Source organism: Pleurodeles waltl, chromosome 12 (genome assembly GCF_031143425.1).
Source record: "Pleurodeles waltl isolate 20211129_DDA chromosome 12, aPleWal1.hap1.20221129, whole genome shotgun sequence".
In the NCBI taxonomy this organism is placed as follows: Eukaryota; Metazoa; Chordata; class Amphibia; order Caudata; family Salamandridae; genus Pleurodeles; species Pleurodeles waltl.
Window position 1 is genome coordinate 672,752,477 of NC_090451.1, and position 144,179 is coordinate 672,896,655.

Below are 144,179 nucleotides of genomic sequence, written 5' to 3' on the forward strand. Positions count from 1 at the left end.
TTCCACGTCGAGGAGATCTGAATACGGCGAGAGCGATCAACGTCGAGGGGTGCTCGACGTCGTAGGCGTTCACCGTCATCACGGCGACGTCGAGGGTCGTCGTCGAGAGATTCTCAACGGCGAGAAGAATAGACGTCGAAGGGCACTCGCCGTCACCGTACTTCGACGTCGAGGAGTGTGTTGACGTCGAGACAATCAAAAAGACCTAGGAGGGTTTATACAACCTCAGAATCCTCGGCCTCACTCATCCTCCTTCCAGCGTCTCCACAACTCTCTCCTTGACAATCACCATTGCCACAGACGCCGGTAACACCTACGGCGCCTCTCCCGGCTCCTCCTTCAGAGTCTGTTTTGAGGACTCCAACGCGGTCTGTAAGACGTTCTGGACATTCCTCTAGACGCTCTTCTTCCTCTCGGCACCGTCATGAATCACAGAGATCTCAGCATTCACATCACAGGCGTTCTTCTTCGTCTACACGGGACTACTCTCCAACCCTATCGGACTCACCGTCCCCGAGAGTGTCCCCCATAGATGATGTGAATACGTTCCAGGAGGTCTTAGTACGAGGGGCGACCAAGCTGAACATCCCGCTGGCAGTACCTGCCCCATCGACGTCAGTGATCTTCGAAACTTTGCATCACAGGACATCTTCCAGACCTTTGCTTCCACTGGTTCCAGGTCTCCTCGAACCAGCAATGGATATTTTCCTTGCACCGGCCGCAACAAAGTCTGCTCCTTCCAGACTTATTAAAAAATATCGTCCACCAGAACAAGATCCTCTATTCTTGAGGTCAGACCCAGTACCTGATTCGGTGGTCATAGTAGTGGCAAAGAAACTGCATTCAACCTCACCGTATTCTTCTTCGCCTCCAGATAAAGAGAGCCGAAAGATAGATGCGGCAGCACGAAAAATATGTTCTACTGCAGCCGTCACGATGAAGGCAGCCAGCGCTACTGCGTTATTAGAGCGATACGACCATGCCCTCTGGGACTCTTTAATGCAGTTTGCGGAACATCTTCCTAAGGATAAAAGGGAAGATTTCCTGGAGGTCGTGGGTGAGGGAGCCATGGTTTCTAACCAAATTATAAGTGCTGCAGCTGACTCTTCGGTGCTATCCGCACACAATTATGCACACGGGATAGCGCTCAGAAGGCATGCATGGTTGAGACTTACATCACTTAAACCTGAAGCGCAGCAGCGAATACAAAACTTGCCTTCCTCGGGCTCCACCTTGTTCGGTTCTCATGCCGATGACGAGATGGCTAGAATGAAGGCTGAACTAGATACCCTGAAAGCGGTAGGCATGGAAAGACCGAAAGAACAAAGAAAGGTTTTCCGGCCATATCAACGATGACTTTTCACACACCGGTATCAGTCGCCACACTGGATGTCTTCGCGCCCCCAGCAGCAGCAACAACAGCAGCATCAAAGGGGTTTCTCCACTCAGCGAAGGTCGACAAGGGGTCGTTCAACACCTCAAACTCAGGCAACTCGACAGGCTCCCACGTCTAAGCCCTGAATCTTTGCTTCCCCCTCCTCTGTTATCCACTCCGGTAGGGGGAAGTATCTCAAATCATCCGGACGAGTGGCTACGCATCACAACAGACGCCTGGGTATTGAATATTGTGAGACATGGTTACGCTCTCAGATTCACCAGTTCTCCACCATCTGTTCCACCCAAAACAGCCAACCGCCATCTCAAAGCTCTTCAGTTAGAGGTCAATATTCTATTGCAAAAAAGAGCCATAGAACCCGTTCCCATCAGCCAGCAAGGGAAGGGGATTTATTCGAGATATTTCCTTTTACCGAAAAAAGACAAACAAGAGTTTCGTCCCATTTTAGATCTGAGGACAGCAAACAAATGGATTCGCAAAGAAAAATTCAGGATGTTAGCCTTACACCAAATTTACCCACATCTACGTCAGGGCGACTGGCTCTGTGCAATAGATCTTTGCGACGCTTACTTTCATATCCCAATAACCAAGAAACATCGAAAATGCCTAAGGTTCACCGTCGGAAAACGCCATTACCAATTTGCAGTTCTACCTTTCGGCCTAAAATCAGCGCCGAGAACTTTTTCCAAATGCATGGCGGTAGTAGCCGCCCACTTGAGGAAACAGCGAATATTCGTCTACCCCTATCTAGACGATTGGCTCATAAAGGCCTCCAGTTGTCTCTAGTCACAACAGCATTTCGAATGGACTCTACAACTGCTGCAAAAACTTGGTCTTCAAGTCAATCTCCTGAAATCTACAGCAACACCTGTTCAGAGGTTGCATTACTTAGGGGCCATTGTAGATACCAGGCTAGGAAAGGTGTTTCCCTCGGAGGAACGACGGTTATCGATTCTCCAAAAGTGCAAACAACTGCAGGAAAGACCTCAAGCCACTGCAAGAATAATAGCTTCTCTACTGGGCTCGATGGCGTCTTGTATCCATCTGGTTCCCAATGCTCGCCTCCATATGAGACCATTGCAGGAAAATCTGGAGGATCAGTGGTGTCAACTGAGGGACGATTGGGAGAACAAAGTCCTTCTTTCTCCTCACACCCTACAATCCCTCAAGTGGTGGTGTTTACCCAGCAATCTCTTGGTGGGGATTCCGTTCCAACAACGGCCTCCATCTCAAACCATCGTAACAGATGCGTCACTGCTCGGATGGGGGGCGCACATGGAACATCTTCGAGTCCAAGGCGAGTGGTCACAGAGAGAGAGTCTCTATCACATCAACCTGCTGGAACTTCGCGCAGTCCACCTTGCGCTCAAAGCCTTCCTTCCCTCTCGGAAACTCTACTTCTCCAGACAGACAACGTGGCCACTATGTACTACGTGAACAAACAAGGAGGCACCAGGTCCAGAATTTTATCCAGAGAGGCTCAGACAATCTGGCATTGGCTTCTAGCCAGGAACCTGTCGCTAGTGGCAACTCACCTGCCCGGCATCCAGAATGTTCAAGCGGATGCCCTCAGTCGGGTAATGGACGAGAACCACGAATGGGTACTACACGACGACGTCGTTCATTCCATTTTCGCACTCTGGGGTACCCCCTCTACAGACCTTTTCGCAACCCCAGACAACAAAAAATGCCAAAACTTCGCCTCCAGATATTACCATCCAGGGACATTGGGGAATGCCCTATGGATAAGCTGGTCAGGAGCATTTCCACCGCTTCCCCTGATTCCGGCGGTCCTCCAGAAGCTGTCCAATGCTCAGACCAAAATGATCCTAATTGCTCCGGAGTGGCCACGCCAATGGTGGTTCCCAGACCTTCTTCACTGGTCACTCAAACCACACGTCAGGCTACCATATCGTCCGGACCTGCTCACGAAGTTCAGAGGGCAGATATCTCATCCCAACCCCTCATCGTTGAGTTTGGCCGCATGGCTCCTGAGCTAGTGCAATATGGACACTTGAACCTACCTCAGGACTGTATGGAAATTCTGAAGGAAGCAAAGCGCCCTTCCACACGATCAGCCTATGCAAGCAAGTGGAAGAGATTCTGCATTTGGTGTTTACACAACAACATTGACCCGGTTTCCTGTGGAGAACAATCTATCCTGCCATACTTGTTAAGTTTGGCAAAATCGGGCTTACAACTGTCGTCAATAAAAGTTCACTTGGCAGCTGTCACGGCATACAGAAAGAGCCCTTCACAAACTTCCTTTTTTCGGATTCCGATTATTAAGGATTTCCTAGAAGGTTTAAAGAAGGTTTTTCCTCCCATTAGAAAGCCTTCTCCTCCATGGGAACTGAACGTTGTCTTATCACGTCTGATGTTGCCTCCATTCGAGCCGATACATAAAGGCATCGCTGCAACATCTCACTTGGAAAGCTGCTTTTCTGGTGGCAATCACTTCAGCGCGTAGGGTCAGCGAAATCCAGGCCATTTGCGCTCAGGAACCCTACACGGTTTTTCATTCTGCAAAAGTGGTAATGAGAACTCATCCAAAGTTTTTACCTAAGGTAGTCTCCGACTTCCATGTGAACCAAACAATTTCATTACCGACTTTTTCAGAATCCAGCTACTCCTGCTGAGAGAACTCTGCACTCTCTGGATGTAAAGAGAGTCTTGAAATTTTACTTGGACAGGACAAAAAGCTTACGAAAATCACAACAGCTTTTTATTAACTATGGCCCAATCAGAACAGGTTTGGGCACATCTAAACAATCTTTATCCAGGTGGATTGTTTCATGTATAATGTTATGTTATCAGTTAGCAAACAAATCCCTTGGTGGTAGGCCAAAAGCCCATTCTACCAGAGGGAAAGCAGCTACTGTAGCCTTGATGAGAAATGTCCCTTTGGCAGAAATATGCAAGGCTGCCACTTGGAGGTCGGTCCATACCTTTACTAAGCATTACTGCCTTGATACAGACGCTAGGGCAGATGCTCAGGTTGGACAGGCTTTGCTCAAGAATTTGTTTGCATGATTCAGGTTTTTTCTCAGTATTCTTATATCTACTCCACCGCGGTTATGGGGATGGGCTTGCTACTATATTCAGTGCTTATGACTATACATGGAAATCCCCTACGAGAGAAGGAATGGTTTCTTACCTGTAACTCCAGTTCTCTCGTAGGGGTATTTCCATGATAGTCATAAGCAACCCTCCCTCCTCCCCGGTGGAGTTGACATAGAACATGAATATTATGGAGGTTGGTACTCCAACAAATGTTTTGTTTTTCTTCATGTCAGGTTAATAGCCTCCAAAAAAGAACTGAGGCAACTGCCTTTTGCTGTGCATGATGGGAAACAGGAAGACTTTACTTTCTTAAAGGCACAGCTCTATTTTCATTCTGTATAATGGCAGCCTATGGGCTACACTGCCCTACATTGTTTTATTCTCATGAGAGGTGTAAATAAAATATGAGAATGTATTTATTTATGTATTTATAGAATAAATAGAGGTTTAAACGTGAATTTACACTACAACTGTTTTTTCTTCTAACAATTTGGCCTGTGTAGCTGTTTTCATAGGCTGCACATTGTTATTCTTAAGTGTTTTTCACAGACCTTTTTTGTCAAGGAGCTGATGATTGCACTTAAGAATATACTACACAACAGTGCTCCGGGGTCCCCGCAGGCGCGCGGAACTATTCAGTGCTTATGACTATACATTCAGTGCTTATGACTATCATGGAAATACCCCTACGAGAGAACTGGAGTTACAGGTAAGAAACCATTCCTTTTAGATTACCTTTGGAAGACCCCCCCACCGCAGTGCAGATATTCTGCTTGGGTTTTTGCCTTTCCTGATATTTTTAAGGAAATGGACTTCGTGCCTCCATGTTAAAAGAAAGTCTGTCGACAGATGTCATTTGGTGTGGCATATAGTAGCATCTTCTACCCTTGGCTTGGTCTCTCGTGCCCTGTCACTGCCATTCACATTCCTAGTCAGGGGCCCATTAATGCAGTAGCAGGAACTGAAATTAAACTGGCTCCTGCGAGCCCTCGCTATTGCCTGAGGTTTCCACCTCTTGCCTTCGCCCCACAACAACAAATATGAGGCAGCTCGACTAGGGGACAACACTAGGATGTCATTGTTGGCCAGAGAGTGTGAGGGGACTTCTGTTACCCCTCGCATTTTGGTGACCTGCTATACCCCCACCCAGCATTATGTAAGCATTTGGGCCTAGATTTATGGTACGGTTGAATGGGTGCAGTGCAATTTTGTTCTGCACCTGTGGGATTTTAGTATGGTAAGTAAATGGGTGCAATGTTTTGTACCATGGAAACGCCCACGCAAAATCTTAGTACAACCCCCATAGTTTGAGGTTTGGAAAGAAATTTTTAGACAATTCTTGGGTGCATAAATATTTGGTTAATGCATGTGCAAAAAAATGAAGCACAAGACAAACTTATTTACTTTTATGAAACATTTATAAAGGGGCGTTGCAAAGAACATCAAGCAGAACTAGACAAAATGGCGGGATTTCTGATGTAAATAAGGCAACTTTAATTTAGCAATTTCAGCATATTTAACATTTCACAGCAAGGGTTCTCCGGCAGTAGATGGCATCAGGATCTCGATCAATGAGGATTGGCTGCAGCAATACAAAAATCGGTTGAGAAGGTCAGAGAAGCACTGTGCCACCAAAAATAAGGCTCCCACTTTGCTAAATAGGAACCACAGCAATGGGCAACAGGAGCCAGATTAGAATAGGGCCAAGAGAAAGACTTCAGGGTCAACAGTGCTTGATAAATTGATCATGAAAGGTGTTTCCGTTCAACAGAGGGCTTCTTTCTCACACCGAGACACTGTTCTCAACCAACAGGGGGTCTAGATAAGAGTACTTCACAGGCAGGTCCTTGTTCCTCTCCTGGATCTCAGCAGAGATCTCGCTCAGCCTTTTCTGGAAAGCCTTTATACAAAGGGCTGCCTTTTCCTCTGTGAAAAGCTGGTCTGGATAATTTCCTAGATGGACCTTCAGGACAGAAACAACAAACGTTAATTTGTGTCAATTCAAAGCAGCTTAGATACCAAGACAGTCAGAGGACACTACCACCCTCCCCCAGTTACCGGCACTCAAAATCAAGACAATGAAGGAGCCCACCCTAATTTGAACAGTGGTTGAGGCTGCCACACGACTAAAGCACTCACATACTGCTCCAACGTTGGAGACCAGTGCATTTTCCAAGCCTGGAATACCTGCACAGTTGACTTGATTTATAAATGTGAGGTATTCACACAAGGAGACCTTACACTGCCAAATCCTTTTGAGCATGAAATATTACTATAGAATAGTGGTGCTGAGTGAGTGTACCATGGCATACCAATCTTATTTTCACCATGGAGAATTGCCTTCCTCTACACTCACCAACTTTGTGGGTGTTACCCTCTGCTTCCCATAAACAGAAGGAACTTATTACTGCCACTGGCAGTAATAAGTTGGTGGGGATAGCACGAACAAGTGGCTGATCGCAGGTAGACCGACCCCTACATCCTTTGAGGTCACCATGATACAGCAATAGTAAGGATGAGTAAATCACACAAGTGATGAGGAGTGAATGTCCCATGGCAGGAATTCCCTGGATAGACTGGTGGAAAGGAGCAGGTAACCTAAATTTGAGAGAGTGTAGAGGAAATGGTTTCTCCACAGGGCAAACCTTTTCTGTTGGAGGCGAGAAAAGAAATAAATTGTGCTATTTCACAAAGGAGATGCCAAAACAGCAAGTGACCATTCAAACATAGACAAAAGTCCCTAGCATCCTTTGAGGAACTCAATCTCCCCAAATACTTATGCCCACCTCAAAGGTTCCAGGAAATGCACCTCACTGCAGTTACTGCCGTTCCAGTAAAAAAACACCTTTAACAACTCTAATCTTGGACACCTCCCTCCGTAATCTCAAGATCGGATGCAACAAAGAACCCTGCAGAACTTGCAACATACAGTCTGATTTCCAGTGGTATCTTCCTGGAACAATAATCAAAAGGAGCAGTTGTGATGCAGATCTCCACTTTCATGAAAGAAAACAATCTACTCTCCGATCACCACATGGGCTTCTGCTCTAACAAAGTTGCCAAGTCCTCCTTTTTTCTCGGTCCGGGATGACCTAAAAAGATTAAAGTAGACAGACACCGAGTTGATGCCCTACTATTGCTGGAACAATCCCCTCTGACAAAGTCCACTATCCCTCCCTTCTTCTGTGGCTACAGAAATATAGCATCCATGGAACCACTCTGAACTGGATTTCCCCCGCCTCTGAGAGATTAGTCATCTTACTCGTCTTTCAAATTAGCTTCTTTAAGCACAGATACTGACTCAGCTCAAAGCTGGTCTTTCTACTCCTTGTCAGTGCCATACTCTGCTCAATACTCAAGCTTATCAAGAACTTCTTCCCAGTACACAACAACTATGCTGATGACACTGATCATTCTGAAGCTGAAAACCCTGATTGTCCTAGACACTTCTGAATTAGACATTGCCGCCGAGCCTTCAAAAATGCTTGATGGTTGATGGATGAATGCGGATGAACCACCTGATACTCCACTCATTCTAAACAGAGGTCCTCAACTGCTGTGAATTAATTATCACCGTACGATCATCTCGCTACTGGAATTTCATACCTCCCTGAAAGATCTACTGAAGAAAGGGACTTAGGAGTGATTATTAATTCCAGTGTATCACTAGTCTCGCAAATGAACCAAGTTACCAGAAGCGCTGTCTAAAAACGATGATCTTCCGGCACATTGTTCCTCACCTAAGTTTGCACAAACGTTTTAGGCTATAAACTTTAGTTCTGTCCTGATTGAACTGGGCAAAGGTCTACAAATCATTTCGCACATTGGCAAATGGAAATATACAAACGTTTTCCAGCAGTGTGCCTTGAAACATTTGATTGTTGCAATTTTCCAGGTATTATACTTTAATGTTTTATGATTTCCTGAAAGTTGTGACTGCCCTCATCCGAGGTTTTGGACCTGTGGGTGTAAGTTCACAACTTTCTGAACTGGGCCCTCAATGCATCCTTTTGACACCAGTGTGCTTGTGACTGGAAGCCTGAACGAGCAGACAGATGTGCCAGCTATCCTCCTAGGACATGGACGCAACATTCAGGGTCTGATTCACAAAGGTATCTTACACTTTTGAGTAAACTTCCAGTAAACATGAGTAAAAGTAAGTTTACTACTTTTTGATACTTTTTACTACTTTTGTAGTAACAAACTTTTGTAGTAAGTCCAGGAGTACACAAGGCCAGCCAATGGTACTTTAACACCCTGCCATAGATAATGAAGGGAGGGTGTTAGAATAAAACATAGGAAATAATGTTACATTAAATTGTTTAAAATAGCTAAAATATAAGTTAGTTAAAAAATATATAATAGAAAATTGCCTATTTTGAATTAATGTAACAAGTGTTAATCAATTGTTGCATTCTTTGTAACTTTTGTTACTTTTTTTTTATTCCAAATAGGTTAATAAATGTTTATAATTAAATAGATGTGTGTGCTTTAAGTATTTAACATATATATTTAACTATTTAAAAAAATGTTCTTTTAATATAATTTCCTATGGTGTTATATTTTAAGTCCCTACTGCCATTATTTTGTATGGGATGATGTTGCAGTAATAGTGGCTGTCCATCCATAGTGCTGGATTAACTACAAAAGTGTAAGTTACAAGAGTGCAGTTTGTGGATACTGACAAGTAATAAAGCTTACTAAAAAGTGCAATTTGAGAGTCGGGCCCTCAGTGTTTTTTTTTCCTGCAGTGCCCCAAAACAACTTCTTGCCACATCCCACCACTAGAAGTGTCAACCTGCCGAGAATCTTCATGGCTTTATGAAACCACCTCAATATTTACCACATCAGAGGACGTGCGTGTTAGCACCCACATCAGCACCATGACACGGCAGGTACTGTCCACTTCTGGAAGGGTCTTCAGAATGTTTTCAATTGTTGCAGTACCCTTGGTCTTGGGAGGAGGATTCCTCATCGTAGCAGGAGCATTTGGCATCCAGTAGTAGAAATCAAACTAATGTTTGAAGAGAGAGTGTCAATGAGGTTAAGTGGCCATTCTTAGAATTTCAGGAACTTGGCCCATTAGGACATTTCACATTTTTCCACCCATGCCCGACCTACCTGTGGACTGTTGACAGAAGCATGCTTGGCTGAACAGGTGTAGATAATCATGGTCAGATACTTGGCCAACTCTGCACGAGTCTTCAAGGTGGAAGGAACACCTGCATAGAAAAATTGTGTTAACTATAAGTACAGTTGTTCAGGTATAAAACAAGACGATAGTTTTGTTTGACCAGGCCTAGGTTTGCAGATTTCATATACCATACTGAATTACAAACACAGTAAACTTCAGTTAGAACCTTCCTTGAGACTGAATTTGGAACCACTCCATAAAATAGAGATGCTTCCATTCCTCCACATTAAGAGGTTTATCAAACAGATTGTTTTCAGCAGTAGGCTCCACGTACACTACACTGCCAGTCATTAAAAACATTCTGGAGGGATAGATAACAAAAAAATATTAGGACATTAGAATGTTAGTATCTCAACTGAGAACAATGAAGTGGTTGAGGGCTAACAATACTTAGTATAGGCCTTCTATTCCAACATTCCAATGATTGTTTTTCTATTTCTTCCTTTTTCATGTAGAAAATTATATTACCAGTTGGTGCAATGTTTTCAGAAATGTGGTTATTAATTTCGGAGAAGGGTACTCCTATCAACACAGTAAACCCACTCTGGTCAGGTGGATGAAGTAACGTCAGGCTGCAGACCATTAGAGGATACACTGGTTTATTTGCGGTAAGAGGTACAAAGAACAGGTCTGTTGAGGGAAGAAGCACCGGATCAACTGACTCCAGGAGAACCACGTACTAGAACGTGGAATCTCCCTAGGTCAGCATCCAAGAGCATTCCATACAAGAAGCATAACACATTACACATCCCCCTTCTTTTCCCACAACAAAGAAATAAAAACAAAAAAAATAAAAATTAAGAGGAAAATACTACAACATAAAACATAAAAATCAAAGATATGGAACCTAACAATCAGAAAAATTAGAAATGTATCCTAACACTTAATCCTTTAACCAACCAGGAGGTGTCACTTTTCTTTTCCCTTCTACAGAGTCACACTGCTGCACACGATCAGATACACACATTCCTATCCTCAGAGTCAGCTACTGAGTCACTCATCACACCATCTTCCTCACTCAAAGCATAATCATCAAGAATGTGTGAAGACGCATCCCGATTTAACGCACCATGAATAGTAACCTCATCCTCCAACCATTCTGCATTTTCCTTTTCGCACCTCCTATTGTTAATATTAACACTGCTACATCCCAATTCTCGTCCATTCCTGAGTAGAACAATGCGCTTAAGATTCCACACCCTACCATCACTCAGTTTTACCGCATTGTGTAAAACCTCTACAACACGCTCAGGATTAAAATACTGGCTCTCACCCTTCCTAACCTTATAAGGTTTCTTAACTTCAACCCAATCTCCAACATTGATTACCACAGACTTGACACGATGGAGCTTGTCATAATAAGACTTTGACTTCTCTCGGGACATGTTTAAAATTATCCCTTACTTCCTCCAAAGACCAGTGTTGAATACCAGTCTTAACCAACCAAGCCGGGTTATGTTTGCCTCTCGGACTTCTACCCCTCATAACAATGAAAGGGCTGAGTCCAGTAGTAACATTCTCAGTAATTCTATAAGCCCACACGGCTTTAAAAATGGCGATGTGCCACCACCATCCATAGCTCCCTGAATTATACCTTTAATGACTGTTGAACCTTTCTACTGCGCCATTGCCACTGGGATTATACAATGAAGTGGTCTTATGCTCAATCCCCACTCTCCTAAAATACTTTTTTGCAGCATCAGACAAACTGTACCCCTTTATCACTTAACTTGGAAGGAATACCTTCAGCAGGGAAAAACGTATCCAGAAACTCCAAAACACTGGTAGTATCCGCTCTCTCCAAAATACCAATTTCAGGCCATTTAGAGAATAAATCAATCAGAACAATTACAAACTCTTGAGAGCTACCCACCGGACCCAAGAGATCAATAGCAACATATTACCATGGTTGCCTAGGTACGAACAATTGCTGCATAGGTGGTTTAAGGGTACACAAACTCTTGTCAGCAGAGGAGCACACACGACAATTTCTGACAAATCTTTCCACTGATTTGTCCACACCAGGCCACCAAAACAACTCCTTCACTACAGACTTAGTTCTGACGATGCCAAAATGGCCCTCATGACACAACTCTACAATTGCTTCTCTTATACTGAATGGGGGAATTATTCTATCACCTCTCCAAAGAACATTGTTTATAACAGAGAGTTCATTCCTAACTTCCCCAAAATTTCTGCATAATTCAGACATTTGATCCTTCTTTGGCCATCCTTCTATAACATATTTCAAAACGGACAGTAAATTGGTGTCCACCTCCATTTCCTTCCTCCAACTATCTTCACTAAGAGCAGGGCTACCTGAATCTTGTACGAGAGCTACACTCCACTCATAACATGGGTCATCAACACACCTTTCTAGCAGATTAGGAAGTCTGGAAAGGCAATCCGCCATTACATTACTCTTGCCAGGTACATACACAATACAATAAATGTAATCCTTTAAGCGGATGGACAACCTTGAAATCCTAGCTGAAGCTAGTACACTCCCTTCACTTGTCAGAAGTTTAATTAAAGGTTTGTGATCGCACCGGATAGTTACGTCCTTTCCCCACACAAATGCTCGGAAATGCTCCAAAGCCCAAGCACAGGCTAAGGCTTCCTTCTCTATAACCGAATACTTCTCTTCCGATGGGGACAATGACCTGGAAGCGAAAAGTATGATCCTCTCCTTACCCTTACAATCCCTTTGAGACAGGACAGCACCTAGAACCTTGTTACTAGCATCCGTGGTAACAAACGTATCCAACTTAGGGTCAAAACTCTCCAAACATGCTGCCTTTCTCAAATCCCTTTTCACATTCTCAAATTCTTTATTGCATGCATCATTCCACATGAATGGAGAGTTTGTTTTGAGTAACCCTCTTAAGTTATAAACCTTGCTGGCAAAATTCGGAATAAATTTGGCACAAAACTCCGCCATGCCCAAAAATGATCTAACCTCATCCTTAGATATAGGAGGTGACACCCCCACTATAGCATCCACCAAAGCTGTCTTAGGTTTAACACCCTCACCGCTTATCTCATGACCCAAATATTCCACACTCCTTTTCGCAAACCTGCACTTAGTTCCACAGTTAATCCTTTATCACCTAACACTTCCAACACATGTTCCAACTGCTCATCATGCATACTCTTATCTTTCCCAAAGACTAATATGTCATCTTGAAAACACATAACCCCTTTGATTTTCCCAAAAAGTCTGTGCATTAGACGTTGAAAAACTGCTGCAGCAGACGCAAGACCGAAGGGCATCCTCTTGTATTGAAAGCATCCAAAGGGTGTAATAAAGGCAGTCAGGTTTTTGGAATCTTCGGATAAGGGAATCTGATGATACGCGGATGACAGATCAATAGTAGAAAACCAGCACGCTCCTTCCAGGCTAGAAACCATTTCCGTAATCTTGGGTAAAGGGAAACGATCGATCAGAATATTATTATTTAAGTATCTTAAGTCCACACATAAGCGGATTTTCCCATTGCTGCGTCTAGCTATAACTACAGGCGAAATCCATTCCGAGCTTTCAATTGGTTCTATCACACCCATCAAAACTAATTTATCTAGCTCTTTTGAAACTTCTTCTCTGATCATAATCGGCACAGTTCTGACTTTATGACTTTTTTTGGTACAGCCTCCTTCTTCAAAATGATTTTGTGTTCGAAACCAGAAAGTTTCCCCAACCCTTTACTAAACACCTTGGGGAATAAAGTTTCCATCTTGGAGGTCAAAGAATCTTCATCATCCACCATTAAAACCTTTTCTTTGCCGTTAGGATCCAGGATCATTTGCAACAGTCCCCGATCCTTCCAACCCAGAACTGACGGCCCTCTTTTAGCAACATATAGTTTCCCACTAGTGCTCCTGTTCTTGAATGAAAATGTTAAACGTCTAAAACCTAACAGCTCAATCTTTTCTCTTGTGTAACTTTCAGGTTGAATGTCTGGCGGAACAAGCTGATTACCAATTCTTTCCACGAAAGATTTGTTCCACACATCTTCATTTACAATTGTGAAGGGTGAGCCTGAGTCAGCATACATTGTAATTGGTACTCCCCCAATATCCACATTGCAAATGGGTTTATCCTTGGTGTTTGCCTCCATTATGTTGAGAATGAAATTCTTATCCCCATCAACACATCTGGGTTTTTCTTCCATATCCTCCTTAACCACATTTTCACCCTCATATATACATTTAACTAGTTTCTTTTTGGTTTTACAAACTTTGGCAAAATGGCCCACAATTCCACATTTGTTGCACTTCACCTTCAAAGCCGGGCACAATTTGGAGTCAGCTAAGTGATCCTTATTATCACATCTGTAACATCTTCTTTCCGGTTCCCCACTCTGTAAGCCCCTCTCCGTTTTGCGATTGGTCACTTTATAAATACCATCCTCATTCTTTCCCGTAGACTTAAGTTCAGAAAAACATCTTTCAGAGATCTCAGCCTTCCTTACTATGGCTAGAATTTCTTCTAGAGAAGAGTCACCATTTATCCAAAGTCTTTCCTGAATTGATTGATTGTTGCAATGCATGACTACTTGATCTCTAATAAGTTCATCATGAATTGTCCCAAATTTACAGTCAAGAGCCAGTTTCTTTAAGTCTGCAACATAGTCATCCACCAGCTCACATTTTTCCTGTTTTCTTTGGAAAAATTTATAACGGACAATCCCCATACAAACTTTTGGAGCAAAATATTTGTCAAGATCTACCATTGCGGAATTGAAAGCACACATGTCTCCCTAACAGGGTTTTTGGACATCTTATTATATGTTTTTAGACCCATCGGGCCCAAGGAGTGCAAAAGAATTCTCTTTTTCTGTTCTGCAGACATCTTGTTATCAACGTCAATAGCACCTAAATAATTAAAAAAATAGTCCTTCCACTCTAGCCATTTGATGGGTGGTGAATTACCCATGGCCCAAAATACTTGTGGGGGAACAATGGTAAAATTGGCTTGCGCCATAACAAAAGGCCAAAAATCAGGCACAAGCAGTAACTACCGGCGCTAATTAATTAATAAAAAAAATTGTACAACTCCTCCCTTCCCGGACCTGTTCACAATATATATATTATTTTATAGCCCTTAACTGTAGCATACATTTTCTGTTACTTCCTTCTTTCTTTAAAAAAAAATTATGTGGTCTCACTTCTTCCTTCTCTTTTTTTTTTTTTTCCTTCAATGAGTCCTTTGTATCAGGAACAGCACACAAAATATCCATGTGAATCCAAAAACAATAAAAACTATGCAGTCTTAATAAAATACTCGCTTGAGGACGCTCGCCGTAAATCTAGTGCAGGCCAGTCGAAGAAATAGTCACTGTCACCTACAAGAAGCAGCCTCCGTGCTTCGCGAAAATAATTTCTTAATGGCTAGCATCTCCGTCTCCTAGGAGACGCTAGCAGAAACCAGGACAATCCCCCTAGCGTGTACGTTGCCGGGGAAACGCAAGCGAGGAGCTTGCGTCAGTCGCAAAGAGACGCTCGAGAGCTCAGCGCACTCCACCTTAACGGTCCTGACCGTGTTAGGACGGAAAAACTTGCCCAAAACATAAAAATTAAAAGGAATGAAGACATCAAAGTTCACCAAAGGTCCCTCGACGGCGGATCAGGTCAGGAGGCACCACAGGCTAGGCACATGGAACGAGCGCACCGGATCAGTTTTGAACCAAGGATCAGATGAAGGTTCGTCGAAATCCACACATGCTAGTCGCCAAATTGAAGTAACGTCAGCCTGCAGACCATTAGAGGATACACTGGTTTATTTGCGGCAAGAGGTACAAAGAACAGGTCCGTTGAGGGAAGAAGCACCGGATCAACTGACTCCAGGAGAACCACGTACTAGAACGTGGAATCTCCCTAGGTCAGCATCCAAGAGCATTCCATACAAGAAGCATAACACACTACAGGGGACCTCGAGTGATCCCTGGTGACATCAGTCTGTGGCAAAAGAAGCCCTATCATAATAGGAAATTGTTTTAAGCTGAAAAAATGAGCAGCAGTAAACCGCTCTGTAATGTGCCATTGCTAACATGTTTTGTCATTTATATCCAAGCTGGGAGTATGTGTAGAAAGAAGGGACTCCCACCCCAATAATTTCACTGCGGATACTTTTACAGATTAGTAAGGCCTGCCTGACCAGAATAGTACAGAACTGAAATGTATAAGTGTAGACATATTTAAGCATTGCCAATTTAATCGAATAATTGTGTTAAATTCTGGGGGGGGGGGGAGCAGCGATGATTTTTTCCACTGGCGGCGGTGCAGCAATAAAATGTTTGAAGACCACTTCCTTAATAGCTATAGAACAAGCAGCAGGCAATCCCCAGAGAAATGTGTGCTACATTCAAGCAGTAACAACAATGTTAAAGAGCACAAAATTCCCAAACCACTTGAGAGAAAAATGTAATGTGCAAAAAGACCCTAAGATTTTCAACACAGGTTAAGGGGAGCCAGAGACATGAATGCTTAAAGCTTTAGGGCAAAAATCATCAGGTAAAAGTAAATATTTAATCAAAAGTCACTGTTCATGGTTCAGCTGGACTTTTCAGGCAGACTGCGATGGAATAGAAGGTTAAATATACAAAAGATTGTCCGTCAGACTTTGCTTAGACTTTTTTTTGTATTATTATTTTGTATAGACGTCAAAATCTTCTACCGGAGGGGAGGGAGCAGAGGGGAGTGGAGGGAAGAGGTCCAAGGCTGCTGCCAGTGAGGGTCCTTCAAAGTCCGATATGTCAGGCTCCTACTGAAGCTACTGGTTTTCGCACCTAAAGTCTCGCAGGGAACAACCTAAACTTCCTAGCTGGCAGGGTCCTTTGTGAGTCCGATGTTCCCTCTCACTATGGTGGTCCAAATTCTTACCTCGAGTTTGATCACATTTTTGCTCCAGGAGGCCAGAATACCTTTCTTTTATGGTCCTGCTGCACCAGTTTTCAGCACAGAAAAACCTCAGAGTGGGACAACCCTGCATTTCTTTCACTCGGAGTGCAACCTCACTGGCCACACTTCACCTTCTACTTGGTCTAGGTGGCAAAAAAAACCATTAAGTCACATCTTTTCCAAAGTTCTGGGAATGTTCTTCCTGGTCAGACCTGCAGCTCCCAGCTCATCAAGACACTTCTAGAAACCAGGTATTTCTCCAACCAGGTCTCCTGCAGGGTCGAGTCATCAGTGGTGACTTAGGTCTGCTTGAGATCAAAAGTCCTGCTCTTTGTGTACTTGAGGCAGGAAACCGGAAGCCAACTGCTTCACCCTCGGAGAGCATTTCCAGTCCCTGGTTGCCAGGAGAAGTTAGGAGTACTTGAGTAAGCTCTTGTCTTCCAGCAGGTGTCAGGAGGCTTCTTCCTGCAGGGCCTTCTTCAGATGGGGTCTTCCTAGGCCCAGGAATGTTCAGAGGAGGTGATGGGATTGTGGGATTTATACTGTGCACTAGGCAATAATTGCAGACATTCTAACACACAATCCCAACTATTTTCTTGCAGTCCCCGCCCACCTCCTTTTGTACCACTTCCTCTCACCTTACTGTAAAATTACCCAGGAACTGTTGTTTCAAGACAGCAATTGCCAATCAGCATCAAACAGGCGTGTATTCAGCTCAAAACCCACTACCCCATTTAGGTGAGCTCTCCTTCCACTCCATGTGGCAAAACTGGTTTCTCTTCCAGGGGATCCTCATCAATAGTCATAAACATTGAATATTCCCGCCCTTGTGCGGGGACCCCGGAGCATATATAAAATATATACATATTATACATGTGTAACAAACAGTCATGCAGGCTATCATGTTAAAAACAGGCTAAAATGCTTTATTTCTATGAAGTTTTTTTTTTTTTTTATATTAAATACTACAATAGAGCATAAATATGTACCCAAGCTCCTAAAACTAGGCTTAGGGAAGTAAGCAGTAGCAAACTCTAGAGAAAAAATAGAAAAAACTGCATTGAAAAACAATGAAGCATTCTTAGCCAATAGACTGCATGCAGGTTAACACAGGAGAACCATAAAAACTTTGGCACCGTGCCTTTAAGACCCTGAGCACCTCCAGTATCCCACCATGCCTCAGGGGTGAAGGAAAGGGGACAGTTGGTTCACAGTTAGGTCAGTTCTTTTTTCCGGCTTCTTCTGAGAGGATCCTGGAGCATTGAGCTCTCAGTTTTTCTGAGTTTTTCTCAGAAAAATTATTTCAGAAAGCGTTTTTTCACTTTTCACTAGACAAATAACACCTTTGTCTGAGCTAGGAAGGTTTTTTCTGACAGAAAAATGCCTTCACTTTTTGTCAAATGCCCTGCTTGTGGGAAGAAGAAGGCCCAGTCAGATCCCCACTCTCTGTGCATAGTGTGCCTGCCTCAGAGTCACTGCCCTGACACTTGTAAGTACTGCAAGAACATGTCTAGGAGGACTCTGAAAGACAGAGAAAATCCGGCTACATGGGCTTCAGGAGAGGCAAAGAACATCGTCCTCCTCACTTCCCAGACAGGCAGAAGGCCATTCTCAGGAGAGAATGGCCCGGTCGACGTCGACAGGTAGGAAAGTACCTGTTTGTTCACCGTCGACGTCGTCGCTACCACCGTCTCACCGGCATAGATCGCCGTCGACGGCGACACACCCGACGTCGAAGGAAACGGCGTTGAGGGAACATCAGAGCAGGGGCAGGTCTCCGTCGACGTCGAGCCATCGCCGGCGTGCCCGGTCGCCGCCAAAGGCTGTGCGCCCCCGACGTCAGGACACACGACGTCGAAAACACCACGACGGCACGAGAGACATCCGCCGTCGACCTCCCATCGCTCCACATTGAGGCACACGACGGCGAGCAGGTCGAGGTCCAAGGATCGCCGTTCGACATCAAGGCACTCAACATCGAGGCACTCGACGTCGAGGCACGAGCAACCGGCTGGGCGCCCTTTGACGTCGAAACAGCCATCGACGTCGACTCAGGTTTTACCTGTACCACAGGGAGCAGAACATCGCCTCACGCCAGACAAGGCGCCATCTCCAGTGGTCTCCATACCGAGCGACTCTTCTCGGTCAAGAGCGGCATCATCTGGGCATGTCTCGCCCATCAATCTATCTCCGAGATGGCTGGAGAGCCTCAACAGACCAGCGGCCTCCCCAGATTCGCAATATTCGCGAATGTATTCACCTACTGCCTCCCTGCCAAGAACGCCATCACTGACAGCCAGGGCAGAACGGGCTCGTTCAGCTCCTCGCCAACCGACCGCGAGGCCTAGATGCCCCGCTACAGCGTCTCGCAGCAGGTCTCGCTCTCAACGAAGATCCAGGTCGCGGTCGAGAAGAAGATCACCCTCTTGGTCTTCATCAGGTTCATCTGTGGGGCGTTACTCACCCACCCTAACAGATTCACCACCTGCTAGAGTCTCACCGGTGGATGACATCACCACATTCAACGAGGTGTTGCTAAGAGGAGCGCAGAAACTCAACATAGAGGTTCCAGAACCATCTACCTCCTCATCGGTCATCTTTGAGACTCTACAACAGAGATCAGCGTCGAAAAAGTTGCTGCCTCTAGTGCCTGGCTTGTTGCAGCCAACCATGAACACTTTTCTGGCCCCAGCCTCGCTTAAGTCTGCCCCGGCTAGAATTCTCAAGAAATACAAGGCTCCAGAACAAGACCCTTTATTCCTTAGAAAGGATCCGCCACCGGACTCGGTTATCATAGCTGCCGCCCGAAAGACCCACTCGTGGCATCTTCATCCACGGTGCCCCCGGATAAAGAGAGCAGGCATCTAGACTCTCTAGGGAGAAAGATATGTGGGACGGCGGCTTCAGCAATGAAGGTCTCCAGTGCGTCTGCGCTCCTGGGCAGGTATGATCGTTCTCTGTGGGACTCCCTCAGTAGATTTACAGAAAAATTGCCCAGGAGAAGACAGACAAGATTTCCAGGAGATACTACAAGAAGGATGCCTGGTATCCAACCAGGTTATCAGCGCGGCAGCAGATGGGGCGGATTTGGCTGCTCATGGGTACGCACATGGTATCTGTGCGAGGAGATCTTCCTGGCTGAGGCTCACTGGCTTGAAACAGGAAGCACAACAACGCATCCTCAATCTCCCATTTGCCGGGAACTCTCTATTCGGTGCCCATGCAGACGAGGAGATGGCCCGCATGAAGACCGAGGTGGATACCATGAAGGCGGTGGGCCTCGAAAGAAAGAAAGATTTCAGGCGGCGGTACAGGCCGTATGACAGACGCCCTTTCCAGCAGAGGGTTCAAACCCCTCATTGGTCGCAAAGGTCACAGCAACGACAGGGACGCCCTCTTTTTCAACGGAGAAACACAAGGGAGCGAGGGTCAAGTAGACCTCAACAGTCCACTCTGAAAGCACCCACCAAGCAATGAAATCTCGCTTCCCTCGACACTGTACACCACTCCGGTGGGGGGAAGTATTACAGCTTATCTTCACGAGTGGCACTATCACAAGAGACAAATGGGTGCTCAATATTGTCGAACATGGCTATTCTCTTCTTTTCAAACAACCTCCACCACGCTTGCCACCAACCAAAGACAATCCATCTCATCTCAGCTTGCTACGCAAGGAGGCTCTCGCCCTCCTAAAAAAGAATGCCATAGAAAAGGTTCCACCTGCACACAGAGGACAGGGGTCTACTCCCGTTACTTTCTAGTGGCAAAGAAGGGTCGAGAGGGCGTTTTCAGGCCAATTCTGGACCTACGGCTGCTGAACAATTTCATAAGGAAGCAGAAGTTCAGAATGTTAGCGCTTCACCAGATTTTCCCTCAACTGCATCAGGGAGACTGGATGTGCTCCATCGACCTGCAGGATGCGTACTTTCACATCCCAATAGCTCCCAAACATCGAAAATTCCTGCGCTTCCGAGTAGCGTTACAGCATTACCAGTTCAGAGTTCTACCCTTTGGCCTGAAATCTGCCCCAAGAGTTTTCTCGAAATGTATGGCAGTGGTGGCGGCACATCTCCGAAGACAAAGGATATACATATATCCATACCTAGACGACTGGCCACTAAAGGCTTCTTCTCCGGAGCAGGCGAGAAGCCATCGGGACATTGTACTAGGAGTTTGCGAAGCTCTAGGTCTTCAGATCAATTACCAGAAGTCAACCTTGATTCCAACGCAGAATCTTCACTACCTAGGAGCTATCATAAACACATAACTCCAAAAAGTGTATCTTTCGGAGGAACGACTATCCTCAATAGACAGGAAGTGCCAGGACCTGTTGAGAGCCAGCGCACCTACGGCACGTCAGGTGACATCACTGCTGGGCTCCATGGCATCGTGCATTTTTATTGTCCCAAATGCCAGACTCCACATGAGACCCCTCCAAGAGGCATTGGAGACCAACTGGAGCCAAAGAACAGGTCGCTGGGAGGACACGGTGCGGCTACCGGCGGTAGCACTTCAGTCATTGAAATGGTGGATGCACAGACCTCACCTGTCAGTGGGTGCTCTGTTTCACCAGGTGCTTCCATCAGACACCCTAGTAACGGATGCATCTCTTCAGGGATGGGGGGCTCATCTGGGTCCTTTTCAAGCGCAGGGTCTGTGGTCAGACAAGGAAAAGCAGTACCACATCAATCTGCTAGAACTCAGAGCGGTCCATCTGGCTCTCAAGTCTTTCATACCGCTAATTCAGGGGAAAACTCTTGATACAGATGGACAATACAACCACAATGTATTACTTGAACAAACAAGGGGGAACGAGGTCCCTACCCCTATCGCGAGAGTCCCAAGCGATATGGCATTGGCTCCTGGCCAGAGGAATGTCAATTACAGCAGTTCACCTGCCAGGTCAGCAGAACGTGGAAGCAGACTTTCTAAGCAGACACCTGGAGGACGTTCACGATTGGGTCCTACACGGCGAAGTCGCAGAATACATCTTCGCGCAATGGGGTCTGCTTCAACTGGATCTCTTCGCAGACTAAGAGAACAAGAAATGCCCAGACTTCGCATCCAGGTTCTACCATCCGGGATCTCGAGGGAATGCCCTGTTGATCGACTGGTCAGGGATATTTCTTTACGCTTTTCCGCCGATTCCCCTCATTCCGGCAGTGATCAGCAAACTTTACAGATCCAGGACCAGAATGATTCTTATAGCGCCACAATGGCCCCGTCAATTCTGGTACACGGATCTCCTCAACCTGTCGGAAAAACCTCACAGGAGGCTGCCGTGCAGACCGGATCTTCTGAGCAGAATGGAGGGCAGGATTCTACATCCCAACCTACCCTCTCTGAGCTTAACAGCATGGCTCCTGAATTCCTGCAGTATGGGCACCTAGGGCTCTCGCAGGAGTGCATGAACAACTTGAGAGTCCAAACGGCCTTCCACGCGGCGTTCTTACTCTTTTAAGTGGAAGAGATTCTACATATGGTGCTGTCAGCAAGGTCATAATCTCATACGGGCGCAGGAGGATGTCATACTGTCCTATTTGCTTCATCTAGCGAAGTCCGGTCTGCAGGTATCATCGATTAAGGTACATTTGTCTGCTATTACAGCCTATTGCAAGTCACCTTCTCAGGAATCCTTCTTTACAAAACCTGTAGTCAAGGATTTCTTAGAAGGTTTGAAGAAAGTTTTTCCGCCAATTCGGAGGCCTTCTCCTCCATGGGAACTGAACATAGTCCTAGCAAAACTTATGGGCCCTCCTTTCGAGCCTATACATAAGGCCTCTTTACAACACCTTACGTGGAAGACAGCTTTTCTAGTGGCCATTACTTCAGCGAGGAGGGTCAGTGAAATCCAGGCCTTGTCTGCAAAAGAACCGTACACGGTTTTTCATGACAATAGAGTGGTTCTACGAACTCACCCATCTTTCCTTCCGAAGGTGGTGTCCGAATTCCATATTAATCAGACCATATCTTTACAGACGTTCTTTCCCAATCCGGAGACTCCGGCAGAGAAAGCATTGCACTCATTAGACTTGAAAAGAGTGCTGAAATTTTATCTGGACAAGACAAAATCGATTAGACACTCTAACCGCTTGTTTGTAAACTATGGTCATTTAAGGACAGGAGAGGCAGCATCTAAGCGAACAATATCAAGATGGATAGTTTCTTGTATTGTTAATACTTACCAGCTAGCTAATAAACAATTACTAGCGCGGCCTAGAGCGCATTCCACAAGGGGTAAAGCGGCTACTGCTGCTCTCCTTAACAATGTTCCGATATCTGAGATTTGTAAGGCTGCTACATGGAAGTCTGTCCATACGTTTACAAGACATTATTGTTTAGACTCAGATGCAAGAGCGGATGCCCAAGTGGGGCAGGCCTCTCTAAGAAATCTATTTGCGTAAGACATATCTATTCCTGCACTTCTATCGGACAGTCCGCTGGGTTTAGGGATGGGCTTGCTAATCTATTCAATGTTTATGACTATTGATGAGGATGCCCTGGAAGAGAAGGATAAGTTACTTACCTGTAAATCCTAGTTCTCTTCCAGGGGTATCCTCATCAAAGTCATAAACAACCCACCCTCCTCCCCGGACGCACGTCTCCTAGAAGTGCAGGACAGTCTGTGTTTTGAATCAGTTATACAAATTGTCACCGTAAAAAGAACTGACCTAACTGTGAACCAACTGTCACCTTTCCTTCACCCCTGAGGCATGGTGGGATACTGGAGGTGCTCAGAGTCTTAAAGGCACGGTGCCAAAGTTTTTATGGTTCCCCTGTGTTAACCTGCATGCAGCCTATTGGCTAAGAATGCTTCATTGTTTTTCAATGCAGTTTTTTCTATTTTTTTCTCTAGAGTTTGCTACTGCTTACTTCCCTAAGCCTAGTTTTAGGAGCTTGGGTACATATTTATGCTCTATTGTAGTATTTAATATAAAAAAAAAAAAAAAAAACTTCATAGAAATAAAGCATTTTAGCCTGTTTTTAACAGGATAGCCTGCATGACTGTTTGTTACACATGTATATATTTTATATATGCTCCGGGGTCCCCGCACAAGGGCGGGAATATTCAATGTTTATGACTTTGATGAAGATACCCCTGGAAGAGGACTAGGATTTACAGGTAAGTAACTTATCCATACCCACCTACTGTGACCGGAGTCTAGCTATGTGGGGGTGTCCGGGATTGCATAGGAGAAGCCCTCATTGGTAACTGCAAGTCAAGAGGTAGTGCCTGTTTTTGTACCAACTGTTCTATTCACTCAGATCGCTAATCCCTGCTAAGTGGTCATCTACTAACACCAATGTGCCCTTCCTGGGTTCAGAGGCTGATCACTCATCTGAGCCAAAGTCGTTAACTTTCCAAGTCAAGGATGTGTATTTCAGCTCTGGACGTGTACAAATGAGAAAGTAACTCTGAAGCATTTTTGCAATCTTTGTCTAAGCAGAAAGAGGGTTTTAAGGAATCTAAAAGGTTACTAATAGAAAAAACGACACGGCCTACACAGTGAAATAGCTTTTATTTCACTGTTAGGCCATACTAATCCCAACATGTACTGCACCCCATTTTTATATTTGAGCTCACTGCCCTCTGAGCTTACAGGTCACACTCTTATCAGTGCTTAATTTGTAAATAAAAATGTGCCGGTGCACAAAGCCCTTCTCTTAAATACGCAGCTGCTGCAATTAAACATGTGAACACGGAATACTCAGACGGCGTAATCCTGAAGCCATCACAGCCCTCTTTAATCCATCTACATCCCCTCCCTGCACCTATAGCTCACTCCTGCAGCTTTCTGCTCTCTCCCTTTGTGACGCTTTTTGTTTTTCTCTTCCTCAGTGTTTCCCAAATGTGTCTTTTGATTGCAATAAATGCTCGAGGCAGAAAATTAAGCGCCGGCCCTCAAAAATAAGTGCTGGTGCTCTGCACCGGAAACTAACACAAATTAAGCACTGCACTATATTAAGAGGTGAAACTAAGCTTTTCCTACATAGCAAGAATGTTTTTTACCTGCCATGTACCACTGCAGTGTATTTAAACACTGGTGCTGTCAGACATTTCTCATACAGAACAGCCATGTAAATGCACACTGCAGCCCATGTATGGCGTTTAGCTACCCACTCAATATGGGCAGTTTAGGGACCATAAACAACGGACTTGTAGGGAAAGTAATTAGGCCAAATAGAGGGTTTTGAAGGGTAGGCTTAGACACATAAATACAGTTTAGCTGTGGTAAAGTGCACAGAGTCCTAAAGCTAGCAGCAATCTAGCCCAGAAAAAGGTGAAAACTCTGGGATGACGTTGCAAAAAAGGTGGATTTACTAAAATGATGTAATAGCTTTATATAGCTGCTCCCTGCAGCTCAGGCCTATAACAAGTAGCCTACCCCTCTGCAGCAGGCTATAAATCTTTAGTATAGTTCAAGCTGAAGGTCCATGATCTTATTAGAACATTCCAGCGGTTGAGAGTAATTTTCTAAATAAATGGAGACGAAAGGAAACCTTGGACTATAGGAGAGTGCTTTTACAAGCAGTGGTGCATCCGCTGCCAAGCAGTTATCTTCCATAGAACTCCCAACGTTCCTATGTTCCATTACAAATCATGTAATATTTTTAAGTCCACTAAGATTTACATATTATCTTAGAGGTGCATCATTTATGTGGATGCAAATAACCACTGTAAGTAGAGGGCTCATCCTGACTAACAGATAAATGGAAATTTAGTTCAGCAATATAGTTTTGCCGAGAAGACATGTCCTGGCTGCTAATGTCCTGGTGGGAGAGGACAGGGCAAAGGGCCAAGCAATGGCTTTAAACATTACTGGGAATTAAACTGAGAAATCCTTTAAACTTCATTGTTAGTTCAGTGCAAGAACAAAAGGGGTACTGTTTTAATAGTAAGTCATATCAAGATGTTGAGTGGTGCATTAGTTTTAGAACATTGCGCACGTTACTTGTGGAGGGAGACTGAAGAGGTTCTAAAATGGGTCCTGTTTGTGTGTCGTTTGAGTGTTTAAGTTTATGTAGTGCCAAAATGAGACCTCAAACTTTGAGAGTTCTGTAATTCTCATTATTATCTAAAATCTTTTAATGTCACCTACCATTCAAGACAGTCCTAAGTGCGCGCTAATAGAGAAAAAAGTATTGGCCAAGCCAATACTGGAATGCATTGTTTAACGTTTCTTTGGACACAAATGCAATAGAAGTGCAAAGTAAAAACTCTGCTGTCTTAATCTGGTGGATGTATACTTTTAAGGAAAGAAAAAGAAACAAACCATTGCAGTCCTTGGTCCACCCGTCTGGCCAACCAGCTGCGTCAGTGAAGTGCACAATATTTTTTGTGGATGTGCACATGCGATCTAGAAAGTGCCATCACTCAAAGTGCAATACAACTATTGGCTGAAATGGGTGGACCCACTGACCCATGGTGTTGAAGATGGAAGCAAAATTTGAATGGCTTGCCAATAGACCAGTGGCTGAAGAGGGCTATCCCAAGACCACACTGTGGAGATTTTTTTTTGTTTTTTTTTTTTACTTTATGAATTTTTGTATTTACATGAGGGTGGCAAGACAGCTAAAGCAGTCTAGGCCAGATCTAGAAAACATGATACTCCATCTGCACATGCAATACAGTGGTTAGATATCCTATCCAGGGTCCCACAAAATGCACTTTCACACCTGAATAAATATTGCATCTCCCAATACTAAAATATAGAAACCCAGATCCTACCGGATGATTCTCTTCCTAGAAAGGCTTTGGCAAAGATTTCGTCCACCCAGGCCTGTAGCTCAGAATCCTTCTGGACATAGCTGTCACTCTGGTAGTAGGAGTTAACGATGGAAGTCACAAAGCTGAAAGAGATCAGCGAAAGGTGCTGAAAATCCAACTCATTACTGAGAAGCTTTAGCATAAAATGAGTAGAGCCACATTCAGTAATTTTACTCAATACTTGGGATTTGACTTGGCTAGGCAGCCAAAATCTAGAAACTTTAACCAAAACTTGGCAAGTGCCTTGGCCATGCTGAAACTTTAGGTACTTGCCTTACTAACCTTTCAGAAAACTTTCTGAAACATTAGCATAAACATGAAACTCTGAAATGTCATGCTGCCACATTCAGGAGTGATAAGCTAAATTGCAGGGCACACTTAAACGGTAAGCTACAACATGGGGGACAGGTTCCGTCAGATTCTGAAACTGTATTTGTAACTTGGGAGTATGGGTGGGCCCATGCGAATGCATTCAGGGCGCAATTGCCAAAACTGTGTTTAAGTGGAGGGACACAGGTACAGAACCAGACAACCAAAGACGGAGAGATCAGGGGTCACATTAAGAAAGATCTGCAAGACTTAGATAGTGGAGGGTCACACAGCTGGATGAGAGTCAGTCCAGACACTGAGATGGCACAGGTCTGCACCACTACATTCAGAAGTCAGGCAAAGCAAGAGGCAGTAGAAAGCAACACTCATTCAGGACAGAGTTAGACTGCGATATTAATGAAATAAATGGGATGTGAGGTGGTGGAGACAGCTGACACATTCAGGATGGTGTCGGGCAGGAGGCAGCAGAGGACCAGACTGTTACATCCAGAGCGCTCAAGCAAGGCAAGAGGTAGCAGAGGCCAATGCCACCACAAACACAGTTGGGAAAGGCATACAGTAGGGGTTGGCCACAACCCCACCTTCAGGACAGGTTAAGGTAGCGGCGGGCCACACAACCGTTATCTGGGCTAGTGACAGTGCCACACCACCACAGTTAGAGAAGTGTCAGGCAGGACAACCAACCACTAGTGAGGTGGAAGCAGATTGACGATGTGGTGACATGCAGGGATGTGGCTGTAGGTGTAATGACATTGTGCACAACCCCTCACCTCTCAATCGCTGCCCACAGCTTCAGGATGTCATCTCTGAAGTAGTACTTAGGGAGCTTGTCCACTCCTCGGGATGCTAGGTTGTCGGGAATGCACAGTGAGGTATAGGTCAATATTTCAAGTCCATTCTTCATGTACAAGTCGAAGTGCTTGGCGCCGGCTGATGCACTCTAGGGACACAAAGAAAGAACTCTGAAGCATGCAATCAGTTGCAGCCCAGTCTAAAAGCAAGCTGGGGGTGCAGGGGAAGAATTGCACGTTAAGATCCTACATAAACACCAAGGGTTGTGTGACCATGTGACTCCCTCCAATCCCCCCACCCCAAAAGGGTCACTATTAATAAGGGAGTATAGTACTGAAAGTATGTCTGGGCTTCCAAAAATGCAAAGTCCTGGTCCTTGGGACTGTTGAGTGGGATGAACTAAGGCCTCCAGAGGTTCTATGTCGTTTAAGAGTCTTTCAAAGCTACCTGCTCGGGAGGACAATCACCGCTGTTGACACACAGAACCCCACGCCAAGTGGACCTACAGGACACCAAGTCGCCTGGCAAGCAACAATGTAATGTGGATCTGCCTTTAGTCCCTTAAATGTATAGAAGTGATTTACAACTGAGGAAATTTAGTTAAAAAAATAAATTTAAAAAAAGAAATGCGTGGGCCCCTGTGTTCTTTGCAGTTTAACTCAAAATGAAATATGAAGCAAAAGGAACCCTTGGAAAAAACAGAAAATCAATTTTAAGCATTGCAGAAACAAGGGCAGTCCTAACTTAATTTGACAGAAATACACAGCAATGCATTGATGGGTAAGACATGTTTTTAAAGAAAGTATAGTGGAGACAAAATGACTTGTAACATCCGCTTCCATCAGCTTCCTTCAATCTTCAGATGTGTTCTAGGATTGGAGTACCTGAAGTACGAGTTTCTATGCATATTATTCTTGGCTTAGAATGAGATCAGTGATGTGACTTCATACATGTCTAAATCAAATGTCTTGATGTCCTAGAGTTTGCCGGTGAGCACCTGTGCATCAACGGAAAGTGCCATTCGTGAGCAGATGTGTTTTTTTTTTTACTTCTCTGTATTTTTCATTACCCTGCATGGAGGGTACCTTGACACAGGGTGAGCAGCAGGCTACATGCAGATCCTAATCTAAGCCCTTACAACTGCAGCGAAGCCCCAGCATTAGACTTGAATGATGGCCTGGACTGCTCCCTACCTTGTAGACTGTCTTCATGATCTTCCAAGGTCCTTTTGGACACTTTTCTATCAGAAAGGACACCGCTTACCACACTGGCAAGCACAGCAGCCCAAAGTCATTACGTTTTTCACTGATTTATTTTTGTCTTTGACAATTTTAACATTTCATGAAAACTGAAAACATTTTCAAAAGGGCAATAACTTCAAAGGAAGTGGTAAAGGGCCTGTGGAATAAAGGAAACAATGATACTCTCTTGATAGTCAGAAGTGTTCAGAGATCCTCACAGAGTACTGAAGTAGGACCTGGAGTTCAATATCTTGCTGCTGTGCCTTGTGGGATAGCTTGGTCAGCCTGCTTCACCACAGCACCATTGTTTGTATCTCTTTAGCCTGTAGGCTCTGTATGTCTACATCAAGTTATCTTTAAATTTGTTATTGGGAGGAAGGGCATGTTCAGCAGGAGTATGGAGCAGATGTGTGTTGGATGCTCCTCTTCATCCCCACAAAATAGAGTCCCTGGCAGCCCAGTTTCCCCATCAGGCCGCCCGGAGACAGGTGGGTCCAGCAGAGAGCTCTGGTGACCGGGAGAGGTCTCCAGTTTGCTGGTGCGACAGAGTGGCACAGCCATCAGACTAGTGGTCATTTTTTAAATCAGCCAGCCAGGGTTCAGCAAAGCATCTTTGCAGAGACCCTGGCGTCAGCAGAACAGTGAAAGGCCCACTCACTGTGAGACAGTCTCCTGGGTCCAACCAGGGCAGTGATTGGGAGAAAACATCAGCCCACTGTCAGTGGGTGCTAAGGCCTGCACTGAGGCAGGAACCCATTCACCATCTTTTCTAGAAGGAAATAAGATGGAGTGGGTCCCCATGCAAGGCCGCTGCAGGAAAACATAAGGTGAGGGGTGAGCATCATGGCACTACCAGCACAAGGTTTGTGGTGAACAGCAAGAGGCCTCCAAAGCAAATTAGTGGAGGACAGGTGCGGTAAGGGGAATGCAGGAATCATAACCTGGGGCCCCATCAAATAAGCTGAGCTTCGATGCAACAGACAGTGGAGAGGAAGTCCCTAGATGAGGCAGCTCTCCCACAGGAGGAGTGGGGGTCTGACCTGGACAGCACAAGTTCACACTGGAAGTCCACATATGCACTGCAGAAAACCTACACAACAGGGGACGGTCTGCCCCCTAAGGCCTAACCCCAGGTGATGAAAGTGACTGCACTCCGTTTGAACTCCTTGAGTGGCTTTGATCGTAGTGGTAGAGTGGGAGCAGCTTTTCACAGACTGGGGTACTAATTCTTACAGAAGAAGCAGGAATGACTAGTGATAACTAGATGCTCGACTTGGCAGAGGGCAGTGGAAAAGAACTTGTATTTTTTGTAGAAGGGTGGGCACCCAGAGTAAAAGCGGTACGGATGGACGAGGAGCAGTGGATGTGCCCTGTGATCAAAAGTGAAATAGCAACAGGGTCTTCCAAGAGTCACTTGATGATGATAAATAACTGATCCATATCATGATTGACGCACACTGCATAATAGCAGCTAACTGTAGCAGGAGAGAGACTTCATAGGAGATGCTGAAAGGCAACCCCCAAAAGGTGTACAGGTCAGATAGGCCATTGGTGTCAGCAGGGACACCACAAGATGCAGAATCGAGCTAAAATACAAATGTTCCATCTCTCAAGAAATCCAACAATTCTTGAAAGAAATTAAAGATGATGAGGTCAACACAATTTGGAGTGACCTTAAGGGTTACCTAAAGGACATTCAACCAGCTCTATCAGATCTGGGTTCCAAGGTCGATGACCTTCAATTCAACATGAATGAGAGGTCAGAATAAACACCACCTGGACATCTTATTGTTGGCTCTAAAGGACAAGGTAAAACAAGATCTTGAGAAAAGGTTTTGGTTAATAACATTAGGATCCATTCTTCTGCAAAGAGCGGAAGGTATGGATATCCAAACCTACATCCTGAAATTGGTACACCTTGTTAGGTTACGTTCAGAAGATCCATCCATCCTTCTAGACCCTACATGGCACCTACAGAATGATTTCTGGGGAACAATGCAAAGAAGCACCTTCCGACATCTTAACATGGGTACATTATTTTTACTAGAAAGAAGAGAATGAATGGTGTTCGTACTATGGACAGTGTCAATGACTACACTTCAACACCAGCGCAGCATGAGACAAACTGAAGACTACTCATGCAAAACAAAAACTCGTAACAATGGAGCCACCCAACTATGCTGACTGGTTCTCGCCCAGACATTCAAAGGTCAATGTTAAGACAGTCCAGGAATAGCAAAATGTTCTGAACTTACTGAGTTAAGAGGAGCAGGACTGCTTCACTCAAAGGGCTGGAAGATTCGACCACACATTATGCATGCCACACAGTGAAGAAAATATGTAAAGCTGAACCCTCCCGCCCTCTAGTAAAATTGAAAGAGTGAAATGATCTACCCTCAGAAAAGAGATTGGCAGGCCAGTCACCTGAGGTAAGGGCAATGTCCAAGGGGACCCCATCAGAAATTAATTGTGTTACAACACTGAACAGTGTGTTAGGTGGGGGTGCCAATGGCTTTTGTGTGCGTGTGTGTGTGGGGGGGTAATATCGGAGCTTTTTGGGAGGAGGAGGGAATGTCCACAGAACTGGTCCACCTTACTCAAGAGGACCACTGGTGGAATTTGTCAGCCGAGTGTAGGCTGTGGTGGCTAGGAAGACACGCCTGGATGGGGAAGAGAGCTTAGAGATAGAACATGAGCAGTGAGGCTTTAAACTATTCCATACAGGGGGCCTAAATGGTTAAAGTAGTAAGCCTTAATGTAAAGGGGCTCAACGCCCCTGCCAAGAGGTTGGCTATTATGAACTTACTTAGAATACGGATATGTATTTGACAGAAGACCCATTTAGGAATAAAAGAATGCCCTAGGATAAAGTCCAAATTCCTTCCACTGCAGTGCTCCTTAGCAGTGGCAGAAAGGTGGGGTGAATATACTGTGCAGCTGGGACTAATGGTGAAGGTCTATCCGGATAAAAGGGGTAGGGCCCTAGGAGTGGTGGTTCAGGAGGGAGCTTCCAAAAATGCTATTTTTAAAGTATATGCCTGTACACACAACAGGAAAGGCTAAATTTGCCATTTTTACAGTGCTAGAAATTGCGCAAGAGGGATTTACTGGTGAGGGATAGGGTGGTTGGAAGATTTAAACATTATGATGAATAACATGATTGATGGAGTTCCCCAGAGATAATGGGGAGGATCCACCCCAACCCATTAAAAGATTGGATAAACAAGGTAGGGTTTCTGGCGGGTTACACAACTTGAAAAGGACTACACGCTTTTCTCCTCTAACAGCAAAATGTAGACACAACTGGACGACTTTAGTGGCTACCAGAATAAAAGGGGCAATAACAGTAGATATAGGACAGATCATCCCGTGAGCCATGCAGCCATCACAATTACAATAGACACACCCTCCCACAAGGGGGGAGATCATGTGGCACGTTAAATAGTTGCTATTACATGATCCTGTGAACCATGTACAGTTAGATGAAGAAATAGTGTTTCAGTCAGGAAAATAACTTGGATTTTTCAATATCTGTGCTCTGGACTCACTTTAAGCATACATTAGGGGTGCCATCATCACAATAGCATCTACGTACAAGAAAATGTGCATTGAAAGACCCAAGTATCACACCTGGCACAAGCGGTGGAAAAGCAGACAGACCCCCCTTTAATAGACAAAGGCATCAAGCCATAACATTTAGGCAGCTACTTAAATCAATAGACTGTGCCTTACCTTTTATCAAACAGCACCATTATTCTTCAGCCAATAAAGCAGGGAAACTCTTGGCTGCACAACTGAAAGCTAAAGTTAATTCAAACAGGGCTCATAAAACAACCACCAGCTTAGGCAAGATGGTCCATGACACCAACTCCATTGTAAACTCTTTGTTCTTTTTTACCTGCATCCATTTACCAAAGAAAGACTCTGGAGTGTGACACTACCTTGTAGAGCACCTTGAATGGTCACTCGCCCATAGGCAGTCCAGAACACTGCAGCAAAACCTTTGTTCCGGCTACCGGAGCATGTCTCGGTTTTTCATTTTTTTCAAGAGCTTCATTGGCTCACGATTATAAAGCACATTCAATTAAAAGCACTGCGTTACATCTTCAAAGAGAACTAGTACAGGCCTTCGTTACACATAGGAGTTGATGTTGCTCTATCAGCCTGCCCATGTATTGAGATCAGACGGCCTGGTCTTTGTGCACTGTGCCCAGGTTTTGCTTGACTCGCATGGGGGGATACTCCTTCTCAGTCTTGGGTGTGAAACTATGGAACTCCCTCCCAGTTGCCCAGAGAAACTGCACTTCTCTACCTGCATTCTGTAAAAGCTTGAAGACTTGACTGTTTGATCTGTTTTTGCTTCTTGCTCAGTGCAGTGAAACCCAGTTTGGGTAGCTGCATGTGTTAAAGGATTAAAATAATAATAATAAATTAATATTTTAGTAGAGTGACTGGTTCAGCTTCTGCCAGACTTGGTCTAAGTGGCTCAGTCAGGTTTTATCCTGGGGAGGCAATTTGAGAAGAGCACTGAAGTTATTACACAGTCGAGAATACACAAAGAAATAAAGATCTAGATGTCGAAAAGGCATTTGACAGAGTTGACTGGACCTATATGATAAGAGTCTAAAGAAGGATGAACTTGTTACCTTGATTCTTGAGATGGATTATAACAAACCACCAAAAGTCTGGATCCAAGATACAAGCAAACATAGGGGTTTCACAGCATCACGATAGAGCAGGGGGCCAGACATTGTGTCCTTTGTCACCACTAATTCTTGCTATTGTTTAACCCTTTGCATATTCGGTTAGGCATAGGAAGGACGTTAGAGGTGTAACTATCAGGAAAAGACACTTTCAAACTCACTGTGTTTAAGTCTGATGTAATGCAGTTATTCTGATGGATACAACTACCTGTGGATTCCTCACCTAATGAATACTCCCATGGCGCCAGCATTCGACGGAAATCTTCTTCCTAGTCTCTGCACGTCGACGAGGACGTCACTCTAGCCCACGTGACGCCGTCTGACATCATACAGGCAATAAGAGGTCCTCGACGACGTGCCGACGTCAGTTCCCTTTTTTCCGTGCATTCGAAACGGTTATCTTCGAGGGAGCAACTGTTACTTTCGTGGTTACAGTGTATTTTTTGCTGCGTAGTCCTTCGCTGCAGTAATAATGTCGCAGAGAAAGTCGGGTTTTAAGCCTGGTCGTGAGTGTGGGGGCAAGATGTCAGTTACGGATCCTCACTCTGACTGCCTTTGGTGTTTAAGCTCCAACCACGACGTCTCGACTTGCGATTCATGCCAGCACATGAATCCAAAGGCCCTCAAGGAACGTGAGGCGAAGTTGTTTATGGCGAAGTCTAAGAAAGAAAAACATCATAAGAAGTCTTCTTCGCCAAGGCATCTGCGTCATCGAGACTCCCGGCGCCGTAGAGAATCACGGCGCCATTCAAGCAAGGAGACTAGTTCCAGGTCTTCGGATCGGCGCCGGAGGACTTGGGAGGTCAGTCCCACGGTCACGCCGCATCCATCGACGCCGTTGCCCTCTCCGGCGTCACCGACTTCACCTGGACAGGCGTCGGTGATTGAAGTGGTGCAGCCTCTGGTGTGGTCTCCGGCGTCGCAGACGTCGAGGCCGGCGTCTGGGTCGCCTTCGATACAGGCACCCCAGTATCCGGCTTTTCCCACCCCTGGAGCCGATAGTACCGCATTCCTAAATGCGATGTATACCATCTTCCAACAGATGGCTCCAGGGGCTGCTCCGTCTGGCCCTTTGGCCTTTTCATTGGGTGATCCTGCGCCTCTACGGCCGGCACCCTTTATGCCCTTTCTCCCTTTTGGGAACGTGGGCTCGGCGCCGGTGGCCACTCCGGTGACTTCGGAGGGATTGGTCCCGGAGATTTCCATTCCGTCGTCGGGATTTCGTCCTGTGACTCCGGTGGGTCCATCCGCTCCGAGTGCTCTTTCATCGGCGCCGAAGTTACCTGTGGCGCCGGACGCGGCGTCGGTGGCTTCTGAAGATCGGCGCCGATCTTCGGCGGAGGCATTGTCGACTCCGCGTATCGAGCAGAGGCTTCATTCGAGGAGACGTGCTCTCCGTTTATTAGAGGAGCAGGAGTACCAACGAGTCCTGGAAGAAGGAGAACTAGAGGACTCGGGTGATGGACTGCATGGTCTAGATACAGCCAGTGGGCTGGACACTTCCCCTGAGTGGGATCTTTCGTCTCCAGGGGAATACACGGAGGAGGCTGCTTCCTTTCACGCAGTGGTACGGAAGGCAGCTAGTTTTCTGGACCTGCCTTTGCCGGGGGCAGAGACAAAACAGAACCTTCTGACAGAGGTGCTTCATCCGGCCTCAGCTGCGGCAGAGCCTCTATTGACGTTTAATGACGCTTTGCTGGATCCGGTGCTAGAGGTGTGGAAGAGACCAGTATCTTCCCCAGCGGTTCATAGAGCCGTAGCCAGGAGGTATCGAGCTGCACCGACTGACCCTGGCTTTCTTTCTAGGCACCCTACACCGGAGAGCTTGGTGGTGCAGGCCTCCTGTTCATCCAAATCAGCGCCCGGTTCTTTCCCGACGGTGCCTGGGGACAGGGACTCGAAGAAACTGGATGCGCAGTCCAAGAAAATCTTTTCGTCCTGCAGTCTGGCGTTGAAGGCCACCAACACAACTTGTATCCTGGGGAGATATATTCATGCTCTTATGGATGACATTTCCTCATCATTTACGGAGCTTCCCCAGGGTCTTTTGGATGTTGTTTCAGATGCCCAGGCTGCCGCGACCCAGATTATTCAGTCTGGGCTGGACACGACCGACTCGGTGGCCAGAGCAATGGGCACGACTGTGGTGGCAAGGAGACAGGCCTGGCTCCGTAATTCGGGGTTTTCTGCGGCTATGCAGTCAACCCTATTGGATCTCCCTTTTGATGGGGACAAGCTGTTTGGCGCCAAGGCAGATTCGGCCTTGGAACGTTTTAAGGAGAGCAGGGCCACAGCCAAATCGTTAGGACTCCAAGCTCCTTCTTCCTCTGCCTCTTCCAGGATTTTCAGGAGGTTTCGGGGATTTGGGCGTGGCTCTTCCTCCTCTTCCTTTCGGGGGAGATTCCAGCAACCTGCCTCTTCCCATCCCTATAGATCTTTTAGAGGGAGAGGGAGGGCCCACACCAGAGGAGCCTCTCAGCAGCACTCTGCCTCTTCCTCGTCCTCTGGAGGGGTGCAGCAGGGAAAGCAGCCTTAGGCTTCCACCATTTCCCACTCACTCCTCTCCTGTAGGGGGAAGATTACAGCATTTTCTCCGCAAGTGGAAGACTATTACAACGGACACTTGGGTTCTCAGTATTGTGGGAAAAGGCTACACCCTGCCCTTTCGGGAGTTCCTGCCCCTCATTCCGCCCTGCCCATCTTATTGTTCAGAAGAACACCTCCTGTTGCTAGAACAGGAGGTACAAGTCCTCCTTTCAAAGGGCGCGGTAGAGTTGGTCCCAGAACAGGAAAGGGGTTGAGGTTGTTACTCAAGGTATTTCCTGATTCCCAAGAAGGATGGTCGGTTGAGACCAATCCTGGACCTGAGGATCTTGAATTGGTTCCTCAAACAGGAAAAGTTCAAGATGCTGACCCTAGCTCAGGTACTTTTGGCGTTGAACAAGGAAGATTGGATGGTGTCTGTCGACTTGCAGGATGCTTACTTTCATATCCCGATACTCAAGTCACACAGGAAGTATCTCCGGTTTATGGTGGGATCGCAGCACTATCAGTTTGCGGTCCTTCCGTTTGGTCTTACTTCAGCACCTCGAGTCTTCACGAAGGTGATGTCGGTGGTTGCGGCAGAGCTCAGAAGGAAGGGGATAGCAGTATTCCCTTACTTGGACGACTGGTTGATCAAAGCCAGGTCGCCGGAGCTTGTGTCGCATCATCTGCAGTCAACGACTCAGTTGTTTGACCTGGGTTTTTCGGTGAACGAGCCCAAATCTCACCTGGAGCCCTCTCAGCGCCTCCTGTTCATAGGGGCAGTACTGGATACAACATTGAGTCGAGCCTTTCCTCTGCCTCAGCGGATTCAAGATATTCAGGAATTGGTCCCAATGTTTCGAAATGGAGCGGTAGTTCCAGTCCTCAAGGTCCTTCGTCTGCTCGGTCTGTTTGCCTCCTGCATTCTGTTGGTCACGCATGCTCGCTGGCACATGAGGGCTCTTCAGTGGTGCCTCCGATGGCAGTGGTCTCAATACAAAGGAGATCTAGAAGGTGCTGTCAAGACCTCCAGAGATGCTGCTGTGGACTTGAAGTGGTGGATTGCGAGCAACAATCTTTCACAAGGAAAGCCGTTCGCGCAGTCGCCACCAGTGGCCACGGTCATAACGGATGCTTCCACTCTAGGGTGGGGAGCTGATCTGGAGATCAAAGGCCTTTGGTCTCCAGAGGAGCAGATGTTTCATATCAATCTGTTGGAGTTACGGGCTGTACGTCTGGCTCTCAAGGCCTTCCTCCCTTCCCTTCGTGGTCAGTCGGTACAGGTCCTGACGGACAATACTACCACGATGTGGTACATAAACAGGGAGGAGTAGGGTCGTACCTTCTCTCAGTCGCCAATTCTCGGCAGACCACGAGTGGCGTCTCCATCCAGATCAAGCCCGTTTGATCTTCCAAAGGTGGGGGTTTCCTCGGGTAGATCTGTTTGCCACTCTGGAGAACGCGCATTGTCCGTTATTCTGCAGCCTCCAGTATCCGATGCAGGGAGCGTTGGGGGGACGCGTTTCAAATAACCTGGTGCGGCTAGTTGCTTTACGCGTTTCCTCCCATACCCTTGATTCCTCGAGTATTGAGGAAGATTCGCCAAGACCGGGCGCTAGTCCTCTTAATAGCTCCGGATTGGCCAAGGAGGGTGTGGTACTCCAACCTTCTCCAACTCTCAATGTGCCCTCCGCTCCGTCTCCCTTTCAGGGCAGACCTCCTCTCGCAGTCGCAGGGGCAGGTTTTACACCCCAACCTCCAGAGTCTGCACCTACATGCCTGGAGATTGAACGGGGCAACCTGAGTTCCTTCTCTCTCCCGCCTGATGTAGTGGATGTTATATTAGCGGCCAGGCGACACTCCACTAAATCTATCTACACTAATAGGTGGTCTAAATTTGTTGCGTGGTGTGGAGAGAGGCAGATTGATCCCTTACATGCTCATCTATCGGACGTTTTGTCTTTTGCTCTGTCTCTAGCGCAGAAAGGTTGTGCAGTGGCTACCATTAAGGGTTATTTGTCGGCCTTGTCAGCCTTCATTTGTCTTCCAGACCAACCATCGTTATTTAAATCCCCTATTGTTATTAGATTCTTGAAAGGTCTTCTAAATAAATATCCTCCAAAACCATTTGTTATGCCGCAATGGGATTTGTCCTTGGTCCTGACTTTCCTTATGGGGTCCCCTTTCGAGCCTATGCATTCTTGCCCCTTAAGGTATTTGGTTACAGTTTTTCTGGTAGCTATAACATCTGCAAGGAGAGTGAGTGAGTTGCAGGCCTTATCGGTAAAGCCCCCTTATACAACTTTTTATGGGGATAAGGTGGTGTTGAGGACCAAGGCTGCTTTCCTCCCGAAGGTTGTTTCACCCTTCCATTTGGCTCAGACAATTACTTTGTCCACGTTCTATCCTCCGCCTCATCCTTCTAAAGAGGAAGAAAGACTGCACCGTCTGGACCCAAAGAGGGCGTTGAGCTTCTTTATTGATAGAACAAAGGATTTCAGGCTGGAGGATCAGCTGTTCATCGGGTACGTGGGCAAGAGGAGAGGAAAGGCAGTCCACAAGAGAACACTCTCCAGGTGGGTGGTTCTTTGCATTAAAATCTGTTACTCTTTGGCAAAGAAGGACCCTCCTGAGGGCATTAGAGCTCATTCCACCAGAGCTAAGTCGGCCACTTCGGCCTTGGCCAGAGGTGTTCCTGTGGTTGACATCTGCAAGGCCGCAACTTGGTCGTCCCTTCACACTTTTGCGAAACATTACTGTTTGGACTCTGAGGTCAGAAGGGACGGCCATTTTGCACGGTCAGTGCTGCAGGATTTCTTGGTTTGACCATTTAGGCACCCGCCACCGGGCGTGGTACTGCTTTGGGACTCTATTCATTAGGTGAGGAATCCACAGGTAGTTGTATCCATCAGAAGAACGAGTTACTTACCTTCGGTAACGACTTTTATGGTGGATACATTAGCTACCTGTGGATTCCTCACAGTCCCACCCGCCTCCCCGTTGCCTTTCTGGTCTTACCAAGTAATCCTTGAGTGCGCTCCTCTTGGTCTTCAAGGTTGCAATAGATGTTGTATATATGGATACTTGTGTATATTTATCTGTATATATATATATATATACACACACATATATATATATATATATACACACACACATATATATACATATATATACACATATATATATCTCTATCTTTGTGTACATACATGATTTGCATATATTTGTTCGTTATATTAAATTTACAGCTATTCATTGCAATATTGTGTATTTTACAAGGTTATGGGATGTTGCCTTGCTCTTTCATTGCATTGGGTTGTTCTCATGCACGTAAAAAATGTTGGTACTGACGTCGGCACGTCGTCGAGGACCTCTTATTGCCTGTATGACGTCAGACGGCGTCGCGTGGGCTAGAGTGACGTCCTCGTCGACGTGCAGAGACTAGGAAGAAGATTTCCGTCGAATGCTGGCGCCATGGGAGTATTCATTAGGTGAGGAATCCACAGGTAGCTAATGTATCCACCAGAAAAGTTGTTACCAAAGGTAAGTAACTCGTTCTTTACTGACTCTTTGGTCTCTGTGCCTTTGGTCCTGCAGACCTTACACTCCTTTCAGAAGGTCTCCAATTTTTAAATCAATATAATGAAGTTGGAGGCCCTCCCGATAAATCCCCCTCCTCGGGCAGAACTGCTTCACCAGATTATTGCTATCCATGGACATCTGAATATATATACACAGCGTTTAGGAATTATAATTGCTCGCACTACTACCCCAGTGGTCAAACTGAACTATTCTAGACTAAAAGGGATGAGGCAGGCTTCCTGGAGTGGTACACAAGGCAGTTCTCTTATTCGGAAACTGACTAAATTAAATGTAGATCTTGCCCCCAATACTCTACTTCTTCCAGACTAACAACATTTTATGTAGGCCAACAGCAAAGGATTTCTTGGCAATCCCTCAAATTATATCTTTATTTCAGGCAGCAGTTCTTGGTGCAAAATGGGTGGGGTGGGGGTGTGAATCATGGATCATCTAATAGCTGAAAATCCCTAATGGAAAATTCCATGGTTGAAGCTGGTGGTCTTTATACCACACCAGTCACCAGAGTTATGCCTTGATGTTTGGACAAAGTAGCATGCGACAGTTACCTAGAATGGGAATCTACCCTGCCCCCATGTACCATATTTTTTAATCATTTTGAGTACACGGGGGACAGAGTCCCTGCGTCCTGTAATGGAAACATCCTGTTCTTTGTTGCAGCAAGCTAAACAAATTGCTCGGTTCCTCAGAATTGGTCTCAGGCCTGTGATGACAAAATAGCCAAAAGGCAAAAAAGCTCCCTTAGCCAATCATAGCATCCTTTTGTATGTGTTTGGTTACCACGGGACTCCAGCGGAACAGCCATCCACATATGCCTACATTTTTAACCCCTTTAACCAACCCTAACACCTCTTTAAAAACAAAATTGTCAAAAAACGGCTGAACAGATTTACACCTTATCACAAAATGCATGCTTTGAGTAAAGTTTTAACTTTTTCCTAAATTTAGTGAAATCGCGTTCAGCTATGTTTTCTGTATCAGAGAGAAAAGTTTTTTTTATGGGAATAACAAGGGAAAGCAACATTTTGGGACTACCCCCTCCCACCCTCCTCTAGGCCCCCAGTCGTTTTTCTTGGCCCCTGCTCGATGGATCAGCACAAAACATTTTAGAAAGGAGCAGAGGTGGATGAACCTTTTTTGGATAATTTTATGCAGAGTCAAATAATGCTTATGTTATTAGCAAATTAAAAAGTCTTCATTTAGAAACTCCGACCCAACAAGAAATACAGTGGTGACTGCTATATAATATCTTTCTATCTATATATTACGCTGCAGCCAGGCTTGCCACGTCCACTACACATGCCCAGAGCCTAGAGGGAGAGAGGTTTGTCTTTTCCTAAAGAAACAATCTCATTAGAAACGTTTTGCTGAGAAAAAATGTTTTTGCAACTGTATTAGAAAATAGTAATTTTTGAAGTTTATTCCCTAACTTGGATTTGGTAGGATTCATTGCCATTTCCCAATCTGATACACTGCCATTTCCCATTGTTAACATCTATTCAGTTACATATTTAATGTACTCTAATTTCTAAGTACAGTAAAATATTGCTTACTTATTACAGTTTAATGTGTAATTTTCAATGTAATTGCTAATCAATCATAGAATTTGTAAAGCGCAGCACTATTCCCCCCCCTAAGTGTGTCAGCGTGCTGTGCGTGCCCTATCTCTGCCAACAAGCCACACCTTCCTTCTGAAGTCCACCAGAGAGGGAGCTGTTCGGCAGTGGAGAGGCAGCCTTTTCCAGGACTTGGCTGCTGTGTAGGAGAAAAAGTGGCCTCCACTGCAGCTGTGATGGATACAGGGTGTGTGTGCAAGGTTTAGTGAGGTGGAGCATAGTTGTCGTGCTGGGATGTAGAAGCTCAGTCGATGTTAGAGGTCGGGTGGCCCTAAGTTGTGAAGATCATTGTATGAGATTGTGAGGATTTTGAACAGGCATCTCTTCTGGACGAGAAGCCAGTGGAAGTTCCTGAATGGTGGGATGATGCTTGGGGAGGCTGAGGATGAGTCTGGTTGCAGTATTCTGGAGTCCTTCAAGTAGCAGGGAGGACACTACAGCGTAGAGAGCATTGCAATAATTGAGGCAGCTGGTGACCAGGGTGTGCATGACTTTCTGGTGTTGGTAGGGATCCATTGGAAGATTCAGCAGAGCATATGGAAGATGTAGAAGCAGGGGGAAGCAACTGAGTTTACTTGTCAATTCATGGATAGTTGGCATTCGAGGATATGCTGAGGTTTCGTGCGTGGTCTGATGGAGAGGGCATTGGTCAGAGTTCTGCTGGCCACCAACTATGGTCCCATACAGAAGTGTTCTTACCGAAGATTGGGACTTCAGTTTTGTCAGTGTTTCATTTGAGGCAGCTGTTTTTCATCTATGTTGCTACGCTGGTCGTGGCATTGCAAAAGGTGGCTTTGGCATTGTGGGGGGTCTTTGGTGAGTGACAGGATTAGTTGAGTGTCCCTGGTGTAGGAGACTATATTGAGTCTGTAGGATCGAACGATGTCTGCGCGGGGGGGGTCATGTAGATGTTGAACCTGGTTGGGCTGAGGGAGGATCCTTGGGGAACACCGCAGGTGATGTTCTTGGGTGTAGAAGTGAAGAGAGGAAGGCGGATGCTCTGCTTACAGCCCGATAGGAAAGAGGCGACCTGCTTAAGGGGGTTTTGTTAAATGCTTATGTTGGAGTCGGTTGAGAATGTGGTGGAAGACTATTGAATGCTGCGGAAATGTCTAGAAGGATCAGAGCTGCCGACTCTCGGTCGATGAAGGTCCCAATGTCGTCCGTGGCGACGATCAGTGCAGTCTACATGCTGTGGTTGGCCCAGAATCCTGATTGTGAGGTGTTGAGAAGGTGGTTTTGTTCGAGGTAGTCGGTGAGCTGTTAGTTGATGACTTTGGCTGGGAAGGGGAGCATGGAGATCGGTCTGTCATTTTTGAGGTTGCAGGGGTGGGTGGACTGTATTGTCTTAAAACTATCTTTCCTTCAAAATGTTCCAGTTGGTTGCCCGTGATTTAGTTTCCTCCAATGTGTTCTCAATGTTCATTTCCATTAATTCACACCCCATGATAAGACAATGCTCCTGGATACATTGTGTTGTTCGAACAATGATGTTAGAAGCCCTCTACCGCCACTTTGATAGTGGTTCCAACATCCATTGTTTAGCACAGTTGCCACTTGGTCTGAAAGATTTCACATTTTTAGGTGGGAGGGCCCTTTACTACTACGTATTAAGTATCTGTATGCAACACTGGTATGACTCACCTGATCAAAAACACCCCCGGCTCCCACAAGTTTGATCCGTGCCGTCATGTTGGCATGGAGTGTGTAGCGGAAGTGGGGGAACAGGAGCTGCAGGAGAAACAAATAAGATGTGATACAGTGTCAAGAACAAGTCGATGTCGAGGGGTGAGTAGGGGTAAGGAGAAGAGAGAAAGGGTGGGGAGGTTGACAATAGGCACACTTTCTTCAGAGATTCTGTTTCATTTCATTTCATTTAAATCCTCTGGGACTTGAGTACAGCTGTGCCTAAGCAACTCAGTCTTGATATGCATCTCCTCAGTACTTCCTTTACTCAGACCCAGAGCTCTCCAAAGACTCAACCACAAAGGGCTATACATTTAGGAGAACGAGATGCAAGTGTTTGAGCGTCAGGAACTTGCAGGCTTAAAAAATGTTTATAGAAACCAGAAAAGGAGTCAGGAGAGCACCGAACAGGCTAGAATAAAACCTGTACATTTACATTTTGAGGCATGGGAAAACAAAAAGATCTGCTAGAATGTCAGATCGGTCTCTTATAATCCCTGCAGTACCCCTTTACACCTTAGAAACTTGCACTATTCCAATCCTCTTGAGCATATGCTTGCTAAAAGTTTGACCTTATGCTGTTCCCCTTCATTTTTATCCTGCACTGCCCTTGCAGCCACCCCCTCCCAAAAACCTCCTGACCCTCAATATTGCAAATAGTTTTGAGTCTTCTTTAGTGACAACGTATTCTTTAAATGTACAATACTAGCACAGAATGGGCAGCAGTACTGCAAACTGCCCTCTTAAGTAGCTTATACCTAAAGTCTACCTCTTATGTGTATTACTCATGCTTTTCCATATTCAAAAGCCACAATGGTAGGCATTAGATGTTGCTGGTTCAATTTCTTACCAGACTCAAGATGGCCTGAAATTTGACCCTAGGAAACGGACCCATCCACTGTTCTCCATGTTGATTCTTCTCCAACAAGAGGATGCAGCAACTGAACCGAATGCTCTCATTGGCTGCTTGGGTTGAAGTTTAGTTTGTGAATGAGAGGCCTCTGGAACAGTACATGGTCTGGCAGCCAGAGGATGTGAACTCACAAGGAACTTCTGTACAAAAGCAACTAGCAGCAGTTTGCAAGAACTTGAGTTCCCTCAAGGCGTATTAGGAAAAAACCAAATACAAGTTAGCTTATTACATCCAAGATTGTACCAATGTTTGGGCGGCATGAATGCCTCACAGATCCTTAACAGTTGCACATAACATTTTCAATGATGGCCAATTGAAAAGTCAGCCTTTACCACACTGTTTATTTAGAACATCATTGAAAGATTATTATTTTTTTTTTTTTTTTTTTTAAGAGATCTTGGTGGTTCAGGTGTTCCTGTTCCAAGAGCACAAGGTCTTCGAGATTGCAATGGGGATTGGCTCCTTTGCCAGTTATCTAGATGAGTCTTCCCTATCCAGTTTTAGATGGCTATTATGTAGCTGGGAAAAGTAGAAGTCACTGGTGAACACTTGGCTGCTTGGCTCTGAGAGAATATGTGGTTCAGTTGCCACACACCATGTGCAAGGATCTTAAGCAAATTTAGATTGGGAACCATGGAATGTTTGAAATGCCATAGTGGTGGATTTCCACTTCGTGTTCACAGACAGGTATGCTGCTGAATTTCATTATTATACTACTAATAATAATTGTTACAACTTGTTTTTCCACACAGAACTACTGCTACAGTTGTTTTCCAAGCGCTGCAATTAGAGTGATACCAGTAACCAGTTTAGCATCCCCAGAAGGACTGAAGGCTGAGCTGATCCTGCTGTGTTTGTAATGTGTAGGTCATACCAGATATCACATGTTTAACTCCGAGGCTTCTTTCCATTGTGCTGTGGTGTGGGCTCAAACCCCATGAGAGGTTCATAGGGTTTGAACCGTTAAATGGCATGAAACTTAAATCAGCATGGAAGCTGGTTCAATAATTTGAATGCATGATCTCTCAGTCTTAGTAGATAAGACAAGAAAGTATGAGGAAACAACTTACACTGTCTGAATAAAGGGCTGTCACTCCCTCCTACAAAAGTTGTTAGCACAGAAGCTAGCGCCATCATTGGAGCTCCACACTGGGGATGAAACACTGCAAGATGGTTGGTCTCTACAGGTCAGGAGACACTGTTGGAAGTAGTTGAAGGTGATCAGGTGGGCCACGTCTGGATTTGCTTCCAGTTTTTGGGAACTGAAGAGTTACTCAGGATGGACAATAGAACGGCAAACTTACATCAACTGTTCCAAATCAAAGTTTAGAAAGCACAGCTACTCACCCATAAGGGTCTCAAGGCACTGAGGGGGTTTGCCATCTGAGCTTCAGTTGAAGAGCCAGGTTTTAAGGTCCTTCCTGAACGGATGCAGCAATGGCGACTGCTTGAGGTGCAGGGGCAGGGAGATCCAGCTCTTCGCTGCGAGGAAGGTGAAGGATCTTCCCTATGTGGGGCATTTTGGCTAGTACTTGTTGAGCAGAGAGCTCTGGTGGGGGAGTATAGGGTGATGCGGTGTTTGGGTTAGGTGGGTCCTAGGTCGTGGAGGGCCTTTAATGCCTGTACGAGGAGTTTGAAGTTGATCCTTTTCTCAATATTAAGCCAGTGGAGGTCTCTTAGGCAATTGGAGATGTGTTCGCGCGGGGAATGTCCAAGATGAGTCTGGTGGAGGCATTTTGGATGTGCTGTAGTTTCTTCAGGTTCTACTGAGTGGTGCTGGCTTAGAGGGCATTGGCATAGTAAAGTCTGCTGGTAACCAGGGCGTGGGTCACTGTTCTGCGGCAGTCCTTTAGGGAGCTCAATTTGTAGATCTTCCGGAGCAGTCAGAGTGTGAAAACAAAAGGATGTGACTGATTTGACTTAGCGGGTCATGGTGAGCGATGAGTCCAGGATAAAGCAGAGGTTGTGCACATGGTCTGTAGGGGTGGGGGATGCAGAAGGTGGATGGCCACCAGGAGTCTTTCCAGCCTGATGTGGAGGGTCCCAGGATGAGGATCTCGGTCCTGTCAGAGTTTAGCTTGAGGCAGCTCTTCATCCAGGCAGCGATGTCTTCCATCCCATTGTGGAAATTCTTCTTGGCAGTTTTGGTATTTTCAGTCAGAGATGATCAGCTGGGTGTCATTAGCATAGGAGACTATTTTCAGCCCATGGTTCTTGCAGATAGATGCAAGCGGGCCATGTAGATTGTGTGGTGCTCCGGGAGGAGCCCCGTTGAACTCCGCAGCTGATCTCCGTAGGTTCATACAGGTAAGGCGGGAGTCTGACTCTCTGGTTCTGCCAGACAGGAAGGAATGTATCCATTGTAGGGCCCTTCAGCAGACAGTGGCTGTGTGGAGTCTGGAGCAGAGGGTGAGGTACGAAACTGTCGAAGGCGGCCAACAGGTGCACTAGGATGAGGGCTGCTGTGTGGCTGCAGTCGAGGAGTGAGTGGATGTCATCTGTGGCGGCGAGTAGGGAGGTCTCCGTGCTGTGCTTGCTCCTGAAACCCGATTGAGAGATGTTCATAATGTTGTTGTCCTCAATGTGCATGTAGAGCTGAGCGTTGCTGGCGTTTTCGATGAGCTTGGCTTGGAAAGGCAGCTGGGAGATGGGGCAGTAATTCTTGAGGTCCAAAGGGTTAGCCATAGGTTTCTTCAGGAGTGGGCAGATCTGTTAAGAGTAAACCCATTCAAAGACTCAAGCAGAAGTTGCCTGCTCCATTTCCACTGGAGAAGGGCATACTTCTGATGGATACAACTACCTGTGGATTCCTCACTTATTGAATTCTCCCCTTGCGCCAGCTTTCAACGGAAATCTTCTTCCTAGCTTCCACACGTCGACAAGGACATCACAATTGCCCACGCGACGCCGTCTGACGTCATACAGGCAATAAGAGGTCCTCGCCGACGTGCCGATGTCAGTTCCCTTTTTTCCATTCCATTCTAACAACGGTTATTCTTCGAGGGAGCTACTGTTGCTACTCTGCGTAGTTACAGTTACTGTTTCTTTCTTTGAGAGAGAAAGAATGTCTCAAAGAAAGTCTGGTTTTAAGCCCTGCAATGAGTGCGGAGGCAAAATGTCAGTGACGGACCCTCATACAGACTGTTTGTGGTGTCTCCGCTCCAACCACGACATTGACAAATGTGACTTGTCAACGGATGAATCCGAAGGCGTTAAAAGAGCGAGAGGCGAAGCTCTTTTTGGCAAAGTCCAAGAAAAAAAGAAAAGCGGCATTGACGCAAGTCATCTTCTCCGAAGTCCCATCGGCGTCATCGTGACTCCCGGCGTCGTCGTGAATCTCACCACCGGTCGAGTAGGGAGAGATCGCGTTCGAGGGCGCCTTCAGCTCGACGCCGTAAAACATGGTAAGTTAGCCCTACCATCTCTCCGCAACCGCAGACGCCTCTTGCATCACCAGCTTCGCCGACGTCGCCTTTGAATCCACCATCTGTGTTTGAGGTTCCTCAGCGTCAGGAGTTCTCACCAGCTTCTCAGACGCCGGGGCCGGCGCCGATGTCACCTCGAGCCCAGGCTCCACAGTATCAGGCTTTCCCGGCCCCAGGAGCCGACAGTTCCGCATTTTTAAATGTAATGTTTGCTATCTTTAAACAGATGGCTCCAGGTGGTGGACCGGCTGGCCCTTCGGGTCCTTTGGCCTTCAACATGGGTGCTCAGGCTCCGTTACGACCGGCACCTTCTTATGGGAGGTGTTGGCTCGGCGCCGGTTCCTATGGTGTCAATTTCACAGCCTGTGACGCCGAGAAGATCTGCGGGTCCGGCACCGGAGCGTTCTCCTGTCCATCCATTGCTTCATACGGCGCCAAAGAAGTCCATGGCACCGATGGATCAGAGGATCGGCGTCAGGCTTCGACGTCTGAAGCCATGTCGATGCCTAGAATTGAAGCCAGGTTGCATTCAAGAAGGCTTGCTCTTCGCCTTCTTGAGGAGCAGGAGTATCAGAAGCAGGCATTGGAGGAAGGAGAGATTGAGGAACCTCTGGGGGACCTCCAAGGTTTAGATACAGCTAGTGGTTTGGACACCGCTCCAGAATGGGACTTAACATCTCCTGGAGAGTATACAGAGGAGGCTGCTTCATTCCAATCTGTAATAAAGAAAGCAGCTGATTTTTTGGACCTTCCCTTGCCGGTGTCTGAGCCTAAGCCCAATATTTTAACAGAGGTTTTACATCCTTCAACGGTTGCTGAGCCACTTCTGCCTTTTAATGAGGCTCTGTTAGATCCAATTCTAGATATCTGGAAGAAGCTGGTGTCCTCTTCGGCAGTTAATAGATCGGTGGCTCCCAGATATCGAGTGGCTCCTGCAGACCCAGGCTTTTTGTCCAGGCACCCAACCCCTGAGAGCCTGGTGGTTCAGGCTTCATGTTCATCCCGGTCTGCCCCAGGTTCTTTTCCGGGTGTGCCTTCAGACAGACTCAAAGAAGATGGATCATTCTTCCAAGAAGGCTTTTTCTTCATGCAGCATGGCTACTAATGCTACATGTATTTTGGGGAGATACATCTACGCCCTGATGGCTGAGATAGTCGTCCCACGCTGAGGTGCCTCAGGAGGTGTTGAGTCTGGTCTCCGATGCTCAAGCTGCGGCAACCCAAGTGATCTAGTCTGGGCTGGATACTACTGACTCAGTGGCCAGGGCTATGGGCACTGTTGTTGCTACAAGGAGGTAGGCCTGGCTTTGTTCCTCTGGTTTCTCGTTGGATGTCTAGTCGGCCCTGCTGGATCTTCCCTTCGATGGGGATAAACTTTTTGGCTCCAAGGCGGACTCTGCCCTAGAGAGATTTAAGGAGAGTAGGGCCACGGCGAAGTCTTTAGGTTTGCAGGTCTCCTCTTCTGTTTCGGTTAGACTCTTTAGAAGATTTAGGGGGTTTGGTTGTGGTTCATCCTCCTCCTTCCGAGGCAGATTTCAACAACCCACCACTGCTCTCTCCTACAGGTCGTACAGGGGGAGGGGTAGTGTCCGAACCAGGGAAGCTGCCCAGCAGCACTCTGCCTCTTCCTCTGGAGGGGTGCAGCATGGGAAGCAGCCTTAGTCTTCCACCAATTCCTTCTCATACCACTCCTGTAGGGGGGAGGTTATTTAACTTTCTCCGCAAGTGGGAGGATATAACAGACTCCTGGGTAACCAGCATTGTGGGGAAAGGCTATGCCCTTCCCTTTCGGGAGTTTCCTCCCCCCATCCTACTGTTCAGAAGAGCATCTCCTGTTACTAGAACAGGAGGTTCTAGTCCTCCTTTCAAAGGGTGCAGTGGAGTTGGTTCCAGAGCAGGAGAGGGGTCAGGGTTGTTACTTCCTGATCCCCAAGAAGGATGGTCGTTTGAGGCCAATCCTGGACCTGAGGATCTTGAATTGGTTCCTCAAACAGGAAAAGTTTGAGATGCTTACCCTAGCTCAGGTGCTTTTGGCGTTGAACAAAGGAGATTGGATGGTGGCTGTCGACTTGCAGGATGCTTACTTTCATATCCAGATAATCAAGTCACACAGGAAGTATCTCCGGTTTGTGGTGGGATCGCAACACTATCAGTTTGCGGTCCTCCCGTTTGGTCTTACCTCAGCACCTCGAGTCTTCACAAAGGAGATTGCGGTGGTTGCGGCAGAGCTCAGAAGGAAGGGGATAGCGGTATTTCCTTACCTGGACGACTGGTTGATCAAAGCCAAGTATCCGGAGCTCGTGTTGCGTCACCTGCAGTCGACAACCCAGTTGTTCGACCTGGGTTTTTCTGTGAACGTGCCCAAATCTCAACTGGAGCCCTCTCAGCGCTTCCTGTTCATAGGGGCAGTACTGGATACAACATTGAATCGCGCCTTTCCTCCGCCTCAGCGGATTCAGGGCATTTAGGCGTTGGTTCCAACGTTTCAAAGTGGAGCGGTCATTCCAGTCCTCAAAGTCCTGCGTCTGCTCGGTCTGTTTGCTTCTTGCATTCTGTTGGTCACTCACGCTTGCTGGCACATGAGGGCTCTTCAGTGGTGCCTCCGGAAGCAGTGGTCTCAACACAAAGGGGATCTCGAGGGATCAGTAAAGATCTCCAGGGACGCTGCAGTGGATCTAAGATGGATTGCGGACGGCAATCTTTCTCAAGGAAGGCTGTTTTCACAACCTCCGCTGGTGACCACAGTAATAACGGATGCTTCCACTCTAGGGTGGTGAGCTCATCTGGGGGACCTGGGAGGTCAAAGGTCATTGGTCTCCAGTGGAACAGATGTTTCATATAAATCTGTTGGAGTTGCAGGCAATACGTTTGGCTCTCAAGGCCTTACTCCCTTCCCTTCGCGGTCAGTCGGTTCAGGTTTTGACGGACAATACTACTGCGATGTGGTATATAAACAAACAGGGAGGAGTAGGGTCGTACCTTCTCTGCAGAGAAGCTCTGCGTCTATGGTCCTGGGCAAGGGATCATCGGATTAGCTTGGTAGCAAACCATCTGGCCAGAGTCTTGAACGTGCGTGCAGACAGTCTGTCGGCACTTCTCCACCGATCACGAGTGGCGTCTTCACCCAGATCTAGTCCGACAGATCTTCCAGATGTGGGGAATCCCTCTGTAGATCTTTTTGCCACTCGGGAGAACTCGCACTGCCCGTTGTTCTGCAGCCTCCAGTATCCGGTGCAGGGAATGTTGGGGGGACGCGTTTCAGATGTCCTGGTGCGACCAGTTGCTTTACGCGTTCCCCCCCCCATACCTTTGATTCCTCGGGTTCTGAGGAAAATTCGCCAAGACCAGGCCCAAGTCATCTTAATAACTCTGGATTGGCCAACGAGGGTATGGTATTCAGATCTTCTCCAACTCTCTCTGTGCCCCCCCGCTCCATCTCCCTCTCAGGGCAGACCTCCTCTCACAATCGCAGGGGCAGGTTTTACACCCCCACAGCCTGCACCTTCATGCCTGGAGATTGAACGGGGCAACCGGAGTTCCTTTTCTCTCCCACCTGAGGTAGTGGATGTTATTTTATCGGCCAGGCAACACTCCACTAAATCTATCTACGCTAGCAGGTGGGCTAAATTTGTGTGTTGGTGTGGAGAAAGACTAATTGATCCCTTACGTGCCCACTTATCAGATGTCTTGTCTTTTGCTTTGTCCCTGGCACAGAGGGGTTGTGCAGTGGCTACAGTCAAGGGCTATTTGTCGGCCCTGTCAGCCTTTAGGTCTTCCAGACCAACCTTCCTTATTTAAATCTCGTTTGGTATTAAGATTTTTAAAAGGTCTCATTAATACATTTCCTCCCACTCCTTTCATTATGCCTCCTTGGGATTTAAATCTAGTCTTAACATTTCTTATGGGCTCACCGTTTGAGCCCATGCATTCTTGCCCTATAAGGTTATTGTTTTTCCTTGTTGCAATTACTTCAGCTAGAAGAGTGAGTGAGCTGCAGGCTCTTTCTGTTAAGCCCCCGTATACATCCTTCTATGTAGATAAGGTGGTGTTGAGGACCAAGGCTGCTTTCTTGACTAAGGTTGTTTCACCCTTCCATATGGGCCAGACTATTACTCTCTCCTCTTTTTATCCTCCACCTCATCCTTCGAAAGAGAAAGAAAGACTACATTGTTTGGACCCGAGAAGAGCGCTGAGCTTCTTCGTGGACAGAACGAAGGAGTTTAGATTGGAGGATCAACGATTCATCGGGTACGTGGGAAAGAGGAGAGGAAGGGCAGTCCACAAGAGAACACTCTCCAGGTGGGTCATTCTTTGCATTAAGCTGTGTTATTCTCTGGCAAAGAAAGAACCCCCTGATGGAATAAGAGCTCATTCCACCAGAGCTAAGTCGGCCTCTTCGGCTTTGGCTAGGGTTGTTCCTGTGGTTGACATCTGCAAGGACACAACTTGGTCATCCCTCCACACTTTTGCAAAACATTATTGCTTAGATTCGGAGGTTAGGAGGGAGGGCCATTTTGCACGGTCAGTGCTGCAGGATTTCTTGGTTGGACCATTCAGGCACCCTCCACCGAGTGCAGTACTGCTTTGAGACTCTATTCAATAAGTGAGGAATCCACAGGTAGTTGTATCCATCAGAAGAACGAGTTACCTTCAGTAACGCCTTTTCTGGTGGATACATTAGCTACCTGTGGATTCCTCACGGTCCCTCCCGCCTCCCCGTTGCCTGTCTGGTCTTACCAAGCTATCCTTGGGTGTGCTCCTCTTGGTGGTTGATGGCTTTCAAATATAATGTATATATTTATGTATATAAGTTCATTTAAAAAAAAAAAAAAAAAAAAAAAAAAAAAAGAGTTTGTAAGATTGATATGTATAGTATTGACATTTTGGAATGATGTTTTTATCTTTTGGTGTAATTAAATATGGTTATATGATTAATTGTTTCAATGGCCTATTCGTCTCAGTGGCACATAAAAAATGTTGGTACTGACGTCGGCGAGGACCTCTTATTGCCTGTATGACGTCAGACAGCGTCACATGGGCAATTGTGGCATCCTCGTCGACGTGCGGAAGCTAGGAAGAAGATTTCCGTAGAAAAGCTGGCGCAAGGGGAGAATTCAGCAAGTGAGGAATCCACAGGTAGCTAACGTATCCACCAGAAAAGGCGTTACCGAAGGTAAGTAACTCGTTCGTTTGCTCTTTTCAGAGAATCTATATAAAGATAGTAGAATATTCACTCAGTATTTGTATCATCTCAGGATTTCTGTCCGAGAAAGTCCTCATATTTAAGGGGACTCAGAGGTGGTGGGTTCTGGTTTTGAAGAGCTTCAACCTCACTCCCACATAGGCTTAGTAAATTCTATACAAACGCTACATTAAAAGCACAGTACAATCTATTTGCAAACCAGGAGAATTATCTTGGCCCCATTTTATGCCAGAACTCAGATGGGTTCACCCAGAGTCATAATTGCCCTGTCCTGCCGAAGGCTAAAAGATCTTCTCTATGCCTTCTCTTTTCCACTGATTGCAAAAGATCTTTCTCAGATTTGGAAAGAGGGTACTTCAGTGATAAGGATTGTGCCAATTTCCCTTACTCATCTTGACTCAGCCTTCTGCGTCTGATGGCAGCGTAAGAGTGGTTAATGGCATCTCATCGGGTTTGTGGTCATGCCTCCAGACAGTCTGCCTCACCTTTGCTTATTAGCATGAAGGCTTACAAAACAAGGATTTATTGTAAGGTTTAACACCATTTACACTATTTTTCTGGCTTCTCTTCTACATTCTTATTCAGGTCACCAGGAGTCATTTAGGAAGTGGTGCCTTCTGAAGAGAGTCTCTCCCTTTTGAAATGTTAGCATCTGTAGACCTTACGTTTTTGACTGCTTTCTGAACATCGCTTCTATGAGAGTCTGGGTGAGCCAGGTACTGTATCCTATTAACATCCTTTCCTACGAGTTTTCCTGGTCAAATTAGTACTCAAGTTGGGTCCTACGTATGTACCTGAAGATTCTTTGTTCCATTTAGATTGGAAGATTGTATTGATACTTTTCCCCTGAACATTCGTTGCTTGACGAAGTTTTTCACCCAGAATGCTAGAGCAGCAGTTTTACTCCATCTCCCACAAGTGTGTTTTTTTTTTTTTTTGCAAAGCGGATTCCCTTTTATGAATTTTGTTCCTGCTCCTTAGGGGCTCAAACCCTCTATGCCCACTGTCACTGGGTGCGCAGTCCTATTTCCATGACTTATGAAGTGCACCGTTCCCTATCCTGCAGGGTTGCAAGGAAAGGCCTACTCAAGGTAAAGCAGCTTTGTGGGCGAAGACAAATGGCACATCCTTGGTGGAAATTTGGAGAGCAGCAACTTGGTCTACTCCTTCCATATTTGTATGGCATTGTCTTCAGTGCAGAGGGACAGAATAGGTTGACGTTGGGAATAAACGTCTTTCTTTAATGAAACTGAGTTTGGTTACTGTTGCTGGGATACAAGAAGGATTTGATAAAGTGCTGCACGGGTCCTACACAAGTGATGCATCAGTTGGCCACCATTTTTCTGTAAATTATTCACATACAGACAGCCCTGCTCTTGCATATGCTTGGGGTTTCTTATTCAATTAAACAGGAAGTAGAAAGAGGAAAGGAATATTCAAATTACTTACAACAATTCCATCTTCCTCGCTCCCATCTTTGCAACTGGACCTCCCTCCTAGGTGGTCACTGATTCGCACCATCTTTAGAGCTTGGGATAATACAGGATCTCTTCTTAGTTGGTATATCATAATATATGCCTGTCAGGATAGTGGGAGGGACTTAAGTTTATGGGAGGGTTACAAGGCTGGCATTGCCTGCCTAGGAGGAAAACTTGGATCATTTACTTTAGAGTTGAATAAGGAAAAATGGACTCGCTAATGGAAAGAAATCCAAACTTTTCCTACCATTATACCCAAGGCCCTACATGACTCAGCGACTTTACTCACTGCATGGTGTTTGTAATTGTATTATATTGCATTGCATCATTTATATAGCACTTACTACACCTATGTGGCGCACTGAAGTGCTTGTCTTCACAGGCCGCATGCTACTCAATGGAAGGTCAGTGGTTGGAAGGGTGTGGTCTGTTTCTGATCTTGTGTCAGCATTGTTTCCATGTCATGCATGATGACTCCTGTGGTGCAGTTATTGTGCTGTGGGATGCAGCGCTTAGTGTGATTGATGAAAACATGTGAGATATAGGTGCTCAGTTTATGGCTTTCAGTAAGCTGGCACCTTGAGCAGCTCTGATAATAGTCCGCTCAGCTGCATACTGCACTCGGTTGTCCATTTTAAAGTTTTTGCTTAACGTTTATGGTCTTGAGCAGGCATCGGTTGGAGGGAGAAGTGGTCGGGAGATCTTCTGGGATTGTTTAATATTAAGGTCATCCCCATGACTGAATGTCAGTGTGAGGTGTACAGAAGCGGTCAAAGTATGTAGATAGTTGGGACCTGAAGTGGTGATCTTGTTTAGAGTCCTCTGATTGGCCAGCATTATGAGGCAGATCTCTTCAATACTTCCATGCCTGTTCAGTTAGTGATAGCTGGTACAGTACTAAGGTAATGTCCAAGGCTCAGTGCATATCTATCGTACATGAGTGTTAGGGGACTAAAGAGTGAGTTATTATGCAGCTTTTATGAACTACAATCTGCTGCTGACCGGGGAGTGTTCTATTAGTGTGGGCCAGAATGTTTATGTTTTAATTGACATTACTATATAATACCCAGTCTACCCTCACCTCACCAAGTTATCTTCACCTTTGTCGACATTCTTGCCACAACACACTTGCAGTATGACATTTACAACTTGAAGTAAACCTGTTGGATCCTACTTTCACCTCAGTTGAACAACAACAAAATAAAACCCTTAGAAATGTAGGTCCACACGGGAAAACAACGGACACCCTACCATTAATGTTACACAAGCTTTCAATTGTGTTGGATTACATAATGTTCCACTATTGTGTGAACCACTAGGAAGCATAAGGCCCCTTACTGATTGCCTCCATGTTCATGGGCACATGGAGCCGGAGCAGCCTCCCAGATAAAATTGTGTTCAGGCTGGTTCCTCTCCAGAAAACGCCCAAATTCTTGTACTTGCTTTGAGATCTTTCTATTAAACTGCATTTTCATAACCCCTGTTCCAGGTTGGTGATTTTTTGGGGGGGGCTTTCTTCTGTTTTCTGATTCGCACTTCTAGAGAAACTGTGGGAAACCGGTAACCTGAAAGTCTAGCAGCCTATGAAGAAACTGATGGGGAGGGGGGTCAATCGTGTAAGACCATTATATACACTGGAGGTGGAATTCTATAAATAAACACGTTGTGCAAGAAGGGACCAGCAAGGGAGGCGATTTATACTTGCAGACTCAGGCGGACACTCACTCTGAATGCGAGCCTTTCCTCTGAGTAACAAACTTTGGCAAGGGCGAGTTAAGTGAACAGCAACGAACCGTTTGAGCAATAGCAGTGCTGATAGTCCAGTTTCTCTCAACAAAACTGGAGTGTGCTTGACTTAAGTTTCTCAACGTTTGCATTTTGAGGATAGTATTCCTCTAAAGCCTTCTCGATTTCCTGCTGCTTAAATGCTCACTTGTGGCTGATGACTGAATGGATTCGTCTAAGATGCCAGCTGCTTCAGAGAACCCTAGTTTTTTCTCGCACCTTCTCTCGCGTAAGCGTCAGTCTTCTGTACAGATGTTCATCTCTTCTCATCACATGCCTCATTTGAACGCAGTTCAGAAACCTTAAGATGAGTTTCGGCTGACTCACCGTGGGCAAGCTTAGTTTTTTGGCCAGAACAATGGAAATCTTGCAGAGGCGGGTGCCACTGAGGAGACAGTGGAAACCCTTAAAGTGTATGTGTATTTTTATAAATTTATTTTGCAGTTTAGGGTCGAGCCTGCGTTGCATGCGCTCGCACATGCGTTTCGCAGCGAGACTCTTTTGTATTTAGAAAAGGGCTCTGAGCCCTGTCAACTTCACGTCAGTGTTTATTGGTTCGTGGGCTTCCCTAATAAAATCTGCTTGCTTTCATTAGTCGAAGGCAGGCATACATCATGCCTTTTCCGGTGGCTAGCCCTCCTCCAGCACAGTGAGGAAGTACAGAAAACATGTGAGGCTCGCAGTTTTCTATCGGGCTCGTGGACTTTTTTTTTCTCTAATTTACGAGCCCGATTTCGCTTGGCAGAAGTCAAGCGCTTTACATACTTTATTTCACTTTTTTGGGATATGTACATAAATGCATTTTTGCCCGATAGGTGAAAAGTCGGGTTAGGAGTTTACAACGCGATCAGCTCTAACACAAGCAAACGCAAGACCCGTTCCATTGTAAATGCTTGTTTTTTATACCGCGAACTCGACCCGAAATTAGTGCCGCGCTTTATATTAGCGCCAGTTGCATTACAGGTCACATTAATTTTTTATGTGTGTGTGCTGGGTGGGGTTAAATGTTTTGCCCAGAATCACAGCATGTTGGGCCGCCGCCGAGACTTGGAGCCGGTTCCCCAGCTCCAAAGTCAGCAGCTGACGCTGTAAGGCCATGGTAATCTTACTAAAACTTGTCAGAGGAAGCTGAAATCATCTGTGAGCGACATGTGCAAAGCACACTTCGGGCACGTGTGTCGCATGGCTTCTGCTGTACCTCTAGACAGTGCTTAATTTGTAAATAAAAGCGTGCCGGTGCCCAAAGCTCTCCTCTGAAACTCGCGGCCGCTACAACTGAATGTGCAAACATGGAATACTAAGGCAGCGTAATCCTGAAGCCATCTGGGGCCTCTTCAATCCATATAAAGCCACTCCATGCCCATTCAGCTCACTCTTGCCGCTTTCTACTTTCTCCCTTAGTGGCGCTTTTTCGTTTTTCTCTTCCTCAGTCTTTCCCATGTGTGTCTTTTGCTCGCAGCAAATGCTTGCGGCAGAAGAATAAGCGCCGGCCCTCAAAATTAAGTGCAGGTGCTCAGCGCCGGAAACAACAAGCACAAATTAAGCACTGCCTCTAGAGCAGTGGTCTCCAAACTTTAATGCCGCGCCCCCCCAGTTGAAAAATAAAAATCATTGGGCCCCCCTTCAGAATTTCTCACAATTGTTTTAGAAAGACGCCAATGTTTAAATATGTCTAGACCTACTTAAACATTGTAGTTAAGTACTGTTACCTTTTAAAGAATGCAGTAACAGGATTCTGCTTAAAACAAAGGCATGTTATCTGTATAATGCTTCTTTTGGCCAGTGTCTGGCACCCCCCTGGGATCACTTGAGGCCCCCCCCTAGGGGGGCCCACCCCCCAGTTTGAAGATCTCTGCTCTAGAGCATACAAAGAAGCTTGCGCGGTGCAGCTCATAGTTTACACCCTTCCTGCCTGTGAGGGAACTTTCCTCACGCCATGTCTAAAAGCCTGCACAGTCGCTGCCAGGAGGTATTTGTGGCTGGCGTCTGCTGTTGCTGTCCATGCTGTGCCTGTTCTGCGAGTCTTAGTGAAGCTTGAGAATGAACAATTGTTAATAATTTTTAGGTCAGGGGTTAGCCAAGGCCTTCAATTTTCACAAATAAAATCCATGCATTCATACATGCATGCATACATACATACAGGGGGCTTTAAGTCAGCACTCTTCATCATTTGGTTTTTATCATTTGCATTTTATTTCCACCCATTACAGCATGCTGCAGTGTCAGCCCACTTCAGCCATTGTCTGTAGGTATTGTGAGTGACGGCATTTGCTTACTCTGGGCGAATGCATACATTTTTTATAAACTGGATTTTATTGCTTTTTAAAGCATAATATAAGACATCTCCCCCAAGCACATCAGTATTGTAACATAAGGGCATATTACAATCATCTGCGTATCCCCTCCTGAACACACACACACACACACACACACACACACACATATACCCATCATGAAAATCCACATTACTGCAACCATTTACCACATACTTTCATGTTTTTGTGGAACATCCTCTGGCCTCATACATGGCCCTCTTGCATCGCACACCGGTCCATCGCCTGTTTCCACGGTGCTAGCAGGGAGAGGATGACAGGCGCCACCCTTTAGCAATCTCTCACTGCAAGTGCCACTGCAGTCTCCATCAGGGTCTTATCTCCCCTGGGATCACACACCAGCAGTACCATAATGTGGCTATAGGCACTGGGTGGTGTTAAATAAATGTATGAAATTCGACAGTTCAGCAGTAGCAGTTGGGAAAGTCCATCCATCCCAGGGCGATTTTTTTACCTTGAGGAGTTGGACACATAGCAAGTGAGGATTTCAGAGTGCAACCTGAAAAAAATCCTAGTTTAGTGGAAGAAACGTGATTTAACACAACAATCCAAAACCTCGCGTTTTAGGATTTAACCAGAAGTTTGAAAGAAAGCCACTACTGTGACAGAGACCAGAGACCTTCCATCTATTTCACCCTGTGTTCTCAAATCTGCCCCTTACCTTGTACAGAGGGTGGCAGGAAGGCAGCTGGCGCAGAGTGCAGATCATGAACGCCTCAATGAGAAGGTGGGTGCCCAGAAAGTGTGCATGCCCTTCTTGAGCCAGGAAGTCAGCATTGCGTACCCAGATCTTGGCCAGAATCCAGTCCCACTTAGTGTCACTGGCCAGAAAGATTGGACTTTCCGGCCCCGGTGTTTGACTGAGCTGCAGGAGAGGAGAAACAATATGGGGTAAATAAAGAAGCAGTAACCAGAAGTCCAGACACTTGGCAGTGACATACTACAGTTGGACATCCAGTTTTTCAGGAAAAAGTACAATGAATCTACATGGAAATTGGTTACATGGTTTTCCTAAAAAACTGGCATGGATCCAGAACTCTTGGACATTCTATGTACAACTCAAAAGTGTCTTAGAAAGAATGCAATGCAGTGCAAATTGGTCTTGGGTGTTGCTGTCAAGCAGTCTAATTTTAACAGTCCTGATGAACCTCTTCGGCATTGCATGGCTCTGGCTTGTGGCCTACTGGGAAAACAGTGGGACGGGATGGGCAACCCCTGCGAGCATACCCAAGCCGGAGTTAGAGCTCTGTTTATAGGCCTGTGTTTCTTCTCTGAGAATCCCTCACTTAATGCATTTCTCCTCATAATATGGGGACTAGAGGACCCATGACTCCTGGTCAACAGGAGACACGATGCCCTGTCCTGGGCTTTTATTTAACAAACTGGTACATTCGTTAGAATGCATACAAGGCACAATGTTGTCTCCTCCTATCAGCAGTCTGCAATGTGGACCTAACGTATCACACCGTGCTTCTGTGTTCTTGGATAAAAAGCTCTCAAAACATGCAGATAACATTGGAGAGAAAGTGAGGTATTTATATCATGAGATTAAAAAAAAAGTGTAGGTGAGAGTCTCATATCTCAGATGCATTTCTGCCTAGCGCAGAGATCAAGATTTTGCTAAGGACTACCCACTGTATTTGCGAAATCTGGGAATCAATTAACAAGTAACACACTTTCTAATTGTTCCTTTTGGGTAGGTGGCATGTTACTCAAAACCTGGCTACGGTTCTCTAGATTGGCCCAAGATTTTGTGGTCTTTTACTGTGCAGTTTAAAAAAATATATATATATATTAAAGGCTGGTCTGCGCTTTTGCCATTTAGCTGTAAGATCACACCGTGAATTTGTTGATCAGCAACTAAAATTTGACTATCTTGAGGTCTATGACAGTTATCCTTAATTGGTGTACATATATATATTTTTTTAAACACATGTGATGTGACCACCTTCACTGACATTTAATAGTCCGTAAACGTAAAGGCTCTGTAAATATAAAACCTAGTCTGTTGTGTTTATATTCATCCTAAATTGTATTTTTTTTACCTCCAACATACAAATGTTTTAAACTGAAAGTAGTGTTTGTTGCTGTCTTAGTTATCAATTGACGAGGTGGACAAAAAAATAAAATAGAAAGTCAGACGCCAAGAGTTGAAAAACGAAAGACCAGGCATGAAAAGTTCATTCCCTGAAGAAATGAAGTCCCCTTCAGAAATTTAGTGCATCCTGTCCTGAAAGACTCTGGAGGAAGGAGTACCTGGATGTCATTACTTAATGGGTGCCTGCCACTTGACCAGCCCCAGTGGCTGGTGAACAGGTTTCTCTCAGATGAGGCTGGGCTTCTGCTAGTTACCTGGATGGCGATTGGAATAATCTCATCAGCTGGGGTTCTGTAGAGGAGGCACATGGGGGCTGCAATGTGCTGCTGTTGATCTCGAATCACATTGGGGGGAATCCCTTCGAGAACCTTGTAATCTGCAATAAAGATGTTGCCTTTCTGCAAAATAGACAAAAGTGAAAAAAGACGAGGATTTGTAGAGTCATGTAATAGGAGTCCTCTACAGAACATGGGGTAACGCAGGTAGAGACTAAATTCTGGCCTGTGCAAGGCAACTTCAGGCCTCAGTTCATGACCACACTGACCATCTGAAAGTGTATTCAAAGATCTGCAAGACTCCTGGCTTTCCCTTTAGAATTAGAACTGCTGAGGCCCAGCCTTCATTGGTTGTATTCCAACATGACAATTGAGTCCGTTGTCTGGAAATATGGTCTTTCAGGTTTATTTTTATCACACACTGCCTTACATCTACACATGTCGACATTCATACCTGCAGCTCACTGTGGAGGCTGGTGTGGTCTCCTAGAGAATGTTTAACCATCTCATCTGTCACTGGGAAATTGGGTGGAATTTTGATGCACTTCTGGATCTGCACTGGGTTTGCTCCATTGAGAAACTGGTAGCCAAAGAAAGTATCTTCCTTCCAATGCTGGAACACATACTCTAAAAGCAAACAACAACGTAGAGAAACCAGTGAGCAGAATCATCTTTAAAAGAGTAAGGAACAGCAAAAGCTATATAAGTGATGGAAGTTGTAAGTGATCTCAAACCTGAGACGTCTGTCTTTTTTTTCCAAAAGACCTTCTCAATGTCTTCAAAAGACTTCCACGATTCTTGCAGATTTAGCAGGCCCTTCAGCTTCAGCTCCAGGACCCTGAGCATCAGGAGCAACAAAGCAAGATGGTGACCATCCTGTTAAATTCAGCAAGCAATTCTCAACACCAAGGGCCGTGTGTAACTAAATATTTATCAACACCAACTATGTGGTTGCCTCAGAGGTAGCCTGGTTGTGGTCTGTCAATGCATTGGAATGTAATGTTCCTTCAAAGGAAAAGTAGCAGTTTAGAGTAGTGTTAAGGCGGTCCTGAAGGATACAGGAATGTTGTTGCAAAACAAATGTGCATTGATGGAAAAGGCCTGCTGCCGTTTCTTTTATTGGACTACAGTCTGATGGTGTTCTGGTTGTGGATGTGCCAGGTCCACCAGAGATATTGAACTTGACTGCAAGATTAGTGGGGGTGCTGGTTGTGGGGAGGATTTTGTAAATGATGCAGCTGGTGCTCAAGATGTCTGCCAGCAAAGGTACTTAATGGAGTTCTGTTAGGATGGAAGTGATGTGACTATTTCGTCCGTTTCTTGTGCTGTGGCATATAGAATGCCCTTAAAGGTGCCAGTGTGACTGATGTTCTGTGAGGCCATGTAGGAGGGCATTATCACCATCCAGATGTTAAAGTAACAGGGCTTGAACAGCAGACATGAAGTCACTTTCTGGAAGAAACCATATCACTTTCATTAGAAGAGAGCTGGTATCAGGTTGCCTGTTCTTTGGCAATGTATCCCCTGTCACCTCTTTACATTTTATTATGCTCCAGCGCATTGATGTTTTCTCTATGTACCATGCAGTAGTTTGTACATATGACGAGGCATTTGGGAGGGGTTACTTCAAGCTGTGATGTTACTATAGCCTTGTGGGATCAAATCAGGGAACTATGGGAAGGGGCCTGGGAAGAAGAGGTAAAGAAGAATTGACAAAGACCATAGGTTTGGCGGGTGTGCTTTTTTTTCCATAGACATGCAAGCAAATGTGGCAAACACATCAAAAATATAAACAAAGCACCAAGAAAAATAAAATGCTAACTGTAGGCATCTAGCTGAGTTAGACCAGGACAAGGTTACCAGTTCAGGCCAACCACGATGAAGTGCTGGCCAGATACAGGGAACAGGTTAGACCTACAGAAAGTTACCTTCCCAAAGTCTGGAGCACAGAGTTCAAAACTTCCGGATATCACAGGAGGGGCTCAATTGATGGCAGCTAAGGGTTCAGGACCTAGTGAGGCCCCACTTGGGGATTAGGAACTCACGACAACAGCTCAGGCAGGTCCATTTGCAGGTCCAGGCATGGCCATTTGCAACAGGTCAGCTGGGCAGTTGCAGGGAGGCCTCTGGACCTTGTGTCCCTGTAGCTCAAAACAGGAGGTCAGCGTAATGTAAGTGGGGCAGAGAACAACTCCTCCCTCCCTTTCTAGTGGGAAATGTTTATTTTGCTAGCTGTAATTGGCAGTTTAAAACTGCACAACAGGCTGCAATGGGAGGCCAGAGACCTCTTAAAAGGATGCATGTCAATTCACCAAAATGCCAGGGGTAGCGAAAGTGACACACCCTTTGACCTTCTCGTTCACTCATACATGCATGCTTTCTCACACACTCAAACTCACATAAACACTGTCACCCGCAAGCATGCACACAACATACATGTAATACACATTTTTTTATACTTACCTCAGCTACCAGGGAAGGTCTTATTCCAGCTAAAATACATACATATACACCCCACTATTAGTGCAATAAATGGACAATACAAAGAAGAGAGCAGCCCCTACTAACATCCATAAGGACATGCTGCCTATATGCCCTTGGCACTGATTTTGTGACCTGCGAGGCCAAGGGTAACAAAGGTAGTGCCAGGGGTAAGCCAGGAGTTGCAGGGGCGACCCCTGGCAACCCATAAATGATGTCCATTGACTTACAAGTAAATTGAATGTACCAAACAAGTGTGAGCCAATTGTACCATGTTTTAGAAGGGAACACAGAGACCAAAAAGCTAACAAAAAAATAGGTTAATGAAACAGGAGTGGTGAAGGCAAAAGGTTTGGGAGTGGCCCTGCAGAGACGGCCAACCTGGGTTAACTTTTTTCTCATCTATAGAATGCAGGCTTTCTTTTGCATCTTTGAGCAATGGGCAACTTCCCTAACTTGGGTTAGTAGAATTTGTGACTGCTCATCCCATTGGGATGTCCCCGGTTTCTTCTCAAATTATAGCCTGGATTGTTTCTGTGGTGCTTTGTCCATTATGCCCAATATATACAATCCTTGCTGGAACACTACACAGGACACTCAGCTCTTAATGGTCTCAATGTATGTTGATGTACTGTCAACGATTCCATCCTCACTAACTCTAATGACAAGCAGCATTAATTCAACCAGTGAATTAATATGTTCCCACTTTAATAAAAGGACTTCGGCAGGTCAAGGCTGCAGCTCAATGTCACAATTGTGACCCTACTGTCGGTGTTTACATGATTTCAGCAGCCATTAGAGAGTAGACTATGGGGCCCTTATTTCTGCAGTGCACACCAAAACAAACGTATGTCAGAATAAGAAATCAGGTCTAGTCTGGTCGTATACAATGTCCCACTACCAATGCATGATAGTAGTGCATAAACTTGCCCGCCACTGCCAGATCAGCAGTGTCCGACCAAGAAAGGTCATGGGGGCAACATTGTGGTCACATTGCCAGGTCAATGGGCCTGATAGTTTTCTGAAGTAAGGAGACAGAGGCTCCTAATATTGGTAGGTGGCAATTCACAGTGAGGGAAGTCTCTCAAGGCCACCACTCACCCAGCTAAACATGGACCAGTGCCCTCCAAAGATAGACCCAAGCACCCATGGGGCCCAATCACCTGCCCACTGGCAGTCAAAAACCCTGGCAGGTGGCAATCTCATCACTCCATCACGGCACCATATCACCACATTTGGCTGTCCCAGAATCCTGGAGACCAACAGGGAGACAAGTAGGATTATGGCAAGCTACTCCTCTAGCTGGCGGGCCAGATTGCCTGGCAGACAGGCACTGCTACCCTGATGGGTCAAGACCTCAGGAGCTCCCCAGGGCTACCACACTCTTGTAGAGTCCCCTCCAAGGCCCCCCAGACCAACAAGGCCCCACTCTTGTACCCACTGAGATGGCCGCTGCTGAGTCAAGCCCCTCACTGATCCTTCAGGTGGTGTACTGCAACAGCTGATTGCCTGATGGCACCGCACCTTGCCACAGTTGGAGGCTTCTGTATGAAGCTTTTAATCATCAATGTAGGGGCCCATCTCGGCACCAAGAAACCACTGGGTGCCTCAGCGGCACTTTCAGACACTGCTATGACTGGAACAGTGTGCTACAGTCAACATATCAGCGGCTTTAATAATTGGGCAAGGAGCTTATACCGCTCAAGTGGCCATGTTGCTTCACAGCAATCTCGTGCCCCCAATAATATAACTTATTATGGAACCAGACCTTTGTAGGAGTGAATCTGGTTGAGTTGCTGTGGAAGTAAGCAAGCATGTTTAGTCTGCCCATCTGGTGTAAGCTTGCAGATACTAGATAAACAGTATTACATTGAGATGCTCTCACACCAGTTAATTGAATGTCTGCCAAAATAAGGTTGGCTTGAGGTCTTCACTAAATTTAAGGAGGTTGGCTTCAACTCTTAAGGTAAAATTCAAGTTGTTCCAAAGTTTGTAACCTTATACCACAAGTGATCTTCCATACTTCTGAATGTTTTGTCTGGTTGATCCTGTGTGATATTTTTGTGTAGTGAATTGCTAGTTTCTCAAGACAGGTGAGGACTTTGTGTAAAGTTGGGCTACGTTACGAAGGGAGTGGCCTCGAAAGGTTCCTAATTCTTTATGAACTTGCACCAACCTTTCGACTTGCAAGGCTGATAGCTAAAAAAAAGTTAACCAAGGTTTTAGAAGAGGCCCTGCACTACTTCAGTAGCGTTCCTACTACAGCATAGAGCCGGGAAGGGCAGCTACTTACCATTACCATTGGCTGAGCTGCACTCTTTTTTGCAATCCTAGAAGTACCAGGGGTGGTCCTTTGGGATTGGGGAAATAAGAAGATGCAGCCAAGCAGTTACCTTTGTATTCCCTGCTGCCAGCAGGTAAACAATCCCTAAAGCCTAATCCCCCAATCATTCTGGGCGGTACATCTGACTGCAGAGATGGGGCCAATTTGCGAACTGGAACTACATCTGCTTGGGGTAAACACTGGTAACTTAGTGCTTCTTTGGCAAGGGTGAACCCCCCTCCCCCCCCGCCCCCGAATTCGCCAGAATATCCTGGAGTAATTAAAAGTTCACTCACCACTACCTCTGCTCCCGAAAGCTCTGTGTATGGTGATTAGGATCTTTAATTGGATCCTTGCATCAAACGTGAGCCAGTTGAGGGATCTTATCTTTGAGGTTGTGTGACTGCCTTTTTTGTAGGTTGAGCCAAAGCTCAGCCTCTTTGCTCTGAACTCTGACCTCTAATACGGCTGTTTGGATTCTGACATCTGTCCTCTTGGAAGTATGTGTCCACCCAAAGTTGTACATTTCACAGCATTTAATACCGCATACCTTTTTCCCAGCCTCCCACCGACAAAGACCCATCTACTTCAAGGGTATTTGTCTTATGGCACCCCCCCTCCAAGTAATACTCACGCTGTCTCACTTTGCAGCCCCAGCCCACCCAGCTTGGTGAGGGAGTACTTGTAGTCACTGTTTAGCTCTTCTGCGGTATTGACATCCAGCCCCCATGGAGCACCAGGGAAAGCCTTCCAACTGTGGAGTTGCAAAAAGAGATTACACTTGTAGGATATATGCCATTTTGTAATGAGTTATACAAGTTCAAAATAAAAGCTGCCTGCATTACATATAAAATATCAATAAAGGTGACTATCTAGAAAGGGTGATGCAAGGTTCTAAAAACGTTTTCTTGCACCACCCACAACTTCTGTAGCTTCCATTGCAACTACTTGTACAATTGCAGTGCAGTAACAATGCAGTATTGCCGTTCTCAGTTCCACTTTATGAACCGTAGTCAAAGAGTCAATTTGACGACAACAGCCACCAAAAACCATAAAACAGGGTCACCATTGAAAGCAAAACAAAAAGGGCACAGGTCTCCTTGTTTACTTCTGTAGGCAACTGATGCAAGATACAAAAGCCAAGCTCTGACGTGGCACAGAGGCCAAACTACTCATTTAGGGTTGCCACCAGACCAGTAATATACTGGCATTTTTTTTGTTTTGTTTATTATGCTGGTAAAAATATTGGGTAAAACAGTAAAAGCGTTTTTTTTTATTTTTTATTTTTTAAAGTGGAATATAAACGTAACAGATGATAAACTGCCCAATCACATTCACAGGCCACAGCGTCAAAGCACCAAGATGGAAGAGATGCCCGTGGACTTGTTCTTTCTTGCATTAGCCTTGCCTTACCCAAATGAAGTCTGGTTGTTCTTCCGCTCAGCCTCTCTGTGTTGTAGAAGAATGGAGTGGGTGTCTTCATAGATGAATTTGGCTGAAAGAGCATCACAGTGTTAAATAAGGGGTGATGGGAGAGGGCAAGATTTACAACTCCGTGTCATCCTGTTGCCTTGTACACAATAGGGATTTTCACATGTATTGGGGCAGAATCCCACATAGGTGACCGTTGTGGATGAACATATGGTATCTTACTAGGCAACCCTCAACGTTGACCCAGTGCTGTCACAAAGGTAACATATGTTCTGAATGCTATCCCCAAGGCTATCCTACTCCATACCATTCCAGTTGTATCCCATTTATCCTGTACCCTCCCAACTCCAAGCCTTTTACCCAATGGCCTTTTACCTATTGCTCAGCCATTTAACAAATACCCAGCCGTTACCCAGTGTCACTTTAACACCATTTAACCCCAAGCTATCCCATTGCTATCATAATTACAATATTCTATCTCAAGGCTATTCCACATGCCTTGTGCCATTAGTGCTACCCTGCTCACCCAACTATACCAGATTGACCTAGTGACATTACGGCATTGACCATTTTATCAAATGCAACCTATTACCACCACAAAGCTAACCCATTTCATCAAGGCTTTCCTGCTGAACACCAACCATCCCGATGAGAAGACATAGGCCCTCATTCTGACCCTGGCGGTCTTTGACCGCCAGGGCGGAGGACCGCGGGAGCACCGCCGACAGGCCGGCGGTGCTCCAATGGGGATTCCGACCGCGGCGGTAAAGCCGCGGTCGGACCGGCACCACTGGCGGGCTCCCGCCAGTGTACCGCCGCCCCATTGAATCCTCCACGGCGGCGCAGCTTGCTGCACCGCCGCGGGGATTCCGACCCCCCCTACCGCCATCCAGATCCCGGCGGTCCGACCATTGCAGGGGCCTGCCTGCATGGGCATTGCAGGGGCCCCCGTAAGAGGGCCCCTACATGTATTTCACTGTCTGCTGCGCAGACAGTGAAATACGCGACGGGTGCAACTGCACCCGTCGCACAGCTTCCACTCCGCCGGCTCGATTCCGAGCCGGCTTCATCGTGGAAGCCTCTTTCCCGCTGGGCTGGCGGGCGGTCTGAAGGCGACCGCCCGCCAGCCCAGCGGGAAAGTCAGAATTACCGCCGCGGTCTTTCGACCGCGGAACGGTAATCTGACGGCGGGACTTTGGCGGGCGGCCTCCGCCGCCCGCCAAGGTCAGAATGAGGGCCATAGCATTGGAATAGTGGGAGATACTGTGATGCACATTAAGAGGCTCAGAATCGATAATAGCTTCTATTGATTTTTTGCTCCAGCATTCCAGTGTTTGTCTTCCTGTTTCTCTTGGTTTACTTCATAACATTCGACCCGTAGTGTGTGGAATATTCAAATAGCTGTATAACCCCTTTGCTTAGGGATATAGTAGTTGTTTAAGTCCCCTGCGTAGTTATAAACCTTTGGCTATGGCTTGGGTCTGTGATTAGGAACAAAGCCTTTAACTGTTACAGCCCTCACCATTGGGCTATGCTGGTACACTAGGACATTCTGCTCTCATAGGGTGAAATGTTCAGAAAGCCTTATAGTCCACTGTAGCAAGAGCAAGCCTCCAATGGCCGATATAGCCTTCTGAAGTGGGTTATAATGCTGTATAATGTGACCTTTTCCATCCCAGCTCCACCTATTTATCCAGTTAACCAATCATCCCATTCACCAATGCCATCCTATCTACCCAAGTCATCCTAATATTATTTTGTCTCTCCAGTGCCATCAGTGGGCTATTCCTTTTACCATGCACCATCCAAGGGCTTGATTATTTACCCTTTGCCACCCTAATACTATTCTATTCACTTAACTATCCATTTTAGCTCATGCCATCCCTTGTACTCATTGCCACCCCAGCATGTTCTTAATATGGGTACTGTCTCAATTGTGTGTAATGGAGATCGGTAATGGAGCACTGGCTTAGTTTCACCACTCTAAACTGATCTTCAACACCAAAATGCACCCGTACTCTGCACTTGTTTATCCCCTCATTAATGCACTCTGTGCTGCATTTAGCCAGTGCCTCATGATTGTGTGGAATTCCACTACGGTACCTAATACCATTAGTGGCCATATTTCACCAGATGGTGTCTAAACTTTCCCAGATCAACAGATGACCCAGCTGTTACTTGAACAACCTCAGGGAGTCCAAGCGCCACTGCAAACTGGAGAGAAAATGGTGACTCAACAAAAACACCCCTGAAAGAACCACATATATATCCGCCCTCAACCTCGACCACCAACTACAAGATGCAAAGAAATAAGCCATAACTCTCCTACTCAAAGCCAGCCCCAACAGCGCCAAATAATACTTCACTATTGTCAAGACGTTCTCCAACCCTGCAGCTGCTAACATCAACCCATCACAAGCACTGTGCATCAACTTCTCAAACTTCTTCGAAGTTAAGATTACCATGATTTACACTATGTTTAGCCCACAGCATATGGATATGAACACCCAGCAGTACACATCCCAAATCGTCATACAGCAGCTAAGCAACTGGAAACCCCTCTCAAATGAAGACACCACCACCATGTTGAATACCATCCATCCAGGAGCCCCCTCAGACCCATGCCCCCACTTCACATACAGCCTTGGAAGAACCATAATTTCCCCCGTGCTCACCACTATCATCACCTCCATAACTACCACCACCACCACCTTCCAGTCTTGCTGGAAAAAAGCAGACGTCAATTCCCTATTGAAGAAACCAACAGCGGACCCAAACACCCTCAGGAGCTACAGACTCATCTTGCTCATGCCTTTGAGCTAAAGTCACGGGGAAAGCTATCAATAGCCAACTCACAGACCACCTAGAACTCCAGCAAGTCACAGACCGCTTTCAATCTGGCTGTCAAACCAACCACAGCACAGTAACAGCCCTCATTTAAGCCACAATGACATCAGAAGAGTCGCTGACCAAGGAGAAACTGCTGCACTCATCTACTGCAACCTTTCCACAGCTTTCGATATGGTCTCTAACAACTCGCTCATCAGAAAGCTTCAGCACTTGGGTTTCTGCAGACTGGCCCTCAAGTGGCTATCCTCCTACCTCACAAACAGAATTCAACAAGTTAGACTTGCCCCACTACACCTCAGAACCCAAGAAACATCTGCAGAGTCCCTAAAGGATCGTCGCTCAGCCCAACACTCTTCAATATTTATATGATACCCCTCGTGGACATCGTCAGAGCCCACAGCATCAACATAGTATCCTATGACAGTGACAGCTCATCTTCTCCTTTACCAACTCAACCAGCACTTCAGCGGCCAACTAGCAAACGTTGCCAACTGCATGAGAAACTGCGCTGCTTGAATGAAAAACAACTGCTTCCAGCTCAACGCAGACAAAACTAAAGTCCTTATCTTTGGCAATAACCGATCACCCGGGATTCCTCTTGCTGGCCCTCCAAACTTGGACCCCCGCCCACCCGAGGACCAGGCTGTTGTAGGGCCGTTGCTTAGTTTCCATTTTAGATTTCAGCTTTAGCCTGCTATCTTTTTCTGATGGCAACTCTTCACATATTATCCACTAACACAAGAATGTGTTGCATAGGCATTTATTAGTGGTAGACACTCATCCTGTAGCCTGCATTTCTGATGGATACAACTACCTGTGGATTCCTCACCTCATGAATACTCCCATGGCGCCAGCATTCTACGGAAATCTTCTTACTAGTCTCTGCACGTCGACGAGGACGTCACTGTCTCGCACGCGACGCCGTCTGACGTCATACAGGCAATAAGAGGTCCTCGACGACGTGCGGACGTCAGTTCCCTTTTTTCCGTGCATTCGAAACGGTTATCTTCGTGGGAGCAACTGTTACTCTTGCGGTTACAGTGTATATCTTGCTGCGTACTCTTTCTCTGTGGAAATAATGTCGCAGAGAAAGTCTGGATTTAAGCCTTGTCGTGAGTGTGGAGGCAAGATGTCGGTGACGGATCCTCATTCCGATTGCCTTTGGTGTTTGAGCTCCGACCACGACGTCTCGACTTGTGATTCGTGTCAGCACATGAATCCGAAGGCCATTAAAGAACGCGAGGCGAAGCTGTTTATGGCCAAGTCAAAGGAGAAGCATCACAAGAAAAAGTCTTCTCCAAGACATCGGCGTCATCGAGACTCCCGGCGCCGTAGAGAATCTCGGCGTCATTCAAGGGAGGCTCGTTCCAGGTCTCCGGATCGGCGCCGGAGGACATGGGAGGTCAGCCCCACGGTGACGCCGCATCCTTCGACGCCGTTGCTCTCTCCGACGTCTCCAACTTCGCCTGGACAGGCGTCGGTGATTGAGGTATTGGAGCCTCAGGTGTTTTCTCCGGCGCAGATGCCGAGGCCGGCGTCGGGGTCGCCTCCGAGTCAGGCACCCCAGTATCCGGCTTTTCCCACCCCTGGAGCCGATAGTTCCGCATTCTTGAATGCGATGTATGCCATCTTCCAACAGATGGCTCCAGGGGGTGCTCCGGCTGGGCCTTTGGCCTTTTCTTTGGGTGATCCTGCGCCTCTTCGGCCGGCACCCTTTATGCCCTTTCTCCCGTTTGGGAACGTGGGCTCGGCGCCAGTGTCGGCGCCGGTGGCCGCTCCGATGGCTTCGGAGGGATTGGCCCCAGGGATTTCCATCCCGTCGACGTCGAGATTTCGGCCTGTGACTCCGGTGGGTCCATCCGTTTCATCTGCTCTTCAGTCGGCGCCGAAGTTACCTGTGGCGCCGGATGCGGCGTCGGTGGCTTCGGAAGATCGGCGCCGATCTCCGACTTCGGCGGAGGTGTTGTCGACTCCGCGGATTGAGCAACGACTGCATTCAAGGAGGCGTGCTCTCCGGGTACTAGAGGAGCAGGAGTACCAACGAGCCCTAGAGGAAGGAGAGCTAGAGGACTCGGGTGATGGGCTGCGTGGACTGGAGTCGGCCAGTGGGCTGGACACTTCCCCCGAGTGGGACCTTTCGTCCCCGGGGGAATATACCGAGGAAGCTGCTTCCTTTCATACAGTGGTACGGAAGGCAGCTAGTTTTTTGGACCTGCCTTTGCCGGTGGTGGAGGCGAAACAAAACCTTTTGACAGAGGTGTTGCATCCGGCCTCAGCCGCGGCGGAGCCTCTATTACCTTTTAATGACGCTCTGCTGGATCCGGTTTTAGAGGTGTGGAAGAAGCCGGCATCTTCCCCAGCAGTTCACAGAGCCGTGGCCAGGAGGTATCGGACGGCTCCAACTGATCCTGGTTTCCTATCTAGGCACCCTACGCCGGAGAGCTTGGTTGTGCAGGCCTCCTGTTCGTCCAAATCAGCGCCTGGTTCTTTCCCGACGGTGCCTGGGGACAGAGACTCAAAAAAGCTAGAGGCGCAGTCGAAGAAGATTTTTTCGTCCTGCAGTCTGGCGTTAAAAGCCACTAATGCGACCTGTATCCTGGGGAGGTATATTCATGCTCTGATGGATGACATCTCCTCTTCGTTTACAGAGCTTCCTCAGGGTCTTTTGGATCTTGTCTCTGATGCCCAGGCTGCTGCGACCCAAATTATCCAGACGGGACTGGATACCACCGACTCGGTAGCCAGAGCAATGGGCACAACTGTGGTGGAAAGGAGACAGGCCTGGCTCCGTAACTCGGGCTTTTCGGCAGATGTACAGTCCACATTGTTGGATCTCCCGTTTGATGGGGACAAACTGTTTGGGGCTAAGGCTGATTCGGCCTTGGAACGTTTTAAGGAAAGCAGGGCCACGGCTAAGTCGTTGGGACTCCAAGCTCCTTCTTCCACGGCCTCTTCCAGATTCTTCAGGAGGTTTCGTGGATTTGGGCGTGGCTCTTCCTCCTCTTCCTTTCGGGGAAGATATCAGCAACCGGCCTCTTCCCATCCCTATAGATCTTTTAGGGGGAGGGGTAGGGTCCGCACCAGGGGAGCCTCTCAGCAGCACTCTGCCTCTTCCTCATCCTCTGGCGGGGTGCAGCAGGGGAAGCAGCATAGGCTTCCACCATTTCCCACTCACTCCTCTCCTGTAGGGGGAAGATTACAGCATTTTCTCACCAAATGGGAGACTGTTACGTCGGACACTTGGGTTCTCAGTGTTGTGGGAAAAGGCTACACCCTTCCCTTTCGGGAGTTTCCGCCCCTCATCCCGCCCCGCCCTTCGTATTGTTCACAAGAACACCTCCTGTTGCTAGAACAGGAGGTAGAAGTCCTCCTTTTAAAGGGCGCGGTGGAGTTGGTCCCGGAGCAGGAAAGGGGTCAAGGAGTTTACTCAAGGTATTTCCTGATTCCCAAGAAGGATGGTCGTTTGAGACCAATTCTGGACCTGAGGATCTTGAATTGGTTCCTCAAGCAGGAAAAGTTCAAGATGCTGACCCTAGCACAGGTGCTTTTGGCGTTGAACATGGAAGACTGGATGGTGTCTGTCGACTTGCAGGATGCTTACTTTCATATCCCGATACTCAAGTCACACAGGAAGTATCTCCGGTTTGTGGTGGGATCGCAACACTACCAGTTTGCGGTCCTTCCGTTTGGTCTTACTTCAGCACCTCGAGTCTTCACGAAGGTGATGTCGGTGGTTGCGGCAGAGCTCAGAAGGAAGGGGATAGCAGTATTCCCTTACTTGGACGATTGGTTGATCAAAGCCAAGTCCCCGGAGCTTGTGTTGCGTTATCTGCAGTCAACAACCCAGTTGTTGTTCGACCTGGGCTTTTCGGTGAACGAGCCCAAATCTCACCTGGAGCCCTCTCAGCGCCTCCTGTTCATAGGGGCAGTACTGGATACGACATTGGGTCGGGCCTTTCCTCCGCCTCAGCGGATTCAAGATATTCAGGATTTGGTTCCAATGTTTCGAAATGGAGCGGTAGTTCCAGTCCTCAAGGTCCTTCGTCTGCTCGGTCTTTTTGCCTCCTGCATTCTGTTGGTCACGCATGCTCGCTGGCACATGAGGGCTCTTCAGTGGTGCCTCCGAAGGCAGTGGTCTCAACACAGAGGGGATCTAGAGGGTACTGTCAAGATCTCCAGAGATGCTGCTGTGGATTTGAAGTGGTGGATTGCAAGCAACAATCTTTCACAAGGAAAACCGTTCCAGCAGTCGCCACCAGTGGCCACAGTCATAACGGATGCTTCCACTCTAGGGTGGGGAGCTCATCTGGGGGATCTGGAGATCAAAGGTCTTTGGTCTCCAGAGGAACAGATTTTTCACATCAATCTGTTAGAGTTACGGGCTGTACGTCTGGCTCTCAAGGCCTTCCTCCCTTCCCTTCGTGGTCAGTCGGTACAGGTCCTAACGGACAATACTACCACGATGTGGTACATAAACAAGCAGGGAGGAGTGGGGTCGTACCTTCTCTGCAGAGAAGCTCTTCGACTATGGTCCTGGGCAAAGGACCATCGGATTTGCTTGATAGCAAACCATCTGGCCGGAGTCTTGAACGTGCGTGCGGACAGTCTCAGTCGCCACTTCTCGGCAGACCACGAGTGGCGTCTCCATCCAGATCAAGTCCGTTTAATCTTCCAGAAGTGGGGGTTTCCTCGGGTAGATCTGTTCGCCACTCGAGAGAACGCGCATTGTCCGTTGTTCTGCAGCCTTCAGTATCCGATGCAGGAAGCATTGGGGGACGCGTTTCAAATGACCTGGTGCGGCCAGTTGCTTTACGCGTTTCCTCCCATACCCTTGATTCCTCGAGTATTGAGGAAGATTCGCCAAGACCGGGCTCTAGTAATCGTAATAGCTCCGGATTGGCCAAGGAGGGTGTGGTACTCCGACCTTCTCCAACTCTCAACGTGCCCGCCGCTCCGTCTCCCTTTCAGGGCAGACCTCCTCTCGCAGTCGCAGGGGCAGGTTCTACACCCCAACCTCCAGAGTCTGCACCTACATGCCTGGAGATTGAACGGGGCAACCTGAGTTCCTTCTCTCTCCCGCCTGAGGTAGTGGATGTTATATTAGCGGCCAGGCGACACTCCACTAAATCTATCTACGCTAATAGGTGGTCTAAATTTGTTGCGTGGTGTGGAGAGAGGCAGATTGATCCTTTACAAGCTCATCTATCGGACGTTTTGTCTTTTGCTCTATCTCTGGCGCAGAAAGGTTGTGCAGTGGCTACCATTAAAGGTTATTTATCGGCCTTGTCAGCCTTCATATGTCTTCCAGACCAACCATCTTTATTTAAATCCCCTATTGTTATCAGATTCTTGAAAGGTCTTCTAAATCAATATCCTCCAAAGCCATTCGTTATGCCGCAATGGGATTTGTCCTTAGTCCTGACTTTCCTTATGGGGTCCCCTTTTGAACCTATGCATTCTTGCCCCTTAAGGTATTTGGTTTTAAAAACAGTCTTCCTGATAGCTATAACATCAGCAAGGAGAGTGAGTGAGTTGCAGGCCTTATCAGTAAAACCCCCTTATACAACTTTTTATGGGGATAAGGTGGTGTTGAGGACCAAGGCTGCTTTCCTCCCGAAGGTTGTTTCACCCTTCCATTTGGCTCAGGCAATTACTTTGTCCACGTTCTATCCTCCGCCTCATCCTTCCAAAGAGGAAGAAAGACTGCACCGTCTGGATCCAAAGAGAGCGTTGAGCTTCTTTATCAATAGAACAAAGGATTTCAGGCTGGAGGATCAGCTGTTTATTGGATACGTGGGCAAGAGGAGAGGAAAGGCAGTCCACAAGAGAACACTATCCAGGTGGGTTGTTCTTTGCATTAAAATATGTTACTCTTTGGCAAAGAAGGATCCTCCTGAGGGCATTAGAGCTCATTCCACCAGAGCTAAGTCGGCCACTTCGGCCTTAGCCAGAGGTGTTCCTGTGGTCGACATCTGCAAGGCCGCAACTTGGTCGTCCCTTCACACTTTTGCAAAACATTACTGTTTAGATTCTGAGGTTAGAGGGGACGGCCATTTTGCACGGTCAGTGCTGCAGGATTTCTTGGTTTGACCATTTAGGCACCCACCGCCGGGCGTGGTACTGCTTTGGGACTCTATTCATGAGGTGAGGAATCCACAGGTAGTTGTATCCATCAGAAGAACGAGTTACTTACCTTCGGTAACGACTTTTCTGGTGGATACATTAGCTACCTGTGGATTCCTCACGGTCCCACCCGCCTCCCCGTTGCCTTTATGGTCTTGCCAAGTAATCCTTGAGTGCGCTCCTCTTGATCTTTGAGGGTGCAATAGATGTATATATATAATATATTTATATATATATATATATAGGTATATGTGTATATATCTTTATGTATATACTTGGTGTGTGTATATATTTTTAAAAGAAAGAGTTTTATATATATATATATATATATATATATATATATGTACATAAAAAAGATTTACAGTTATTCATACAATGTGGTGTATTTTTACAATATAATGGATGTTGCTTTGTTCTTTCATTGCATTGCCTGGTTGTTCTCATGCACGTAAAAAATGATTGGTACTGACGTCCGCACGTCGTCGAGGACCTCTTATTGCCTGTATGACGTCAGACGGCGTCGCGTGCGAGACAGTGACGTCCTCGTCGACGTGCAGAGACTAGTAAGAAGATTTCCGTAGAATGCTGGCGCCATGGGAGTATTCATGAGGTGAGGAATCCACAGGTAGCTAATGTATCCACCAGAAAAGTCGTTACCGAAGGTAAGTAACTCGTTCATTTAGTTCATATTCATACAGTCCGAATGCAATGGCCTTGTCTTCTCGGTCTGTGCTTGTTATAAGACAACCTGTTTAGACAAAACAAAGTAGCTGGTCTGCACCTGTCAATGCAATAAGGACGGTTTTATTATATAAACAGCATCCATGCTAGGTTCATCAAGAGGAGCATTTCATGCTTAAGGAAACACAACTATGACTGAGATGCAGCCCTGCTAACCCTCACTTTCATCCTGCGAAGGAAGAAAACCTGTACACTTAGCCCATCTCTGACACCTAAGAGGAAGGTATAGGGGTTAGACTATCCCAGTTGATCTGATAATGGGTATGCCAGCTATGCTCTCGTTAGTATAGTATTAGTAATAGATAGGAGTTAGGCAACATTAGTAATTATTAACATGGTTGAATTGTTTGTATGTTCATCAGTCTAATAATGCAGATTACAGACAGTGAACATAATCACAGCTCATGTTTTTGTTGCAGAGATACAAACATTTCAATAAATGTTATGAAAATGCATTTTTGTATCTTTCTTGTCTTCACTTATGCATGCAAGAGTAACAAAGTGAAAGATCAGTTTCTACAAATTCTTTGGTACACTGGTAAGGTTAGGGGGTAGATGTAGTACTGTGAGCACAGCAAAACAAAACAACATTTATGAATGATGTATGTAAACTGAGTCTATATTATGAAGTTCTTGTTGGCATATACACTGACCCACTAGACTTGTAGGAACCGTAGAACACTGCCAAGAACCCCAGGATCATCCTAGAAACCATCCTCTCCATGAGCAGACAGATCAGCACTGTCACCTCAGCATGCATACACATCCTGCAAATGTAATGCAAAATTTCAAGTGGATCCCACTTAACACTAGACAAACAGTCACCCGGGTTTTTATCACAATTAGACTGGACTAGAGAAATGCCTGTTACTTTGGAATACCAGCCCCCGTTCTACGCCAACTCCAAACCACACAAAACAATGTGGCCAGACTCATCCTAAATATCCCACGACAACCACATCCCTCCCAACCTCAGCAATCTCCACTGGCTCCAAGTACAGGAATGATGTAAGTTCAAGCTACTCGCTCACGCCTGCAAAGCACTCCACAACACCGGCCCAGCCTACCTCAACCACAGTCTCAACTTCTATGAAGCCACCAGACACCTTTGATCTGCGTCCTACTCAAGAGCACACCTCCCTTGCATCAAGATAACCAGAAGCAGAGGATGCTCCTTCGCATACCTTGCAGCCAAGACCTGGAACCACCTCCTGCAACAAATCAGAACATTCCCCCTTCCTTGTGGACTTCCAAAGGAACCGCGTGACATGGCTCTTCCAGGCAAAAAGGCATGATCTCCTCCTCCACCCTCAAGCCTGCCCTACTCAGTGCCTGTATACCCCAAGGGGTGATTACCTGCACTCTACAAATCCTCACAACTTAACAGATCCAAGCAGGAATCCATAGGAAAGTAAAGGTTTCCTTTTGACCCAGAGTTCTGAGGAGTTGTCAATGTAAAGCACAGCTCGACTAACAAAATAAAAACAAAACATCCCAACTGAGGCAAGGGAGAAGGTTGTTGACTCTCCCAATATTAAGCACCACCTTGGCCTGGTCTTTCTGGCTTCCTTCTTACCTGTTCCTTCTCTGAGCTCCACAGTTGTATAGCCTTCGATCCAGCGGTAGCAAGGGAAGCGGTAGGACTCTCCACTTGGAGTTTCAACGGTCACCTCATTGCAGTACCAGCTATCCTCAGGAAAGATTGAGAAGGGCTCCTTATGGAGGCGAACTAGCAGCATTCGGCCCAGGTCCTGTTCAGCCTTAACATTGTAGTGGTCCACCTGGGAAGAACAAAAATAAATTATGTGGTTAAAATGAAAAAATAACATGCATACACGCCAGTGGCAAAATATAAAGTCCTAACCCAGCATGAAAAACCAACAGCACGAATCACAATGTATAAAGGTATATTTAGGTTGTAGTATGTTTTGTGTACTACTATAGTGCGATATTGATTTTCATTTTAAAAACGCATTAATATATCTCGGTACTTCTGAAACTGTCTCAAAAATCAAGGAGTCCATCTTTCAAGAATTGGACCCGTGGGCAGCAAGTTGCTGGTGGATTCCTTCCAAAATTAATTGCTTTCCATCACATCTCTACACTGCCAAATTAGAGCTTCCATTGCAGTGCAAGGATTGCAAAGTGTTGACTCATTGCCCATGTGCACTGATCCTCATTATGAAAGGGAGGAAGGTAGCTGAAGTCTGGAGCGATGTTTCAAATGCACATGTATCACAGTCACACCGGCAGTGTGGTATTAATGAAACATGCTTGCATTTGGATCCCTCAACAAGTTGTCTATGTCCTGTCTGGACCCTTCTTTCTTGCATTGTGGTTTGCCTTGCCCCAGTTAGTCGTCCATCTTGTATTCAATTAGGTTTCGTTTCTCTGACGACATATGTATTCCCCTAGTTCTTTGTCCTTTTTCGTTGTTTTTTCCCCTAATTCACTGGATTTTCAGGAGAACAAATCAAAACTAAACATTTCAGTCAACTGAAAGGCAGAAAAAAGCAGGTGGTATTAGTGTTCATCCATCAAATTGTCCCAATTCATATTTGTAATCTCTACTAAACCAGGTGCGTTATAGGTCTCTTAAATAATTCATAACTGGTGTGTCCATCATACCTCCTACTTAGTACTTTTTTATGGTAGTTTGCCGTGGATCCCAAAATTTCTTAGACCTTTGTTAACAGTTATTGGTGTCATGTTACCCAATGGTTTTGCATCATGTTTCTTATCCCAGTCAGGCCTAACCTAAGCATAATTTGACAACACCTTCCTAATTTTGGCGTCAAGCAAAGTGCTCAAAGTAAGTTTTTTAAAAAGTGCATTGGCTGACAGTTTTTCATAGGGGTTCGCTACCGTGGCTGCTGAATGCAAAGGCGGCTTAGTCTTGATTTCACCTCTCGACACTTCCGGTTTCCTTATCTCATTCTTGCAGGTTTTTTTCATCTTTCTCCCTATGTCACTGTATAACCATCTTTCTCTACCCTCTTTTTTCTCACTTTTCTGTCTTTTTTCCCCACTTGCTCGGAGTCATATTTCAACGATATAAAAATTAATTCTGGAAGCCAAAAGTGGGTGATGGTGTCTACTACCGGCAAGCATCGATCCAAATTAAGTAGTGCCACCACCTCAGCACCACATTGTGATCCACGTTGTATGCAGGAATTATCCTTCATCCACTGAACAACTTTTGCTACCTAACCTACACGTTTTTAGTCTCATGTGGAACGTTCTTTTTCTCTTTAAATACATTTCTGTATTAGCATTTATCATTATTAACCTGGTGGGCCGTGCCTCATGGATTACATCATCAACTCAGCATGGCTAATTACCACTCCTTTGCCTATTTAGGCTGCTATACTTTCCGGCCGCTGGTTGTCTTTTCCAGTCCGACAGTCAGGAACAATATAGTCATTAAATAAAAAAAGGAAAGTCTGTTGCCCCAGTCACAAAAAGGACTAGTCCCTCTGTGGCTCTGAATATCCATGAAAACAACGTCAATGAGTTTCTCCTGCCCAGTAGCCATCCTCTCTTCAATTCAAGAATCCTTCTAGGACCCACTGTCTCCGATTTAGATCTTCAAGGGCAATCATCTGGTGGGATTGGTGTGTTGCGGCTATCTGTGTTTAGGAATCTAGGCAGTGTTTTAATGGACCGCAGAGCACCTCACATCTGGCTTCAAAGAGTTTCATCATCTATTCCTTGTGCATGGGTGTATTTGGGGAGCACTGTAGGAGGCTGGCCTGGCTTGTAGTGGGTACCAGAGGTACTTACACCTTGTGCCAGGTCCAGTTATCCCTTATTAGTGTAGAAGAGGTGTTTCTAGCAGCTTAGGCTGATAGAAGGTAGCAATGGCAAAGCTTAGGCTGGACTAGGAGACATGTAAAGCTCCTACTATACCACTGGTGTCATATGCACAATATCATAAGAAAACACAATACACAGAAGTACTAAAAATAAAGTTACTTTATTTTTAAAACAACATGCCAAAAGTATCTCAGTGAGTGCCCTCAGTATGAGGATAAGTTATATACACAAGATATATGTAGACAAACCAAAATTATGCAGGTAATAGCAAAAGGAAGTAGTGCAAGCAATGTAAAGTTACAGTAGATTGCAATAGAAGCACATAGGTATAGGGGCAACACAAACCATATACTCCAAAAGTGGAATGCGAACCACGAATGGACCCCAAACCTATGTGAGCTTGTAGAGGGTTAGAAAAATAGCCCATCCCAAGACCCTGAAAGGTAGGTGTAAAGTGCACCTACTACCCCCAGAGAGCACAGAAGTCGTGATTGGGGGATTCTGCAGGAAGAACAAACACCAGCAATGCAACAGTGGATTTCCGGACCTGAGTACCTGTAAGACAAGAGGACCAATAGTCGTGACAGTGTCGAGAGTGGGCAAGAGCTCAGGAAATACCAGCTGAGGGTGCAAGGAAGCTGCCACCTGTTGGAAGAAGCTTAGAGTTCTGCAAGAAAGAAGAGGACTAGGAACTTCCCCTTTGGAGGATGGATGTCCCACGCCGCGATGAAGCTTGCAGAGGTGTTCCCACGCAGAAAGACCGCAAGCAAGCCTTGCTAGCTGCAAGGGTCGCGGTTAGGGTTTTTGGGTGCTGCTGTGGCCCAAGATGTCGCCACTTGGAGGAGACAGAGGGGGCACCCAGCAACGTAGGGAGCCCTCACAGAAGCAGGCAGCACCCGCAGAAGTACCTGAACAGGCACTTAGAAGAAAAGTGAACCGGTGTCCACCCGAAGTCACAAAAGGGAGTCCCACGATGCTGGAGGACAACTCAGAAGGTTGTGCACTGCAGGAAGGAGTGTCGGGGACCCATGCTTGGCTGTGCACGAAGGAAACTCTGGAAGAGTGCACAGGAGCCGGAGCAGCTGCAAATCACGCGGTACCCAGCAGTGCAGTCTAGCGTGGGGGAGGCAAGGACTTACCTCCACCAAACTTGGACTGAAAAGTCACTGGACTGTGGGAGTCACTTGGACAGAGTTGCTGAGTTCCAGGGACCACGCTCGTCGTGCTAAGAGGGGACCCTGAGGACCAGTGATGCAGTCTTTTGGTGCCTGCGGTTGCAAGGGGGAGATTCCGTCGACCCACAGGAGATTTCTTCAGAGCTCCTGGTGCAGAGAGGAGGCAGGCTACCCCCAGGGCATGCACCACCTGGAAACAGTCGAGAAAGCCAGCAGGATGAAGCGATACAAGGTTGCTAGTAGTTGTCTTGCTACTTTGTTGCGGTTTTGCAGGTGTCCTGAGCAGTCAATCCTTTGGCAGAAGGTGAAGAGGGAGATGCAGAGGAACACTGGTGAGCTCTTGCATTCGTTATCTGGTGAGATCCCCAAAGCAGAGACCCTAAATAGCTAGAAAAGGAGGTTTGGTTACCTAGGAAGGAGGATTGGCTACCAAGAGAGGTAAGAGCCTATCAGAAGGAGCCTCTGACGTCACCTTCTGGCACTGGCCACTCAGCAGTCCAGTGTGCCACAAAAACCTCTGTTTCCAAGATGGCAGAGGTCTGGGACACACTGGAAGAGCTCTGGGCACCTCCCCTGGGAGGTGCAGGTCAGGGGAGTGGTCACTCCCCTTTCCTTTGTCCAGTTTCGCACCAGAGCAGGGCTGGGGGATCCCTGAACCGGTGTAGACTGGCTTATGCAGAGATGGGCACAATCTGTGCCCATCAAAGCATTTCCAGAGGCTGGGGGAGGCTACTCCTCCCAGCCTTCACACCTATTTTACACCCTCTCTCAGAGGAAGTCCTTTGTTCTGCCTTCCTGGGCCAGGGCTGCCTGGACCCTAGGAGGGCAGAAACCTGTCTGAGGGGTTGGCAGCAGCAGCAGCCGAGACCCCGGAAAGGCAGTTTGGCAGTACCCGGGTTCTGTGCTAGAGACCCGGGGGATCATGGAAATGTCTCCCCAATGCCAGAATGGCATTGGGGTGACAATTCCATGATCTTAGACATGTTACATGGCCATGTTCGGAGTTACCATTGTGACGCTGTACATAGGTAGTGACCTATGTACAGTGCATGCGTGTAATGGTGTCCCTGCACTCTCAAAGTCCAGGGAATTTGCCCTGAACGATGTGGGGGCACCTTGGCTAGTGCCAGGGTGCCCACACACTAAGTAACTTTGCACCCAACCGTCACCAGGCGAAGGTTAGACATATAGGTGACTTACAAGTTACTTAAGTGCAGTGGTAAATGGCTGTGAAATGACGTTATTTTACTCAGGCTGCACTGGCAGGCCTGTGCCAGAATTGTCAGAGCTCCCTATGGGTGGCAAAAGAAATGCTGCATCCTATAGGGATCTCCTGGAACCCCAATACCCTGGGAACCTCAGTACCATATACTAGGGAATTATATGGGTGTACCAGTATGCCAATGTAAATTGGTGAAATTGGTCACATTTGGAAAGCAGAGAGAGCATAACCACTGAGGTTCTGGTTAGCAGAGCCTCAGTGAAACAGTTAGGCATCACACAGGGAACACGTACAAAGCACATACTTATGAGCACTGGGGCCCTGCCTGGCAGGGTCCCAGTGACACAGACTAAAACCACATATATACAGTGAAATATGGGGTTAACATGCGAGGCAAGATGGTACTTTCCTACAAGCACCAATGTCAGTACATTTCTCTCGTAGGGGATTTCCATGTATAGTCATAAGCATTGAATAGTTCCGCGCGCCTGCGGGGACCCCGGAGCACTGATGTGAAGTATATTCTTAAGTGCAAACACCAGCTGTTTAAAGAAAAGGTCTGTCAAAAAACACTTAAGAATAACATTGTGCAGCCTATGTGAACAGCTACACAGGCCAAATTGTTGAAAAGAAAATCAATAGTAGTGTAAATTCATGTTCAAACACCTATTTATTCTAGAAATGTAATAACAAATACATTCTCATACTTTATTTACACCTCTGATGAGAATAAAACAATGCAGGGCAGTGTATCCCATAGGCTGCCATTATACAGAATGTAAATAGAGCTGTGCCTTTAAGAAAAGTAAAGTCTTCCTGTTTCCCATCATGCACAGCAAAAGGCAGTTGCCTCAGTTCTTTTTTCCGGCTCCTGCTGACAGGACCCTGAAGCATTGAGCTCTACCTCACAAAAGCTTTTGTGACAGAAATTCATTGAAATATCTTCTGAATTTCATTTTCACTCGACGTTTTTACCTTTGAGTGATCATTTTCTACTGATTTCTGTTAAATTCTGACAGAATTTTGAGGTTTTTCTAGTTAGAAATGCCTTCACTTTTTGATAAATGTCCTTCTTGTGGAAGAAAGAAGGCTAAAACAGATTCACATAGGGTCTGTATAATTTGTCTTCCATCCAGCCACAAACCGGAGTCGTGTGACATCTGTAAAACCTTCTCTAGAAGAACCCTTCGTGACAGAGAGAAGATCCGACTCCAGGCGAAAGAGGACAGGAGAAAAAGTGGCCATTCCACTACAGAGCGAGGAGAAGGTCAGACTTCTACCAGGGCTCAACCTGTTTCCTCCATGACTCCTTCCAGACCTGGTGAAAAACGACATAGATCTCCGACGACGTCGAGAGCGTCGACGTCGAAGCAGGGAACGGTGCCAACATGTTCGCCGTCGAGGAGTGCTTCGCCGGCGAGAAAACGACATCGTTCGCCGTCGACAGCTATTTTGCCGTCGAGGCGGCGAAGACACCCGACGTCGAGAGGATCTGGGTCGCCGTCGACACGGCGAACACAGTCCACGCCAAGGAGATCTGAGTCTGGCTCGCCGTCGACACGGCGAGGGAGATCGCCGTCGAGAGAGAGTGTTCGCCGTCGGAGGCGTTCACCGTCACTGCACAGACGTCGAGGTTTGTCGTCGAGAGGTTCTCAGCGGCGAGACGAGTCGACGTCTAGAGGCACTCGGCGTCACCGCAGTTCGACGTCGAGGAGTGCTTCGACGTCGAGAAGACCATCTAAGAGGCCTAGAAGGGTTTATACAACCTCAGAATCCTCGGCCTCGCTTATCCTACTTCCAGCATCACCACAGCTCTCACAAAGGCAGTCGCCTTTACCACAGACGCCGGTAACACCTACGGCTCCTCTTCCGGCGCCTCCTCCAGAACCTGTTCCGAGGACTCCAACGCGATCTGCAGGGCGTTCTGGTTATTCCTCGAGACGTACATCTACCTCAAGGCACCGTCGTCAATCACATCATGGACATTCTTCATCGTCCACACGAGACTACTCTCCAACCTTATCAGCAAAGAAAGCAGAAAGATCGATGCTGCAGGAAGAAAAGTATGCTCGACGGCATCTATCACCATAAAAGCAGCCAGTGCTACTGCTTTATTAGGGAGATATGATCGATCCCTCTGGGACTCTATACTACAGTTCTCAGAGCATCTCCCTAGGGACAAAAGGGAAGATTTCCTAGAGGTCGTGAGCGAGGGAGCAATGGTTTCTAACCAGATCATAAGTGCGGCGGCAGATGCTTCAACTCTATCCGCACATAACTATGCTCATGGTATAGCGCTCAGGAGACATGCATGGCTGCGGCTTACATCGCTTAAACCCGAAGCACAGCAGAGGATACAGAACCTGCCTTTCTCAGGCTCCACTTTATTCGGCTCTCATGCCGATGATGAGATGGCCAGAATGAAGTCGGAGCTGGATACCTTAAAAGCGGTAGGCATAGAGCGACCTAAAGAACAGCGAAAGGGATTCCGCCCATATCAAAGAAGACTGTTCACCCACAGGTATCAGGCTCCACATTGGTCGTCTTCACGCCCTCAGCAACAGCAGCAGCAGCAGCATCAGAGGGGCTTCTCCAGAAAGTCGACAAGGGGTCGTTCAACACCTCAGACCCAGACACCTCGACAAACTCCCACGTCTAGGCCCTGAATCTTTGCTTCCCCCTCCTCCGTTACCCACTCCGGTAGGGGGAAGTATCTCAAATCATCTAGACGAGTGGCTACGCATCACAACAGACGCCTGGGTATTGAATATTGTGAGACATGGTTACGCTCTCAGATTCACCAGTTCTCCACCATCTGTTCCACCCAAAACAGCCAACCACCATCTCGAAGCTCTGCAGTTAGAGGTCAATATCCTATTGCAAAAAAGAGCCATAGAACCCGTTCCCATCAGCCAACATGGGAAGGGGATTTATTTGAGATATTTCCTTGTACAGAAAAAAGACAAACAAGAGTTTCGTCCCATCTTAGATCTGAGGACAGCAAACAAATGGATTCGCAAAGAAAAATTCAGGATGTTAGCCTTACACCAAATTTACTCACATTTACGTCAGGGCGACTGGCTATGTGCGATAGATCTTTGCGACGCTTACTTCCATATCCCAGTAGCCAAGAAACATCGAAAATTCCTAAGGTTCACTGTCGGAAAACGCCATTACCAATTTGCAGTTCTACCGTTCGGCCTAAAATCAGCGCCAAGGACTTTTTCCAAATGCATGGCGGTAGTAGCCGCCCACTTGAGGAAACAGCGAATATTCGTCTATCCCTATCTAGACGATTGGCTCATAAAGGCCTCCAGCTATCTCGAGGCACAGCAGCATTTCGAATGGACTCTACAACTGCTACAAAAACTTGGTCTTCAAGTCAATCTTCTGAAATCAACAGCAACACCTGTTCAGAGGTTGCATTACTTAGGGGCCATTGTAGATACCAAGCTAGGAAAGGTGTTTCCTTCGGAGGAACGACGGTTATCGATTCTCCAAAAGTGCAAACAACTGCAGGAAAGACCTCAAGCCACTGCAAGAATAATAGCTTCTCTACTGGGCTCGATGGCGTCTTGTATCCATCTGGTTCCCAATGCTCGTCTCCATATGAGACCATTGCAGGAAAATCTAGAGGATCAGTGGTGTCAACTGAGGGACGATTGGGAGAACAAAGTCCTGCTGTCTCCTCACACCCTACAATCCCTCAAGTGGTGGTGTTTGCCCAGCAATCTCTTGGTGGGGATTCCGTTCCAACAACGACCTCCATCTCAAACCATCGTAACAGATGCGTCACTGCTCGGATGGGGGGCGCACATGGAACATCTTCGAGTCCAAGGCGAGTGGTCACAGAAAGAGAGTCTCTATCACATCAACCTGCTGGAACTTCGCGCAGTCCACCTTGCGCTCAAAGCCTTCCTTCCCTCTCTGAGAACGGAAACTCTCCTTCTTCAGACAGACAACGTGGCCACTATGTACTACGTGAACAAACAAGGAGGCACCAGGTCCAGAATTTTATCCAGAGAGGCCCAGACAATCTGGCATTGGCTTCTAGCCAGGAACCTGTCGCTAGTGGCAACTCACCTGCCCGGCATCCAGAATGTTCAAGCGGATGCCCTCAGTCGGGTAATAAGCGAGAACCACGAATGGGTACTACACGACGACGTCGTTCATTCCATTTTCGCACTCTGGGGTACCCCTTCTACAGACCTATTCGCAACCCCAGAAAACAAAAAATGCCAAAACTTCGCCTCCAGATATTACCATCCAGGGACACTGGGGAATGCCCTATGGATAAGCTGGTCAGGGGCATTTCTTTACGCCTTTCCACCGCTTCCCCTGATTCCGGCAGTTCTCCAGAAGCTGTCCAATGCTCAGACCAAAATGATCCTAATTGCTCCGGAGTGGCCACGCCAGTGGTGGTTCCCAGACCTTCTTCACCGGTCACTCAAACCACACATCAGGCTACCATATCGCCCGGACCTTCTCACGAAGTTCAGAGGGCAGATATCTCATCCCAACCCCTCATCGTTGAGTTTGGCAGCATGGCTCCTGAGCTAGTGCAATATGGACATTTGAACTTACCTCAGGACTGTATGGAAATTCTGAGGGAAGCAAAACGCCCTTCCACACGATCAGCCTATGCAAGCAAGTGGAAGAGATTCTGCATTTGGTGTTTACACAACAACATTGACCCGGTTTCTTGTGGAGAACAATCTATCTTACCATACTTGTTAAGTTTGGCAAAATCGGGCTTACAACTGTCGTCAATAAAAGTTCACTTGGCGGCGATAACAGCATACAGAAAGAGTCCTTCACAAACTTCTTTTTTTCGGATTCCGATTATTAAGGATTTCCTAGAAGGTTTAAAAAAGGTTTTTCCTCCCATTAGAAAGCCTTCTCCTCCATGGGAACTGAACGTTGTCTTATCACGTCTGATGCTGCCGCCATTCGAGCCGATACACAAGGCATCGCTGCAGCATCTCACATGGAAAGCTGCTTTTCTGGTGGCAATCACTTCAGCGCGTAGGGTCAGCGAAATCCAGGCCCTTTGCGCTCAGGAACCCTACACGGTTTTTCATTCTGCAAAAGTGGTAATGAGAACTCATCCAAAATTTCTACCTAAGGTAGTCTCCGACTTCCATGTGAACCAAACAATTTCATTACCGACTTTCTTTCAGAATCCAGCTACTCCTGCTGAGAGAACTCTGCACTCTCTGGATGTAAAGAGAGTATTGAAATTTTACTTGGACAGGACAAAAAGCTTACGAAAATCACAACAGCTTTTTATTAACTATGGCCCAATCAGAACAGGTTTGGGCACATCTAAACAATCTTTATCCAGGTGGATTGTTTCATGTATAATGTTATGTTATCAGTTAGCAAACAAATCCCTTGGTGGTAGACCAAAAGCCCACTCGACCAGAGGGAAAGCAGCTACTGTAGCCTTGATGAGAAATGTCCCTTTGGCAGAAATATGCAAGGCTGCCACTTGGAGGTCGGTCCATACCTTTACTAAGCATTACTGCCTTGATACAGACGCTAGGGCAGATGCTCAGGTTGGACAGGCTTTGCTCAAGAATTTGTTTGCATGATTCATGTTTTTCTCAGTATTCTTATATCGACTCCACCGCGGCTATGGGGATGGGCTTGCTACTCTATTCAATGCTTATGACTATACATGGAAATCCCCTACGAGAGAAGGAATGGTTTCTTACCTGTAACTCCAGTTCTCTCGTAGGGGTATTTCCATGATAGTCATAAGCAACCCTCCCTCCTCCCCGGTGGAGTTGACATAGAACATGAATATTATGGAGGTGGGTACTCCAACAAATGTTTTGTTGTTTCTTCATGTCAGGTAATAGCCTCCAAAAAAGAACTGAGGCAACTGCCTTTTGCTGTGCATGATGGGAAACAGGAAGACTTTACTTTTCTTAAAGGCACAGCTCTATTTACATTCTGTATAATGGCAGCCTATGGGCTACACTGCCCTGCATTGTTTTATTCTCATCAGAGGTGTAAATAAAGTATGAGAATGTATTTGTTATTACATTTCTAGAATAAATAGGTGTTTGAACATGAATTTACACTACTATTGATTTTCTTTTCAACAATTTGGCCTGTGTAGCTGTTCACATAGGCTGCACAATGTTATTCTTAAGTGTTTTTTGACAGACCTTTTCTTTAAACGGCTGGTGTTTGCACTTAAGAATATACTTCACATCAGTGCTCCGGGGTCCCCGCAGGCGCGCAGAACTATTCAATGCTTATGACTATCATGGAAATACCCCTACGAGAGAACTGGAGTTACAGGTAAGAAACCATTCCTTAGCCACCATAAAGGGAGTTGAGATCCACCTTCTCCAATGGGAGGAGGCTTCATCAGTGTCAGGTGTCACGTAAGAGGACTAATTTAGCCCATTCCACAAAGTAACACGAGCTGATGTCATGGTGTGGGCCATAGAGCTCCCCATTAAGAGTTTAGATGTGTGCTGGGCATAGGATGTGAACATGGTCACATTCTGGTTCTGCGCACCTCTAAGCCCAACAAGCACCAAATGACAGATGCTTAAGTTTAGAGGGATACCTATACAAATTAAGCATCTTAAAAGTAGGAGAACTTCAGCCTGGCTTGTCTCATGGTTTCCGTGAAGGAGGTCCAATCTTCGGCGTAGTTTAGTATTAATCTTGCCAATGGTCTGCAAGAGTAGGGTTTTTTTTTTTTTTTTACGTTTTAAACAACGCACAAAAACCTTAGAGGCTGAAATTTGACTTAGGATAATTAGTCTAGTAATGGATTTTTAATAATGTTAAAAAACAGTAATGTATCTTGCCAAGGATAAACATTTATGAAGTGATTTCTACAAAAAGAGCGTCATCAGCAGTTGGGCCAAACTAGTGTAAAATAGATAATAAGCTTACATAATTTCATCATAACATGCATACAGCTTTCTTTGGGTCTTCGTGCTGGTTTAGGTTGGAGGTCAGGCGAGCAGGCTGCCAAACTCGTGGGGAGGATGCCACCATCATACCTGGGGCATCCTCCCAAAGTGTATTTCAGTGTTCCCGCCGGGCTGACCAGCAGGAACAGTGCTATGATATTGTTCTTGGCTTCCTTAAGGGAGCTGAGGCCAATACTGTAGCTGGCATAAAGCGGAGTTGTAATCAGCCAGGCAGCACAGAGTTCAGCGCTGCCATGGCGGAGTGCAACTCAGTCTGCCGTCAGCAAGTCTGGAACAATGTTCCTGATGGTGATAGTGGTCCCCTGGCAGTCTGTTCAATTGAAGAGCAGCGGTCTGACCATCACTGAAGTGTGGCAGTACTTGGACAGTCACATTCGTAATGAGGCCCCTAGAATGTGGAGTTTAAGGGTCTGATTAGGAGTTTGGTTGACTGTCAAGGTGATTGCCAAACTTGTGAGGAGGACACTGCTGCAGAGCTGGCGGTCTCTCCATCCCCCCTGACCTCATTATGTACTCTACAGAGGGTCCTACTGGATCTCTGGGGTCCCCACACACAGCAGGGGCTGCGGGGACCTTTGTTACGCCACTGCACAAAATCAGAGACCACCAACAGTCCAATTGAGGGAAAAAAAAAAAAAAACGAAAAATCAACTTCCACAAGCACAAGGAGGTAAAACGTATTCTTGACTCATCATAAAAGAATCTTGGTAAGCAGACTGGAACCCAGCTCAGTACTGCTGGCCTTTGGCCTTTAAATCACTACTGCCCATTTGCTCTATTTCTTTCTGAGTCCCACAGGAACATTGCTCTAAATTACCTTCTCATCCCTTAAGTTAAGATAAATGACACTATTATGCAAATATCTCTAAGCAGAACATGAACTGTCTGTATGGTATAGACTATCAATTTCCTTTAGCTCGTAACTTGATAAATGCTGTACATTTTTATCATGCTTGCGTAAGTGAAGATTGAAAATATAGAATGCAGAAAAAGATATTTCATGGAACAGTGTTTCTTAAACAGATCCATGTTAAACTGCAGGATGGCTCTATCAGAATATACACATGTGTTGGACTTTTGCTTATGCAGGGTCATCCCCAGTCTTTTTGCCTCCTGCCTCCTATTTTTTTCTGACCTGTTGCTGTTGGCTTTTCAACTCTGAGCACTTTACCACTGCTAACCAGTGCTAAAGTACATATGCTCTCCGTGTAAATTGTATGTAATTGGTTTATCCATGATTGGCCTATTTGATTTATTAGTAAGTCCCTAGTAAGGTGCACTAGAGGTGCCAGGGCCTGTAAATCAAATGCTACTAGTGGGCCTGCAGCACTGGTTGTGCCACCCACATAAGTAGCTCTGTAATCATGTCTCAGACCTGCCACTGCAGTGTCTGTCTGTGTATTTTTACACTGTAAATCCGACTTGGCAAGTGTACCCAATTGCCAGGCCTAAACCTTCCCTTTTCTTACATGTAAGGCACCCCTAATGTAGGCCCTAGGTAGCCCCAAGGGCAGGGTGCAGTGTATGGATAAGGTAGAACATATAGTAATGTGGTTGATTTGTCCTTACAGTGAAATACTGCCAACTTCGTTTTTCACTGTTGCAAGGCCTGTCTCTCTCATAGGATAACATGGGGGCTACCTTTAAATATGATTAAAGTGTAGATTCCCCTAGAGAGTAGATGGACATGTGGAGTTTAGGGTCCCTGAACTCACAATTTAAAAATACATATTTTAGTAAAGTTGATTTTAAGATTGTGCGTTTGAAAATGCCACTTTTAGAAAGTGAGCATTTTCTTGCTTAAACCATTCTGTGACTCTGCCTTGTTTGTGGATTCCCTGTCTGGGTCAGTTTGACAGTTGGGTTGTTTTTCACCTCGCACTAGACAGTGACACAAAAGGGGGCTGGGGTGTAACCTGCATTTCCTGATTAGCCATCTCTGCTAGGAGGGAGGGGTGGAGTGGTCACTCATCTGAAAGGATTGTGCCTGCCTCGGACAATGCAGGCTCCAACCCCCTGCCGTGTGTCTGATGCCTTGCCTGGGCAAGGCAGGATTTCACAAGTAGGTGTGAGTCCCCTTTGAAGAAAGATGACTTCAAAGACTAAAATGGGTATAAGAAGGGCACCCAAATCTACAGACTTTAGAAACACTTCTGGAACCAAGAGGAACCTCTGCCTGGAGAAGAGCTGATAGCTGAGGAAGAAGTGCTGCCCTGCCTGTGACTGTGCTTTGTGGAGCTTTCCTGCAGTGCTGCTTCTGCCAGAGTAAGAGGGCAAAGACTGGACTTTGTGTGCCTTCCATCTTGTGAAGAAATCTCCAAGGGCTTGAGTTAGAGCTTGCCTCCTGTTGTTTGAAGTCTCAGGGACAGCAAAGACTTCTCTCTGCCAGCACCTGGAGTCTCTGGAGAGACTCCTAACCCGACAAGTGGTGCCCTATCCAGTCCCTGGGCCCTTGAAAGGAAAGCTGGTGGAAATCCAAAGAAATCTACTTCGGACGACTCCGGACCGACGCCGCTGCTGAATCCGGTAACGCCGCCTGCACCTGACGCCGTGACCTTCGCTCGAACGCGACGCTCTTCGCAGGCCCGACGCCGCAGCAGCCCCGCTGAAGTCCACGACTCCGTGGAAGTCGCCGCACCACGTCGTGACCGACGCCGCTCGAAGTGCACGGATTCAACGTTTCGCACAGACGCCGCGATTCCCGACTTCACACATCAGCTTGTTTTCACTCTTCACCAAAGGTACTGTACTTGGGGGTCTACAGGACTCCGTGTCCAGCGCCGCTGGTGTCAGCTTGTTGGGAACGACTCCGTCACGACGCCGTGTTAACATCTCATCGAAGCATTTTTGTTTCTATGCGCTATTTTTGAGTTTAATCTTTAAAAATTAATAACTTGACTTGTGTATGTCGGATTTTTGTCGTTTTGGTCTTGTTTTGTTTAGATAAATATTTCCTATTTTTCTAAACCGGTGTTGTGTCATTTTGTAGTATTTTTCATTAAGTTACTGTGTGTGTTGGTACAAATACTTTACACCTAGCGCTCTGAAGTTAAGCCTACTGCTCTGCCAAGCTACCAAGGGGGTAAGCAGGGGTTAGCTGAGGGTGATTCTCTTTTACCCTGACTAGAGTGAGTGTCCTTGCTTGAACAGGGGGTAACCTGACTGTCAACCAAAGACCCCATTTCTAACAACATGCCTAACATTTAACTGGTGGTGTCTCTGCCTTTCACTTGTAACTGAATAAGGAGGTTTTGCAACAATAATAGGACTGGCTTTTTAGGAATGATGTATGGTAATGTGAGGCATGACAAGTAAATAGTATTGGAATGATTATGTAATTGTGTGCAAGCAAAGAATAATATTGTGGTAGGTTAAAAGGGCAGGTGACAGTTGCACGGCCAAGTCTGACCTAAACATCCATGTAGATTAATGACTGCTCTCCTCCAAATCAGTGCTACTGCCAGGGAAAGTGATCTAGTTATCGAAAACTAGATAGCATTACAATGTCATGAGTGTGTCCCCGAAATTTCAAGATCATGCAGATGGATAAATAAAACAAAAAGGATCACAGCTGTGTGGAAGGACAAGCACTTTTTTGTGGAAGCACAAAACTGCTGCCCAATCAAAACATACTCCTGGCTCCCAACAGGTTGGGGGAATCAAACACCTCTCAAATGATTCTCACATAAGTGTCTGGCAAGAGTAACACTGCCAAGCCAGACCAAATAAAAATAGAACATTTCAAGAGCTGGGCTAGTACTGACTGATGTGATGGATGTGCCTATACTAACTGCCAGATAGAGATTGGGAGACGAGTATTCCATCACAAATAGGATGGCTATGCCGCCTGTCTTGTTACAACTGTATAATACATGGGATTCCGCAATTCCTGAATAAATACACATTTCTAATTTCTTTATAATCGGTGACCAGTGGTCTGAGTTTTAAAAGAAAAGACGTCAGAACTAGACTGTAATAAGTTACTGCAATTGAGTTCCGATGTCACAATGCTTGCGACCAGAGCCAGTAGCCGAGATTAAAGGCATGTCAGTCATGGAGCAGTTGTTCAAAGCAACGAAAATGAAACATTGCTGCTCTTCTACTATTTTTCTAGCTGTCAGTGACTAGCAGAAAGAAACTTGGTATTTTTTTTGCTTTCCTTAGATAACTATATAAGAGTTAGAACGTGTACACACATGCAGAAAAACTGAGTTGCTGCAGCTTTTAAAAATAAAAAAAAACAGAACTAAAAAACGACTTGTATTTAACGGCATCAATATATTTTTGTAAAAATAAAAAAAAAAGTATCTAAATTTTTTTTTATAGGTTTAAACTTGCAGGAGGTTTTATTTTTTTCTTCATGTTTGCAAAACACGCTCTCTTTCTGAAAGAGCTACACACCAAGGTTGTAAGTGGTTTGTGGGAAAGGTGATGTGACCAGGATAACGTACTCTCTGCTGTAATTAGGGATATTACAAGTCACCTTGGAGTGCCATAACCTTAAAAGAACTCAGCCTTTTACTTTTTCCTCTACCTGGTTATGGAACTCCTGTGACTTGCAATATCCTTATTATGTATAGGGGGGAACTTAATCCCTTATATCAGGGTATTATGTCCTTGTAATAATGTGGACAGGATACTTTTTACGTGTGTGACAGACTAGCAGTCAGCCAATTCTGATTCTGGCCCTAAGTTTGAGAAGCTAGAGTAGTGACACTGACACGGAGGATGGTAAGTGCCTGTTCTTACATGTCAAGGTCTCAGGCAGCACAACACCATGTTGAGAGTTGGTGATATGAAACCTGCCCGCGCTACATCTCAAGCCCTGGGGTACTACGGGCAATGATGCAGACAACAAAAGTCTCCATAAACTGTGTTTGAAGAGCTGGGGTAGTACTGACTGATGCTCTCAGGACGGAAGATTGCCAGTACTGTGTTTCAATGACTAGCAGTACTGGCAACAGGATGTGCAGAGGGTGGGAAACCTGCTTCTGCTGTGCCTGTAGAGCTGAGGACACAAGCATGCCGGTGGTGGTGTGCTACATGGGATTGGGTGTAGGGGCGAGGCAGGGCGTAGGGTTAGTGTTTAAAATGATTTTAAGGGAGTGAGGATTCCGCACGGGTTCTGGGGCCGCGCCTCCAAGGCAGGCTGTACTTCTGGGCGCGCAGGAGCGCCTGGCATCTGCTCCTGGTGGGGTGCCAGCAAGCCAATCCGCTAATAGCTCCGGGCCACGAGGAGCGGCTCCCCTAATGGGCCAGAGTCCGTATTAGCTGGGGGGCTGCGGGAGCCAATGCCGACGTAATAATGCGGCATTTCGTTGTCATCTCTAGTAAAGTGGAGCCAAAACGCAAGTAAAAGAATACATTAAATATGAGAAGCCAGAAAGCGTCTTGCGGTAGTTTTGTTAACATTAAGGCGCTACATAAAAGTGCGTTTGGTCGGAGATGGCAGACTTTAGTTCTGTCACTGAAGGAAGCAAACAGCTATAGGAAGAAAAAGAAAGACAAAACAGAAACCGACTCGACGTCGTTCGATTTGCAAAGCGGTGCTTTACAGGTTTATTCCTTCATTGATTTGGAGGACTGTCTATAAAAGTAAGAAAGAAGTGAATAATGACCCAGAGTGATGTTAGGTAGAAACAGGATACAAGTTCCTAACAAGTAAGTGGGGTGGCGGGACTAACCAAGTTACAGTGTGCAAGTGACACCATGATGTGTGACATCCTACATGGATGTCACAGGAAGTAGGATCACCACTCATAGCCTCAGAGGAAATGACTTAAAAAGAAGAGACCTCAGATCTTAAGACCTCGAACATGAATTTAGCAGGCCTATCATGAGTATCTTTGAGCGCACGAGATTTAACAAATGAGATTTCGCATCTCGGTTGTGCCAAAGAAAGCGACAACCCGATAAAAAGTCTGGGCCTCAATTTATAATTATTATTATTATTATTTTTTTTTTTTAACTATTCCACAAAAATTGGCAAGGATAAACGTGGCAATAAATCTATTCTGCTAAATTTGTGGCAAAGTTTGCATTTTAAAATATGGGATTAAGGCACGTGCTGCAGGTTGCTTAGTGTGCAGAGTAAATCTCAGGAAAGAATGGTGAGAACTCTGGTGACATCTATTTAAGAAATGCCCTGTAATTCACATGCTAGTATGGGGACCCCATAATTCAGAGATGTGCAAATAACCACTGCTTCTCAACACCTTATCTTGTGCCCATTTTGGAAATAAAAGGGTTTCCTTGATACCTATTTTTCACTTTATAGTTCACCAAATGAATTGCTGTATGCCCAGTATACAGTGAAAACCCATTGCAAGGTGCAACTCTTTTATTGGCTCTGGGAACCTAGGGTTCTTGATGAACCTACAAGCCCTATATATCCCCGCAACCAGAAGAGTTCAGCACACGTAACTGTATATTGTTTTGAAAAAAAATCTGCTATAGCTGGAAAAAGTTATAGAAGAAAACGTTGACAGAAATGGCTTTACCTCAATTTCAATATTTTAGAACATTTTAGCTGTTACTTTCTGCAGGAAAACCTTCAAGGATCTATACAAATGACCCCTTGCGGAATTCAGAATCTTGTCTACTTTTCAGAAATGTTTAGCTGTCTGGGATCCAGCATTGGTTTCACACCCATTTCTGTCACTAACTGGAAGGAGGCTGAAAGCACACACAAAAAAACAATTTTAGAAATGGGGTACATCCCTGTAAAATGCCAAAATTGTGTTGAAGGATGTGGTTTTCCGATTCAAGTCTGCCTGTTCCTGAAAACTGGTAGGATGGTGATTTTAGCACCGCAAACCCTTTGTTGATGCCATTCTCAGGGAAAAAAAAAACAGGAAGTTCTCTTCTGCAGCCCTTTTTCCCCTATTTGTTTTAAAAAACAAAACAAAATGTTAACTGTATTTTGGCTAATTTCTTGGTCTCCTCCAGGGGAACTCACAAACTCAGGGTACCTCTAGAATCCCTACGATGTTGGAAAAAAGGACACAAATTTGGCATGGGAAGCTTATGTGGACAAAAAGTTATGAGGGCCTAAGTGCGGACTGCCCCAAATAGCCCAAAAAAGGCTCAGCACCTGAGGGGGAAAGGCCTGGCAACGAAGGGGTTAAGTACCTGTGAAGTGATAACAAGGTGTGTCCCTTTGTTGCACCTCCATTGTATTTAGGTCTAGGTGTGGGCCTCAAATAGCTCCCAGCCAGGATACTGAAACTTAACTTCAACATAGTTATGGGCCCAGCTGGACTCTGAAAAGCCTCTCCCAGCCTGCCTAGTGGTCTATTTGGTTGCCAATTTTAAAGAAAAGACGTCAGAACTAGACTGTAATAAGTTACTGTAATTGAGTTTCGATTTCACAATGCTTGTGACCAGAGCCAGTAGCCGAGATTAAAGGCATGTCAGTCATGGAGCAGTTGTTCAAAGCAACGAAAATGAAACATTGCTGCTCTTTCTTCTATTTTTTTCTAGCTTTCAGTGACTAGCAGAAAGAACCTCAGTATTTTTTTTGCATTCCTTAGATAACCAAGGAAGAATTAGAATGTGTACACACATGTAGAAAAACTGAGTGAATGATCATGTTTCACTTTAATAAAAGGACTTAGTCAGGTCAAAGCCGCAGCTCAATGTCAGGACAATCAGGGCTTTAAGGCGTAGCAGCCACACAGTCTTTGCTGGTAGGCATGTAGGTTGAGTGCATGGCTGGGAAAAAACACTGAGGATTTAAAATGTATTGCAGTGCTTGAGGTTGTCTGTGCTACGACTAATACTACCTAAAGAAACCATTTAGTAGCCTTATAATAACGGCAGATTGAGAAAAAATAAGATTTTAAACCCATGCCTTGCAATCTGCTTGCAGCTTCTTGATGCCTGTTTATGTATCACTTTGCTATGTTAGAAAGATTGCAATTTATGAACTGCTAGTAACCAAAGGATGTGGGTCAGAAACCAGTAAATCACTTACCTTTCTAAATAAAAATCTGGCCTCTGCATGTTGCACTTCACTTTTGCAAGAGACATTAACCCCTTGTGCTACTTATGGCTCAAAACAGTGGCTAGACAAAACACACATCTTTAGAAAGTTCAGTCACTATTAGTTACTGTACAGTTATTGATATTCCTCGACATGTACTTGTCACACAGACATCTCTGCAGCCTTTGCATTAACCAATAAGATTTTTTTTTAATGCTGCCTTTGTGATCAATTAAGCCAGGACAGATTTACTGTCACGTTTGTCTTTGCTGCCAATGTCTTTGTGGCAGAGTTTTCAAAAAAAGAAAATGTTGAGGTTACTATTGGGCTCTGCTTTTTAAGCTCCGCCCCTCATGACTCCATCCCTTTCTGTTGCCAAACCTTGACATCCAATTTACAGAAGCCCAGATCATTCCCCCCCCCCCCCGATTCCACCGCTGTGTAGAATACACAAATTTCAGCAACATTAGCACAAAGGCCCAAATTTAAGAGGTGCTGCGTCCAATGCAGCGCCGTTTTTATTGCACCCCTTAGCGCCCCCCTAATGCCGTATTTAATATACAGCGCACCATGGCGCAGGGTAGCGGCAATAGCATCAACATTTTTTACCCTATTGATGTACTATGCAGGATTAGTGCCAAAATGTTGCAGCTAATCCTGCAGAGTACCTATGGGCCCACTGAAAACAATGGTATGCCCGCTTTTAACACCTGCTCTTTACATGCATTAAAAGTAGCTGCTAAAAATGGTGCAGCGGAATCCTTGATTCCACTATACCATTTTTGCGGTCCCCCTAACAGGAAAGTGCCCCTCTGGCATACATTATGCCTGGCGCAGGCATTATTTGGTGCAAGGGGTTAGAAAGTGGCACAATGCATGCATTGCACCACTTTGTAAATATGGCACGGCCAATTTGGCCTCGGTTGTCAACATTATCATAAAAAAAGGACGCTAATGTGGCACAAGGAGGCATTAGGCCCTCTTAAATCTGGGCCACAGACGTCAACGCAAGATTCAAATCATGGCCTGTAGGAGAGCCACTGACTGGAGAACCATTACCTCACTGATTTACTTTCCCAGCGTCCCAAACTGTTGCCTCGTGAATATGCAGAGATTTCAGCAACCTTAACCCACTGAGATATCTTACCCGGCCTAGAGTCTGATCTTCAAATTAGCAGGAGGGGATCTCGCATGTCAGTTGGATTTTTACCCGAGACCTGCAGGCTACACATACCTCGGCAGCAGGCGCATTAACTCACAGGGCTGTTTCACCAGCTAGCCTCTTACTATATATTCGGGCTTCCACGGTCGTCTGCGTGTGAGAGCAATTGTCAGATAAAACCTTAGTGTCATAAAGGAGGATGATGTGTGTGGGTGGGGGGGGGGGGCAGGGACAGTTGCTCAAGACCCCTTTCCCATCCCACTACCTGAACGTCCACCTTACTCACGGCGTCCGCGCTGAACTCCCTCGTGAATTTGTTGATAGGCTGCTTGGGGCTCTGCCCCCGCTCCCCCACCAGGGTGACGGAGATGGAGTCCATGGTCCCGGCCAGGAGGAAGTAGCCGGTGGCCACCGTCACCTTGTACGTTGCCATCACGGTGAGAGTGGTGGGGCTCTCCGGGGAGGGCAGGGCTCCTGCAGCAGGGAGGTTGGAGACGAGGATGCGACAAATCCTTCTCAAAGAGGGTGTGAACTGACGGAGAAAGTACCACGGATTGCAGCATGAAAGCATTCAGTGTGCGGCTTCAGTCAGCACTCAGAGGCAAAACCACACGGGGACTCGGACTTCCAATGAGAAGCGTGGACTACAAGTTCCAGAATGCACTGTGCCAAAAAGCCAAGATGAGGTGGGATGGGGATATAGGGTAGTGTCAATTATTTGGAGGCACTAGGAATCAGTGTCCACTCATCTGTTTTAATACTATCTAGAATGCTACAATCTGATGCAGAATGCAACACTATGCTATATCAAGCTGCACATCTGAAGAAAGCTGTCGAATGGGCCTCCAGTCAGTGCTTTAAATTGGTTGCACTGTCAGGTGCCGAGTACCTGCGCTTGTTTCATTTGAAAGAATAATTACCTGCACTTTCCCGCAGGGCTACAATCATTTTAAGGGAGGGGGAGAATGTCTGCACTACTTTTATTTGAAAGGGAGAACAGCTGCACTTTTCAGTAAGGGTACAATACTTTTAAGGGAGAACTGGCATTTCTCTGTAGCAAACAGGTACTATGGGGTAGTGAGTACCTGGACTTGTATATTTAAATTCAATTTCAAGCCCTGAATGTCACGGTATAGAAAAGAAAGAATTTGGTTTAAGGAGAGACACTCATTAGGATGTATATGTTGATATTTTACTGTATATGTTTTGTAGTAATTAAAGGATCTGAAGACTGCAGTTCAGGTGCTTTCCTTATACACTTGCACTTATTTGCCCCAAAATATATCCCAGCCACTTCCATATTAGATGTGTCACCCAGTTCTGCTATACACTGTGGCATTTGCACTACTTCACATTTAATGGGGGAACCACTTCTCCAGTGCTTAGTGTTGTCATTTCCCTCATGGTGTGGCTGGTTTTACCCAGTGTGGGAATGAAGTGGTGGCAATAGTTAAAGATCCCCTGCAAGTTGTGTGTATTATAGGCCTGGCTTGAGAGAGTAGCTACCTGCAGAAATATTGTTTCAAATTCTTCAAAACATTCTTAAGTGGCCCTTGACTGCACCCAGAAGAGTGCTTATCTCACCTCATCCGGTTAGCTATTTAGTGCTCTCAACCACCTTCCAGAGTGCTTCAATTGAAATGCATGCAGGCATGTTTTGCACCCAGAAGTACACACTGTCATAGTCACATATTTACCTCTTATGTAGACTTCTACAATATCTCTTCTTGTGCATTAACATTTGAACCCTTGACAAACAGGTCCATGGGGATAACTCATAACTTATTCGGTGTGCCATCAATTAATGCATTAAAACATTTCATTTCAACAGTCGAGCAGTCCTGTCACAGATTTGCTGTCTGAAACCAAGCACTCCAACACCTTTGAGCTGAGAATGAGCAGAGACTGACAATTCCAAAAATAAACTGTAAAGTGGACGAATGGGCATTGGAGGGGCTAAAGAAGAAAGTGCTATTTCCACACTGATCTGCACATCATAATTGATCTTTAATGTAGTCGGAAGAAGCTTGAAGAGGGGTGTTTGGGGTGTTACACCCCCTAATAAAATGTATTATCTAGTTAATAGTTTGGTACAGGTGCTTCTACACGGGTATAGCTCGGTGTCGGATTTCACCCGAGATTTTTTACATACATACACATACACACAAACACACACGTCTTAGTTTTGAAGGTCTTAAAAATGTGTTTATTTTACAAAGTACCCTTAACAATTCCCACTTTTCTCCCTTATCACTGACTCTTAAGCCCCCTCAATCCCTGTTCTCATATAATGTAAATTGACATGATATGCCAGCATGATTGATTGAAAATTTGAAGCTCAGCCCGCCCCCCTCAATCATACTGATACTGACCAAGCTACGCCCCTAAATGAAATATAAAAGCAGTTAATTTGCATCCTTTTTGTCCCCACAAATGCTGGAGTAAATGGACGAGAAAAGCAGAGGCTGAGATTTCCCAAGCAGCATGTATTTTAGTTAAGGTTTCTGCCGTTTCCCATCGGAGAGGTCCATTATTTCTTCACCAGGTTATTTTTGTGGTCAGCACCCCTCCCTCGCGTGACTCTGGAGAGAAGTCTTTGTGCTTGGTCGAGCTGTCAGTGGTGGGTCACAACTTACCCTTCGGGCAAAGCCCCATCCACCCTTTGTGGGTTCCCGTGATCAGTTTCGGGGGTTCAGCACGACTGATAGCAAGGCTGGCCTCCCTACCTCAGTCTACCGAGTGGACTCCCTGAACTCCAGGTTTCACCTTCCATCCTCAGACATTTCATATGAAGCAATTAAACTCACAAACAGCGTTCAGTTCAGGTAATTAAATGCTGCCAGGAAAATACTTAACAGATGTCTACATTTCCTCCCCAACATTAGTTTACATCATCAAATACCAACTGGTCGCTTTTAACAAAAAACGGTAGGGTTTATCCTAACGCATCAAATTGTTTTCTGAAAATCATTTTCCCCCTGCAAATCAGTTTGTCGGTTTCAGTAAAGGAAGTAATTTCCGGAAACGCCTCCTTCCCCTTTCTGAAAGCACGAGTTCCCAGACAGATTCGGTTTGTGCCAGTACAATCCGATTCGGGTTCATATTTTCACCCAGGACTCATTCCCTGTAGGCCCACACTGATATACATGAGTGACATACCACACGGGTGTTAGCTGCGCTGTGAGAGCACCCCAGCCTTAAAGATAGCTCGGGAGCGGCGGGAGTTGTGGTGGGGGTTGGGGGGGAGGGGGGGGTTTGATGCAGGTCTCCATGTTATTCCCCCCTCCTCCAAGGAGGCTGTTAGTTTTAAGAGGCTAGAAAGGTATTAGGAAGGGGCAGGAAGCATGCATGAAAAAACCCCACTATGTTAAGTGGCATTAACAAGGTCGTCATTTTAAACAGTTTCTCCAACGATCTCTGCAATACAAGATGCTACTTGTCCAGATTTTTGTAGCTTCATTGATGCATGCCACTGCTCCCCTGAAATCTCCTGAGGGCTGTAGGGGGGTAGGGTCACTCTTCAACTTTAGAAATTCTAGTTATAACTTAACAGTTACACCAACATCATAATTTATCCCTGCAGTAACGTTTCCAGAACTCGTGCACCTCCGTACAGTGTTAAACTCACTAGCCAACTCGTTAGCAGGGTGTAAATTATAACTTTGTTAGAACTGTAAAGTTATAACTTTAGACTTTCTAATGTTTGTGTAGTTTGAGTTGGTTTAACTTTTGTTTTCTTCATTGAATGTGTATGCTTTAATTTTATATATATTTTTTTTTAAACATAAAACAAAGTGAATCCGTCATTGTTTTATGTGTTGTAAAGTGGAGTGTCGAAGATTCAGGACAAAAATGATTCCAGTGGATTATCAATACAAGCCGTGGATGTACTGTCTGGAAAATTCCAAATATAAGCTCTTGCACCTTACCTAACCGGCTGGGCAGCTGCCCCCTTCTGGCCTCCCTCCTTCTGAGATTTACAATGTTGGACCATTGGTGTGTCCCCTAAGGAAGGTGCGTCGTCCTGCCAGGATGCAAAAGTGGGAACAGTGGGGCAAAAAGGGGCAAAACAAAGCAGATCAAGTGATAGCAAGGGGCAAAAGACAGGCCAGAAGTATGAGAGTGCAAGAGCAGACAGAGTGAGAAGAGCAGACAAAAGAGTGAAAAAGGTTATAATCAGGCCTTAAGTGCCGGTAGCAAGGAAAGCAGAAAGATAGCTCTTTCGTGTAAACAATGAATGGACACCCAGAGTTCAAAGATAATGGATTATAACCCCGTAACTAGCCAGACCTAATCCACCTCTTAACACAAAAAAGACTGCCTTCTGTTCCCATGTTTAAAAATAAATACAGAAGGCGAGGTGTATGTTTGTTTCTCACTGTATTGGGGGGGGGGGGGGGGGGGACATTTTCGTCTTATTTTAATTTTCAAATACATCTTTATTGTCTTAACATGCTGCAAAAAAATGCATATACGGTACCATTTGATACATAGTCATTTACAGACCACAGCAGAGAACTGATACAGCATGTCCTAAGGGTGTAAGCGTTGTGCTGACCTTGTGTTTCAAGGGTGTGCGTGTGGTATCATTTAAATAGAGTGAACAGGCGTCCTGGGTTTGCCAGAACAGTCTGTTTTTCACCAGCAGTCCCGGTAGATTTCTCCAATTTTGGGTCAGGTCACAGTTTTTAGTGAGGATCGACTTCAAACAGTGAATGCACGTTTCAGTACTAGCTAGCAGCTGTTAATAGAGCTAACATGTATGCTGCTGGGTATTAAAACGGACTTTTTATTTAGTCTGCTAGTGGCTCGTCTGTTTCTATATTGATGAGCGCTGTCATTCTCTGCCTCTTGGATCATGTTGAATTAGTTCTGTTTTTTTTCCAAAAATGTCAGTTTTTTGGCTTTCAAAATCTGGTCACCCTACACATAACGACTTGCCAGTGGCTCTAGCCCCTCCCAGGGGAGCATATCACAGCGTGTAGCACCTCACGGGGATGTTCCTCCTCCAGCGCCAGCGGTAGGACATCTCATCCAGTAATCGGTGCATCTTTCCCAGCTGGCCGGCCGAGGTGCTGCAAGGTATCATCCTCGTCCTGGACCCATCTTTGGGCATCTCTCTTCCACACCGCCACTGGCGAGGGCTCAGGTGCTTTCTAATGCATAGCTATCATATGACTCACTAGGGCAAGGTCTAAGAGTCTAACCCCGACCTGGTCAGTTTTTTGGCGGGGCATCAAGCCCAGAAAACAGGTCTTCTTTATGTTGATGTGCTGGGGCATAGCTTGGTCAGTTAGATTGGAGGGGAGTGAGGTTCTCCAACAATCGTGCTGGCATATAATGTTAAAATACATTATACGACAAGCATAGCGCATGAGAGGGGCTTAAGGGGCAGTGGAAATATTTGGTAAAATAAACATTTTTAAAGCCTTTCAAAACAGAGCGGGAGAGAGTGTATTTTTGTCTGTGTGTGAAAATTGGACAGACACCTCACCATACCCGACTGAAATCATATGAAGACAACTATTTACTAGAAAATACATTTATTGGAGGGGTGTAACACTCCAAACACCCCCTCACGAAGCTACACCCCTGTTGATCTGCTGCCTACCTGTCCATCACACGAGGCTTGTGCACACCTCCACCCAGAAGGGGCACAATGCTGTACATTGCCACAGCATGTTGTAGAGGTCCACCTGCTCAGCGTGATCATGCTGCAAATTTCTTGTGTAGGCATGCAGTAAAGGGTTGAGGTAGATGCGATGTACATAATGAAGTTGCAGACGTTTGAGCCGCGAGTTCTGCGAGACCCGTGAAATGCAACATTTCTGTCCTTAACATTTTTTCTAAGTCTTCAGCAGTGGCTGGAACTAGATATGTGGTCCTGGCACTGGTGTGTGCATATGTGGTCCAGCAGCCCCATTGCAGTCGAACCTGTTTGTGCAAGGAGTGATTTATAGTCATGAATGCTCTGGCACAGGCCGATTTTGGATTGCTGTCTCCAAGGAACAATCATGTATGCATTTTTAGGGTAGAGCTGCAGGTGCATGAGCCTCACGTGCAAGACTTGTCTACAGCAAAAGGCTTGGAGCCCACCTGTCGCTTACCCTTTGTTTCTTTCTTTTTTGTAGCCTTGTAATTCATCACTGCAGGCCAAACATTATTTCCGTTCCTCTGTGTGGAGCAGGGATCAAGCACTGATTGATTCAATTTCATCAGTGTCCATCCGCTGCTCCCGACGTGATTGAGGTTCTGTTTTGTTCTTTTTAACTTCTAGTGACCTCCATACCTAAGGCTTGTGACTGGCAAAAACATGCCCACCACAACAAACAAAATTGCAAAGTTTTATTTTTTATAGCTAACTTTCTTTTATATTGCCAAGTCGTCTTTTATCACTTTTGTATAAAGCTGGCCTGGTGTGTGGTGGGTACCAAAGGTATTTACACCCTATGAGAGGTCCAGGTATCCCCTCTTAGTGAAGTGTAGGCAGCATTTAGAAACTAGGCTCTTTAGCGGTACCTGTGGATGAGCAGCCAAGGCTTATCTAGGAGACATGCTTAACTCATGCAAAACCACTGTAGTCACACAGCACTTACACACATGAAAGAAAACACTCAGTTGTACAAACATAAAGGTACTTTATTTTTGGAACACAATGCCACAAAATACTAGAAGGGCAACCCTCCAATAGGAGGTAAGTAATACACTAGTATACAGTAATAGGCATAGAAAAGGTTAGAAAACTGTGCAAATCTACATAACAAATAGTGACCCTAGGGGGAGCCCAAACTATATACTAAAAAATTGAATGCGTACAGAGGACGCCACCTATGTGTAGAAGGGAGCTGGGAGTATTATATAACCACAGAAGTAAGTAACACAATACCCCCCCAATGACAAGGAAAGGACATGTAAATCACTGGAATTTCCCCAAACCACCCAAAGGAGTAAAAGAAGACACCCAGACAAGACTGCAAGAAGCCAGTGGTGGATTCCTGGAGAAGAAGACCTGTGGAGAGAGGGGACCAAGTCCAAGAGTCACAGTGGAGTCCAGGAGGAGTAGGAGCTACTACCCACCCAGCTGTACTTGCAAGAGTTGGGTTAACAGTGAGGAAGAAAAGGTCAGCACTGCAGCCCTGGAGCCTGAGAAAAGTTCCTGATGGATGCAGAAGGTGTCACACGCTGGAGTGAACACTGCAGACTGGTGTCGGTGCAGGAATTCCAGCAACAAGCCTTGGCAAAGGCAAATTCATGGTTAGTGGAAAAGTGGAGCTTCCAGGGACCAGCAAGGCCCAGTAGGACTTAACCCAGGAGGGGGAGTCAGAGGGGACCCTCAGCGACAGTCCAGAGGAGCAAAGACAGCACCCACAGGTCCAGGACACAGGAGTTGCAGAAGGAGCCCACGCAGAACTACAGAAAGGGATCCCATGCCGCAGGAGAACCACACAGAGGGCTGTGCATCGCAGGAAGGAGTGCTGGGGACTGGAGCTTCATGTTGCCTGAAGAGCCCTTGGAGGAGATGCAAAAAAGCCTTGGCAGCTGCAAGAGTGCACGGGGTACTGTCCTGTATGGGAAGGCAAGGGCTTACCTCCACCAAAGTTGGACAGCTGGTAGAGAGGATCAAGAGGACTATTCCAGACCACCGCCTGTGATTCAGGATTAGAGGAGATCCACACAGCCAGTCGTCGTTGCAGCAGGTGCCTGTGGATGCAGGGGAGTGACTCCTTCACTCCAAGGGAGATGCCCCTTTCTTCCAGTGCAAACTGAACACACCACCACCCTCAGTGGATGCAAGTCTGGTGGAAATGTTCCAATTGCTGGCAGGAGCCCTAGAAACAATGTTGCAGAAGAGTTGTTTTTCTTGGAAGCAGCTTGTCGGGTCCTGAATGTTCCAGTTGAGGTTCTGGAGGCCAGAAGTCGAAATGGAGGTTGCAGAGGAGTCCTGCTGGAATCTTGCAAGCCGAATCTGAGGACCCACCCAAGAGAGATACCATAAATAGCCCTGGAATGGGGATTGGTCACCTAGCCAGGTAAGCCCCTATCAGGAGGGGGCTCTGATGTCACCTGCCTGGCCTGGCCACTCAGATGGTTCTAGAGTTCCCTGCCAACCTTGGAAACAAGATGTCAGAACCCTGGGAACCTCTAGAGGAGCTCTGGGCACCACCCCTAGGGTGGGGATGGACAGGGGAGTGGTCACTCCCCTTTCCATTGTCCAGTTTCACGCCAGAGCAGGGACTGGGGGGCCTCTGAACCAGTGTGGACTGGTTTATGCATGGAGGGCACCAAATGTGCCCCTCAAAGCACACTAGTGGCTTGGGGAGGCCACGCCTCCCAAGCCAGTGACACCCATTTCCAAATGGAGAGGGTGTTACCTCCCTCTCCCAAAGAAAATCCTTTGTTCTGTCTTCCTGGGCTTGATTAGATCAAGCAGCAGGTGGGCAGAAACCTGTCTGAGGGGTGGCAGCAGCGTTGGCTGCATGGAAAACCCTGTATGACTGGTGGTAGCAATGCTGGGGGTCCTCTAAGGAGCCCGCAAAGTGCATGGAATCATACTTGCAACAGTATTGGGGTAGGATTCCAACATGTTTGATACCAAACATGCCCCGGTTCAGAGTTACCATTATGTAATTGGACATAGGTAATAACCTTTGTCCAGTACATGTGTAAAATGGCGTCCCCACACTCAGAGTCCAGAAACATGGGCCTGCAGTTTGTGGGGGTAGTGCAGGGGTGACCTCACACACAGGTACTTGCACCTGCCCTCTGGGCTAGGAGTGGCTTCCAAAGGGGTGGCTTACAGTGACCTGGTGCAGTGACCTGGTCTTAAAAGGGTGCATTCACCCTTTCACGCAGGCTGCTATGGCAGGCCTGCAGAACACTTTGCATGGGCTCCCTGTGACTGGCATAATACATCCCCTGGTACCCCAATGCCCTGGGTACGTATGTACCATATACTAGGGACTTACATGGGGGTACTAGTATGCCAAATGTGGGGTAAAAAAAAAAAAAAAAAAAAAAATGGTACAAGCAACCAAATTTAAAGGAGAGAGCATAATCACTAGGGACCTGGTTAGGAGGATTGCAGTGAACACAGTCAAACATACTGACTAACAGGCCAAAGAGTGGGGGTAACCATGTTTAGAAAGAGGCTTGTTTCCTACAACTTTGCTCTCATGTTTTTTGTTTTTGCTCATGGACACTGTTCTCAAACGATGATTAGTACTATAACCCATAAGAGGTCAAGCCATCATTTGTAGTTCATACAGACGGCATAAGAAATCCCTTTTCTCCAGTATTGGATCTTTCATAGATTCACATGCTTGAATCATCCCCGTCGTCGAGGTGGGAGCCTCACGGTAAATTTAAATATATAAAAAGCAGTAAGTCAGTAAAAATAAAACCAGTAGGCCCAAGTAGGCCTCATAAGGTATTTTACAGTCTATCCACTTTGTTTTGTGAAAAGACCCAAACTTGAGTATCAACCAATCCGGATTCAGCCCCTCCCAAACACTCCCAACAGAGGCTGAATTCCCTCAGATTTTCTACCGCACGTCGTGTGAAGGGAGTCTCCCTGAGCTCTGCTCAGTTTTTTTCCTATTTTCTGACTGAAGATTGTTTTTTCTCTCAGGAAACTAGTTACAACTTTACTATGTCTGAAAAGGCAAAGAAGGGTCTGTTCAGAGACTGTGACAACTGTGGGAAGAAGAGACTACATATTGATGACCCCCACAAGAAGTGTATTTACTGCCTTCATCCAGACCATAAGGTGAGAGACTGTAAAATCTGTCGCACCTTTAGTCAAAAAACCCTCAAAGACCGAGAGGGTAGACTTCTCTTATGGCTGCAAAAACAAAAAGCCTTAGAGCATCCTTCATCAGACAGCGAAGAGTCACCACAAACTTCTCGCCCTCAGAAAAGAACAGGTGAGAGAGATAGAGGTGCGGATGAACCACCAAGAAAAATGCACAAAAAGACTAAACAAGTCTTAACTGAAGAGGCAGTTAAACATGGACCAAAAAAGGTTCATTCAGAACCTACTACGCCGTTACACCGGAAAAGCACCTCAAAGAAACCATCCCTGTCTCCGTCACCACAAAAAGAGTCAGAAAAACTCTTTTTGGTGAAAAAACAACCGTCGACGACCGCCCCGTCGACGACAGTGTCGACGGTAACAGCGACCACGGTATCGTCGACGTTCACAACACCATCCTCACCGATGATTATGACGTCGTCGCCTTTGTCATCGACGACGATTATTACTGCAAAAATCTTCAAAAGAGCTTCGTCGGCAACCACATCGTTGACAGCGGAGGCTTCCTGGGTTCACAAATCATCCAGGGCACTCCCATCTACGCAAACTACGTCGGCGAAGCGACCGTCGTCGCTAAAATACCCGTCGACGAAGGGACCGTCGACTAAGGAAAAGACGCAGTCATGGACGGAAGCGTCGACGACAGACCCGTCGACGAGAGACCCGTCGACGAGAGTACCGTCGACGGTAACGACGAGGGAACCGTCGACGAGGGAACCGTCGACGAGGGAACCGACGATCACCACAGCATTAACAGTTTACAAACCTTTGGACATTTCACCAGCTCATTCCTCATACCATCATGAGGACTCCACCAGATTCTTACCCCTTTCCCTTATTAATATAGGGGACAAGCCATCTGACATTTTGCCGATGCATACATCACCAAGTAAGGTGCTGCCATACCCACCGCAACATCTTTTAGACGATGAGGATGATGACGTTCAAGGCATGTTTGGGGCAGCTAGTAGCCCGTCCCAACTAAATGTCAAATGTCAAGAGTTTGATGAAGAAGAGGATCAACATTACCAGCATAGTTATGCTTCAACATCTTATCCACAGGCAAACCAACCATCGCCTCTAGCTATGCCTAGCACATTAGTGACAGATTTACAACATATGTTGAAGGACTACTATAAAAGGTTCCCACCGTCAACTCAGTCCACGCCACCTAGACCTCAGAGTTACCAGCAAGCTCAAACTACTAATGTTTCCGAAACGCCACAGGCTAGTAGACCTGTAACTAGCCAAGCTCCGGAAGCTTACCTCTCGTCGGACGACGAAAGGGAAGAGGGCGAGCTAGCAGATTCAGCTGCTAGTGAATGGGACGACTATCTCGTTCCCACACCATCTCCACCTCCAGCAGCTCCAGTGGATTCTCCTCCAGAAGACATAGGAGGTTTCCATAATATCATAGAGAGAGCGGCGAAACGTTTTGGCCTGGAAATTGTTTCCCATGAAACTGAGTGTTTTTTGTATGACTTTAAAGAGCCATCAAAGAGATCTGTAAGAGCCATACCTATTGTGGATTTTTTGTGGCAGGAGGGTTTGAAGGCAATGAAAAACCCGGCAACAGTGCCTTCACAAATGCCAAGGCTAGAGAAAAAATACAAGGCCCCAGATGATTCTCCGGCCTGTTTAGTCTCACAACCGAAACCTGACTCGGTTATATCACAGGCGGCTCAACGACGATCCAAAAACCCCTCTACACCTATTGCGTCTCCCCCAGACAAAGAGGGAAGGAGACTAGACAATATCGGTAAGAAATTCTCCTCGGTTGCTGCAGTAACGGTCAAGGCGGCAAATTCCCTCGCCATCCTGGGAAGGTACGATCGGCAGATGTGGGCAGACATGTCCGTTTTTGTAGATTCACTGCCAGAAGATCTCAAGGTGGAGGCTAAAAAGGTCTTGCAGGAGGGAGAAAGGGTTTCCGCAGAGATAATAGACAGTGCAATAGATATTTCCCTCACTGGCTTTCGACAATTAGCTGGAGCAGCAGTCCTGCGCAGACAAGGGTGGCTTAAAGCTACTTCATTCAGACCAGAAGTCCAGACTCGTGTTCTCGACATGCCCTTCGATGGAGAGAGTTTGTTTGGCAAACATGTCGATGATATGCTGCAGGCTATCAAGACGGATACCGATACGGCAAAATCCCTAGGTACCCTGCAATATAAAAAACTACCTTTTCGTGGAGCAAGGGGTAGAGGTAATTACTCCTTTCGAGGTGGATACCAACAATACAGGTCACAATATACATCTTCCTCCACAGGACCAGGACATCAGCACCATCAACAACAGCAGCATTATCGATTACCACCAGCCGCAGCTTACAAACATCCGGCTAGAGGAAGAGGAGCTGCCCGAGCAAGAGATACAGGCAGAAAGCAATGACCAGCGGATAATCTCAACACCTCCCCAATCAATATTGAAGGTCGGAGGTCGCATCAATTCTTATTTCCCCAAGTGGAAGGCTATAACATCGGACAGATGGGTACTAGATGTGGTGACCAGAGGTCATACTCTGGAATTCATCCAAACACCACCGAGTGTCCCACCATCGGGTACACCGCCTCTGAGGTTGAGCCAACTTCTCAGGGAAGTAAGGATAATGCTAACAAAAGGAGCAATAGAACCAGTCCCTTTATCTCAAAGGAACAAGGGATTCTATTCCCGTTTTTTCCTTCTCAAGAAACCCTCAGGAGACTGGCGCCCCATCCTGGACTTGAGAGCACTAAACAAGTTTCTAAAGAAACAATCGTTCAGGATGGTAACGTTGCAGGATGTCCTGCGTCTCTTAAACACGGGCGATTGGATGGCATCCCTAGACCTCCAGGATGCTTATTTTCATATCCCCATATATCGCAACCATCGCAAATTTTTAAGGTTCAGGGTAGAAAGTATGCACCTCCAATTCCGGGTTCTACCATTCGGTCTCAAATCAGCCCCCAGAATCTTCACAAAAATGCTAGCTCCAGTAGCAGCACATCTTCGCCAGGCAGGTATCCAGGTCTTCCCTTACCTGGACGACTGGCTTATAAAGGCACCCTCAAAATTCCAAGTAACAAATCATATTTCCTATTGCCTTCATTTGTTACACAGCCTGGGGTTTGTAGTCAACTACCAGAAATCTCAGATATACCCCAAACAAGAATTGAGTTTCTTGGGAGCAATTTTGGACACAGTACGCAGCAAAGCGTACCCATCACACGAGAGGAAACAAAAGTTAACCTCGTTGGCAAACAACCTATCCAGAAAAAAGTTCGTTTCAGTCCGCATCTACAAATCATTGCTCGGAATGATATCATTGTGCATTCCGCTAGTCCCAGATTGCAGGCTCCATATGCGACCCCTGCAAGAGCAATTGGACATACAATGGACACAGGTCCTCGGCTCCTTCGAAGACAAGATTCGCATAACGCCTCTAATGAAGAACACTATGAGGTGGTGGGCGACTCCAACCAATTTCTCAAAAGGGCTGTCTTTTCTTCTTCAAACACCAAGTTACATAGTAACAACGGATGCCTCTCTCGAAGGATGGGGTGCACATTGCCAGGACCTGCAAATCAGCGGAATCTGGAATCAGCAAGAGAGCCAGCTCCACATCAATTATCTAGAACTCAAAGCAATACACTTAGCTCTAAAAGCTTTCTTGCCAAAGATACAATGTTCAAGCGTCTTAATCCGGACGGACAACATGACCAGCATGTTTTATCTAAACAAGCAAGGAGGCACAAGGTCCCTACAACTCTCGCAGCTAGCCCAACAAATTTGGACATGGGCCATCAAACACAATATTTCACTAAAAGCGGAGCATGTGCCAGGACAGATCAATGTTCTAGCAGACACCTTGAGCAGGACAGTAATTCCTTATCACGAGTGGGAGCTAGACCAGAAAACTCTCAATGGCCTGTTTCTATTATGGGGCAAACCAAACTTAGACCTATTTGCCACTCTCGAGAACAAGAAATGCCAGTTCTACGCAAGTTGGCTTCCCCAAAAAGATTCGTGGGGGAATGCGTTTTCGATGAGATGGTCAGGAGTTTATGCCTACGCTTTTCCTCCGATCCCGCTCATTCCGAGAGTCATCAGAAAATGAAGACGGAGGGGTGTCGACTTCTACTCATAGCTTCCAGATGGCCCAGACAAATATGGTATACGGAGCTCCTCATGCTCTCCGAACGACCACATCTACCACTCAGACAGAGTCCGACTCTTTTAACGATGCACCAGGGACAAGTCACACACCCACATCCGTCGTCTCTTCATTTGTCGGCTTGGCTCCTGAACACAATGAATACTTAAATCTCAAAATCTCCCCAGAGTGTAGAGACATCTTAGCAAAAGCTAGAGCTGACACTACCAACAAAACCTATAGACTTAAATGGAAACGGTTTTGTGTTTGGTGTGCAGCGGAAAATATACATCCTTTATCTTCTACTCCGGAACAGATACTTCCATATCTCCTGCTCCTGGCAAAATCAGGACTTGCATATTCTTCCATACGGGTACATCTGGCGGCAATCTCCAGATACCGCAGATCACCAGATAGACTCTCTTTGTGTTCCACAAGAATTGTCAAACAATTTATGAAGGGCCTTTTTCGGGTCTTCCCGCCAATTAGGAAACCCCCGCCTCTATGGTCATTGAATGTTGTGTTGATGCAACTCATGAAAGCTCCTTTTGAGCCGATCCACAAAGCTGACCTAAAATTCCTCGCATGGAAAACAGCGTTACTGTTAGCTCTTACTTTGGCAAAAAGAGTCAGTGACATTCAGGCTTTCACCATCAAACAGCCGTTCCTCCAGTTTACAAACTCAGGTGTCATCCTGCGGACAAATCCTAAATTCATTCCGAAAGTTCCCTCAACATTTCATTTAAATGAACCAGTCATCTTAAAAACCTTTTTTCCAAATCCGCAAACAGTGGCGGAAAAAACATTACATTCTCTCGATATTAAAAGATGTTTAAAGTTTTATCTACAGAAAACTCAGGCCATCCGCCAGTCGGATCAATTATTTGTAGCGTTCGGCGGAACAAAGAAGGGACACGCGGTGTCCAAACAGACTTTAGCAAGATGGATTGGCCTGGCGATTCAATTCTGCCATTCAAAAGCAGGAAAGCCGCTCCACACCAAGGTGAGAGCCCACCCTACAAGATCGGTAGCCACTTCAGCGGCACTCTTTGCAGGTGTACCACTACATAGCATCTGTAGAGCAGCAACATGGTCCAGCCAACACACATTTACAAGACATTACTGTCTAGAGGAGACAAACCAGGTCGATACAGCAGTGGGACAAGCAGTGCTGAGGCATCTATTTCGTTAAGGTGAGCCTCTTACACATCCCACCACCACACTCGAGGTATGGTCATTAATGGTTCATTTTCTTCTACTGTTTAACGTGTCGTATTCTCCATAATAATAGCATAAACTGTCAGGATTTCTTGCCACACACATTTTATTGCTTTTATATTCGTATGTTTGTGAATATAAATATAATTATATGTAAGTGCATATTTAAAACTGAACTAATGTGAATCACATCACGTATAGAATTACGATGGAATTACAGTCAATGTAATTCAGTAAGTAAGAAAACATTACTGCTCGTTACTCGGATTCAAGCATGTGAATCTATGAAAGATCCAATACTGGAGAAGAAAATTAGTTACTTACCTGTAACTGCAGTTCTCCAGTATTGGTATCTTTCATAGATTCACATGCGACCCACCCTCCTCCCCTCAGAGGCTCCCCTATTATACAGATATTAAACTTCACACTCCTAATAGAAAATCTGAGGGAATTCAGCCTCTGTTGGGAGTGTTTGGGAGGGGCTGAATCCTGATTGGTTGATACTCAAGTTTGGGTCTTTTCACAAAACAAAGTGGATGGACTGTAAAATACCTTATGAGGCCTACTTGGGCCTACTGGTTTTATTTTTACTGACTTACTGCTTTTTATATATTTAAATTTACCGTGAGGCTCCCACCTCGACGACGGGATGATTCAAGCATGTGAATCTATGAAAGATACCAATACTGGAGAACTGCAGTTACAGGTAAGTAACTAATTTTCATACTGCTCGACACGCTTACATTTACATACAATGAAACGAGTTACGTCCATCACCCAGTACTGTACCAGTCTACAGCAATTAGCCACCTCTTCTCAACTGAACAGGCATGGAACAACTTAAGAGAGCTGTGACATGACGCTGACCAATGGAGGACTTTGATTTAGTCCACCATTGCGTGGACCAACAAGCTACACAGCATGAACGCTTCTTGTCACACAGCCAATCCAATACAGAATGATATTACCAAACTCTACCCAAGAAGATCCCTGCACCACTTTTCCTCCAAACTATGCCTGGTGAGGACCATAAACCTCAGAATATCTCCGAATGGACATCCCATGTGCAGTCACCAGCAGCGGCCACCACAAATGTAAAGTGAGGGTGGTGACGATGGCGACAGGGGAAAAACAATAAAAAAAGATATAGATATATATATATAAAAAAAAAAATGTATGTACCTTCCCTGCCGTTCCTGTTGACTCCTGCTGCCTCACTCGTCGCTCCTCTTCTTGTGGTGTCCCAGCATTCACTGGGGCACCAGCACAGGCACTCCTGCAATCCTGGCACCGCTCTCATGCTAAACCTAGCATGAAAGCAGCGCCGGGATTGGTCTGATCAGCTTAGACTGCTGCTCAGACACTGCCCTGGGGAGTGTGCGGTTTCTTCAGACCGGCCGTTCAACACAGCAGGACTGGAGAAACCTAAGTGCGTATGTGTGTTTGGCCTGCCTGAGAGGTCCGGCCAAACACACATGTGCACTTAGGTGCACTCTCCTCCTACCCCCTCCTACGGTCCAGGCCGCACCGCCTTGCACTGCTGGCAGAGCCTGCAGATGAAAAATAAAACAATTGTCTATCATTTTATTTTTTGTCTCCTGGTTCTTGGCCAGGGGGGCAGTGCTCCTCCACAATTGTGGAGGATCCACCCCTGGAAGTCACCAGCTACGTGGACTGTAATCCAGTGCGTTAAATGGGCCGGTACTGTCCGGTACAGAGTACCGGCACTTTTGTATTTTTTATTTTGAGAGGGAGAGTACCGGCACATCTCAAGAAAAACGTAATACTTCTAATTGGAGCGTACCGTCACTTCTCAGAAACTTTAATTTTTCCATTTCAAACACTGCTGTAATCATAAGAAATACCATATTGAGGCCTACATGGCTGTTTAAAGCTGCCAGATTACTGAATACTCTAAACGATGGGCCTGTCTCACAATTCTTTATCCACCACACTGCCTCATAGCTTGTCCTCTAAACCAATAACCACACCTCAGTGGTCAACACGGAAACACTTCACCCTTAGGATCAAAACAAGGACATCATACTTGCAACCACACACCCTACACGGTGTAGCGTGCTACCCATGTAGTAAGCGCTATATAAATGTTGCATAAGTGTTATATAAATGTTGTGATAATAACAATGTGATTTAATTGAGCGGGTGTTTGAAAGTGGGGTCCACCAGCGATGTTACTTGAGGGGGGACAACACCTATTTTTCCAATCAGACTTTTCCCAAGAAAAAAATAAGGAAAAACAGGAAAGGAGGAAGACAAAGACGGAAAAACCGTCACCGAGGGAGAAAGCAGAATCCTGCAAGTGGGAGATAAACGAGCATGCTTGTCTGGCGGTGGATTAACGAGGCCTTGGGGAGTCGGTACTACCAGCCTTGGTATTCGGCGCGCGGATATTTATGCAGCCCTCAGCGGGATTTTGAGTAGCTCTCTGGGCACCGGCACTCATTTTAGAAATGAAGCACTGCATACAATACTCATACCAAAGCAGCACTGGCTGACTGAGCTGGCTTGCCAGGCTCTGAACCAGTGACCCCCAAGATCCACAGATCTCGGCACAGGAGCCCTTTCTAAAGCAGACCCACCGGTGTTCTGCCACCGCAGCGTCAGCCCGGAGGGGTGTTAACAGCGACACTTGTTCAATTTGTTTTCATATTTCTGGCCGGTCTGGGTGGGGCAGGAGCACCAGCGGATGCAGGCTTAAGGTCGATTATCCGACGAGGGGCATGCGGCTGGAGTCAGACCGTCTGATAGGAATTCGGGGTGCTATTTACCAATTGCCGCTCTCCCCAGTGCACTTTACCATCTGCCCCTCCCAGGACTTTTTACTTACGGAGCAGGAGTTGAAGTCTCGTCCGAAGTTGTTGAGGTGCTGCTTGGGGCTCTGCCCCCGCTCCCCCACCAGGGTGACGGAGATGGAGTCCATGGTCCCGGCCAGGAGGAAGGAGCCGGTGGCCACCGTGACCTTGTACGTCGCCATCATGAGAAGAGTATGTGGAACTCTACTCGGAGCGCAGAGATAGAAACCGCAAGGAGGAACCGGGGCGTCTTGAAGACAGGGCGTGAACCGACAAGGGGGTGGAACACAGATTGCTCGTCCAAAAGACTCGCTTTGCTACTTCAGCCACAATATATAGTCAGCGGCATGTTGGGACTTGTGAATAGGGAAAGAAAACTACAAGTCCCAGAATGCACGGTTGTCATAAAAAAAAAGCCAGGAATGGCTATAGGAAAGTCATAAAATGACTGTCTACGGGGTGCATCCGAAACTAGAGGTGGGCAAGGCAGCAACTGCAAAGTGAGTGATGTCAGGGTCTGGCTGAACTCGTAGTCTCCTTGGATCCTCGAACCTCAAGCGAGCCAAGCCTTCAAAAGTCTTCTGACTGTACCCCTGCTGCAATGTCATGTGCCACGGATTAAAGCCAAAACATCAACATTTGGTGTAAATGAGAGAGAGAAGGAAAGAGCCATCTATCTAATAGCTGAATTGCATAATGCGATCAATCCCAGCTCTCCAGCTTGATCACATTGTGATCGTAGGTAAGTATTTTTTTTATTTCAATGTGCCTCATCTTTCTTTATTATCACATACGAGAGCACCTTGTAATGCATGAGTACGAAAATATTTCTTGCGTTTGATTTAAGAGACCATAACATTACTCCATCTCCAATAACCAAGGCCACAAATAGGTTGCATAAGAGAATTGACTTGCCTCTTGGTTTTCTAATGCCATTGTTTCAACGCTGCAGGCATAAATGTTTCTAAGTTCATGTTTAAAAACTGTCACTTCTAATTAATGCCTCTCAATGACTTGATATATTCTGATGTACTAATGTGAACTGCTTATGCATGTTAACAACATACACTTTTAAGGAAGAGCCTGCAAGTGCCTGTGCTAGTTTATGGCTCTCGCTTGCAAGACACTGTTGTGTTCAGTAAAGGGCATGGTGCCCGTGTGCCACTCTTTATAGCCTCGTAATTTGTCAAGGCACGCTTGCCATCATTTCTGTTTCTCTGTGTGGAGCAGGGATCAAGCACTAATTGATTCAACTTAATTAGTGCCCGTCCGCTGTTCTTTATGGGTGAGCGCAAAGTGCTCCGTCCATTCTGTAATCTCTCTTTGGGTTTCAAGCGACGCCATGTCACGTCAGTCACTTACATTGGTTCGTGGGCTTGCCTTTTAAAATCCGCTTGCTTTCATTTGTGAAAGGCATGCGTACATCATGCCTTTGCCGGTGTTTAGCCCACCTACACGGCACCGGTAAACTACTAAAATCATACGAGGCTCGATGTTTCCAGCCTGGGGTCCGGACTACTTTATCTGTTTATTTTCCACGCAGCGCAATCACGCTGTATTTTACATAGTGCGATTGCGCTGCGTTTTATTTTTCTTTTCAACGCTAATAGCTCTAACTCGAGCAAATGCGAGACCAGTTGTATTGAAAATGCTTGTTTTAACTTCCAGTGCCCCACAAACAGAAGGCTTGTGACTGGCAAAAACATACCCAGCAGAACAAACAAAATTGGAAAGTTTTATTTTTCAAAGCTAACTTTTTTATTTTGCCACGTCGTCTTTAATCAGTTTCCATGCATGTTTTCTTTTGTTTTTGCTTGTGAGGGTTGTTGTCAAAAGATGACAAGTTGTTCTAAATATGCAAGACCTATTGCATTGCAAATGCTTGTTTGAATTGTGAAGACACCTTATTGTATGCTTACATGATGTAGGTTGCACAATTTATGTGGCAAACATTTTCAAGGGCTGGCTTGTGCAATGGCTCTGAGTGGCATGCCAGACCCGTGCCTTGGCTGTGGCTTGCTCTCCCTGTTAATTTCTTGGCTCAATCACCTCTCCCATCAAAATATTTGGCATGTAAGCAAAGCAGCAAACAACAGGTAACTAAGCCAAATACTTTCTCATGTTAAACATGTTTTACTTGAATTCCACTTGCGTTGGTAGGGTTCCTGGGGAACCATGGCAATACGATTTCTGGGCTCAAGTTGAATCAATTGAAATTGTTCACCATTGGTGTCCGACTGGACCCCAAACTAGATAACCAAGTACTCTTCTCCAGCATTTGACACTCTCAGGGTAGTGAAACAGAGCTGTCCAAGGCTTATTCAAAGAGGTGAGGTGAGTTAGGCATTCAGAAATCAGTTAACACTATAATACCAGCTAATAAGATCAATGCCTAGCCTGTGTTTTGCTTTATAAAATAAACATACTATAATAAACACAAGGAAAAAATACTACACATAATCTAAGATAATTCGTGTAAGTCAGAAGTCTCTGTCCCTCTCTGGGCCAGAACTCTGATGCTAAACAATATTTTAGCACCTAGACACTAGCAATACTGTATAAAATCAGTCAGTCAACAGTGTAACCTACTGACCGTGTAGCACAGGGTTACTCTTCAAAGCTAGAACAATAGTACAGATACTTTTATAGTAATGTGGCTTCAGCAGTTGATATGAAGTGAAATGTTCCTGGTCCGTTCACCGTCCCACCACTCATAGGAACAGATGTGCCCACCCTTCCTTGAAAAGGACACTGCTCTGGTGGTGTTAGGGTTCCGATTAGCGGTGCCTCTTGTCTTGGCACAGTTACCAGTGTCCCAATAGTGCAGTAGCTACTGGGCTAGGTGCAAGGGGGAGGATGGTAGTGGCTGGTCGGGCTGGCTGCCCACCCTTATGCCCTCAGATACCCTAAAAAGGTTAGTAGCCTGTACCACAGAGCCCACTGGTCGCTGTCTAGCTTTTCTAATAGAAGGGTACCCAGGGGGACGGTGGTGCTTGCTACTAGTGCATGACAAGCAAGGACAAAGCTGAGGACTTTCAAGTTCTGGGGCAGGGCCCAAGGGTTCGAATGGTAAGATCTTCATCGGAGCACTCTTCCCCAGTTATCAAAGGTGTGTTCATCTTGAGCAGCTGCCCGGTGTTACTTTGTGCCTTCACAAGCCTCACAGCTTGTTCTCCTGCTGGAATGTTACCTGATGTGCTGAAGCTCAGCTCTTCCTTTCGTGGATAATTTGTCACAGAAGCACCTTCTCAAATCCAGACTGTGTCAAGGACCTGGTAGGGGTGATGGCAATCTAGCTCCTGGATTCTACTTTTAGATCTCTGCTAACTCCCACACCCTATGCACCACTTGTCAAAACAAGCATTTGCAAGGCAATAGTTCCTGCACTTGCTTGAGTTAGAGCTATTGGTGTTGTAAATGCTTAACTGGACTTTCCTTGCCACATAATTTGATCAATCCTGCTGCATAATTTGGTCCTCTCTGCCACATAATTCCAATGACCCTGCATATAACTAAAGCACTTCCATTTACCTTCTTCATATATCTGCAGCAAAAAAATTAAAATATTGCCATTATTTACTCACAGTAGGAGCCTCCATTCAACCGGTACTGCAATTTAATGTAATCTAATGTAATTTTAATGTAGTTTAGGAATTGGTAAAGGTGAATTAGAGATTTTCAAATGAATGGTTATTAAAACGTTCAGAATAGGGATCAAGGTCATGAGAGGACAAGGTGATGTTGGGGAACTACTGGTGTTCTAAGCAATGCTATACCTCGCTTCTGCAAGCGTGTACTGTGGGATATTTTTCTCTGATGCTAAAGAGCTTTCCAGTAATAGACTTCTTGTAGGACAGGGAGGATCTAATCTTCTTGTACCTTAAGGAAACAGAATGGTGCAGTTTTAACTTTGTTTTTTGGCAGGCAAGCATCTATATTTTTGACCATTCTGCACAATATTTTAATGTTTGTAAGGAGATATCTTTGGTGCAGCTTTGGTGTTCAGCATGTTTCTAAAAACTCTCAATCTGATCAGATAATGAAACCAAAGGAATGGAAGGTAATAGCGATGGGCATGTAATGGTCAACCAGGATTATTAGGAAGGGCTCCCGGTTCGATAATCAAACCGGTCACATTTCCGCCCCAGACAATTACCTTGATCTTTTTTTTTTTTAAATAATTTTTATTGCTTTCAACATGGGCTTATATTTTGTAACGATACATGTACTGAGTTAGCCTTAACACTTAGTTCTATTCCCCCTCCCCCCAATTAGCACTTTGTTCATCAGCAAAGATTCTTGTATAACAATTCTCTGCTGTTAGTAGCCTTGTCAATGTTCCATGATGTTGATGTGTTGTGGGTATGGTTATCTATTCAGTTTCTGGTTCCTTGTCGGAGTTGTTATCCTGTAATGTGGGAGCGTCCATAGTCTTTAGATTGTCTAGCAGGGAGTCCCAGTGATTGGCGTCATCTCTAGATCTTTGCCCCTGTAATGCTTCTTTCAGCAGCGCCGAGCTTTCAGTTCCGGCCCATTTCTCTAGCTCCGTTTGCCACATATTTACTTGGGGACCAGTTGGGTCCTTCCAGTGTGCCGTTATTTCTCTCCTTGCTAGTATTAGCACCAAGTCTGTAAACCTATTGTTGAGTTTTTGAGTTGGGGGGTGCTGAAAGTCCACCAGTATTGCTACTATTGGGGTAGGCTGTAGTGTTTTTTCTGTGCAGGCCGATATTTTCCTGAATACTTGTGACCAATATATGTGGATTCTCGGGCAATTCCGTAGCATGTGAACTAGGTCAGCTGTAGGTGCTGCACATCGGGGGCATTTAGAGTTGTTCGTATTGTAGAATTTGGTTATCATTAGTGGAGTTAGATATGCCCGGTGGTAGATATATAGGTTTATCAGTTTGAATCTTGCATTCCTGGATACGGAGTAAACATGGGAGGTGATTCTAGACCATTGAGTGTCCTCTAGTGTGATGTCTAAGTCTGTTTGCCATTTGGTTCTGAGTTTATTCAATGGTGCACAGATGTCGCTCTGCAGAGATCTGTATAGTCCCGAGACTATTCCTTTTTGGTCTCCCATCGAGCAGAGGAACTGACATCCCTTATGTGTGTTTTGTTTGTTCGATTTTGTTCCCCATAGTTTCTGGATAGTGTTAACTAAGGTGTTGTGGGTAAGGAATAAACCAGGGGGGAGATTAAACTGTTCTTGTAGCTCTGCGTAAGAGCAGAGCTTGCCATTGTTAAACAAATTACCTACTTTTGTGATGTTATATGTTATCAGTTTGTTAGTGTGCGTTGTAATGTGTCCCTTTGGGATGAGGTTTAAGGCTATTAGGGGGATCTCGGGTGTGTATGGAGATTTTATGCGAGTGCGTCTCAGAAATTGTTCCCAGCAGTATCTTGATGCTTCCCACTCCAACGGGAGCTGTTGTTTAGGTTTCTTAGGGTTCAGTACTATGTTTGCAATATTTTTTAGGGGGCAGCTCAGAGGAACTTGTAAGTCCTTTGTGCTTGGGGGTTCGCTGATTAATTTAGCCATCCATTGTAGCTGCCCTGCCCAATAGTAAATCTCCATGTCTAGTGCGGCTAATCCTCCCTCCGATGTGGGTCTTCCTAGGGTGCTAAGAGCGATTCTGTGCCTGTTCGAACCCCATATGAAATTTACAATCAGGGAGTCGATGTTTTTGAATACTTTCTTCGGGTTCACTAGTGGAATAGTGGAAAAGTAGTAGAGTAGCCTGGGTAGTGCTATAATTTTGAGCAAGGCAACTCTCCCAAAGACAGTCACTGGTAGTGTGCTCCAAAAGAGCATATTGGCTTTAATTCCTCTAATTGCCCTCTGTATATTACCCTCTAATAGGTCTTCTACTGTGTGGTACATATTTACCCCCAGGTATTTGAATGTGCTCGTGGACCAGGGTAGACCCCTAGTGTCTGTAGGTTCCCTAGTGTTTCTGGTTAATGGAAAGATGGTGGATTTTCTCCAGTTGATTCGGAGACCAGAGGACATGCCAACATTTTCTAGCATATTTATTGCTCCAGGTAGGTCTGTGTTCAGGTCTTTGAGGAATAATAACATATCATCTGCATATAGTTCTATATGGTTAAGATGCCCTCATAGCACTTTTTGGATCGTGCCATTTGTGCCAGGGGCTCTACTGCTATAGCGGACATGAGGGGAGATAGTGGGCAGCCCTGTCTAGTTCCTCTACCTATAGGGAAGGAGTCGGAAATGGTGCCGCCCGTGTGCACCCTCGCCGTGGGGTTAGAGTACAGTAGTTTTGTCCAACGTGTGAATCCCTCACCCAGTCCCAGTTTTAACATGACCTGTTCAAAGTAGTCCCATCTTAGGCTATCAAATGCCTTTTCTACATCTACGGAGACTATTGCTGCTTGGGGTATTGCTGGGGGCAGGTTCTGTAGTAATGATATTAAACGTCTGATATTTTGTGCTGTGCTACGTTGTGGGATAAACCCTGATTGGTCTTGGTGTATCAGTGATGGCATGAGGGGCAAAAGTCTGTTTGCCAGTATCCGGCTTAATATTTTATAATCTAGATTCAACATGGATAGTGGGCGGTAGGATCAGACGTCCGAGGGTGGTTTATCCGGCTTAAGAAGTGGAATCATTATAGCCTCATTGGTTGATTGGGGCAGTTTGTTGGTGCGCCATGCTTCCGTGTATATTGCACAGAGTCTTGGTGCAAGTAGGTCCTGATATAGTGAATAGAACTCCATAGGGAGGCCATCTGTTCCCGGGACTTTGCCCCTTGCCATACCTTGTATTGCTATTTTAATTTCCGCTATAGTTATTTGGGCGGCTAGAGATAGCCTTTCCTCAGCACTCAGCGTGGGGAGGGCAAGGGACTCTAATTCCTGTATTTGCTCACTGCTAATAGTGTCTGAGGGTGGGGCATATAGAATTGAGTAGTATTCAGAGAAACTCGTGTTGATCTCCCTTTGCTCATTCACTCTATCACCTATTTGTGTCTCGATCACGACTATGGTGGCCTGTTGTCTAGGGGGCTTAGCTAGCCATGCTAGCAGGGTGCCTGCTTTGTCACCTTCTGTATGCTTTTGATTTAGGTACTGTTTGTAGTCGAATCGGGATAGTCTAGTATTCGCCTCAGTTATTTTAGCTTTAGTTTCCAACATGTGGGGGGGTCATCTCAGGGTGAGTTGGGATCTCGCGTTCTATATCTCTGAGGGAGTCTTCGTGTTTTTTTAATTAATTTTCGATTGATTTTCGGACCCCATAGCACTCGCCAATACATTTACCCCTGGTTACTATTTTGAAGGTTTCCCATTCGCGGGCATCTCGTTCCCGCAGCGCCGGCCGCTGGGGAAATCACTTGGTCACTGCCGCCATTTTGTTTTGGGCGGCCGCGGGTGTTTAAAACGCTTTCATTTTGGGACGCTCCCGTTGTGTAATGTGGACGGGAGTTAAGTACGTGTGGTCCTACCACATTCCGATGGGTCCCCGGCCTATTGTGTGCATTTTAGGATGCTGCTCAAGGGTTTTCAGCAAGCTGGGCCCCTCTCGCTCTCCCGGAGCTCCTCTTCCAGTGTCTGAATCAAAACCCAACTTATTGACGGAGGTGTTACACCCTGCTTCAGCAGTTGCAGAGCCACTTCTGCCATTTAATGAGGCTCTTCTGGACCCGATTCTAGAGATCTGGAAAAAGCCAGTGTCGTCTTCGGCTGTTAATAGGACAGTGGCACGCAGGTATCGTGTGGCTCCTGCGGATCCAGGCTTTTTTTGAGGCACCCGACTCCAGAAAGCCTGGTTGTACAGGCTTCATGTTCATCTCGCACTGCTCCAGGCTCTTTTCCGGGTGTGCCTTCGGACAGGGACTCTAAAAAGATGGACCAGTCTTCCAAGAAAGCATTTTCATCTTGCAGTATGGCTCTCAAGTCCACCAATGCCACATGCATTTTGGGCAGGTACATCTACGCCCTTATGGAGGAGATCAAGTCGTCACATTCGGAAGTGCCTCAGGAGGTGTTGAACCTTGTTTCTGATGCTCAGGCTGCGGCGACCCAAGTAATCCAGTCAGGGCTGGACACAACTGATTCTGTGGCCAGAGCTATGGGCACTACTGTTGCTACAAGGAGACAGGCCTGGCTTCTTTCTTCTGGGTTTTCATCCGATGTTCAGTCAGCCCTGCTGGATCTTCCCTTTGAAGGGGATAAGCTTTTTGGATCAAAGGCAGACTCAGCCCTTGAAAGATTTAAGGAGAGTAGAGCCACAGCAAAATCGTTAGGCTTGCAAGCCTCCTCTTCTGCTTCTTCTAGGCTGTTCAGAAGATTTAGGGGGTTTGGTTGTGGCTCCTCCTCCTCCTTTCGGGGCAGATTTCAGCAGCAGGCCGCCACTGCCCTCCCCTATAGGTCATACAGGGGGTTGGGTAGGGTCCGAACCAGAGGAGCCGCCCAGCAGCACTCTGCCTCTTCCTCTTGAGGGGTGCAGCATGGGAAGCAGCCTTAGTCATCCATCAATTCCTTTGCATGCCACTCCTGTAGGGGGGAGGTTAATGAACTTTCTCCACATGTGGGAGGCAATAACATCGGACTCCTGGGTCACCAGCATTGTGGGGAAAGGCCATGCCCTTCCCTTTCGGGAGTTTCCACCCCCCATCCCGCCCCGTCCATCCTTCTGTTCAGAAGAACATCTCCTGTTATTAGAACAGGAAGTTCTAGTCCTCCTTTCAAAAGATGCAGTAGAGTTGGTTCCGGAGCAGGAGAGGGGTCAGGGTTGTTATTCAAGATACTTCCTGATCCCCAAGAAGGATGGCCGATTGAGACCAATCCTGGACCTGAGGATTTTGAATTGGTTTCTCAAACAGGAAAAGTTCAAAATGCTGACCCTATCTCAGGTACTTTTGGCATTGAACGAAGGAGATTGGATGGTGTCTGTCAACTTGCAGGATGCTTACTTTCATATTCCGATACTCAAGTCGCACAGGAAGTATCTCCGGTTTATGGTGGGATCGCAGCACTATCAGTTTGCGGTCCTTCCGTTTGGTCTTACTTCAGCACCTCGAGTCTTCACGAAGGTGATGGCGGTGGTTGCAGCAGAGCTCGGAAGGAAGGGGATAGCGGTATTTCCTTACCTGGACGATTGGTTGATCAAAGCCAAGTCTCCGGAGCTCTTGCTGCGTCACCTGCAGGCGACAGCCCAGTTGTTGTTCGATCTGGGCTTTTCGGTGAACGTGCCCAAATCTCACCTAGAGCCCTCTCAGCGCCTCCTGTTCATAGGGGCAGTACTGGACACAACATTGAATTGAGCCTTCCTCCGCCATAGCGGATTCAGGACATTCAGGCGTTGGTTCCAATGTTTCAAAGTGGAGCGGTCATTCCAGTCCTCAAGGTCCTTCGTCTGCTCGGTCTGTTCGCTTCTTGCATTCTGTTGGTCACTCATGCTCGCTGGCACATGAGGGCTCTTGAGTGGTGCCTCCGAAAGCAGTGGACTCAACACAAAGGGGATCTCGAGGGATCGGTAAAGATTTCCAGTGACGCTGCAGTGGATCTAAGATGCTGGGTTGCGGACGGCAATCTTTCCCAATGAAGGTCGTTCTCGCTGCCTCCTCCAGTGACCACGGTGATAACGGATGCTTCCACTCTAGGGTGGGGAGCTCATCTGGGGGACCTGGAGGTCAAAGGTCATTGGTCTCCAGTTGAACAGATGTTTCACATAAATCTGTTGGAATTGCGGGCGATACGTCTGGCTCTCAAGGCCTTCCTCCCTTCCCTTTGCGGTCAGTCGGTTCAGGTCCTGACGGACAACACTACCGCGATGTAGTATATAAACAATCAGGGAGGAGTAGGGTCGTACCTTCTCTGCAGAGAAGCTCTGCGACTCTGGTACTGGGCAAGGGACCATCGGGTTTGCTTGGTAGAGAACCATCTGGCCGGAGTCTTGAACGTGCGTGTGGACAGTCTCAGTCGGCACTTCTCGTCCGATCACGAGTGGCGTCTTCATCCAGATCTAGTCCAGCAAATCTTCCAGATGTGGGGAATCCCTCAGGTAGATCTTTTTGCCACTCGGGAGAACGCGCACTGTCCGTTGTTCTGCAGCCTCCAGTATCCGGTGCAAGGAACGTTGGGGGACGCGTTTCAGATGTCCTGGTGCGACCAGTTGCTCTACGCGTTTCCCCCCCATACCTTTGATTCCTCGGGTTCTGAGGAAAATTCGCCAAGACCGAGCCCAAGTCATATTAATAGCGCCGGATTGGCCAAGGAGGGTATGGTATTCAGATCTTCTCCAACTCTCTCTGTGCCCCCGCTCCGTCTCCCTCACAGGGCAGACCTCCTCTCGCAATCGCAGGGACAGGTTTTACACCCCCATCTCCAGAGCCTGCACCTTCATGCCTGGAGATTGAACGAGGCAACCTGAGTTCCTTTTCTCTCCCACCTAAGGTAGTGGATGTTATTTTATCGGCCAGGTGACACTCCACTAAATCTATCTAGGCTAGCAGGTGGGCTAAATTTGTGAATTGGTGTGGAGAGAAGCAAATTGATCCCTTACGTGCCCACTTATCGGATATCTTGTCTTTTACGTTGTCCCTGGCACAGAGGGGTTGTGCAGTTGCTACAGTTAAGGGCTATTTGTCTGCTCTGTAGCCTTTCTGTGTCTGCCTGACCAGCCTTCTTTATTTAAATCTCCTTTAGTATTGAGGTTTTTAAAAGGCCTCACTAATAGATATCCTCCCACTCCTTTCATTATGCCTCAGTGGGATTTGAACCTAGTCTTAATGTTTCTTATGGGCTTACCGTTTGAGCTGATGCATTCTTGCCCCATAAGGTTATTGGTTTTAAAGACTGTTTTCCTTGTTGCGATTAATTCAGCTAGAAGAGTGAGTGAGCTGCAGGCTCTTTCTGTTAAGCCCCCGTATACATCCTTCTATGGGGATAAGGTGGTGTTGAGGACCAAGGCTGCTTTCTTGCCGAAGGTTGTTTCACCCTTCCAAATAGGTCAGTCTATTACTCTCTCCTCTTTTTATCCTCCACCTCATCCTTCGAAAGAGGAAGAAAGACTGCATTGTTTGGACCCAAGAAGAGCACTGCGTGTCTTCGTAGACAGAGCGAAGGAGTTTAGATTGGAGGATCAACTCTTCATCGGGTACGTGGGAAAGAGGAGAGGAAGGGCAGTCCACAAGAGAACACTCTCCAGGTGGGTCATTCTTTGCATTAAGCTGTGTTATTGTCTGGCAAAGAAAGAACCCCCTGATGGAATAAAAGCTCATTCCACCAGAGCTAAGTCGGCCTCTTCGGCCTTGGCTAGGGGTGTTACTGTGGTTGACATCTGCAAGGCCGCAACTTGGTCATTCCTCCACACTTTTGCAAAGCATTATTGCTTGGATTCGGAGGTTAGGAGGGATGGCCATTTTGCACGGTCGGTGCTGCAGGATTTCTTGGTTTGACCATTCAGGCACCCTCCACCGAGTGCGGTACTGCTTTGGGACTCTATTCAGTGAGTGAGGAATCCACAGGTAGTTGTATCCATCAGAAGAACGAGTTACTTGCCTTCGGTAACGCCTTTTCTGGTGGATACACCAGCTACCTGTGGATTCCTCACGGGCCCACCCGCCTCTCCGTTGCCTGTCTGGTCTTACCAAGTTATCCTTGGGTGAGCTCCTGTTGGTAATATGTTATTTTCATATGTATATGTGTATATATTTATGTATATAAGTACATGTATTAAAAAAAAAAAAAAAAATTGTGATGATGTAGCTATATATAGTTTATATTTATATATTTTTGCGTATTTACATATTTTTGCTGATGTTTTCTCTATTTGATTTAATTAAATGTTGTGGTATAAGATTTAATTGAAGCATTTGTTTCAGTTGTATATATATTTTGCTGGTATTTGCCTGTTCGTCTCAGAGGCACGTAAAAAATGTTGGTACTGACGTCAGAACACCGGCGAGGACCTCTTATTGCCTGTATGACGTCAGACGGCGTCGCGTGGGCGTTTGTTAAGTCCTCGTCGACGTGCAGAAGCTAGGAAGAAAATTTCCGCCAGAAGCTAGCGCAGGGGAAAATTCAATGAGTGAGGAATCCACAGGTAGCTAGTGTATCCACCGGAAAAGGCGTTACCGAAGGTAAGTAACTCGTTTGTTAGGCCACTTTGCTTAGCTACTGAGTTTTCAGATGGCTTATGTGTGACATTTTCAAGGTTTCCATGTACTTATGAGTAGCAGTCGAAGAGCATTAAAACAAGCAAGGATGTGGGAGAGGTGGTGGGGAAGGGCCGACATGAGCAGGACACTGAGGAACGGACGGGAGGTGGTGGGGGAAGGCAGTACAAGGCGATTCAAAGCGCCATGGCTGCCATGAGCGCAAAGGAGATACACAGAAGAAGAAAGTAGTTTGTTCACAGTGAAACATATCAGCAGTCTGCAATAATCCATGTAACAGGGTCGGTCCACAAGGCGGTAACAAAACCGCCCCAAGGCAGGACAAACAGTAAAGCATTTACCAATGACCTCAAGTGATTTTTGAAAGGCAGGCCCAGGAACTAGTGAAATTGATGGGCTTGGTTAGATCCCATAGATAGATAACACGTTAGAGAAGCAGCGCTTGTATGTTGCTGTGCTCAACCTACAGCGTTGGCCAAAGAACTGGCCCATGAGGCCAGACTTTTCTGATTCCTGATGGACAGCATGATCTAATGAGGAGGTCTACTACATTTGAATCCTTGATGCCCCTCCAATCCTGTGGCAAATTTCCAGCATGTTCACTGCACCATCAGTGCATGAGGCGGGCCTGCTGCCCTCCTTCCCAGTCTATTGGTACCTGTCCTGGCTATCCCCAGAGAGAAATGTTGATTAACTCCTTCCATCACTGACTGACTGAATCTTGGGCACTTCAGGCTGAGGCCTGTCTTCCCAAGAGTGTTTGTCGATGAGCGAGGGTCCACCTTTCCCAGCTCGTCACAGCATCGTGTAGATCACCAGGCCTTACTGACCCCACCCCACTGTGGCGAGTTGGGAACAGGAGAGAAGTATTGGATGCAGAAGGTTGAGATGGTGCTGGCAACGAGGGAGCGCACATAGGATGGGGAGAGAATGAGGTTTGCTAAACGAGAGACACACAGAGCTGAGTAACTCTGTTACAATTTCAGCTCGGGTCCGTGCCCGTAGCTTGTCAAGAGTTCTCTGTGCAACATGAGCAGTCTCCAAAAAAACCAAGCATTGGCATGGCCAATAGGCCTCGCCTATGGCTTTGCCGATATGTTTTAGCCATGTTGTACATTAGTGTGGCTGTTTTTCAGTATGGCTTTAAGCTATTGGTGTAAAGGGGCGTGCAGTGAAGTATTGTACAGTTGAGTAGAGTGTAATGTTATAGAGTGGCATGATGCAAAGTGGTGTAGAGTTGAGTGATATGGTGTGTTATGAAGTTGTGTCTAGTTTTGTGGAGTGTAATGTATAGAGTAAAGCGTTGTATAGTGAAAGGGCTTTGAGTTGAGTGGAGTTGAGAGTGTTAGAGTGTATTCTCGTGTTTTGTTTAGTGCTTTTGGGTGTTGTGGAGTGGTGTAAGTTTGAGTGGCATAAACAGTGTTGTTTATATTGGAATAGAATGTTGTAGAGTAGAGTGGTGTAGCGTGAAGTAGATTGTGAGAGGGGAGGGGTATAGAGTGACAGAGTAGGAGACTGGAATGGTAAATAGTGGACTAGAGTGTTGTAAATTTGATTTGCTTTGAATATTGTGGAGTAGCATGGAGTGTTAGAGTGGAGTGGCGTATGTTGGAGATGTCTAGTGGATTAGTGTGTTGCAGAATCTAGTCTCGCTTTTCGGAGGTTTTAGCTGTGCAATTATTTTTAGGGATGCTGTTCAGCATCCCCAGTACTGTGCAGTATTGCTTAGGTAGAATTAAAAAAAAGTAAGTGACACAGCCGCTCTTGTCATTTTCTAGGCATAGGCACCACACAAGTGCTTCTGCAAAATGACACAAGTACTTAATTTTCTTTCTTTTTTAAAATAAAAAGAAATGTGGAAAATTATTTCTAAGCAGGGTGGAAGTAATATGGGTAGCTGAATCAACAATGTGGGCGGAAGCAACCTGTGGACAGAGGGAGGAAGCAACACTGGGCGTGGGGAGGAACAACATCAAGGGCATGGGTGGGCATTGATGGGGCCAGGAAAAGAAAATGGACGAGAGAGAAAGAACATGAAGCTGAGGGAGAAGAACACAGGGAAGAAAGCAACACGGGAAAAAGCACAGCAGAACAAGCCCATCATGAAGGAGGACAGGGAGAAGCACACAGGCAAGAGAGAGCATCACATAGCACTATTATTGTTAGCACAATCTACAATAAAACAGCAAAAGCATAAACAATAATAACAATAGTAATACTCATAATATCACTGATGCTGATAATACTATAGAACAGTATAGAATAATAAAAAAGTACATCAGTAGTAATTCACTATGAAAGTGCAATTTAATAAATTATTGCCGTTTTAAAGGAAACTGATTTTTTATCCGTTTTTGAAACATTAGGTATTCCAAAATATTTTCATTAACTGTAAAAAAAAAAATGTTAAAAAGTCAAATGTGTTGGTTTACCTATTCATTATTAACAAACAGTACTCTGCTGACTGGCAGAATAATTGTTCACACAACGCCAAGTAACCTGCTGTCACACTATATTAGGCCGTGTAGTTCCCACTGGAGTCACTGGTTCTACAGAGGTATTCATTTGCTATGTTTGGTAGATGGCATATGGTGGCCTATGTTCAGGGCCACTGGAATTATGCAGCAGAACAGGACCAAATTACGCAGCAGAGTTGAGTAAATTATGAAGCAAGAAAAGACAAATTTTTAGGTATAATGCGCCACATTTTGGTATAGTAGTACTACATTATGTGGTCATTTTAAAACTTGGTAGCACTTTCTGGACCTTGGTTGCACCTCATTAGTACCAATTTAATGCCCAAATATAACAGTAAGAAACAGAAAGGTGACCAGTCCAGCTTTGCAAAGGGCCTTCCACTGTGCAACAACACGTGTCACTGCATTTTTATTAATTTTTGAACCGTTTGAGCTAGAAACATTTTATTTGTTCAAATCTGCAGATTATGCGGCAGATGATGGATTATGCGGAAAAGAGGAACATTTCTAATTATGCCAAAATCGCTGCAGCCGTGCCATAGCATAATTCCAGTGGCCCTGCATTTTGGATCATAATGGCACGTATACTTCTCCTTCTAGCCCGGACAGGGTGCTGAAGCGAAAACAGAGACATTTGTAATGCATATTTTTGAGGAGGCCTAGTAAGCAAAAACACTAGTCCTGGAGCATAATTATATACTATAACATAGCTTCAGTTTTTTTTAATTGGAATGCGTAAAATAAACAAAAAAATAAATCAGATCTGGCATCTGAATCAAACTTTGAGGTTGCTGGTAGCTGAGGCCTGTAAAGGCTGACAGAAGTTCGAGCATGGCATTTGCTTTAGCTGCCTGCAGGAGTACAAGGGTTTCGGTGAGATATAACTGGAACCAGGCTGGAGAGCAGCGTGTCCCTCCAGCGCCTGGACCTCGGAAACAGTGTCCCTCCGCCCTAGAGATAGCTACGCCCCTGCTCTAGGAACGAGATCTCAGACAGAAATGATACCAGGCAGACTGGGGTGCAGTGAAACGTAAACTTGCAATCTTGCCATGCTGTGCTGTAAGGCGCAGTCACTATTAATCCATCTCCACATTAACTGCTCAGGGTTGGGTCAGCAATGCTGTGGTGTGCTGTCGCACTGGGAATTCCAAGTACAGGACTCATTTTAAAGGCAGGAAATGCCAGTAGGAATGTTTTCTTAGGTGCATGCTCTTCAACTTTGCTGTACGTTGTCTGTAAGGAGTGCCTCACCTCTTCATACTTCATAGGCTGATAAACTGCATATCTTTTACTTGGAGTATTAAAACTGGTTATATTTGAAGTGCTTAGAAATCCATGGCAATCCATGAAGCGCTATATAAATATTTTAGTGAGAGTATTAGGTCCAGTGCAAGTATGATGTATTTTACACAGAGCGCCCAAAATAAATATTGTTCTCGGGTTGGCGGGCGGAGGGATGGATGGGTGGGTGGGTACACAGATCAATATCTATAAGTTTCTGTTAACCCTTTATCTCCTAGGTCCCCATGCGGTCTTCTCCCCCAGAGACCAAGGGCAATGAAGACATCCATAATGGAATTTTGTCTTCTTTTCATGCTGAGCACAATACATTTCCTCACAGACTTGCTTGTTCAAGCAGTCATGTACCATATAGGCGATGGCAGTTTGAAGCAGTGATGTTAAGTCACGTATCCCTCTTGTTGTTTATTTTTGTGTTATATGACGCTTGATACTGTGAATATCCCAAAATGAACACCCTTCCACCCCACACACTAATGCTGTAGCTTACTATCCGTATAGGCAAGCGTTTCAGGGCCCTACAACAGTAAGCGCTACACAAGTGTTATAAACACAATACGATACAACATCTCTTTTCGTAGCTCTCTCTGCAGGAGTTGCAATTAAAATGCAGCACATAGGGAACAGGTTTTTTTGTCTTTACAACATTCACATGAAGGAAGGTGTAATAGGTTCTTTATCTCTGGTGGGAGAGATATTGGAATAATTTGATAGGCGCCGGTTTGAGGGGATAAGTGCTTTATTTAAATTCAATTAAGGTTGAATGTTTATCTTTTCCCTAATTTCACAGGATAACTTCCTGTTAGGGCCGTTCAACTCCTTGTGATCTCTTTCCAGGTTCTTGACGCGGTTTTACGGGGTTACGATCCTGACTTGGAATAGGTTCGGTCTTTCCGGTATGGATATCGCCCAGATTCCCAAAATAAAAAGGAGAAGGGAAAACAGGTAAGTGGATATACAAAGTAAGAACTATATAGGGTTAATAGGGGATGTGAGGATAGGTATATGTGAGGGAGGTGTTGGGATAATTTCTACTCCAATGGTGAGCGTCACCTTACCGTGAGGTCTATTTTCTTTCTCCTGTTCCGTGTTCTCTTTCTCTCTCTCTCTCTCTCTCTCTCTCTCTCTCTCTCTCTTTAGTGGGCTTCCCGTGAGGTTAGGGAAGAATAGGGTTAAATAGGGGACGTTGTATTACAGGGTTTCTCCCTCCTGACAGGACCTCCCCCCTATACTTCCCGTATTTCTTCCTATCCCCCTTGCTCCCCTTAACCACTCTGAGAGGAATCCCCAGTCTCGATACGAACGTACCTGTGGGGGCCACGCCCCTCCGGGGACGCGGCCGGCTGCTCTGCGGTCTCCCGACTTTACTTCGGTGGGGGTGGGAGGCGCCCTCTGGTCTCTCTCCCTCTCCCGCGTTGTGGTCCTCGCGTCGGGTGTGATTTCCTCCGTCCTCGTCTCCTCGGTTCCTTCTTCTCTGCTCCGCGTCTCGCTGGTTTCTCCGTCCTTCTCCGTGTATGTCCCGTCGTTTGTTTCTTGACAGCAGAAGACGCCTTCTGCGTCTGACGTCACGCGTCCGGCGCTCTCCCTAGTGCCCCGGGGGTATTCCCTTACGGCGCCTGCGGCCGTGCTTGGTCCGGCGTCGATGGATGTCCGGCTACACAGCCCCTCCCTTGAATGGGGCTGTTCGAGACCCAAAGGGCCCGGTAACCGGGACAGATAGTCAGCCTGACCCATAAGATCAGCAGGGAGATGGCAGACCTGGAAGGAGAAAGGTTGAAGCTCCATGAACCATCTCAGAATTCTGACATTAGTATCTTTATAGCTTGAGAGCCAGGTAAGAGGAGCGTGGTCCGTATATAATAGGAAAGACCTTCCTAGGAGGTAGTATTGCAAGCTTTCGATCGCCCACTTGATGGCGAGACACTCCCGCTCAATTATTGGATATTTCTGTTCCCGGGGAAAAAGCTTGCGACTAATAAAGACTACTGGGTGGCTTACGTCATTCCTATCCTTCTGGAAGAGTACGGCCCACAGACCCACGTCTGAGGCATCCGTTTGTAGGTGGAACGGAAGATCGAACTCAGGACACTTTAAAACCGGTTGGGTAGTAAGACACCTCTGTAAGGTGTGATAACTATGTGACTGTGCTGGGTTGAGAGTAGCAATATTTTTGGGCTGACCTTTCTTCAGGAGATCTGTCAGGGGAGCGGCCAAGGTGGAGTATAAATCTCCGATAGTATCCTACTAGGCCTAAAAATGAACGGATCTCTTTTTCGTAGTGGGTGTTTTTATGCGCAGAATGGCCTCTACTTTATTCAATTGGGGTTTAATGATACCTTTCCCTATAAAATACCCCAGGTAGGAGATTTCATTAAACGCTAATCAGCTTTTGGAGGGATTGGCTGTTAGCCCTGCCCTTTGTAGGGCTGTAAGTATCTTGGTTAAATGAGACATATGGTCATCCCAAGTTTCGCTATAGATAACGATGTCATCCAGATAGGCGGCTGCATATCTGGTGTGAGGTCGTAGGATGGTGTCTAAGAGACGCTGGAAGGTGGCGGGTGCCCCATGTAACCCGAAAGGGAGAACATTAAAATGATATAGGCCTGAGGGAGTAGAGAAGGCCGTTTTTTCTTTATCATTTTGTGCCAAAGGAATCTGCCAGTACCCCTTGGTCAAATCTAGGGTAGACATGTATCTAGCTTTTCCCAATTTCTCTAGGAGTTCGTCTACCCTTGGAAGGGGATACGTGTCGAACTGGGATACTGAATTGACTTGTCTGAAATCGATATAAAAGCGTATAGACCCATCCGGCTTTGGCACTGATACCACCGGCGAACACCAGGGGATTTGGGAAGGCTCTATGATACCCAGGTCTAACATCTTCTCTATTTCACTTTCTACTAGAACCTTCCTAGCTTCGGGGATACGATAGGGCCGTAACGGTACTATCTTACCAGTTTGAGTTATGATTTGATGATGTACCAACTTGGTTCTACCCGGTGTCGGGGAGAACACATGGGCATGACCGTTGAGGAGTCAGGTTAACTGTCTGTTCTGTTGAACTGAGATTTCTGTATTTATCGGAGGTACCTCGTTTCCGCTAGGGCGGTCAGTGGGACACCATCCTATCTCCAGTTCCTTAACCGTATTAACTAGACATCCCATGGTCTGATCTCCCAGAGGTTCTTCCCATTTTTTTAGTAGATTGACATGAAAGATCTGCGACCGGTTGGGATTATCCGTGAGTTGTATCTTATAGGTTACGGGTGTTACCACTCATATCACGTTATATGGTCCCTGCCATTTTGCCAATAGTTTGTTGTTGGAACTGGGGAGAAGCACTAACACCTTGTCTCCTTCGGTAAAGGTCCGTAATTGAGTATTCCTATCGTAATATCGTTTTTGCTTATCTTGAGCCCTCTCCATATGTTCCCTTACGTTTTCCCTCACTGTTTGTAAGCGGGATTTTAAATCACGTGTATATTCTAAGAGGGATTTTTCCCCATCCTCCTCCTCCTCCCATAATTCCGCTGCCATGTCTAATAATGTCCTAGGCTGTCGGCCGAACAATAATTCAAACGGACTATGGCCTGTAGAAGCTTGTTCATGGGTCCTGATGGCGTATAACACTAACGGAAGTTTCCTATCCCAGTCTTAACCTGACTCTGAAATCGATTTCTTTAAGAGAGTTTTCAGGGTGCGGTTATATCTCTCCACCAAGCCATCCGTCTGTGGATGATAAACCGCCGTCCGCAACTGTTTGATCCCCAGAAGTTGACATATCTGCGCCATCAAGTTGGACATGAACTGGGTACCTTGGTCTGTTAAAATCTCTCGGGGAAAACCTATTCGGGAAAAGAACCCAATCATGGCATGGGCAACACTCTTGGTGCTAATAATGGTGATGGGGATGGCCTCGGGGTATCTGGTGGCGTAATCTACCAATACTAGTATATAATGGTAGCCTTTAGAAGAAGGTAGGAGAGGGCCTACAATGTCCATTCCTATTCTTGAAAAAGGTATGTCGATAATGGGAAGGGGATGCAAGGGGGCTCTTCTCTTTGGACCAGGATCAATCATTTGACATTTAGGGCACTGCTGACAGAATTTTCTAATCTGTGAAAAGACCCCGGGCCAGTAGAACTTCCTCAACAGGTACTCTTCCGTTTTCTCGCTCCCATAGTGACCCCCCCCCGGCTGGCTGTGGGCTAGGTGTAGGACCTGCTGCCTATAAGGTTTGGGAACTAGTAGCTGCTTCTTTTCTTCTCTATTATTGCCAGTGATTCGATATAATAGATTTTTAATTATCGTAAAAGACGGACCCTTGTCGTTGAGGGTTCGGGGTCGTGCACTCTTCCAGGCATTGGTCAAACTCGGATCTTCTCTTTGACAACTACGGAATGGGGGAAGGCCAGTAAGGGTAAGGGCCTGTGTAATTACCCTATCGGGGCTCAAGTTTCCTTGCACGTAGGCTTTCCTTGTTTCTCTTTTTTCCTTTTGAGTGGGTTTGTATCGAACAACCGGAGGTTGTATTGGTAGGTTAGAGAAGGGAGCACTCTTCCACCAGGCACTCATATCCTCGGTATTTCTTGTACTATCCAGAAGTACCGAAAAGTCTGTGAAATCAGTTCCTATGATGGCTTCTTCAACCAGTCGTTCCACCACCCCCATCCTTATGGGGGTCTCTTTTCCTTCCCAGAAAAGGGTCGTCCAGATTAGGGGATATTCTCTGGTTTCTCCATGAATACAACAAATGGATACCGTAAGTCCCGGAGTAAAGGTAGGGCTATCTAGTAAATCTGCCCTAATTACGGACTGACTGCAACCTGAGTCGATGAGGGCCACTGTTGATCTCCCAGTGATAAACAGTTCCTTCTTATATTGGGTTTCTTTTCCCCCTGTATAGAAGACTCTCCCCCTAGTAACTCCTATCTCCATCGGTTCTGCTTTCTCCGATTTCAGGGGGCAAACCCGGGCGATATGGCCCCACTCCCCACAACTAAAACATTGTGGTTGTTGTATATATGGTCTCTCAGGCCCTCGCGTTTTTCCGGGGTCTTCTGGTGTTCTTCGCCCCAGGGATGGGGTTTGTCCGGGGTTCTGTCAGATGGGGTTAGGCGGTGTGCGTAGGAGGGGTGCCTTGAACTCGAGGGTGCGGTGAAAGACACAGGCGAGCTCATTGGTGGTGTTCGTATCCGGGCTTGGGTGTTGTTTGATCCAGTTACGAGTATTGGTGGGTAGGGCATCTAGATATTGCTCCAAGAGGACAACCTCAATAATATCTTCCCTATTAGTCCCAATGGGTCCTAGCCATTTGAGACCCAAATCTTTAATCCGAAAGTATAGTGCCCTGGGATTCTCGGAGGGTCTCCACTTGGCTTTCCTAAACCAGACCCGGTAATGTTCTGTATCAAAGCCCACCCGCTCCAGGATACTCTTTTTAATGTCCTGATAGGGTGTTGTTCCGCCTGGGTTTACCGCTTGATAAGCCGCTTGGAGAGTTCCTGTCAATAAAGGAGCGATATACTGGCCCCATCTATCCTGAGGCCAGGTGGCGGAAGTGGCAACCCGCTCAAAGTTGGTAAAAAAGGCATCCGGGTCTTCGCCTTCCTGATACCTCTGTAGGACCGAGCTGGGCACGTTCGGATGTACCCGGGTGGCCGCAATAGTATCCGTGAGATTTTTTATTGCATTCGCATGTACCAATTGATTATTGGCCATGATAGTGGCCTGACATTTGAGGGCGCTTTGGAGTGCCTCCCTCTCCACTTTTGCTTCTTTCTGCTGTTCCTCCCACACGATTTGCAGGTGACTTTGTCCCTCAGCTAATTCCTGCATCATGTCGGCTATCGTGGGAGTACCCTCCATGGTCTCAATCTAGTTAGCACCTATTCCAATATCCCACTTCTGACACCACTGTAATAGGTTCTTTATCTCTGGTGGGAGAGATATTGGAATAATTTGATAGGCGCCAGTTTGAGGGGATAAGTGCTTTATTTAAATTCAATTAAGGTTGAATGTTTATCTTTTCCCTATTTTCACTGGATAACTTCCTGTTAGGGCCGTTCAACTCCTTGTGATCTCTTTCCAGGTTCTTGTCGCGGTTTTACGGGGTTACGATCCTGACTTGGAAGAGGTTCGGTCTTTCCGGTATGGATATCGCCCAGATTCCCAAAATAAAAAGGAGAAGGGAAAACAGGTAAGTGGATATACAAAGTAAGAACTATATAGGGTTAATAGGGGACGTGAGGATAGGTATATGTGAGGGAGGTGTTGGGATAATTTCTACTCCAATGGTGAGCGTCACCTTCCCGTGAGGTCTATTTTCTTTCTCCTGTTCCGTGTTCTCTTTCTCTCTCTCTCTCGCTCTCTCGCTCTCTCTCTCTCTCTCTCTCTCTCTCTCTCTCTCTCTCTCTCTCTCTCTCTCTCTCTCTCTCTCTCTCTTTAGTGGGCTTCCCGTGAGGTTAGGGAAGAATAGGGTTAAATAGGGGACGTTGTATTACAGGGTTTCTCCCTCCTGACAGGACCTCCCCCCTATACTTCCCGTATTTCTTCCTATCCCCCTTGCTCCCCTTAACCACTCTGAGAGGAATCCCCAGTCTCGGTACGAACGTACCTGTGGGGGCCACGCCCCTCCGGGGACGCGGCCGGCTGCTCTGCGGTCTCCCGACTTTACTTCGGTGGGGGCGGGAGGCGCCCTCTGGTCTCTCTCCCACTCCCGCGTTGTGGTCCTCGCGTCGGGTGTGATTTCCTCCGTCCTCGTCTCCTCGGTTCCTTCTTCTCTGCTCCGCGTCTCGCTGGTTTCTCCGTCCTTCTCCGTGTGTGTCCCGTCGTTTGTTTCTTGACAGCAGAAGACGCCTTCTGCGTCTGATGTCACGCGTCCGGCGCTCTCCCTAGTGCCCCGGGGGTATTCCCTTACGGCGCCTGAGGCCGTGCTTTGTCCGGCGTCGATGGACGTCCGGCTACAGAAGGCAACCTGCACCATAGCACAAAGTCACTCACTGAATCGCCTTCTGTGCAACGCGACAACTAGGAAGAACAAGCACTGACCAATACTGCATAGTGGTTAGAGGGTGGGTGGTGCCATTTCTTAAAGAAGGCCTCCTAATTTGTTTCCTTCCCCCACAAGAAGCAAGGTTGACAGCACACCACATGATGCTGAGAAAAACACACACAAATTATTTGCTGTACTGACATAAGATTGCCAGAACCAAACTCTTCAGGCCAACTACACGTTGCAGATGATTTTAAAATTAAAAGAACCCAAGTGAAAATAATCACAAGCCTCACTCACCTCACCCGCTTACAGCACTATCAGCATCGCCACAGTAAGCAGCATGGCACATTTCACAGGAATAAAAAAAAATAATGTTCATTATACTGTCATCACTACTCTGAAGCGTGAAACAGAAGGCACAAAATGAGTTGATGTAGATTTTCTGAAACAATATTGTCTATTATGATTAATTGCATTATTTTATTATTATTATTTTTTTTAAATAGCAGTGTTCAACAGCAAAAAGGCTCCCTTGTGTGAATGTCAAATATATCTGTATTCGAAATGTGTATCCATGTGCTAAGGTGCCCGTTCCCAATGTGTCAAGTGACATCCATGGCATTTAAGAATTTGAATGTCTGATTATGGTACAGTATTTGCACGCTATTCCTCAGCAATAGTCTAAGGCTAGGTGCTGTCCAGAAAATTAACATCATGTGTCTTCTTAGTTCAAGGTTCATGTCTCGTGTGCTCATGAACTACACACAGAAGAAGGCATACATAAACTCTTCCTGCAAAGTTAACGGTGTATGAACTGCAGCAGCTAAAGAGAGAGTAAGGGAGGGTTAAAAAGGGAGAGAGAGATAGACAGACAGAGAGAGGAGGGAGATAGAAAGGGGGCCGCTAAGAGAGATGATGAAATGGAGGGAGAGAGTGAAGGAGAGGTGTGAGCAAGAGTGCAAGGTGTAAGGGCAGGAAAAATAGTACGCGCTAGAGATAGAAGGGATTGCAACAGAAGGAGAGGGGAGGAGCTGATGGAATAAAAGAAGGAGAAAGATAAAGAGAGAGCGTAGTACAGAGAACAAAAGGCGAGAGAAAAAATGAAAGGGATAAGGTGTGACAGTAAGAGAGGAGAAGGAAAAAACGAGCAAGAGAGGTAGAGCAGGGTACAGAGAGAGAACGAGAGAGAGCCTAAGAGAAAGAGGGCGAAGTAGGGAGAAGCCTGGTGGTGCCTGGCACCAGATTAACGGCATCAACCATGCACAGCTGTGTTTAAAACATGCCACATGCCCAACAGATGCAAATCCTCTTTCCTTGCGCAATCGGTTTAAGGGCGCCCTAATGGTATTCGGCAGTCGTTCTGTCATCTCTGTTTGCTCAGCGACTGACATGCCCTGGACTCTGTCCTTCAGTTATAAGAATGTGTTTACATTCAGTACACCCATACTTGAGGCGTGATGTACATGCACAATCTGTTCCTGAGACGCAGCCTACCTGCTCTTACAACTGCTATTTTTTCTTTCCCCGACTGTGGGGTATAGAGCCAGCAGACAATAATAACATGTAATGCCGGCCGAGTCCACCTTCAAGGGCTTTCTTCACGCATGGGACAAATGCAAAGTTGGCGCCATAGTAAATAGCTGAAAATTTATAACAAGCAACGGCAAAGGAAAAGAGACTGCCTTGTCATGAGCTCAGTTACTTCCTCGCGTATGACGTGCGGCGGACATTTTAAATCGTGGGAATATACATGAAATATTGTAAGCTAGTGAGTTTCTCTACGCCTCAGCAGTGCATAAGAGAATCAATATCAACATAGTTGTGGTCATGATTGGCTTTGCACTGCGGCTGCAGGGGGTGGAAACAAGCACCCTCATAAAACCACCTCTTACATTTGTACTTGGTCTTTGAATGGACAGTACATGTAACCAGAGAAGAACATGATTTAGAGCTCTGTTAACAGAAACAGACTGGAGCAACTGAAAATATCCAGCGCTCTGGTCCAATGCTACTAGCCTTTGAAAAAAGTAGTCCATAAACACATGCTACATTGGCACAAGTGGAAGGGTTCAAGTACAGGGGCCATGTTCCAGGGGAGTATACAACTGTGGAAAAGGTGGGACACAGAGCAAGGATTGACCACCAGCAAGCAAAGATTTTTTAAGGACACTGAAACAAACCAGTGGAAAAGCAGAGACCCCATAAAGAAGTATAGAAGTATATACAAGAGGTCTCAAATGCTCGACCTTAAAAGGTTTTTAGTCATCCTGGTGGTTGGGTTTGGTCCAGCACTGCCAGCGTTTGCATTTATTAGGCCTGTACCTAAAGGCGGGGGGGCTGTAGGTGACCTGTTTCTGCTTGGTGACTCTTAATTAAGAACAGCACTGAGTTGGAAGTGGGGAAATTCATCTGAAATGCTTCGTCTTAGTCATATTTTTAAATCAGCAGCTCAGTGTGGAATGCAGGTTGGTTCTGTTTTACTATCTGTAATTTTTCATGTGCACCTGGGCACCCTTGCATGCACATGCCTTGAAAAGTGCATTGCTTTTCATTAAGTCACCTTTGTTTACCACAGGTATGAATTAGGAATAGTGAGCTGGATAGAGGTATTCTCTTTTTGCTGAATGTTCCAAACCATTCACATATCAATCAAGCACATTGACCATTTTCTTTGTTTATGTCTTCAAGCTGAAAACTGTAAATGTGAGACAGATCTGAAGGACCTTTTAGTTTTATTGAATGTCCCTCCTGTAGCAGTTGCCTAGACAAAAATCGTTAGTCCTTGATGAATTAGTGATATAATGGTTTCTTAAATGTTGCACTTTTTTCAGTCTCCCCAAAAATGTATTTAAAAAAGTTGGACTTTAGCCTCTTAATTATTTTATTTAAGAGACATTGGCCCTCATTAGGACCCTGACGGTGCGAAGACCGCCAGGGCTGCAGTGGTGGTGTCACTGTTGTGAAGACCACCAAAGTACGAGTTTGGCAGTTTGGCCGAAGCCAAACTGCTGATACTCTGCCCGTCGCGCCACTTTTCGGCGGTCCGCCAGACTGGAGGTGAACCGCTAGTGGTATTACTACGCGGTATACCGCCAGCATTTAAGCTGGCAGTCTTGGGTCCTGTCAACAGGATACACTCGCACACACGTCCACATACCCGCACACATGCACCCACATACTCCCACACACTTGCGTCATACACCGCCATTCACACTAACATTCATATACAAACACCGCACTCATGCATGCATTCACTCCCCCTCCCCAGCGCATACATTCACCCCCGCACCGCATACACGCACTCACCCGCTCTCCCCGTTCACTCACAGAAACATGCACCACCCTCCCCTGTCCACTCACACAAACACTCATCCCCTCCCTGTCCACTTACATACACATGCAGACGCATACACACACTCACCCCATCCCCAAACACTCACTCAACCCATCCCCAAACACTCACTCACCCCATCCACAAACACTCACACCCCTCTCACCCCGTCCACAGACACACGCAGACATGCACCCAAAACCACCCCCCGCATTCGTGAAATTCACACACGGACTCACACACACACACAGACATGCACACACACCCATCCCCGATCCACTTACTCGTCCGTCGAGGGGACGGGGCCCGGCGCTTCCACCACCGGCAGCGCCCCGCCATCAGGACACCGTCTCACAATATTACAGGTCGTAATACAGCATCCTTTTGGCATGGCAGTGCCAGCAGTGGAACCGCCTCTTTACCGCTGACCGCCAGCACGACTGGTGTTGGAATTCTGATCAATTTCAGGAGGAATTCATAAATCAGTCGTAATAGGGCGTACTTAAGACCGTTAGCACTGGCGGTCTTTTGGCACCTGTGGCTTCAGCGGTCTTATGAAAAGACCGCCAAAGTCGTAATTAGGGCCATAGGGGGTCATTCCAACCTGATGACCACGGAAGCACCGCCAACAGGCTGGTGGTGCTTCCCTGCCCATTCTGACCGCGGCGGTAAAGCCGCGGTCAGTAAAGGGGATCCGGCGGTTTCCTGCCGGATTTCCCCTGTCTGGGCTGAATCTCCATGGCGGCACTGCAAGCAGCGCCGCCATGGAGATTCCGACCCCCTTCCCGCCACCCTGTTTCTGGCGGTTTTTACCGCCAGGAACAGGATGGCGGGAACGGGTGTCATGGGGCCCCTGGGGGCCCCTGCACTGCCCATGCCACTGGCATGGGCAGTGCAGGGGCCCCCTAACAGGGTCCCAGCATGATTTTCACTGTCTGCTTAGCAGACAGTGAAAATCGCGACGGGTGCAACTGCACCCGTCGCACCCCTGCAACACTGCTGGCTCCATTCGGAGCTGGCTTCTATGTTGCAGGGCCTTTCCCGCTGGGCCGGCGGGTGCTCCTTTGGCGGGCACCCGCCAGCCCAGCGGGAAAGCCAGAATGGCCTCTGCGGTCTTTTGACCGCGGAGCGGCCAAATGGCGGTGACCGCATGGCGGGCGGCTACCACCGCCCGCCGCGGTCAGAATGACCGCCATAGTCTCTTAAGTAAAACTAAGACAATTCCTCAGACACCAAAAATGACTTTCCTACCTACTGCCAATCAAAACTTATCACTTATTAAGTGTCATAAGGTAACTCAATGTTATCCAGCGAGAGAGGTAGACCTTGCAATTTGAGTGTTTTTCACTACCTGGACAT

The 144,179-nt window shown here is 46.2% G+C and overlaps 1 protein-coding gene and 1 long non-coding RNA gene across 2 annotated transcripts; both read right to left on the reverse strand.

Annotated features, from left to right (window-relative positions):
* Nucleotides 1-5,929: 5,929 nt before the first annotated feature.
* Nucleotides 5,930-116,875, reverse strand: LOC138268701 (hydroperoxide isomerase ALOXE3-like). The gene is made up of 14 exons (XM_069218619.1): nucleotides 116,603-116,875; nucleotides 77,849-78,053; nucleotides 66,541-66,622; nucleotides 65,762-65,881; nucleotides 61,058-61,161; nucleotides 60,778-60,950; nucleotides 60,303-60,446; nucleotides 58,612-58,815; nucleotides 42,772-42,858; nucleotides 27,423-27,592; nucleotides 26,284-26,405; nucleotides 9,581-9,681; nucleotides 9,303-9,473; nucleotides 5,930-6,422 (listed from the first exon to the last, which is right to left on the reverse strand). The coding sequence occupies exons 1-14, from the start codon at nucleotides 116,750-116,752 to the stop codon at nucleotides 6,243-6,245; spliced, it is 2,013 nt and encodes a 670-aa protein (XP_069074720.1). The 5' UTR covers nucleotides 116,753-116,875; the 3' UTR covers nucleotides 5,930-6,242.
* A 16,335-nt stretch (nucleotides 116,876-133,210) lies between these two features.
* Nucleotides 133,211-133,935, reverse strand: LOC138268702 (uncharacterized). Its single transcript, XR_011200057.1, has 2 exons — nucleotides 133,798-133,935; nucleotides 133,211-133,378 (listed from the first exon to the last, which is right to left on the reverse strand). It is a non-coding gene; the product is annotated as an uncharacterized lncRNA (long non-coding RNA).
* Nucleotides 133,936-144,179: the final 10,244 nt, after the last annotated feature.

Bases quoted from the DNA above. Each gene is read 5' to 3' on its own strand.
- LOC138268701 (XM_069218619.1), bottom strand. From the start codon at position 116,752: ATGATGGCGACGTACAAGGTCACGGTGGCCACCGGCTCCTTCCTCCTG. The intron at 60,951-61,057 runs GTTTGAGATCAC...GTTTGCTTTTAG, and splicing joins AAAAAAGACAGACGTCTCAG to AGTATGTGTTCCAGCATTGG. The intron at 60,447-60,777 runs GTATGAATGTCG...TCTATTTTGCAG, and splicing joins GCCTCCACAGTGAGCTGCAG to AAAGGCAACATCTTTATTGC.